We start from the raw sequence: 144179 nt of genomic DNA on the forward strand, positions 1-144179 counted from the left end.
AGCTTCCTGTTAATGTGCAGCCTGGAAGGCAGCATGAATGGCTAAGTGCGTGGGTTCCTGCCATGCAGGTGGGAGGCATGGATGGATTTCCAAGCTCCTGACTCTGGCCTGGCCCAGCTCTGGCTGTTGTGGGTATCTGGGGAGTGAACCAGCGGATGCAAGATCTCTGTCTCTCTATGTCTCTTTCCCTGTCACTCTGCTTTTAAAGTAAAATAAATAGTAACAGTAAACACATAAAATGTCTAAAATGGAACTGGAGCACAAATGAAAAGGATTAAAAAAGGAAAGAAGTCAAAGAAGAGAATCCTGTGAATGTAAAGTAACCAAAGCCCATTGTCCTTCGAGGCCGGTGTGCAGGCGCTAAAGGCTCTTTCTAATAAGACACTGCCAAAACACATCCCTGTCCCTTTCTAGACACGGTCTTTTTATCGTTTAGTCACACTTGATAAGCACATCTAACCTTGTTTGAGGAAAATAAGTTTCACTCTTAGAGCTTTGATTTGTGACTGCACAATCTAAGGTTGTATCTTCTAGTAGAAGCTTCTGGTCCCCTTTAACTAAAAGCTTCAAAAAGCCTTCTGAGCTTAAGAAGCAAGCTGAGACAGAATCAGAGGCAGGAAACCCTTGCAAAAGGCTGATTTATGTAAAATTTCTGCTTTTAGACTGAGAAACCAACAAGACTATCAAAGCCTGTGTTTACTGCAGAAATCCGTGGGGCCAGTGCTGTGGCAAAACAGCCTAATCCTGCACCTGGGGCACTGGCATCCTGTATGAGCACTGGTTCAAGTCCCATTTGCTCCTCATTCTGTCCAGCTCCTAAGACCTAGGAAACAGTGGGAGACCCGGAAACAGCTCCTGGCTTCTGGTTTTGGTTCGGCGCAGCTCCGGTCGTTGAGGTCACTTGGGGAGTGAATCATCAGATGGAAGATCTTCCTCTCTGTCTCTCCTCCTCTCTGTATATCTGCCTTTCCAATAAAAATAAATAAATGTTAAAACAAACAAGCAAAAAATAACTTTTGTTTCTTACTATTCTCCACCACACTGGTCTCCCAAAAGTTCCTTAAATGCTTGAAGTGTTTCTCAGGGTCTATTCCAGCCACTCCCTCCACCTACAATACCACTCCCCTGGGTAGCACATGGTCTGCTACCTCACTTTCTTAGGTCTGTGATTGACTAGCCCCTATTCAAAATCATCCCTCTACCCCACGGCTGATATTACAGCACTGCCTGCAATAGCGCCAACACCCCACACTGGAGCATTGGTCCAAGTCTTGGCTGCTCTATTTCTCATCCAGCAGTGGCAGATGGACTGAGTGGTGTCATTCATGTGGGAGACCTGGATGGAGTGTCAGGTTCCCTGTTTCAGTCTGGCCCAACCTTGGCTATTGTTAACATCTGGGGACTAAACCAGTAGATGGAAGTCTTCATTCTCTGAGTCATTCTGCTTTTCAGATAAATAAATATTTTTAAGAAAGAGTGACCCTTCCTGGCCACCACATATAATACTAGCCATCACAGAGTAGCTGATTGAGTTGTCATACCTCTTCCATGGCACTATACATGGCTGTAACAAAACAAAACAAAACAGAGGGGATGGAATGATCTGTAGGAATTTATACAGAACGATTTTCCAGCTATAGGGTTAAGTGACAAAGTCAAAGTACAAAAGAGTACACAGAACATTTTCTTGTTTAAGAAGCAGAGTTGGAAAAGATGCATCTACTCAAAACTGTGAAAAAAATAGTAAAAATTAAATAGGGATAAATGATATCTGTTAGGAATAAGGGAAGGGCAGAAATACGATTTCTCTTGGGCCTGGCAAAATGGCTCAGTGGCTCAATTTTCACCTTGCAAGTGCCAGAATCCTCTGTGGGCACCAGTTCATGTCCCAGTTGCTCCACTTCCCATCCAGCTCCCTGCTTGTGGTCCGGGAAAGCAGAGAATAGTTCAAAGCCTTGGAACCTGGCACCCACGTGGGAGACCCAGAGGAAACTCCTGGCTCTTGGCTTCAGCTCAGCTCAGCTCTCCTTCTCTTTGTAAATCTGCCTTTCCAATAAGAATAAATAAATTTGTATTTTAAAAGGATTTCTCTTGATATTTATTGTTTTGATTTGAACCATCTCAGTATTTTACAAAATTATTGCTTCTCAGCCTTTTGGCTAAGATCAAGTGTAGTATTTTACAGAATTAAATTAATATAATTAAATTAATCTGTCAACAAATTAGATTAAACCATTCAAAAATTAAATTGATGGAGAAACCCAGAAATCAAACAAAAACAAATCAGTACAGCTGTATATAAAACTAATAACATGCTCACATATAAGCAAGAAAAAGAATGTCACTTTTGAAGATATTTTTGAATGTAATTTTACTCATTTCATTGAGATATATTAAGGAATAAAAGGAACTGAAAAGAAATCTTCAATTGCACTTAGCTTGTGTTGTAGTAAAATTTGCAAAGACATTATACAATTATTTTCTTTTCAATATGGGTGATGAAAATATACAAAAACTACTAAGAACAGAATTCCCATGGTGGGAAAGGCAGATCCAAATGTGGAATGCACTAAGTGGATTAGGCTAGAGGCATCAGCATAAACTTATGATCTGGCAAATACCATGACTTTGCCTTGAAAGCTCCAGCAGCCTGGGGCCTCCCTGGTACTCAGATCTTGATTTCTAAACAACATCCCCAGAAAGGGTCCAGGGCATCCAATGATTCCACAGCTGACGCAGGCAGGGTGCAAAGGTATCCAGGAAACTCTTCCACATTAGGAAGCACGCAAAAATGCACAAGAGCATCATAAGAGGACACTGAGGTTTGGAGTTCCTGCTAATCCCATTGGATGACAGAAACAGCATCTTTAAAGAAGGTCCCTGACTGTGTATTAATGCTAAAAAAAAAAAAAGATGCACACGAGATGTGTGCCAACACTACTCATTATTGATACAGCTAATAAAGGTCTATGGAAAAACAGCCAGAGAAAAAAACTCCATATACAAGGATTTTAGTGATCACAGATTCTGGGGAGAATCACCAACAGGTGCTGAAACCAATACCATGGCATCACTTCATAAATCATTTATAATTTTTAAAAAATATTTTATTCATTTATTTGAAAGGGGAAACAGTGAGAGAGATCTTCCAGCTACTGTATAACTTTCCAAATGGCCACTAGAGCCAGGCTGAAGCCACGAATGTACGACCCCATCCAGTTCTTTCACATGCATGCGGGGGCCCAAGCAGCTGGGCCATCTCCTACAGCTTTTCCAGATGCATTAGCAAGGAGCTGGATGGGAAGTTGAGCAGCTTGGATAAGAACCTGCACTCATTTTGGATGCTGGTGTTACTGGAGGAGGTTTAACTTGTTGTGCCACAGCGGCAGCACCAAAAATCCCATATACCAGGTTGTGTCCCGGCTGCTTCACTTCCCTTTCAGCTCCCTGCTTATGGCCTGGGAAAGAAGTAGAGGATGGACCAAAGCTTTGGGACCCTGCACCCACGTGGGAGACCCAGGAGAAGCTCCTGGCTCCAGATCAGCTCAGCTCAGGTCGTTGGGGCCACTTGGGGAGTGAACCAGCAGAAGGACAAACTTTCTGTCTCTCCTCCTCTGTGTAAATTTGACTTTCCAATAATTTTTTTTAAAGGCACTTTACAGAGAGAAAAGGCGCCTCTACTACAGTGAACAAGGCTGGTGGATTTCACCTTGAGCAACTGTAAGAGCTAATGTGGGCCAAAATGACCGACCACACAAGCCTCTCAATGGGATAACTGAGAACTCAGCATAATGATGATATTCCGACCCCAAAAGTCACAATCTGCATCTAATTTTGTGGAAGTAAACAGCCAATACAAATTAAGAACATTCTATAAAATAAATGATGCTGATGATGTTATAAAGTACCTCCCACCCCCGCTAAAACAAAAAAAGGCAACGGTTTTACATTAAGGCCCAGGAGCACAGCCTCCACTCACCGAATCCCAGCAGCCGGCAGGTGGCGCTGGGGAACCTTAAGGAAGTGTCCCGCGCAGCTCCGGGACGAGGCCTGCCAGTCCAGAGCCTGAGGGAGCAGCCTCCGAGGCCCCGCCCCCGCGGGGCCACGCCCACCGACGCCACGGCCCCACCCACCCGAACCTCGCCCCTCCCGCCAGAGCCACGCCCTTGGGAGTCCAGCCCCACTGGAGCCCCGCCCACCGGAGCCGCGGCCTCGCCCCAGAGCTCTTGGCCCGCCCGAACCACACCCCGCCCACCCGCCCACGGGAGCCCCGCCCACCCGCCCACGGGAGCCCCGCCCACGGGAGCCCCGCCCACCAGCCCACGGGAGCCCCGCCCACCAGCCCGGCCCGGCGTCTCCCGTCGGCGTCCGCTCTCCTCAGCCGAGGGAATTCTGTCGTCCCGCCGCGGGTTTTCTTAGCGCCGGAGACGCGGCGGTGCTCGCTCTCTCGCTGAGCCGGCACCGAGGTGACTCTGGGACGGTCCGGGACCCAGCTGGGCACGACCGACAAGCCTTGGAAGTGCTCTTTCCCGGACACAAGTTGGCCTGTGCGGGTCACCGGAGTCCGGCCGTCTCCCCAAAGGCCCTCGTTCGGGAGCCATTTCCAGCCTTTGCTTCCTCCTGTCCCCGGCTGCACTGTGGGCTTTCCAGGGGTCAGATCCACGATCTCCCCCGGCTCGCCGCTGCTCCATCCGTTTCCAGCGCCTCACCTCAGCCTACCCGCAGTACAGGAAGGAGGACCTGACAGAGTTAGGGAAACTGCTGTGGGCCAGGAGCTGGACAGTGTGTGCCTTTTTTTTTTTTTTTTTTTTTTTTGCCTTCATCTCCATCATCCTTGGGTGGGGTGCCCAGGAATTCTCAAATTATCTCATTAATTAGTTACAACATTATAAAAGGTCTTTTAATGGGATTTTTGGGGCCAATGTCCTGTCCTCTGAAGCCTGATACCTTAGAACATTACTGTCCTGATACAGGGAACGCAAGGCAGGTGCAGAGTGCAGCGCACAATCAAATCTCTCCTCTGCCCTAGCTTGGGCCAATCTGGGAATGTAGGATAGAATCAGGGTTCCAGCTATGGGCAGGCAGGTGCAAGTTTTCAGCCGGGATGTGATCACCAGCAGATTCAGGGAACACTTGCTATGAGCCACACTCAGTGTGAAGGACATTGTCTGATCAATTCGGTCTTAACTGCATCCCTATTTTTTACAGATGAGAAAAACCAAGAAGGCAAACAGCTTGTCTAAGGAACAAAGCCAGAGTCCAACCCTAGCCATGTCCGAAGCTTCCACTCTAACCCCTTTCTTACAGGAATGGGATACAACAGAGGGGCTTTGGGATGGGCAGCTCTGCTACTGTTGGAATGGCCAGAAGCCCCTCAGGAGCAGGGCTGTTTCAGCACCCCCAGGCTGTGGACTCGGTGGACTAGACAAGGAATGATTCATGAGTCCTTTCTTGGTTGGACTCTGGTCAGTGAGCAGGGCCAGCTGTTCCATTGCTTCCATGCCCGGTCTAGTGGACTTAATGAATCAGAGGTGGCTCAGAAAGACTGGACCTGTGATGCATTTGGCCCCAACCACAAGAGAGCTTCCATCTCTTGATAACTCAGCCCCCAAAGAGAAGCAGTTTAACTTGTTTGTCAGTGTAGATAATCATGGATGAAAAAGGTAAGAGGGGGCCCCAGTGAGTCTACTCAGCAGGCTGGGCTGCTTTTTCCAAATGTCACTCTCTGATGTTCTCCCTGTACTTTCTGCCAAACCATGAAGCACACTCTGTTGAAGTTTAGGCATCTCTGCAGCAAGCAAACACTATCCCTAAGATTGCATAAATGCAGCCGGTCATTTTCACTGTCCACCTCATGGGTCAGCACATTCACTTCATTTCTATAAACAATGAGTGGACTTACACAAAGGAGAGAGAGGTAATCTTCCTGCACAATGTTCAGTTTCCCTTTCTAAAATGTTTCCTGGCAGAAAAAGAGCATTTGGAAAAACTGGGCAGAGACAATACGTAAGACTTCACATGCAACCAATGTTGCTACTCAAGGGATAAACAGTCACATTTTCAACTCCTGGCCAACCCAGCAGCTGCAAGCAGCTGATAAGGATTCAGCACATGGGGCTGAGGAGCAGAGGGGGGCAACTCAAAAGCCTCTGGAAGTGCTGGACTTGAAAAAGGGAGAAAAAGAAAAGGAAGGACTGGCCTCTGCTTTGCACCCTCTGTCTGGTTCCTTTTGCATGTTCTGATTCTAAAGAATTACAGATGGGTTCAGACTCAGTGCGTCATTGCCATTGGCTTTCATCATTCTCACCTTCTCGGACTGTAGGCAAGGAGAAACCCAAGAGCACGAGGAATGCAGGGGATGGAGACCGGTGCGCAGTGCAGCTTCACTGGGCAGGTCAGTCCAGCTCCCACTCTTGCCTCCATCCTGAACAAGGCATGCTGGCCACTCTGCTCTCAGGAAAGCACCATGTAGTTGGAGGAGGAAGGTGTGGTCTTGCTGCAGATGTCCCTGTGGCCAGGGAAAAGCTTCTACCATGTTCCAGCTCTCATAATTGTCTCACCACATCCTGTACCTCCCCCTTCAGAGAAATCTGGACAGAGGTCCTAAGACTGACCATCCAAGCTTGCCCAGTGCATCCTACTCATTTCAGCATTGGCAATAGAGTATCGTGAAGATACATGTGCATCCTGTGTACAAAGTCATCACCATTTATTCTGAGTGCAGGGCATGATCACAAACGCTGCAATTCCTGGACCTGTAGCCTGGCAGAACAGTGCCAAGGACCAAACTCCAGGCGACCTCAGCATATTTCCACTCCAAAAAGTGGCTATCAAGGGGATGGGAAAGAAAGAGAGCAGACTCCAGGAAATGTAAACAGCCGTATTTTCAACATAATTTACTACAGGTCTCTGAAGTGTATATAAAACGTAGTAGTGCAACATCTTACAAAGAGTTTTTCCTTTAAAAAAAAAAAGCAAAAACAATTCAACAGCTCTCTACATCATGCATGGGTAATTTTCTTACCCCATCTCTTTGTTTTCCTTCAACAAATAACGCAGAGAAACCATTGTTTTTGAAAATATGAAAACTTGCTACAGAAACACCCTGGTTCAAAGAGGGTGCGATCATATCCATGTCCTGAAATGCGCCTAGCACAGTGTAGTTTTCCATAAATGCAATATTGTAGACGCAGGTGAGGCGAGACAGATTCCCCACGTGTCCCACTCCTGGCAAGACTAAAGCTTCCGTAGACAATGTGCAATGAGACTTTGCAGCCACTGGAGGGCACCATCACCATTCATCTGACACCACATTTCCATAGAAATGGCCCAAAGAACGTTTCTGGGGTTTTCGTAGAAAGCTTCCAAAACTCAAGCTTTGATGGTATCCCCAGCCCAATAGAAAACAGACAGAAAAAGCAATTCTCAAAATACTGGCTTCGGTTTCTTTCACATTTCCTGCAACTGCTTCACCTACTCAACAACGTGCAGCACCTACTTTTCCTACTGCGATGAAGCAATTCCAGTTCAAAGCTGGATCCCAGCCAGCCCTCTGGCACCCTTCCATTCAGACAAAGAGAAAGTCAGTCTTCTTCCTGTGTGACTCAGCCTGTAAAGTAGGAGTCAGCAGTTTCATTGCAAGCCCACACCCTTGCAATGAAGAAATGGCGCCAAAGACCTTCTTTGTTCACAACAGGGGCCATTCTGTACTTCCAAGGCAGGGATGCAGCATGGCCAACAAGAATGGAGGACCGGTAGGGTAAACATGGGATGCAGGTGGCACGGCCTACCTGCTGTCATGTAGGAGGGAGTGTCTGCAGGAAAGACAGGCTAGCACCAGCTTGTCAGTTGCCTGCTTCCCCTCAGCCACAGCTTGGCACAGCATCCATGGGGCAGCCCACACCCCCTGCAGGGGACCCACATCCTCAGGGTTGTCTGTCCTGGAGCCTGCTTGTATCTGGAACACAACCCTACAGGAAGCTTTCTTTGTTGCCCTTTCATTATAGAATCCCCCGTAAATTTTCTCAAATTGGAACCTTCTGGAGGTTCAGGCTTCGAGGTCCAAGAAGGGATCTGGATCCGGGGAAGTGTGATCACAGGACGTCTTCACAGAGTTAGCCTAAGGGAGCAGGGCACCCAGCATCTGGCCTGGAGGTGCCAACGACAGTAGGATGCTGGCCCAGAATCCTGGGGCTTGAAGGGGTGTTAAAAAATATTAATGAACAATCTAACTAACCTAAAACTACAGAAAAGACCCAAGGGAAAGAGGAGAGAAAACTTCTATAGACCCACAGAAAGGAGGAGGGTAACTTCTACAGACAACATGGGTGTGCCTGTCTGCTGAGACAGGATCAGAAGGGCTGCACGGAACCGGATCTGCACTCCCCCATGGCTCATCTAATGGCAGTGAGAAGGAGCAAGAGGCAGATGGTGTGGGAGGAAGACAGTGTCTCTGAGGAATAGGCAAGATCTCATCTTTGCATCTCGGCATTCTTCCTCTATATCCTCCAATACCAGGTCCTGGAATCCCTGCTCCTGTCCCGAGTGTCAGTCCTGTCCAGACTTGATGTCCCTGGCCCAGAGCCCACCATCATGTGCGTAAAGTGGTTGCTTCAGCCCCTGTGCTCAGCTTGAGGCTGTCCCCTTTCCAGACTCATCCAACCCTACCCCTTCATAGTTTGGAAAAGCACCTGTAGACAAAAGCCACCTGCTCTCCAGTTGTCACTCAGAGACTGCCCTCGCAGAACAAATCAAGCCTACAACCAGCCCTGTCTTGTCTTCCTTCTCTGAGCATTGGCTTTAGTCAAGCTCAAAGCTGGTCATTGCTAACAGCTGCCCATGGCCCTCTCTTAGCTCAAACAGTATGCACCGCAGGGGGCTTCTGATCCATTCATCCTCCAAGATGGTATTCTGATTTGTGGCAGTGATGGAGTGAAGCCCAACAGCCAAGCTGGCCGGGCTCCATCTATTCCATCTAACAGGCTTGTGCAGGACTCCTCATATCCATCCACAGTTTCTTTGAAGCAAAATGCAATGCTTTCATCTTCACTGCAAAGTGTTTCAACCACCCGAGCTGAAAAAGAAGATACAAATTGGGCCCACACTACACACAATGTTCAAGTCTTGGTAAGAAAGGAAAAAAACGTTGGAGTGTATTTTGTTCCATGGGTGGCATTTTCAAATGCGTAAAAACAGGATGTCTTGGAAGGTATCCCTTGCCACCATCATGTGGTCCTTCTTTTGCCATAGTTGTTTTGTCAGAGAAATCTGTTCACACGCTATGGAATCCGAAAGGGGTAAAGAGAAGGGATTTAAAAAGAGTACATGACAAAGAGGAAGAGCCCCCGTAACATCTATCTGAGAATACGAGAAATCAGTGAGTAGATGTGGCACCTGGAGCTACTCACTACATTACCAAAGACAGAAACCGGAAACCTAAGACCATGGCAGGATCACAGCATGTGGGCACAAGTAGCTAACTGACCGTGACTGCCCCCTGCAGGTGGTCTGTCCCTGTGACCACTTGGCAAGTCCAAGGATTTTTCTGCCTGGGCACTGGAGTGTGGATGCTGTCGACTGGATGATCACAGAGGCAGCAAGGCAGAGGCTCAGCTCCTCCATGGCTGACGTCTGCTGGGTGTGCGCCCTCCCCTCCCTTTAGTCTATGGCTCCTGGGTGGATGCTGAGCACGGGAGGCTCCAGGCACGTCGGGGAGTAGTTGAGGTGTGGCTCTTTGATCCACAGCAGAGGCACCCCATTCTTGCCTTCGGAGTTCTTGCTGGAGTTCCGGCTTTTGAAACGCACCAGCAGGATGGTGATGACAAGGATGCCGAAGATGGGGAAGGGGTAGAAGAAGACGAAGTAGAAGAGCGCGTCATTGGAACAGATGAGAGACTGGAGGGTAGAACCTGAAAAAAGCAGGACGGTGAGAGAGAGAAGACAGTGAGGGCGGAGAGCCTGGGCCATCAGCTACTGCCACCCTCATGTTGGCTTTCTGACGGCAATGCCTCTTCCAGTTCACAGCCACGTGATCAAAGAAATGTTCCCATTGTCCGTGGAGATCCATTATTTCTGCTTGGAAAGCCACGGATTAACACGCAACTTATTGATTGTGAACTCAATGACATCTACGACTCTATGACTGCTGTTCCAGCCAAACCTCCCATGTGGCTGTATTTTCTGAACCCCCTTGCACTTAGTTCTGCTGCAGACCCACTCCCTGCCCTGCCCGGCCCCTTCCTTTGGGATCCTAGCACACTGTCTTCCTGCCAGCTTCTGAGAGGAGAAATGATATCTGCTTGATTAACATCGTCAATTAGAATGTCACTCTGGGCCATTTACAGATGGTCACAGAGTGTCTGGAACTGCTCAGAACACAGCGTCAGCTACAGCTGGATGTGGAAGCAGACGAGAGCAGGCAGCCTGCAGCCCCAGCAGAGGGCTGCTCTGCTGCTCGTTAGGACTTGGCAGGAGCCTGGCCACTGGGAGCCCATGTTTTCCCTGTAAAGTCAGGAGATGCTGAATGACTTCTGCCCCTGATACTTTATAACCATGGATATGCACATGGCTGGTCAATGGTGGCCTGAGCATGTTCCTCTTATTTTCAGACAGGGATCCTCAGGAGATCATGAGGTAGTCTAGAAACAGTTCAGGTTTCTTCAGCTTTTCCTTCTACTCCAAGTTGTGGCTCAGCAGTATTAAAAACATTGAATATATCTATCCTTCACTTAATACATTTCCAAAACATACAGGATTGCTGACAGTCACTCCAGCCTACCACATCTCAACAGCAAATGAGTTAAAGCTTGACAACAGGAAGGGGGCGGTCAAGGAAACGCAGTAGCTGACAAAACTCAAAAACACAAATTGGAGATGATGTGGTTAAAAGTGTTGACTAAAGTTGAGAATTCTAGCAATTTGTTTTTTTCTGCATCTATCATGTAGAGTAGCTAATGCTACTCCAATAGACACCATTTCCAGTCTGATACAGACCACAGTTTGGCAGAAGGCCAATCAAAACAGCACCTTGTTAAGACAAGTGATTCAAAACACAGGTGCAAGAGTACTTCAAAAACTTTGTGGGGAATGGGGTTAAAAGATAAATTCACTGTGATGCAAGAAGTTTTTGAAATCATGCACTGTTTATTTCATAATATATATTTTCCATAAACTTCTTGAAGATTTCAAATTTTCTTCCACAAATTTCTTGGTGTCATAATTTTTTTTTTTAAGGCAGTTACAGACAGAGGAGGAGAGACCAGGAGAGAATTTTTTATCCAATGGGTTTACTCCCCAAATGGACAAGACTGGTCCAGGCTGAAGGCAGGAGCCTGTCAGTTCTTCCACGTCTCCCATGTAATTGCAGGAACCCATGTACTTGGACTCTCTTCTGCTTCCCCAGATGCATTAGCAGGAAGCTAATGATAAGCAACTGGGACTTGAACCTGTGCCATACAGGATACCAGTGTTACAGCAGAGGCTTAGTATGCTACACGACAAAATAGACCCCTACACAGTTATTATTTAATTCAATTTTTTCCACAAACTGTTTTGAGGTACCCTTGCACATCATACCCTATCATATCTCAAATCCTAGTGAGAAATGCCCATGGCAGTTAAGAATTCTTATTGGGGGCCCGGCGCGGTGGCGCAAGTGGTTAAAGGTCCTCGCCTTGCACGCCCGGGATCCCATATGGGCGCCGGTTCTAATCCCGGCAGCCCCGCTTCCCTTCCAGCTCCCTGCCTGTGGCCTGGGAAAGCAGTCGAGGACGACCCAAAGCTTTGGGAACCTGCACCCGCGTGGGAGACCCGGAAGAGGCTCCTGGCTTCGGATCGGCATAGTATCGGCCCGTTGCGCTCACTTGGGGAGTGAATCATCGGACGGAAGATCTTCCTCTCTGTCTCTCCTCTCTGTATATCCGCCTTTCCAATGAAAAAATAATAAAAATAAATCTTTAAAAAAAAAAAAAAAAAAGAATTCTTATTGGGTGCAATGTTGTGACAAAGGAGGTTAAGTTTCCTCATGTGACATATGGGCAGCCGGCCTGAATCTTGGATGCTGTATTTCTGCTTCAGCTCCCTGCTAATTCACCTGGAAAAGCAGTGGAAATGGATTAAGTACTCAGGTCCCTGCACCCACATGGGAGACCTGGATGAAACTCCTAGCTCCCGGCTTTGGCCTGCCCGGCACTGGCTGTTGTAGCCATTTGGACAGCAAACCAGCAGATGGAAGATCTTTCTTCTCTGTCTCTTCTCTCTGTAACTCTGCCTCTCAGATGAAACAAATAAATCTTTTTTAAAAAGGAAGAAAGGAAATTGCTATTAACCCATCAACAAGCTCTGGACTTATTTCCAGCCACAATTGGAATCAACAGTAACATCCTTTATGGCCGAGAAACTCACCTGTGTCCAGAACACGGATGCCGATGGGGGCAGACTCCTCCTCCGTCAGCCGGTACCACTCCTTCTGGGGGCTGGGCAGCCACTCCTCCACACGGCAGGAGTAGTTGCCCGTGTCGTCGGGACTGGCCTGCAGCACAGTGAGGCGGTAGAGCAGCGGAGAGAGCCTCTGGAAACGAAGCCTGCCCTCCCAGGGACTGCCCTCTGGGCCAAAGACAGCATCCGGCCCCACACTCAGCAGGACCATGCGCTCCGATGTGCTGGCCTCGCTGGCCTCCTCCTCATCCTCTCTCTCTTCCTCCTCTTCCTTCTCACTTTCCTCCTCCTCTTCTTCCAGGCCTGGGTTTCCCCTTTTCCTTCCAGCTTTAGTCCTCAGTGAATACCAGGCCACAGCGAAGCGAGAGTCCTGGCTGGAGCGGGACACGATGCTACAGTCCAGCTGGAAGGCTGCATTCTCAGACACTGTGGCGTTCGGGACCACTGTATCCACCTGCAGAGCAGCATCTGGAGCCAGACAAGGCACAAGCAAAGAGAAATAGGCTGTTGTATTTGCCTGAAACAAACTAAGAGTCCATGACTGCTGTGTTAATATCCATACCTAGAACACTCTGAAGCTACTAAAGTCATCCAGGTAATGCAGCAGGTGGGAAAGTGAAAGGAGACCCAACAAAAACTACAGAACTTCATGTACTCTGTATATCATTTTATGCAGAAAAGATATTTGTGCCATATTGTCTATATGTGCATAAAGTATCTGTGGAAGAATTCACAATGGGCTGATAATGTGACTGTTCTGGGGAATCCAGGGAGGAGGGATACTGTTTCACTGTAACCACTTGCAGCGGTTGAACAGCCTCTCGCTAATTCACATCCACATGGAATATCTCAGAATGCGACCTTAGAGGTGAGTGTTGTGTCATAGCATGTTACGATGCAGCACAGGATGCCCACAGCCCAAACTGGATGACTATATCTGTTTTAACTACTCTGCTTCTGAGCCAGCTGATGTACTAATATGCCTGGGAGGCAGCAGCAGATGACCCAAGAAGCACTCACATTTTTGCTTCCCATGGGAGACACAGATGAAGTTCCTGAGTGGACGACAATGTGTCATGAAAGTCTTAGGAAACCAGCACACCCACTCAGTCATTTTTGGATTTCAACTATGTGCAGGTAGCTTACTGCCAAAGCCATAGTGAACCTAACATGGTAAACATTCTCTCCAAGACGGACAGCAGAGTACAGAGGTCTCTCAGGAGGATGCATGCAGATAAGGCATGCTCCCCGACCCAGGTGGGAGGCCCAGACGAACCACAGAGAGAGACCCAGGCGGGTGAGTCACAGCAGGCACAGCGGGGCAGGCTCCAAGCTGTTTCTGTTGCTGCCTTCTTTTCTTCTTAAAGGCTTGCTGTAACTGCTTCTAAACAAATCATTCACTCCCTAGTGCCTGAAAGCCTTCCTTAACAGTTGTGTTCATAAAATGTTCATGTAAGATGCCAGAGTAACATCAATAAAGGTAGAGATCAAATCAGATTCTAGTTGGATGAGACCAAGTAGAAGGTACTTCCCAAGTACTGCCCTGGGTTTTCAATGAATTGGCTTAACGTTGCTCATAGGTGAATACAAAATTGGGGTACCTATTGTCTTTGTGGGGCTCAGCAGCATCACCTCCAGACTTCTGGAGTCACCAGGCATATTGTAAATGGTCATAGGAGGTGGGCACAGTGCATGAGCCCAGGTCTCATCAGAAGACGACGCTCAGGGGCAGGGAATGGCAGGACAGAGACATGCACACAGCTGCTGGGCCACTACGCTGATCTCACCAGAGAACATGGCCACAGGCGAGCTGTACTCTATACCAGGGTGGGGAATGGCAGGACAGGGAAATCATTTGGTCTGCTTCTGCCACATCAACTGCAAACAGGATTAGAAGATCTAGTGAGGCCAGCGCAAAGGCTCAACAGGCTAATACTCCACTCTGTGGCCCTAGCATCATAAATGGGTGTCAGTTTGTGTCCTGGCTGCTCCACTTCCCATCCAGCTCCCTGCTTATGGCCTGGGAAAGCAGCAGAGGATGGCCCAGTTCCTTGGGTCCCTGCACCCATGTGAGAGAACTGGAAGAGCTCAGGTGGCCACTGTGACCATTTGGGAGTGAACCAGCAGGTGGAAGACCTTCTCTCTCTGTAAATTTGCCTTTCGAATAAAAGTAAACAAGTCTGTTAAAAAAAAAAAGACCTATTTTTGTTTATTTGAAAGGCAGAATGACAGAGAGAAGATGACACAGCCATCTGGGTCTCTGGCATGGGTATCAGGGGCCCAGATACGTGGACTGTTATCTGCTGCTGTCCCAGGTGCATTGGCAGGAAGCTGGGCAAACAGAGGAACTGGATGCAAGTATCTCAAGTAGTGCTTCGATCTGTGGTACCACAATGGCTATGCAAAAGATTATTATGTTAACACACTCTCAAGAGTTGTACATTTTGGGGCCACAAAAGTGGCCTGGTGGGTAAAGCTTCCACCTGCAATGCCAGCATTCCATTTAGGCCGACACTGGTTTGTGTCCCAGTTGCTCCACTTCCAATCCAGCTCCCTGCTAAAAGTGACCTAGGAAAAGCAAGGGAAGATGACCTAAGTGCTTGGATTCCTATAACCCAAGTGGGAGATCCAGAAGAAGCACCTTGCCTCAGCCTGGGCCATGCGTGGCTGTGGCAGTCACCTGGAGAACGAAGAAAGGAATGAAATATCGCTCTTTCTGTTTCTCCTTCTCTTTGTAACTATTCCAAATAAATAAATCTCTTTAAAAAGAAGTTATATCATGTTGAGTTTTCTACTCATACGATGGTCAACATGTATCTCAGAATACATTTTCAAAATGCATCCTCACAATTGATGTCACACAGCCAGTAAAGATAGTGACAATGAAATGCTCTCAATGACACACAAAAATAATCACATACAAAGGTGAGCAGGGGAAACACAAAACAAGATGCTGACTGTGTTGACACAGAGAGGCAAGAGGAATAGGAAGACATGAGGCAAAGACCAAAGAGCCTATGCCAGACAAACAACAGTAGATATGTGGGCAGTGGGTGTATGAATAACCTTTCTTTTCAGAGCCACATTTTCCTTCCAAATGCCTTGTAACCAGCACGGCTTAATCAGGGACAAACAGATGGAGGGGAGCGAGGAAGGCTGGGCCAGCACTCTGGGTGGAACAGGCGGCAGACGCAGGTTCCTGGGGCCGTGTTGGAAGCACAGAATGACAGGCAGGATGCCGGAGAGACTGTTCCACCTGCTTGTCCTCAGCACCTCTTCCATGACAGCTAACCGCGGCAGGGAAGTAGCTGGTACTCTGTCAAAGTCTGTCTCCTCCAATTCCTCCCCCCACAACTCAGGGGAAGACCTCATGATGCTAATCTGCAAAATGGGTGGGAGCTGGTAGAACAGGGCATTCAGCTACCACGTGCTACAATGTCACCTTCAGGAAAACACAAGCAGCAGTTTCTAGGTGAAGTACAAAGCAGAAAAGACAGAAGTCAAAGCTCATGGCAAAACAGGAGCAGCTCACAGTGGGGCTGGAGTCCCACCAGCACAGGCAAGACACTAGTGTGACACAGCATCCGTCTCCTGTACAGTGGATGCACTTGGCCCCTGACACGCTGTGCTCAGTGCAACCTGAAAGTTTCCATGATCCATGGGCCAAACAAGCACTTCTGCCCAGATGTGAACACTCCCAGCAGTACCAAAGGCCACATACATGGACATCCACTGGCTCAGGAGACAGGGAGGCAAAACATGCATGCTGACGGAAGTCCCAAGCTCGTCTCTGCCTGTGTCCTGTGACTCCCTGCTGTGATGTGGGAGGAAGACATGACACTGCAAAGGACACAGGAATCCTGCACATCACACCACTGATGACACGTGAGCAAATGTGTAGCAGCGGTTACACCCAGCCATTCTACGCACTCAGGTGCTTTAGAAATAGCAATAAAAACAGGAAAAGCCTGTAGCATGGTCGTTCCTACCAAGAAAGTTATCAGGAAGTGAGAGAGCTGGCGCCTGCTATTTAGACCATGTAGATCAATTCTTTCCCAATGCAAATCGAGAAGCTTAATTTTTTGAACCACACCATTCTTATTTCAAGACCTCCATCTTATCTACACTTGTCCAAATCTGAGAGCAATCTCTAGAAGAGAAAATATTCCATGAGCTGGAATAATTAATTGCCAACTTTTACTCTAATTAACAAATCAAATCACCTCAGGCCACCACCAGATGTGCCATTTTCCATTCCAGAGAAAAAGACAAGTTTGAATGCAAATGAATGATATAAACACTCATACAGTTAACCACCAGTATTTGTTAGCGAGAAGTGACTTCCATCCAAGACATAAATTATGACACTTAAAAAAATAAAAATCAGAGGAGCCTCAGGGTGTGGAGGCCAGGGACGTGCACACTCACCTGGTCGCATGACTGTGACAGCTGTCTGCCCAGCAGTGTCCTCGGCCCGTTTGTACCACACACCGCTGGGGCTGGGCAGCCACTCCTCCACACGGCAGCTGTAGGTCCCACTGTCCTGTACGGCCACGTTCTGGATGAAGAGCCGGTACACGCCAGAGGAAGGGCTCTCCAGATGCAACCGGCCCTGGAGGTGGTTCTTGGCTGCCTGCTCACCGTAGTGGAAAGTGGCTTCACGGCTCAGACGGGCCACAGTCTCCCGTTCCGGGTGGTTGGGCTTCCATACAAACCACTCCACCACAAGCTGAGAGGCTGTGCTGGTGCGGTTCAAGACCACACACTCCAGTTGTACCTGCTGGGTCTCCAGAACGGACAGGTTCCCCTGGGCCTGGCTGAGCCTCAGGCGACTGTCTGGAATGGGAAAGATGGGGAGGTCAGCGCTAAGATAGCAGAAGTAATCCACAGGCACCTCTTCGACAGCAGGTTATGAACGTGCCTTCCAAACACAAAGGTCAGCACCAATCCAGCAAATACACTTCTCAGACCCAGGCAGGGGGAGTTCAGGGATCATGCTTGGGGTGCAAGAGAGTTCAAGGTTGCACAAACAGCTGTTCTCTAACACACAACCCTCACCACATCAGGTGTTCAAAGGAGGATGCGCACAGCTTAAAAGGTTACCCATGCAGGCCAAGAGATCACAGGGCCTGTGGCCAACTGATTAAGTAGCTGGGAAGGGATGGGGAAGGGAAGGATCAATAGTCAACTGTAGGGCTTTAGTACCCAAATATCTGCAATAGGTGGGGCTGGGCCAGGCCCAGGCCAGGAGCCTCCCAAGTGCATGACAAGGAGCTAAGCACTTGGCCATCACCTGTTGCCTCCTGGGACATACATTAGTAGGAAATTGGGAGCAGAGACAGGACTTGTACTCTGATAAGGGATGTGGGGTATTCTAACCACTGTGCCCAATCGTCATCACAAGAGTCAAACTGGCACACTGATCCCTGATAAACAGAAGAGAGAGATGTGATCGTGCTGGGCTGTCAACCACAAAAAGAGAGGAAACGCAACATATTTATGTGTTGGTCCTGACAACAGCACGCAATTGACACTGACATGAAAACTGATCTGATCACTGACAGGACCAGGTGGTCAGCACCTCAGCCAATGTGATCTTCCTACAGGAAAAAATACTCTCACTGGGGTGCCCCAAAGGTGGGATGGAGCCTCAGTGAGGGCTCAGCACCCTCTCTGCACAGGGAGCTACTGAGCTGTAAATGCACAACCTGCTTGGGCATCTCTGCCTTCCATACCATCTTACAGTGCCCAGTACATCGTCTGTCCCTAGAGGGAAGTGTGGTATCACTGGCTCCCCTAAAATAAAAACAGAAGACATGAACTCTCTCAGGGCTGAAGCACTATCTTCTCTATTATGGGCTTTATTTATTTTTATATTTTTCTAAAGACTAAAAAAGGAGATTTATTTTACTTTTATTTGTAAGGCAGAGTTACAGAGAGAGAACTAGAAAGGGCGAGAGAGACCTTCCATCTTCTGGTTTACTCCCCAAATGTCTACAACGGCCAGAGTTGGGTTGATCCAAAGCCAGGAGCCTGGATACTCTTCCTGATCTCATGCATAAGTGCAAAGACTGAAAATTTGGGCCATCCTCCACTGCCTTTCCAGGTCATAAGCAAGAAGCTGGATGGGAAGTGCAGCAGCGTGGACACAAACTGGGATGCTGGCACTACTGGTGGAAGCTTAGTGCACTATGCCCTTAAAGCTTTCCAAGTGCATGCTTTCCCATTAAGAAGGAACAAGAATGAACTCAAGACAGGAAAGACAAAAACTTGAACTCAGCACTGCAAGGGTGCCAGCTGTTACCCCGGTGTCCGAGAGCCTTGTGTGGATTGTGTGACATCCCACCGTGCCAGAGATGCCATGCCACATGTTAATGGGAGCCTAGCAGGCCTTCTGCACTGTCCCTGCTAGCACAGCTATAGATTCAGAGAGGACATCCCCTGGAGACACGGAGAAGCTCCCCCAAAAATCAAATGAGGAAAGCCTCCAGTCTTGGGAAGCCGGTGGGGACAGGGACCCCAAGACCACTGATTCCCCTGACATGCTCCGGCCTTTGGAAGCCCAGGAGGGCCTGCCATGGGGACACTGGGCATCTGGCCACACTCACAGGAGCCTCCCCAGTGAATGCCCAGTGACAGGTAGCAGAAATCACCAGTGAGAGGCCAAAGAGGATGTCCTTGAGGGGAAGGGATGTCGGGCAAGGCCACAGTTCCGTGGTGGCCCAGGGTTATAGAAAACACAAGCACAGAGTTCTCCCAGGAGACAAGCCAATGGGAAGAAAGCCAAGTGCCAAGCTCGGTCCAGCTCACTCCAGTGTCCATCCTAGTGGGAGAGGTGCCTGTTAGCATAAATGTGTCTGCATGTTTGTTTACATGAGTAGGTAATACACAGTGGCTGGCTCTCTGGTTTTAGGTATCAGCAGGAACAATTTCCAGCTCTATTTCTACAGACATACAACAATGTAACTGAACAGAATGCCTGGTAGTGAGATGTGCTGTGAAAGGGATACAAAATGGGGATGCAGAGACAAAGACATTGGTTAGGCTAGAAGTGAACTGGGAAGGCCTCTCAGTCCCAGGAAGCGCAAGTTACACACATACCTCTGGCCAATATAGTACAGGTGGGAGAACGGCCAGTGCAAAGGCCCAGTGTTCCCTAATGCAGCCAGTATCTGCTCAGGATGCCACAACAGTGGCTGCAGATACAAAACCACTTCCCTGTCCTCACAGTGTACACTGCATAGTGCTGACTATGTGTTTCAGAAGGGAGTCTTGTGACATGGAAGAAATCGGGGTAGACTTCCTGGGGGTGGTGCCAGCTGAGTGAAGTCTCAGTCACAGAAGTGATAAAGGGCAAAGCAGCAGGAGAGAAACAGTACAGGCAGAGAGGACAGCATAAGCAAAGGCATGGAGGTGGGACTCGGAGTGACCACAGTCCCAAGGCTGCCAGGAAGGACAGGCAGTGAGAACAGCTTGCAGGGCATGTGGGAATGGAGGTGGGGTCAGCACTTAAGGCCACATCATGTGAAGACAAGTTGTGGGAACCAGAGAAGGACAGAGTGCAAGGCAGGGCCCACACATATCCGGAAGGAAAGCAGCAGCCTTATCCTGGGTTGTTGCAGAGGCAAACCTAGAATCTCAGGAGAATCACAGCAAGGTGGACTGGTCAATGATTCCTGCTGCCCTGCTGGGCAAAATCAAGGCTGGCAGAGGCTAAACATCACCTGTCCATGAGCAGGTCAAGGACTACACCCATAGGGACTCAGAGAGGGCTGGCCTGGGGGGAGGGCGACAGGGAGCAGGAGTTCAGTTTGGAGATGGGAGTGGCTTGTGTGGCTGGGCTGGCTTGTGTGGCTGGGCTGCAGGGTGGATAAGGAAGAAGGGGCAGCATAGGATGGAAACTAAAAAAAAACACCTTTCAGGCAAGAAATGCAGGCATGGAGCTAATGCAAATTGGGGATCCAAGTTGTAAACTACAAACCCCAAAAAGGTTGGCAGCAGAATGAAAGGACAAGTGCACTGGGCTGATGCTTTAGGTGCTGCACCTGCACCCAATTCATGCCTGCCCACCTGCCGACAGTCTCAGCACTTGCACCTTACAGAAGCCCCACCCACTGCTCTGCATGCAACCCTGGGCTCTCACCTGGCTGCTTCACGGTGACTTCAGTGCGCCCTGAAACCTCCTCCGCCAGCTTGTACCAGGCATAGTTGGGGCTGAGCAGCCACTCCTCCACATGGCAGTAGTAGCTGCCACTGTCAGTGACCTCAGCTCTCTGCACGGTGAGGCTGAACAGGCCTCCGGATGCGTGCCTCTCGAACTGCAGCCTGGCTCGCAGGCCCTCCTCCTCGGCGTAGGTGCCATACTCGAAGGCGGAACTGTGGGTGGTCTTAAGGATGAGCTTGCCGTCGGCATCCGAGGGCTTGTGCACATACCAGAGCACAGCAAAGTGTGAGTTCTGGCTGGTCTGAGACTTCACCGAGCAATTCAGCTGAATGGGCCTGTTCTCCACCAGGGTGAGGGTCCTCTTGGATTTGCTCACCTGCAGCTTTGTCACTGCGGAGGGAAAGGAGACGGTTCAAGGCAACCGCCAGGCACACTCCCAGGTTCTGAGCCCGGTTTGCTTTAGCAAGGTGCCTAGAGGCCTCAACGTTCCCCTAACACATGGCAGACCAGAGCAGATGTCACCCCAAACACTCCTTCATGGATGCTCTCGTGCCCTGCCCACTGTCCCTTTCATCCAGGGTGATTTGATCCAGCCAAAACAGGCAGCATGGGGCAGGCATCTGGTACAGCACGTAAACCGCTGTGTGAAACACCCTGATTCCATATTGGTTTAAATCCTAGCTCTACAACCAATTCCAGCTTCCCCCTAACACACACCCTGGGAAGCAGCTGGCAATGGCACCAGCAGTTGGGTCCCTGTCACCCACAGGCAAGACTCAAAGTTTTGGTCTCCTGGCTCTGGCCAGACCTGGCCCTGGCCGCTACAGGAATGAATGTATGAGGAATGAATCAACAGATGGGAAATCTTTGTATCTCTTATTCTTTCAAATAATAACAATAATGCCTAAAACACACACACACATACACACACCCTGCCCATAACACATCCCCATTTCAATATTTAATGACTCCCAACTGCCCATAAGGTAGAAAAAAATGAACAAAAAATATTTTTTTTTCCACCATAGAGTCCCTGTAGGATCTGTCCTGGCTCATCTCCCACGAAACACCCAGCCCCCCAGGCCCTTGAGCCTTGCCGGGCAGGATCTCCCTGAACTCCATGCTTTGCCCTGTTGCCCTCCCTGCCACCTCCGGCCCTGGCCCTTTATTCTCTCTACCTTCTCTCGGCCTCCCTCCTCATTCCGATCCTCAGGGCCAGGTGCCCTCTGTTTACCTCCACGCTGTTCTTGGCACCTCTCTTCCACTCTGGACCATAGCTCCCAAGGGTGAGATGGAGCATTTCCCACTCAAGCAGCAGATACTTCCAAGTATACCCTGTCTTCCACATATTGCCCTGAAGTGGAAGGTAGGCCAGGCCCCCCTAGAGCCAAGTGCACCTGGCACAGTGCCTGGGCACCTGGGCATCACCAGGCACCCGTCAGTGTTTGCTGAAATGTGTGTGTGTGATATGGCAGTGAGGAAGGAGAGAAGGTTGGAGACGCTCCTCCTGGGGAAGGAGAGAGAGGAAGGGCTGAGCAATGGGACAAAGGGAACCAACTCCAGATACCCAGCCTCCACTCTTCCGCTCCCAGAAGAGCCAGGGAGGGCAACCCAGGAGTGCAGCCCTGGCCATGACCTAATGATGTCCACCTCCACAGCGGCAAGAGGCTAAGGGCTAATGAAAGCTATCTCAGGATGGTAACCTGAGCGCTGGCTCAGCAACCCCATCACGTCACTTGCACTGCATTCCCCTGCCTTCCTCCTCCGCCTTACTAAAAGGCAACACAGGAAGAAAGACTCCTAAGTTCCTCTTAGGAACTGCACTTAGTAAAAACACCACTGCACTCCCACCCACTCCTATCTCCACACTTACACACTTCACCTGCCAGCTAGCAAGAGAAACCAGGGCATAGCGTGCACCTCACACAGGGAAAGCAACCAGGGCTTCCAGTCACTGGTCATGGGAAGTGGCAGGGCACTTTGCCCAGCACCCTGTTAGGCAGCCTCTTGCTCGTGAGAGTCAGGAACTGCATCCAGACCCAGGATTGGGCAGGAGGTCATGACCCTTAGGTTCCCACCAGTCTTGGCTGGCCAGCTCACGCACGGTCTGGCGTGCAAGACAGCACCATGGGCAAGTCCCATGCACAAGGGGTGGAAATTTTTGGAAACCACAGATGGCCCTGGGTGTCCCTGGATTTAGCAACCTGAGGTGTGGCAGCAGCCCATCCCCAATAAAGCAGCCCTGAGGACACAGCTCCTGGCTGCCGAGCTTACAGAGCTTACACACACCCAAAGCCCTCCAGCCAGAGCAGAAGAAATCCCATCCCCACACCTCACCCTCTGCCTTATTCTCTGCTAACAAACCCAGTCTTCTGCCTTCTCCCTTCTTCAAAAGCACATGGTCCTCCAGGGTACCTGAGCGATTCAGGCAGGGTATACCAGTAAGCTCCCAGGCACTGGAGACTAGATTCCCATTAGCTTGCCAGTGGACTTACCAGATTGGATTCCTACAAAACTAGAAACAAGCGACTCCCTTTTCATTCCTTTCCAATTCAATTCACCGCATGCAAATGATATCTATATCAGTACCAATGACACCACCTGAATTATCTGGTTCTTGGCCAAAAAAACTGAGTTGTTCAGCGTAGAGTAGAAAGAGCTTTAAAATGTATTATTAATTGGAGCTGGATTATTTTTGCAACTGTTACTAAGGAAACCTCAATTGCTATAGTAACTGCATATGTTAAACTGGAGTCCTATGACTAAACTTCAATCTGGTCACATGGCCTGAGAACGAGCACCCAAGGAAGGGGAATGTTTCAAAGCATTTCCATTTTTTTTTTCTCTTTCCCATGTCAAAATATTGTGAAGTGTTGAGAAGCTTGAAAGAGAGGCTTTTCGAGATGTGGTGCCTGCCTGACAGGTGTACAGGGGTCAACTGTGAATTTCCTGTCACTTCTCAAGGGCACACAGGACTCTGCTGAAGCCCAGGAGAGACGAAGGGCTCCACAGCCAATTAGCGAGCCCCTCCTCGTCCTGCCTCAGCACTGCCCTGCGGTGAGAGGCAGATGCAGCCTGCTCCTTCTTCCAGTCAGGATGACAACCTAGAACCCTCAAAGAACAAATGCATTTCTGCCTACAAAATGAAGAAGAATCATATCTAACTCATTAGGAGTGTGGTACAGATTAAAAGTGGTAGTTTATGGAGCTGGTGTCATGGCATAGTAGCTTAAGCCACTGCCTATAGTGCCAGCATCCCATATGGGCACCAGTTCAAGTCCCAGCTGCTCCACTTCTGACCCAGCTCCCTGTTAATGTGTCTGGGAAAGCAGCACAAGAGAGCCCAACAACTTGGGTACCTATGCCCATGTGGGAGACCCAGAAGAAGCTCCTGGCTTTCTCCTGACTCCAGTATTGGCTGTTGCTGCTGTTTGGGGAATAAACCAGTGGATGGAAAATCTCTCCCTCTCTCTTTCTCTGCCTTTCAAATAAATAAATCTTTTAAAAAGAAAGATACAATTTTAAAAAGTGAAAATACAAGCAATATTCTATAGAAAGAGTTTTAGCAGAGACTGACATATACTAAACACTCAACAATGCTGGCTACTCCCATCCCCTTTAGGCTGGTGTGCTTGGGCCTGAGTCCAAAGCTCAACTTGAGGTGAAGATTCCATGATCTTAGTGTGGACCAGCAGTGTTGGCTTCACCTGGGAACTTGTGACAAATTCAGACTCTTAGGCTGCCTGGTCTCACTGAGGTAGAATCTACGTTTTCACAAGCTCTCCAGGTGACTCAGTGGGGCCTTAGGGCCTGGGAAGCCCCGGGTGTGGCTGTGTGGGAGAAGGAGCTCAGAGAAGCAGTCAACGCAGTGGAGAAAGGAAGAGGGCAAAAGGCTGGGTGAGTGAGCAGGAGCAAGCAAGAGCAGGCAGGGAGACGGTCGGAGTTTCTGCCCCAGCCATGATAGGCCAGGGCAGGCCAGCTGCTGCCTCCTGCGTGCCCCGCACCCTGCCGGCTTCCCAGGCTGCAGACCAAGTCTTGGAGAAGTTGTTTCGTGTGTTACAGGAGAGGCGTTGTGCTACAAGCTGCACCAGGGTGGCATCACGGAGAGATGGCAGCAGGCAGAGGGACTTGGCAATGAGAACAGCAGCAGCTGCCGCCCTGGCTGACCTGCACAGCCCTGGGTTCCTCAACCCTCACTGAGCTCATCCATAAGGGATTCCCTTCAACTCCACTACGGTGCCGTTTCTGGCTGCCTGGCACTGAAGGCATCGTTTTGCCTCACAAATTCTTTTTAAAAAAAAAAAAATCAACAACAAAAAAAGAGGTTATCTTTCAAAGCTCTTCTCCTTCCTATTCTAAGCATGTGAAGGGTAGGGAAGATGACTCCACTGTGAAATAAATCAATAAGAGGCTATTCGAATAAACAGGTGATTAATCTTTTAAAGGAAGAGCAACTCATCCTGATTGTGATGGGAAGGGACCTTTCATGAAAAGCACCTGTCCTCTAATTCAGGCCCTGAGAAATGAATACCAGGGGTGAGCGAAAGGGCCCCCTGAGCAATATGATGACCTCTCTTGGGCATCACACAGGGACCAGCAGGCAGTCGGGTGTAGCGGATGCAGCTAGGAAGGTGAGCTTGACCAGATTAGGGGACAGGAGCTTGTACTTGATCCTGGCCATGTGTGGCTCTCGTGAAGCTGCTGCCTCACCTAGGGACGCAGCCCAGTCTGGTGAGTCAGAGACACCACAGGTGCGGCCTCATGGGCCCTCTGGGTGATTCTGATGCTTGCTCCAGTCTAAGGAGTCACGGGTGCGTCTGGGAATGGCTGTGGGTGAGCAGATGCAGCTGCAGGGTGGCAGGTAAGGAAACAAACCTAGAGGTAACGGCAAGGTTGGCCAGGCACTCCTGAAGAAGAGATTTTTCAAACTGAAAGAAGCAGAGACTGGGGATGCCAACCCTATTTTTACCAGGGTCCCCAGACGCTGCAGAAACCTGCAAGTGGGCCTTTGCTTGCCACATTACTTACTTAGCGGACAAAAGCAGATAATGGATATAAAACTGCATCTGGGGCAACTATGCACAGGCAATAGGCAGAGGGCACATGGCCTGAAGAAGGAGAACTCCAGGGGCCCCAGAAAGCAACCAAAGGCCACTCCCCTCCACGGGAGGGGTCAGCCAAAACCCTACCCGATTGTGACAAGCAGAGCCAGTGTTCATGTACCATAAACACACAAAGTCCAAGAAACAGCCTTCAGCCATCCCAATCTGCCAGGTCAGCAACAAGAGACAGAAGAAACCGGATTTGGTAGCATCAAAGGGCATTAAATATTCATCCCAACTGCCCATCACCACAATCCCGGCAGAGTGCACCCGCGACCGGGTGGCTTCCCACCTCCACAGCCTGTCCTCCTAGAAGCTTGTTTATTGCTCTGTCGATGTTAATGTGCAATATTTAATAGTCTGGCCAAGCTATGGTCGTAAACATCTGGAAAATGAGTGCTGACATTTCCCTTATTGCTTCTGTATTTAGGAATATGTCATTGGTGGGCATTGCCAGAGTTAAAGGAAAGCAGAAGGAGCCAAGGTGAGGCCCTCAAATTAAAGAGAAGAACAAATGATGAAGGACGGAGTTTCATCCAGCTGCCCGTGGGGGGGTGGCACCACGTGATCAATGGGGAGATGCAGCTCCGAGTGTGAAGATCTCCTTGGGGATGGCACACGGAAGAGGAAGCATGCCTGTGGGTGGGCCAACAACAGAGCCACAGGAAGCAGACTGTGCTGTCCAACCAGAGACGTCGCCCAGTCCACTGCCCAGTGTGGTCAGTATCTGCAGATGGCTCTGGCAGACAGAGCCCACAGCACAGACCACACACTGCCTTACTGGGGCAGTAATGTTACTCCGGCAGACAGCCAGTGAGACACACACCAGCGTGAGTCTGGCATGGCCGCTAGGTTTCCATTTCATTCTGTTACACCATTGGGCAAAATGCTCCCTGAATGGGCATCAGGGGACATTCCTATGAGAGAGCAGACAAAGGAGCTATGCTTTGGAAAGACAACGCAGGCAGGAAGAGAAGAAGTGAGGCAGGCTGGCATGGGGGGTACTCACATCTTCAAGCCATCGCATAGTGTAAGTCAGAAGAAACGGAGATCGAAGAGGCAGAAATTAAATTTCAACACCATCCATAAACTGCATCAAAAGATCCTGAATTCCAGCAAACACATTTACGAATTTAGGAAAAGGGACCAGGAAATCGTAGAAGCCACACATCCAGTGAAAGTAACATGGTCTCACAGGACTGCTGAGAAGGAAAACAAATACTGCAACATCATACACTGCAGGACTTGGGCCCTAACTGCTGGCATCTGGATCCTGGCTCTGCCACCAAGTCTGGACGCCCCGGCAACTTATCTACCCAGTGTGTCAGCAGCCTTGTCTATCAGGTGTGTGAAACAGTGTTCCCCACTGCCTACCCTCCATCCTGCCCGGATAACCCGAGCAAGAAGGAAAGGAATGCTGCATCGGGCATTCAGGATGGCAGAGTGCATGTACACAGTGCTCACTGACAGCAGTGGTAATGCGATTCCCAATGGTACTGCCAGTGCCCCAACCATGCCCCTTCCATGGTCTACCAGAAGCCTCTTCCATAAGCGATGCACTAATTCAACCTAGAAAGAACAACTGCTGTTTTTACGACCTTAAATGAAAAGGCCCCTCTCCCCACTCTAACTGCCTGGTTCCACTTTAGCAACCTGTTCCAATCCCAACGTCCCTGCTCACTCTCTCTCAGACTTGGGCAAGCTAGCACCTCTCTGAACCTCTTTTACTCTGTTTATAAAATGCAAAAAGCCAATGGCTTCCTCCCAGCATAGCACCAGAGATGAAGGAACAAGATATACACAGCGAGCATGCAGGACCACCTCTAGCACACAGTCAGCCCTCTTGGATTTTTCTAATTCTACTTCCCCTAAACAGAGACACAGAAGGAGGGCAGGATCAAGGAGCAGAGAGCTGGGGTAGACCAGGAGCAAGCACACAGCTCTCTGGAAAGTATTAAGTGCTAAATCCATAGATACTTCATGACTGCAGGCAGGAACACTTTGGAGGCTTCAGCCAGCCTCCCTGAGTCCCATGTGGCCTCCAGCACCTACCTCTGCTCTCTCCAGCCTCCAGGAGACTATGGGAGTACAGTAATGTGCCGATCTAAGCACAGCCCTCCTACCAGCCCAAACGATGCTCCAAAGTCTCCATTTGCTCACCCTCTACAGTGAAAACACAAACAAACCAACACAAAAGGCACAAGATACACCCAGACCTAAGTCAATCCCCAGAGCGGGGCCTGGGTCCCCTCACTCTCCAGAAAGCAATGGCATGCGCAATGGAAGTGCAAAGAGATGCAACATCTCCATTTCACCACGGAACTACTAGCTGATCTGCTTCCAGCAGAGCTCCCAATGATGTTCAGCCTTGGTTTTCTCATTAGCAAAACAGGGACCAGAGCATTTCCCCCAGGAGGATGTTGGATGACTTTTCAAAGAAAGCATAAGTAACACAGCACAGAGCCAGGCACCCAAGAGGTCGTTCCCACTTTTTATTTGTTTTAATTCCTGTCTGCATTTAGTGATTCTACAAATGAATCCAATAATTAGACTTGTCAATGAACTGTTTCCAGATTCTTCCCTCGGGTGCTCTAGTCTTATATTCCGAGTTGTAGCAGAAGCAAAGTTGAAGGATTGATTCACAGAGGCAATGTCAGAGAAAGGTTGTGGGGGCAGCAGCTCCTTCTCTTGCCACTGCTGCAGGACCACGTGACAGGCACTGCTGCCCAGAGTACTGCCCTTGAGGGACACAGGAGATGACAAAAGGAGCAATTATGATCCTAATGTGCCACTCAGCAAGGCAGCCAAGTGGGTACCCCAGCGTTCTCCACAATAAGGGTTCATGTAAAATGGGCTCTCTGCTTAACCCTCCATTAACCTGAAAACCCACTTAAGCTGGTCAGCTCTCGGCCCAAGCATCTTGTCAGTCCACACCGAGGCTCTAATTGACCACAGAACGATCTCTTCCTTTGCACAACTTGTTTGTTCCAAAATGTGGCAAAGCAAGGAGTCGTGATAAGGTCAGGAGAGGGAAGAGGAGAAACTCAGACATGACACACCTGACCCTCACATTGCTGACAACACTGTGGCCATCTGAAGTGGCCCAGCAGACCAGGTGGGGCATGAATCACAGCTGGGAGCAGGCAGACAATTCCTTCCGTTCAGGGTATTCCAATGATCCCAACCAAGTGGGTGGGTCAGACAGAAAAGTCTTTGCAAAGTGCCGCCCTCACCCTGAACCTGAGAGATGCACGTTCTCCTGACTTCCTACCACGCAGCTGACAAGGACAGACACAGACAACCACCTGGATGGCTGCACAAACTCAACAGCCCCATTACATTCACACTGGTGCCTAATGAAGGTGACAGGAAACTCCACTGACTCATGCTGCCCAGATCTGTGTGTCCTGATCGATACTTAAAGCACCTTGGACTCCACAGGAGACAAGAACTCAGCAGCTCAGCACAGCAGGATGGAACTGGAGTCAAGGAAACAGCATGGAAGACAGCCAGGCCTCATGTAAGCATTCACACATGCACACACACACAATTCAGGGCATATTTGCTGTACAAGCCTGGACCACTAAGTGTGACAGCAGATGCCTCACTGTGTACTGGTATGGAAGAAAAAAAAAAGGCATAAAGGGCATTCTTGTGACAATCAGGTAAAGGCTGGTGACAGGACCACATTGGGATGTTCAACGCCCAAACCACATCCACAGTACCTTGGTCACTGAGAACAGCATCCTCAGTTTAGGGAGAAGCCTCCTGAGGTCCATAACTCACCCTCCAATGATTCAGCAACAGCAAGTCCCATCAAGGAAAGAGACCCAGACATGCCTCATTGTATCACCCAAAACATCTCAAACTGGAGGGTCTGGGAGACAAAGAAGCCATGCCCCATGACCTGTCTTCTGCCCTCCTCCTCCCTCTCCGCTCATGAACGTGCAGCCTCACACACCACACAAGCGAGGCTGCAGCAGCACTCACCTGGCTGTAGCACCCTGATCTCCAGCAGGTTGGAGGTCCTCTCCGCCAGCCGTGTCCACGTGTTGTTGTAATTCCTCCGCCAGAGCTCCGCCACACACTGGTACTTGCCCGCCTCTGTGTCACTGGCCCGGCTGATACTCAGGCGTACGTTGTTGCTGGATTCAGCCTTCTCGATGGCAGTCCGGGTTCGGAAGCTGGAGGACCTGTCCCCCCACTGGACTCCTCCATCCCGCGTGAAGGTCACCAGGTCGTGGAACTCCATGGTGCCCACGGGCTGGAAGCGCCAGGTCACTGACACGGGGACCCGGGCTGGATAGTGAGGTTTGATGATGCACTGTAAGTCGAAGGAATCACTGTAGGTCACGCCAGGGGTGCGGGAGATGGCTGTGACCGCAAAGCCCATCTCTGGAGAAAGAAAAGAGACACTCAAATGGGGGTGGGGGTGAGGAGGCAATGAAAGGGAGCAGCACACAGCAGCAGCCTGAGGCCTTTGTCATGAGCGTACTCCCTTTCACTCCCAGGCTAACATCGCAATAGGTACCAAGTCCAAGCAGAGTCCCAACAGCTCGTGGTAATTCTGCCAAGCAACGCTATCCCAAACCCTCTCTGATGAGATGCTCATGTAGGTATTTGTGTTCCATCCTGCCCTGGAATAAAGACATCATTGTCCTCTCAGGATGACTGAAGCCATTCCTAGAAATCGGGTTCCCATGTTAGTGACATCGTGGCAACAAGGAGGTGATCAGGGAATAGGTAAGGATGGTTTGCTGAAACTTGTGCCCTCTGATTTGAATTTCTTAAGCTCTCTTTATGTAGTCTTCAAAAAGGATGCCTGAAGTCAGAGAGACTTTTTTGAAGTCTTTGATGACATAGAGGCCCATGCATAACCATGAGGTGGCTGCAATGGAAGCTATATGCTTGTGTGCAGTATGTGTTGCCAGGAGACCTGAGGATGGGAACTCATCAGGACCCTCTGCCTCACACCTGGAGGGAAGAGGGCTGTTCCATGCAGAATACTGTTGGGTCCTGACCCAGCACACCCAAACTGCCCTATCTGAAAAGGTCATGATGGTCACATCTGTTCTGGCATGTTCCTGCCTCAGTATTTACCCCAGGCACTTGTCCCGACAATGGGGGACCCATACCTGTATAAATATGAAATTGCATTTCAACGGAAAGGCAAGGTAGCATAGGATGCTTTATACACCCCCCAAACCTCCCTTTTCCTGGCCCACTCCTTGACTGTGGCTGTACTTGTGCCCCAGGATCCAAGAGCAGTGACCCCTGGCTGCGGGAACTCCCAGATAGTTATGGCAAGTGTGGACAAACTCAGAGGATGACAGATCACCTACTCCACTGCTTGAAAAGAACCCTTATCTTGGCCCTACTACTCCTCAGAGGGCCCCAGCCTCCCAGGGTGGGAAACATCAGCACTAGATCCCCAGAACTGTCCCCATCCATTCTTTCTTCCCCATGGGTCACACCACAACTCAAGAGGAGTCTCCTGAGAAGGGCCCCACCCTCCCTGGCCCACACCTGTGAATAAGGTGGGGCTCGTCCTGTGGGAGGTGAAACTGCTGATGAAATGCGGGTCCCTGGAGGTGGTGTCTGCTGGTAAGTAGAAAGAGCCCGTGGGAAGAGCTTACGTGTCTAGCTTGGCCTCTTAAAACGGAATATACTGATTACACTGGGCAGATAGTTAACAGGAGCCTGTTTAACTACCCCCTGACAAATCTAACAGTCTTTGGTTTTAGTAAATTCCAAACTTTGGGGCCCCTGTACTTATGTGGGAGACCCAGATAGCATCCCAGACTCCCATTTGTGGTTAGTCTCAGCTGTGGTTATTGGAGGCCATGGCAGGGAGCAAACCAGAGGATGGAAGATTTTTCTCTCTGACTCTGTATCTCTGCCTCTGTCTTTCAAAAAATAAAAAATTTGGAAAAAAATTTTTTTTTAATGAGGGGCTACTACCTTTCTCTGGCCTGTTTTAGAAGGGCAGGGCCCCCAAACAGGAGTCAGGAGAGACACACTGTGGCATTAGCCCTCTGCCCCTCCCCTCCATGCCAGTTTAGGCAGGTACACATGTTCATGCTGGTGGGCGCAGTCACAGTTCCAGCTGTTACTGACCTGGATCTCATCCCATCTCCTTTACCCTACTGCAACCCCATGTCCTAGCCTACTGCTATCCCATCTCCTAGCCTACTTCTGCTTCATTCAACCTTTCAGAAGGTACACCTGCTTCTCTGGTCAGACTAGGATAACAGTCAGGGCAAAGTATCACACAAGGAAGCAGTGTCCCAGACGCTCCATCTGTCACTTACCAAGGGCTGTGATGGAGACCAGGGTGCTAGCCCGGCGCTCCCCCACGATCTGCCACTCGCCATCCACGGCCCGCACCCACTCAGTCACATGGCACTCGTACTGGCCCTCGTCCTCCTTCCTGCTGTCGAAGATGCCCAGGCTGAACACGTTGGGCTGCACCTGCTCCATCTGGACGCCCCCGAAGCTGCTGCGCTCCCAGTAGGACGCGCCTGGCTGCACGGTGCCATCCCGGTCGAGCCACATGATGTTGTTGCGCCGGTTCTGCCTGTCCACGAGCTGCCAGATGACCGAGAAGCGGCCCTGCGGTCTGCCTGCTGTGCGGATGCTGCAGAGGAAGCGCAACGCCTCGCCCTCGAGGATAACGCTGGCGTTGCTGGCCACCTCCACGGAGATGCTGCTCTCTGGAAGGAGGGTAGGGGAAGAAGGGAAGGAGAGAGGGCCATGCTGGGGGCTTTCTGGTCTCCATGGCACCCTCCTCACAGACAGACACACGAGGATGAGTGCTAGTGGAGTGTATCCAGGTAGAGCAGGCCTCAGAGGATCAAGAACACTCTGACACTTGCAGCTGCAAACCCTGGCTGGCTTGGGACACTGTGTCCCGGACTGTAGATCTGCTAACCTAGGACGCTCTGTTTTCTGCATGCAGAGATTCTAAGACCTGAGACCAAATCAGAGCAGCAAGATGAGTAACTCTAAAACCAAACTTCACGTCCGCCTTCCCACCACTCAAGGCTACAGCAGTCCAACCAAACCATCTGAGCTCTCCAGGGCAGTGGTGAGAAGGAAGAGGGGAAAAAAAGTCAGGGACTATCTGGAAGATCACAGGTGCTGGAACGTGGATATCAGCACAGCACAGAGGGGCTAGTTTCAGAGTACATGGGAAGCAAACTCTCCTGCTTTACGTAACCCAGAGGAAATGATTCAAGCCAGCAGCTCAGCACTCACCAGTCACTTGCACATCCACACTGAGCCCTGAGTTTCCTTTGCTCTCTATCGAGAAACTCTGTGACCTTGTTCCCTTCCCTGCCTCAGGCCAGCCTTTGCTCACTCTTTCCAATTATTTATACTCTTATCTGCCTCAGTTTCTTCTTCTTCTGTAAGATGAGTCAGGTGCTACCTCCTTTAAATGTCAAATGTTCTGGGGCTGGCGCCATGGTGTAGTTGGTTAAGCCTCTATCTGTGGCACCAGCATCCCATATGGACACTGGTTGGTGTCTTGGCTGTTCCACTTCTAATCCAGCTCTCTGCTAACATGCCTGAGACAGCAGCAGAAGATGGGCTGAGTGCTTGAACCCCTGCACCCACATGGGAGACACAGAAGCAGCTCCTGGCTTTGGACTGGCCCAGCTCTGGCCACTGTGATCCTCTGGGGAGTAAACCAGCAGATCAAAGATAGCTCTCACTCTTTCTCCTTTCTCTCTTCCCATAACTCTGCCTTTCAAATAAAAATAAATACATCTCAAAAGAAAAAAAAAAGTCAAGTGTTTTAAAGACTGAAAGGCAAACAAGACAATGTACACAGGTCATCTAACATATAGCACGTTTTCAAGGACTAGGATCATGATTCAGTTTACTATTTCTGATAAGTGTGCCTTTTTAAAAATATCATGGACTTCCCAGTCTACCTTCATGACGCAGATACTATTCTGTAGAATTACCTGTATCAAGTTCAAAAGTTCTGTGAGTATTTAAGAATGCAAAACACCAACTAATTTGGCTCCAATTTCCTGGGCACCACCCACACAAAACATGGACGATAATCTTAAACCAGTCAATTAAATCACAGCCCAGATTAGGAGGCACACCTGATTGTTGAGAAGACACACACAGGCACATGTGACAAAGAACTTCAATCAGCTTTCCGCCCCTTCATTTTGCCCACAGGCAGACGCGGACAAGGAAGAGCACTAAGCCTCAGTTTAAAGCTCTCATCACAGTGAGGATGCTGGATGCCTATTCTAGAGCTGTTTTATTTCACATTAAAATAAAGTTTAATTCAGAAGGGCCTGGTCCTGCACAAGGGTGAAGTCAGCACTTCGGCAGAAGCCCCAGTCCTAGAAGGCTACCTGTGTCCGGCAGACGATGAGGTCTCCAGAGGGGCCCTGCCTATGGCACCAGGCTTGGGAGAGGAACGGATCTGGGCTCAAGGACCCCTGTTGGCCACTCCCTAACTCTGCAACCTTGCAGTTCTGATCTAGCCCACCCAAGTGCCAATGTCACAGGCACAGAGTGGAGATCCAATCAGTGCCTTCTAGGAGTTACGACACTGCAAGGATTTGGTGAAGTCACTGCTTTCCAGCATCATGAATGGCAGCAATATTCCTCTTGAGGGTGAAAAGTCATCCCCACTCTTAGCAGCACAAGGTAAGACATCAAAAAGGCCATGCCAGTACCCAGGGAGAAAATCCTTTTGCTTCTCTTAAGCAGAAAAATGACTTACAGTAAGTCACTCCAAACCCTTCCTGGCACCCCAAGTGACTTTCATACAAGTCCTGGCTTGCTTACTCCCAGGGCTGCTGTTTGGTGCTCCATGGCTTAAGCAAGCCTGGAAAAACCCAAGTTAAGACTGTGGAGCTTCAAGAAGAAAATTCACAGCAGTAGCCAAGGCACAGGCCGACACAGACCAGGTGCTGCAGACTATGTGACAAGGGTTGCCTAGCCTGAGAAAAGGCTGCCTTCCCACCAATGAACACCCTCTGGATTAAGTGAAAACTAGGACAGAACTAATGAGAATCTGAACGCACATTCACAAATGCAATCTTCCCCCAGGAGGCGGACCGGGTAGCACAGGCTAAGCACAGAGCAGTGGATTTGGAGTTAGAAGCAAACATCTCTGAGGCGATGCAAGCTGCGCCACTAACTGAACAACCAATTGGCTGAGCCCCTTCCCGGGGTGAGGCTCTGGTTTCTCTGTCCCCGGGGGGATAGGGGGGAGGGGGAAGGATGGTGTCTAATACTGTCCTCTTCCGGGGCCTGGGGAGGTAGGAGCAGAAGAGATGACATCTGCAGAAGCACCTGAGGAAAAGCGCCATTCCGATTCAAGGCATCATCACCGTTCCCGGACAGGCGTGATTGTCGTTGTTCTCTGGCAGACTTACCCAAGTGGCCTTGGGGCAGGAGCTGGTGGTGCTCGGGGACTTTAACTACCCAGTTATCTGCTGGAAAAGCAATACAGCAGGCCACAAATCATCAAACACATTCTTGGCGGGGATTGGGGATGCTATCTCTTGGTACAAAAGACACAGGAGGTCACCGTTGGGGCTGTCCTTTGCGGCATCCTGACACCACATGGAGGAATTAGTTGCAGATTTGAAAGGAGACAGACTGTGGTGAAGGCAAGCATGGACAACTGGAGGACAGGAAAGACAGCAGGCATTCCACTCAACACTGCCAGTCGCACAAACACTAAGCAAGCACCTAGTCTACACAAGGCACCATGCGAGGCAGTGAACGGCGAGAAAAGGTACAGGCGACGAGAGAATGTTGAGAGCATGTGCATGTGCCAGTGGTTTGGAAAGTGAATCATAGTAAGTGTAGGAGAAAAGAATCCTGTTGATGGGGAGAGAACGCGGCAAGGCGTTGGTCATCTATTTTTGATTGCACACTGAAAAAACTAAACAGGTCAAAGTGAGAGGAAGGAGATGAAGGGAGTCATCAAGAGGCTGAAAGAAGACAAGCACCAGCAGTTGTTGAGAGGAAGTAAAAGGTTAGTTTTCCAACTTGTACCATCTTGCTTCAAATCAGAGCCATTGTAAGTTTGTATTCTCTTCACTAAGAACAGAACCAGGAGAGAAAGGAGATTAGTAGTAAGAATACCCTGATTCTACGGAGGCTTAAACAACACCAGCAATGGCCACAACCCACTGTGATGGGGTTCCTTCTGTGAAGATGGGGAGCCTACAGATGTAGCCAGGAAAGAGGTCCCCCTCCTTCCAGGGTCATGCTCTGGGAAACTGATAGCAATCCCAGCTAGTAACTTGAGAAAACGCCCTAGAGACAACTGGGGACAGGCCCATCTTGGCACTTGAAAAGCTCATGGGCAAATGCTCTTTAATGATGCACTTGAGGATTTAAAACCCTCCCATCAAAAACCGCCTCTCCTTGAAGTGGGATTCCACCACTGGCATCTCCCCACTTCTTCTCGAGCTTACTTCCCACACAGCTTTCCCAGATTTCTGGCTTTCCTCCAAGCTGAGCTGGCACTGCTGGCATTGGCACTGAACTCCTGGAGTACAGAGTGGCTGATACCCACCCCCTTCAGCTGCAGCATCCCCAGGAAAGGGGAGGGAGTAGTTGAGGGAGTCCTGTCTCCCCCAGGGGGCTGCAGGTGAAAGCCAGGGTCCACAGTGCTCTGTGTGCTCTCCCCCCCAGCACAGCTATTCTTACTGATCAGGGACCGAGGGAGGTGGTACACAGGGGGCACACCTGCCTACTTACTGAGGGGCAGGACGATGATGGGGACGTTCTTGGGACGCTTGCTTTCCTTGTCGATGAACTCCCCAGTGACAGTCTTCTCCCGCTCGGTCACCCGACAGTTATACTTCCCACTGTCCTCCTGACGGAGGTGGAAGATCTTCAGTACGAAGACACCGTCGCTCTCTTTGGCCACCTTCAGCTGTCCTTTGGCTTCTCGGTGGGCAAATTCGCTATTGAGGACCGGTACAGCGTTGGGCCCCATGCTGGCAATGAGAGAGCTGTTGAAGGCCCAGGAGACGGCAAAGTGTCGGTCAGGAATATTCTGGGCTTCCAGGATGCACCTGAACTCCACAGGCTCACCAACCGTGTGCAGCCGCTTATCCGTCTCCAGACGAACAGTGAAATCTTTGTCTGAGGAAGTGAACACATAGAGCATGCAGTCTGGGTAAAAGAGGACCCCTAGCTAAGCAGACCACCTCAGCCAGTGGCTGCTGCCCTTGCCCGCCTTCCCACGGGAGACACATAGCCCAAGCCTTCACCCACTCCAGCCCCAGAGCCACCTGCTGGAGGCGGTGGGGTATCCAAGAGTCTCCCACTGGCCCCCATCTGGGCAGCCATCAATCTCAGTGAAGACATACAGAGCTCTGCAGAAGCCCATTCCGTGCCAGTTTAGGCCCCCCAGGACAGTAGGAGCTCCAGCAGCTCTGAAGTGGCAGTTTGCCATGAGCCATCTTCAAATGCCCCACCCCCAGAATTCCACTTTAAGTAACAGGATTACAAGTATTTTCTCCAGATTCTATAGGCCCTACCCCCCACTAAGGTCTGAGAGACAAAATTTACAGGGTGGCCCAGGTACAGATTCTAATCCTAACAAATACAAAAAGATGAATGCATGGAAATGATTTTAGTCACCTTCAGGGGAATACTGGGAGTAAGTCAATGTTACTAGACAACCTCTAGCAACGACATTGGAGACAGGAGCACTAACCATCCTTTCCCTAGCAGATTATCTGTCAGGTTACATCTTTAAATGCGTGGAGGGGGAAGGTGTCCACTTCCACTGCAAGCCACACCACCTCTAACATGGTCAAGTAACCAAGCACCCCTTGAAAAGTTGGCTGTTGAACCTGGCACAACAGATGATCCTAGAAGGGCTCACCACCATGAACAGCATTATGGCACACACACAGTGGCAATCAACAGCACACACACAGTGGCAACCAATCTCCCAAAACAATGATCAGATTTCTCAGGCACCCACAGCAGAAGGAGGCAGCAAGAAGATGTCAGAGTTGGAAGAAATCTTACATCCCAGGAAACAGAATCACTGAACCCCAGTGAGAGGAGACTGTAGCTGTGACCATTGCCCAAACTCCTGCTCTCTAATGCTGTAACTCTATTCCCCTACAGAGAACACTGAAGGGAAAATCACATTACAAGGGTGGCCTTTGTAGACTCATTAGCTTCCATTTCAGCTGCCTTCCCCATATGGCACTTCCACGCCTGCAGCCCAGCCCATCTCAGAGTTGGGAAAGAATCCTGCTGCCATGAGAAAACACAAGGATTGCAAGAGGTCACACTGGCAAGCTTCCTCTCCAGCTGTGCACCCCTAGCTCTCTTGGGCCCCAATTCCTTCCTCTATCATGCAAACTTTCCAATCGAGCAAACCACACCAACACCACCCCTGTGTCAACTGCTGTGAGGGCTTCTCTTGCCAAGACACCAGTCCTGAGAGATGAGACTGAAAGAAGGAAGTCTCACTCTAACACCCTCCCCTAATACAACTTATACTCTATGGCATCTGCTGGACATTGGGCTCTGTGGTCAAGGACAGTAATTTACAACTGGACCTCAATGAGAGAAGAAGCATACCTTCCACAATAATGCCACCAGAGATGTGCAAGGAGGGGCCCTGGAGACCTCAGACCTGCGCACAGGCTCCAGGGGCAGCTGCGGCCTCTGTGGCTTGCTTCTTTTGGCAGCCAAAGGCTCTTCTGATCCCAGGGGTGTCTCCCCAGTGACTCTGGTGAAGGCTCTGCACTCCCAGGTTGAAGGCTAAAGATTTACAAACTACCACTCCCCTAGCTGCAGAGCAATCTGCTTTTGGACATACGCAGCCAATTCAATCTCTAGAAATTGATTGAGGCTTTTTCTAATATCCTTCGCTTCCTAGCTCACTGAAATTTGGCTTCCTGCCCTTCTCTACCACTTCATTGGGCCAATGAATGACAACAGTGGTCTACCCTGTCCCACGACAGACAAGGGCTCCTTGATCAGGCAAGTTTCAGGGGTCAGTGCTGCAGCACAGTGTGTTAAGCCACTGCCTGCAGCTCCAGCATCCCATATGGGCACCAGTTCAAGTTCTGGTTGCTCCTTTTCCAATCCAGCTTCCTATCAATGTACCTGGAAAAGCAGTGGAAGATGACCCAAGTTCTTGGATCCCTAAATCCATGTGGGAAACCCAGAAGCTCTTGGAGTCTGGTTTTGACCAGCCCAGCTCCAGCCATTGTGGTCATCTGGGGAGTGAGCCAGCAGATGTAAGCTCAACCACTCATACTTGTGTCTCCCAGCCCCTTCTCTGAAACTCTGCCCTTAAAATAAACAAATAAACAACCAAATAAATAAATAAATAAATCTTTTTTAAAAATCGCAGAGTTCAGTCTCTGGAACTCTCATCCAATCATGGGTTCCCTGACACCCTCCCATCTTCTGCCCCCAACCCTTGCCTGGCTGTGCCGTCCCTCCCTTTGCCTCTTCTTGACCACATCACAACTGCTACCGCTGCCCCATGACCATTCCTGCTTCTACTCCCAGGGTCTTCTCCTAGGCCGTCATCACTGCATGGTTGGTCTCTAGCCTTGCCTGTTGCCCAAAGTCTCATATCCAAGCATCTCTGTAAGTCTGCTTGTAGGATGGGGCTCTGGGCTCACATTTACAAAAACAAAACAGCAGACACTGGGTCCAGTGGAAAAGCAGAGACTCGTTCAGGGAGCCCTGGGAGCCCCGGGCCCAGGACTTGCAGCTAGCATTGCTCCCTCCTCCCAGGATGCTCTCCATCCCCAGGTCATTCCCTCTGACCTGCTCCTTCCTACCTAGTGGCATGACATGTGATACAACCTGCTGAATCAACCTCTAGCTGGCCTCCCTGGGTTTTCCCTTCTAAAACCCTGATTTGATTAGGTCATCCCCTGTTTAACCATCTCTAGCCTACTTCTCCTACTCCCATCTTGACTGCCATGGGGGTTTTCAAACTTCACTGGGAAATAGAGAAGGACTTCCCTTCTTTTTACAAAAGCTTCAGTTATTCCTCATAGAAAACATCTGACTGAAGAGGCAGGGAGGGACAGTCAGGCCCTCACATTCTCTCCCAATACCCTTGCAACACAAGTGTGTGGATGACCACACACACACACGCGCACACACACACACCCCTGACCCTCTAGGTTCCTTCAAGAAACTCCCAAACTTGCAGCTCTTAAGCTGTGGACCCACAGAGTCATGGCCAAGCTCCACATCACAGCATCTGAGGCTTTGGGCAACCTCTTCCTTTGCCTTCCATTCCTTCATTGATGAGTTACATTTAATTCTTCTCTGCTTGCCAATCAACCAATCCTGTATGCTTTTCCTCCTGCTGAACCCTTAAGACTAAGGACTCAGCTTGCATCACCACAGGTGCCATTTACCACGTGGCCCCTGGTTGTCAGGTCTGCAAGCACCCTAAGATCTGGGACCAGTGTTCACCTTCAAATCCCCTCATGCCTCTGGTCACACTGTCAACACCAGACAGGATGAGTGACCACTGACCGACAAGGGACTGAGGGCAAGGTCGGAGCTGCTGTGGCCGAGTCTGATGAACTCAGGAACACAGAGTGACATCATCCACATTTTGTTTTTTCCCTTAGTTTTTTTTTCCTCTGGCTGCCTTGGTCTAGATAGGTTTGGCAGGGCAAATTCAAAAAGCCCTAATTCCAAATTGGTAAGATTAAAAACTAAAGAAGATTAAGGGACGCAGACTAAATTAAAAGTGGTAAGTCCAAAGCGGGTCCAGACATCTGAAGCTGATCTTAGGGGAAGGGAGAGGATAAATTAGAAGGGCCACTCGGTGGAGTTCTTAATGGTGGCAGACCCGGAGGCTGTGAAATGCTCTCTCTGGGTCCCACAGCGCCAAGGAGGTGCTCCATCTGGTGAAGGTCTCAGGTCCACTATCAGAGGCCCAGACAGCCACTTCTGCCCTGGTCCCTGTGCAGCTGAGCGGCAGGGTGCACGCAGCACATGCCTCACCTGGACATCCCACAGCTCCCCCAGTCCACCCCAAGACCTCTGGGCTGAGACTGGGAAATGAGTGCTATTAGATGGGGCTAAAGTGCTCACTCGTCTAGAATGACAGAACTAAGACCAAGACAATGAATACAGTCAACAGGGCGGGGAGATCAAGATACAGGTCCTCAACAGTGGCTCCACCTGTACCCCCACCAGCTCATGTTCACGCACACACCAGGACCCCTCAGCATCATGGTAAAGCTCACAGCCCAGTCACCACAACCCATTGACGGCAGCCCCATCTAAAGTCAGGCCAGGGGAGGAGCTGCTCGTCAGGCCCCAGGAGCAGTCAGCACAGGTGTCAGTGCCACCCTGAAGGCGTGTGGGCTCGGGAGCCTGGTCAGTGAAGTTTGTGACTGCGGACCCACCATCAACACCTGCAACAGCTTTTGAAAACTCAGCCTGTTCCGGGAGCCCTTCCTGCTGGAAAAACACCTACAGTGGAACACAGCACTGCTTAGCCCAGCCTCCTTCACGTGCTCTGTGACAGAGTTATCTGTAATCAGTAGTTGCACCTTTCAAATGGGTGTGTCACCACCTAGCCACTTAGTAGACCCGCTGAGCTTTTGGGAGATTACAAAATACCCTCAGAAGATAACAATACAGGAAATAATCATTCAAGCCAAAATGTCTCTCTTTGTAATTTTTCACCACGGAAGCAGCACAATGCCAACCACACACCCCTTTTGAGCTCATTAGCTCAATTTCTGCTAGGCGGAAACCATACTGGTACCTAAAGAAGGCAAGGTCACCCAGCAGGGTGGCAACTATGACTAACAGGAAAAGAAACAGAGTTGTGAGACTTCCCTCTTTGCACAGTGAGTTTCCAATTCCAGAAAATGCACCACCACATGTATCAGAGATGACACACAAACTGCTAAGTGGGATTCAGTCTGGGGCAAGACCCCAGTCCTGGACACCAGCTCTGCATCCTCTGGCCCCAGGCAGCACCCAGGGAACCCTATTGTCCTGTAACCTCCCTGTGTCCTACAGCCCTCCACATCAGGCCAACAACCAGAGACATACGACTTAGAGGAACTGACCTGTGGGTTGGATGTTGACCACGGCGCCCTCGGAGCGTTTCCGGGTCATGGCATACCATGACCCATCAGGATCCTGAATCCACTCAGCAGCCTCACAGTAGAATTCGCCCTGGTCAGAGGACTGCAGGTGGAAGATGGTGAGGCGAAAGGTGGTAGGGCCCAGCTTGTCCAGTCGTACCTCGCCAAGGCTCTGCCTCTGGGCATACTCGCTGCTGGAGTGCAGCACCAAGTCCTGGCTCAGAGCAATGACTTCCACAGGCTTCTCGCCACCTCTCTGCCTCAGCCAGGCCACAGACAGGTGGCTATGCTGCAATGTGTCGGTGGCCACCTCACAGCTGAGCTCCAATGGGTCCTGCTCCACTTTGTGCAGAGTCTGGGGCACAGCAGTGGCCTGCAGGGTGTCTGGGATCACTACAACACAAAAACAGAGAGCACTAAGACCATGAATCCAGGGATTCCCAAACCCCTTCTACATGCATGATGTGGCAATGCTGCCCCAAGAGTCAACTGCCATCTGAGCTCACGGCTAATACCAAAAAAGTTCTGTTGGGATGCAGAATGACTTTTGGTGAAGAGGGGGTGTTTACACTCACCTGTTTGGTAAAACCAGGATTGGAAGAGCCTTTTACATAATCAATGAACTCCCTGAAAATACTGAGGAACAGCAACTGTCCATGAGGTCAAACACCATTCATTGTTGGATTGGGTATTGCTTTGAAATATTCCCATTTACTCCTGACTCTTCTTCAGTGGAAAAGGCCCCTAGGGCTTAAGAGTTTTACAGTTTCACAGGACTTGCTCATTTTTCCCCTGCTCTCTCTGACCTGGGCCATTCCTCACTCACTTCAGCAACGCATGGCCCTAACAAGGCTATTAAAAAAAATTGGGGGTACAGAAAATCATCAGCATGCTCTACTTTCATTTAAGGCATTGATCCAATGGGTCTATGCTGAAGGAGACCACAGCATAGGAATGAATTGGGCCCATCAATTGTTTTTCCCTGTGGCTCCCCGGTGAGAATTTGACCCTGGCCGCCATATATCCTTCTGCAGGCCCCGGCTGCATATCCCCACTCCCTTGACTGGTGAGGGCACCCTCTTCATCACAAATGTTTGTTCTCTCCTATTTTCATTCCACCATAAGTAGGATCTTATAGGCCTCACGCTGGGACACAGAGAAGGAAAAACTAAACAAAGGACAGAATGAAAGAACTGCTTAACGTGATGAGAAAACTGTCAGTTAAGACGTGGGCAGAGAAACAACAATCTTTATAGCATTAACTCTTGCGGCCAGTGCTGTCCCCTCTATCATCCAAAGCAAGTCACAGGAGATGGCCAGTACAGCTCCTTCCTCTTGGAACCAGAGGACTTGCACAGGAACAGAATGCAAGGTCTGAGCAAGGACCCAGTGCCACAATCACTTGCCAACTCCGCAACACTCACGCATCTCAGAGCCTGGCCCAAAAAGTTCACTAGTCTTCGGAGGTGAGGGAAGGAAGCACAAAGCCCTGGCCTGCTGACTCCGTCACCACGCAAATGCTCTGACGCTGCCCAATCTGTCCCAAGAGTGGCCAGCCAGGGAAGAAAACCAGGACCTTTGGCCCTTTCCCAAGTTTTCATTAACTAAACTCCTACCGGTAGACAGGAACATTACAGGACACAGCACACCTTGTCAGATTCTGGCACAAGCTATTGTCTGCCTCCCTCACCCACACTATTCCGGAGAATCATTGACTAACTTGTTTTAGGGTTGGGCCTATTCCTTCCCTTCCAAGTTCCTACTGCTCCTCATGTCCCTGACCCCTCCAAGAAGGGTTTGTGAGCACTTGGACTCTCTGGGTCACTGGGTACTCACACCTTTGCAACTGTGCCTGGAGCTGCCACTAAGTGCATCTTTTCTCACCTGTCACTTCACCCCAGGGAGCCATCAGAGGGCACAGGGAGCTCTTCCATCACCCTATGGAGAAATCCCTCTTCCACAGGGTAATGTCACACACTTCACTTCCCCTGTCACTGCTTCAGCTCAAACTCCAGGGTCGTTGCCTTGCACTTTCACATCCTTTTCCTCCAGCAACAGGGCTGCTTACATTTTAATGCAAGCATCTGCATTAAATCTTCACAAAATTTTAGCCTCAAACTTCTACGGTGTATAAGTGGACACAGAAATTTTATTCACAGGGCTGGAGCCGTGGCACAGTGACCAAATCCACCGCTTGTGATGTCAGCTTCCCTTACTCATGCCAGTTTATATCCTAGCTCCTCCACTTTCAATCCAGTTCCCTGTTAATGTACCTGGGACTACAGCAGAGGATGGCCCAAATGCTGGGGACCCTGCATCTACCTGGGGGACATAGAAAAATTCCTGGTTTTGGATTGGAATTTGGCTCTGGCTGCTGTAGCCATTTGGAGAATGAAACAGTGAGTAGATCTCTCTCTCTCTCTACCTCTCCTGTCTGCAATTCTGTCTTTCAAATAAACACATTTTTAATTTTTTTGAAATGGGACATTTGGTGAGATTTTTCTTTTCCTTAAGTCAAACACATGACATAAAACAAACTTGTAATGCCGGCCAGATAGCGACCATGTGAAAAAAGCTTACCCACAAGGTTCATCTTCGCACTGTAACTCCCAAAGTAGCGCTCATCCGTGTTGGGCGTGTGGCACTCATACTCCCCGGCATCCCGGGCCTGGAGGTCCGTGATGTGCAGCAAAGCTGAGTTCTCCTGGATACGTTCCACATAGATTTTCCCGCTGCGGACACGCTGGGTATAGATGGCATAAGGGAAGGCAGAGTCCACGGTGCTAACGATCTGCACCTCTCGCTCGGGCGCTGAGGGCAGGTAGATGGACCATTGGAAGTTCTGCTCAGAAGGCCTCTGGTAGCCACTCACATTGCACCAGATGGTGATGTGGGAGCCCTCCGTGCGGTACAAGGGACCTTCCTGAACAGTGACTTGCCGCTGAGCTGCCACCACACCTGCAAGAGACAGAGATACATAGAACACTTTGGCTTACTTCAGGCAACAATCTCCAAAGGGTCTGGGACCGTATGACATGCTAAAAATAGGCATAGCCTATTGGCCCTTCCGGGACACTCTATGATTTATAGATATTAATTAAAACACTCTGCAGAAAAGCACTATCCCTATTTTGGATATATGGCAATTTGATCCTGCAAGGACATTTTTAATTTTTTACCTACCACCTGGCCCTTGTGAATTTCAACAAGTCCTTTTGTTTGTCACTTACGTGCTGGTTTTATGACTACTTACTAATGATGTTTATAAAGTTTCTGGTTTTGTTTTTGGGTTTCAGTCCGGCTGAAATTAAATGCCCCTTTCTTGACAGGAGGCCTGGCAGGGGGAGTCCCAGGGCTGTCTTTCAGAGTGTGCTGGACTTCCTACCACCTCCTAAGGGGCCCTGCAGAGTCCCTCGCCCTCCATAAAGCTGAGCACCAGGAGCCAGAGCTGACCCTGCTGCAGGCCGAGCAGATGCCAACAGCAGAGAAAGGGGTAAGGCAGAGGCCTGCAGCCACATTCCCTCCAACCAGTGTGGTCAGGGGAAGGGGCAGAGGGGCTCCCTGGAATTCTCCCAGGAAGGTGTGCTTCTCCAAGCTTATCTCTGCCACTCGCAGGTTCTGCTTCAAGTGGTATTCCCTAGAAGGGGAAGGCCAAGAGTAAAGACAGGAGCTAGATTTCTCTTTCTGCCCCAACAACGCTGTAGGTGCCTGAGTGTCTTAACAGGTGGCAGCAGGGTAGGGGGTAGACGTGGCCCTCCATCCCATCTGTGCAGCAGAAATAGCAGGAATAGTCCAGTCTCAGCCATGCCCAAGTTAGAACCGGTTGGGTCATCATCAACAAGCAGTTTGTCCTCTTCAGACCTTGATCTTATCTACAAAGTGATATCTAAAAACTAGAATGTGTTCCATGCTGGCTTTGTCACTATTGGCTGTCCCCTCTCCAAATCTCAACTCCCTCATTTGTGAGACGGGGGAGAACAATGCATACCTCATACAGTTACTGAAGAGGGTGGTCCAAAGCCACTATCATGGGGCCTATCCCACAATCAACCCTCCATTAACCTCTGCTGCCAAGATTCCCACTACATAACCAGAACATCTTATGGCTCTGGGTCCAGAGACAGCAGGAATGTGTCCCTGCTCCACGGATATTTCAATGGCCTCAACAAGGACTCGCACCCCAGGCCGTGCACCTCCACCCACAGCTGCAGCCCCCTCCATGGCAGCCTCCTCCTCCCCCTTCAAATGGGAATACCCACTGTCCCCACATGCATAGATCTGCAGTGGACCCAGCTGATGAACAACCTGAATGGCTCAAGTAAGATGAGGACTTGGGTCACAATCAAGCCCAGAGATGTGTGTGCTGCTCAAAGCCACATAATGTAGTCCTAAAAAGACCCACCGAGGCTGAGGCTGGGTCCCCACAAACTTTTACTCATGTGCAAACTTTTTCTCCCAAACCATATCCTACTCAGAACTCCATGTTAGCTTCCATAGAAGTCAGAAAACTTACATCGTGGGCCAGAAGAGGAGTTATATCCACAGGACAAAGTGACATGTGACCCTGCACACTCTGGTGGTGATATCCACTCCTATGTTTAAAGTCACCGAGATGAGTCCAATGAGTTACACTGGACATGGGTCACCAGAATTTGGTGTCTAACAGACTGTAATGCACAATCAACAAACAGGACACAACTCCCAACTCGCCTACGTTCATATGCACGGTAACACATGATCAAGTGTCTGTAGCACTCCTGGAAGATAAGCCATCCTGAGAACAGTTCAAAGTCATTCACAAAACTCTGTGGTTCTGCTACGGAGCAGTGAACAGCCATTCCCCACACTGCAGAGAAGGCCATGGCCACGGGAGGCACCTCGTAATGACGATGACTTCTCAACCCTTGGTCCATGTGGAACCTCCTGGAAGCTTTGAAACTAACAGAACCAAGACCCCACCCAATAAAATTAGTCTGGTCACAGCCTGTCATTAGGACTTTTTTTTTTTTTCCGATTTCCCTGGTCCTCTGAAGCCAGTGTAGCAGTGCCTGGCATCCTACCTGAGTGCCAGTTCAAGTTTTAGCCACTCCACTTCCAATCTAGCTCCCTACTAGAGCAGAAGAAGAAGAATCAAGTACTGGACCCTTGTTATCCCGTGGAAGATCCTACTGGAGTCCCAAGCTCCTGGCTTTTACCTGGCCCAGTCCTGGTTGTTGTGGCCATTTGGGAAGTGAATCAGTAGATGGAAGCTCTCTCTGTCATTCCCCCTTTATGTAATTCTGCCTTTCAGATAAACATAAATCTTGACAACAAATTCAATCTTAACTTAAAAAAAAATATTTTTGAAAAGTAAAGCAACAGAGAGTGGCAAACACAGCAAGATCTTCTACCCACTGGTTCATTCCCCAAAGGCACGCAACAGCCAGGGCTGGGCCAGCCAAAGCCAGGAGCCCAGAACTCCAGCAGGGTCTCCCACATGGGTGGCTGGGGTGATCGACACTGCCCTCCCTCAGTGAATCTAACTGGGAGTACCAGGGTCAGAGCTGCCTCCCTAAGGTGCTTCCATCTAGACTGTCCAAATGAAACACCAGATGAGATCCTAAAGTAGAGTCCTCAACAGCTGTAAGCGCCTCGCTCCCGCACAAACTTTCACTCTCCTCCTTGTCCTGGGCCAGGAGCAAGCAGCTGAGAGCCATCAGACAGAGCCAACCATTGTGATGCAATCCCAGGTTTAACTGGAGTTCATTCTATTTACAGAGCTTACCGAAGCACTTGATCAGCAGATCATACATGCCCCCTTCAACTCCCCCCACAAGGTAAACAGTGTTAAGTGGCCTGAATGAGCCAGGGCAACAGGGTCAAAACAACTTGTCCAGGCCGGAAGCAGGTTATAAACAGCCCTGACAAATAAATACATACACGAGTATGTATTAACCACACACAATCAGCTTATGTACTTATTAAGCAGCGCCGTAATTTCCCTCTAGCCCCTTCACAAAGGGCCTCTGACTCCTGGAAACAAGGTTGCTTGGAGGAAGAGAATCTCAACTTAGAAGGAAAAGCTATCTTTTCTTTGCCGCTGCTGAATTTCCTCTGCACTGCACCCTCCTCAGCCCCTTCACCTCCCTGCCCTGCACGCCTCTGCAGCTTAATCACAAGCCCAGGTCCCTAGCCCAACCAAGGAACTCTGTTCCCCTGGCTCCTGGCATCCCCCACTGGGCCACAACAGAAGACTCCTCCCAGGCAACAAGCACTTTTAAAAAGCAACAATGACTTCAGACAATCTGAACTCTTGGGACAGCCTGACAATAAGCACGTGTCATTTCTGACATGTGAAAAGAAAGATCCACATGTGACATGACTGTACAGAAAGGAAAGACAGGATGGCAAGGGATTCTTATTTTCTTTATAGTCTGCTCTCTCCCCATAATGAGCAAGTTCTAGTTTTATACCTTAGAAAAGCATTTTAGGGCCCGGCGCGGTGGCGCAAGTGGTTAAAGGTCCTCGCCTTGCATGCCCGGGATCCCATATGGGCGCCGGTTCTAATCCCGGCAGCCCCGCTTCCCTTCCAGCTCCCTGCCTGTGGCCTGGGAAAGCAGTCGAGGACAGCCCAAAGCTTTGGGAACCTGCACCCGCGTGGGAGACCCGGAAGAGGCTCCTGGCTTCGGATCGGCATAGTATCGGCCCGTTGCGCTCACTTGGGGAGTGAATCATCGGACGGAAGACCTTCCTCTCTGTCTCTCCTCTCTGTATATCCGCCTTTCCAATGAAAAAATAATAAAAATAAATCTTTAAAAAAAAAAAAAAAAGCATTTTAACCAAAAATAAAAATAATGAATCCCAACCTCCTACTTGCGCAGACTCAGAGAGGAGCAGGGATGGCTGAAGGAGCCGGCCATTCACAAGCGAGACCTGGATGGAACTCCAGCTCCCAGTATCCGTGTGGCCTGCCTGTAGGTGTTGGGGGAGTGAACCAGCTAATGGGAGATCTTTGTCTCTCCATCTCTCAAGTAAATATATAGATTATGTTTTTGAAGACATAAAATTGCACTTGCAGTAAAATTGGGTTTTTAAGTCCTGTACTTAAAAAAAAAAAAAAGGGTCCTGTACTTATAAAAATTGCCAACACATCAATGATGTTAGGGCAAAGGGTATCTGTGATGAGAATCTGGGTAGTTCCCTTTCTCCTGTTTGAGGAGTAGCGGGAGCTCCTGCCCTTCATTTTCTATTTTCAAGTGAGCAAGTATATGCTACCTTTCAATGGGAAGAAACTATCCTAATGATAAGCACGTCAGGGCGTCAGGCAGAGTCAGAACTGCTGTGCATCCATCATCTTACTGAGTCTTCGCAGCTACAAAGGAGGTCGATTTCATTATAGCCACATCCAACACACAGGGAAATGTATGTTGAACACACAAGGTTAAGCAACTTTCTCCCTGGCACAGGACATGACTAATCCTCACGCAGCGGCTCACACTGAACATGCACTATGGACAGAAGTGCTGAGGGACAAGGCAGCAATTGAATCTCCTGGCCCGCCTGGTCCTCAAGACTATGAATCATCCCCCCGCCCCCAACTACCCTTGGACAATGGAAGAAACACATGAATTGATATACTGAAAACTTAACTCCTAGTACATAGCAAGTGCTCCATAAATGGTAACCCATCAACTGCAGGAGTAGCAGTGACAAAAAGTGATGTTAGTTCCAGCAGAGGAACAAACTTCTACCACACACCACAGCACTCTATTTTTCACACAAAGCAGCAACTCATTCCACCATCTCTTCTGTAACTGACCAAACCACTCTGCAATCAGGAGCTGGACTTGAACACCCTGCTCTTTGGACCTGGCTTGCCTTTGACCCTGTGAGACATTCAAGGTGGAGTCATGAGAGAGATAGGTGGGCTTCTATCTCACTAGCAGGGGCCTTGAGCACCAGGGACTACCCACAGCAAGACAGAGAGATCAGGGCAGGGGTTCAGGTCTGGAGCAGAGCTCCCAGGCACCACCAGGCAGGACCTCCCACCAGCCCTCTAGGGGTCTGTCTGCCAGCTCTGCAAGAATGAGCCTCCATAACGAGCCATCTTCCAGCCTGTTACTGCAGATTCCTGATCCACAGAGAGCAGAATAGTTGTCTGAAGCAACTGAGTTCTGGAGAAATTTGTTACTCAGCAAGGATGACCAATACATACCAGCTGGACCATGTGCTTGAAGACAGCTACAGGGCAGAGACTGTGAGAGACACAGTTGTAGCCTATAGCAATGAGCTCAACAGAAACACACCTGACCAACGACTGTTAGGCAATGAAAAACAATGGTGGTGTGGTGAACAGTGCACGGCAAAGTCCTCTCTGAAGGAGGTAAGTGGATCTCTCCCAAGAGCAGTGCCATCTACACTGAGTTTCAGTGCATGCAAGGGATGATACTCCAAATGTGCACACTGGGGTCAGCAGAGAGTCTGCCGAGGTCTCCTTTACCACACCCTTGAAGGCAAGTTGGTACCTGGTAGGCAAAGGCACAGGAGGTGACAGAAGGTGAAATATAGGCTCAAGGATGACAATACCATGTCACAGTGGGTTTGTCTTTTGAGTCCTGACCCTGGTAGCAGGTGAAGGACAGTGTAGACAAGACTGGAGACCAAATTAACAAGTCAGGTGAGACAAGGGGAGAGGGCTGGGACTGGCTCTGAATCCAAGGGCAGAAATATCATTCAATCATTCTTTCATTCTCTTTTATGTGAATTCCCGGTGAGACCCTAAAATAGACCCGGTCTAAAGATGATTAATACCTTGTACATTATTGATGTCACTTCTAAGAAGGTGAATTCGGCAAGAAGAATACATCCCCCATGACCAACTTCATCCCAAATCCACTCCATTCTCCATGACACCTGCACCGCCGAGTCCCACGCAGCCTTTAGCTTTTTAGGTTCCTGCTCTGAGCTGCTGCTAACATCCTCACTAATAAATGCTGAACCCAGGGTTGGCGAGTGCATTGGCTAATCCTGCACTTACAAGTGTTAGCATCCCATATAGGCTCAGTTTGGTTTCCCAGCTGTGCCAATTCCCATCTAGCTCCCTGCTTGTGGCCTGGGAAAGCAGTGGAGGATGGCCCAAAGCTGGGACACCGCACCTGCATGGGAGACCCAGAAAAAGCTCCTGGTTCCTAACTTCAGATCAGCTCAGCTCCAGCCATTTCAGTCATTTGGGGAGTGAACTCAGCAGACAGAAGATCTGTCTCTCTGTCTCCCCTTCTCTCTATAGATCTGCCTTTCTATTAAAAATAAATACATTTTATAAATATAAAAAAATGCTGACACTACCTCTTTGTAGCACTGTTGAACTATGACTACAAAAACAACAGAATATTAACTCAGGTCAGACTATTAAAGAGAGGAGCCAAGTACTCCATCCAGGACCCCCACATGGATGACAGGGATCCAAACACTCAAGGCATCCTCTGTTGCTTCCCAGGATGTATAGGAAGCTAGGATGAGGGGCAGGACCAGGATTTGAACCCAGGCAGGTTGAAATGAAATGTACGCCTCCCAGAGGGTGTCTTAACCACTGTGCCAAACACCCAACCCTACTTCAACATGTTTTAAAATCATAATACTACCAGTTTTCAATCTCTTCTGACTACCACCACCTACTATCCCATTTCTTCCCAGGGTCATCCATCAGCTTCTGATAACTCTAACAAGGAAACCAAGGCAGGTAACCTTATAAGGAGAGGAATACCTTGGCTCACAGCTCTGGAGGCTCTGAGTTCAAACAGCACGGCAGCTGTTCCTACACAGGCCCCCGACCCATAGCACATCCGTGGCAGGAGCATGCATGCCTGTCTGCCTGCACCTCCATGTCGCTCGCCCCCTATAAAGCCACCAGAAACTAACCCTGGGGCCCCATCCCAGTGACCTAACCTAATTCAATCACGGCTGCAGGCTCTGCCTCTACACACTCTAGTTGGACTAATTTCCCATCTTCTTAACTCCATTAACTTAAGATGCTGGGAATTAAACTCAAACCATATTCAAATCACCCAGAGATTGGCACTATGACTCAAAGATGAATTTCTTGACATTTGAAAAAATACTTTTATATACAGACATATATAACCATCTTTACATATGGCAACACTCATCTCTTTTTACATAAACTTTGTCATCCCTTAAACTCACACACTTGATTTTCTCCTTTGATGCTTTCAAAATCAAATATAATCTAGTTGTTTCCTTCTAGATAGCTGTAGAGTATTCCATCATGGTATACCTTAATGGACATTTACATAAGTCACCAACGCTTCTCTTTTTACCTGCCTTCAACCTCTTGCCCTCTGCTTACCTAAATATACACATTCATCCAGCTTCTCTCTCCATGACTCTGAACATCACTGGGAAAGTCCTGAGCACTGACACCACAGGGAAGATACGCAGAGTCATCTCTGGGAGCTTAGGAGTGAGCACTGGTACAATCACGTCACTCAGAATCAGCAAAGGTTGACAAGGTTCCTGTTGGCAACACTCCCAGATGTCTCTGGCTTTCATCTTATGCCATGTTTGGCCCCTAGTTGGCCCCAAAGACCACAGCTCTAGCTCTTCCTCTCACTGTCACTCATCTCTTGCCAGAACCCACCTTCCCTGGAAAAGATAGGGACAGCACACTTTCAAGCTCTCCTCATGCTCCCTCCCCATCCCAAGAACAGCAAGGCAGAGGCCAGAGGGAGGAAAAGCAGGCCTCACAGCAGTCACGCCCACAAGGCAGCATCCAATCTCTATCAGTCTTCTATTTTCTAGACCAGGGGAAAAAAAGATGGGATCAGATTACTGACTCTCCCGTAACCACTCTCCCGGTAATTACACAGACCACTCTTCCTTTCCACCCAGTTTCAAAGACAGTGGAAACAGCTGCATGTCAGGCCTCCTTTAAAGAGAGCAGGCCGCATGGCACCACTCTCGGCTGGGTCCCGTGACTTCATGAACCACAGGCTGGGCATTCCAGTAAAAGGACTGTGGTATCTCGGACGCAGCACTGCCTCATTCCTTAGCACAGCACATGGCTCCTAAGAACCACTGCTACCTCTACTTAGGGCTTTGCTTCTAAGCCTGGGGTACCCCAGATGCTCAGCCTGAGGGTCTGCTTGACAGACTACCCTCCCAGCACCTATGTCCTCCCCAGAGGTCCCTTTAGGACGGGTTGGCTCACCCAGCAGGGGGGTGGGGGAGCTGGAATCCCCGCATGGCAAGTCCCAGGGATGAAGGCCTGGCCCCATCTTCAAGAAGCTCACAGTCTGTTGTGTCCCTCACCACAGTAGCCCTACATTCCATCTCCCAACCCCCAGGCTGTGGAGAGCAAAGCAACAAAGTGAGGGCTGGCCAAGCACACAGGCTGTGACCCTGGGACTGCAGAGGAAACTCAAGGTACCACCACCCCAGAAAAGCTGTCTTTTCCCAAACCGTTCTAGGCCTCTAACCAGCACTTTTGCAAGGCCATTGTTGATGAGCCAATGGGATGAGCTGTGGGGTGTTGGCTGGATACTAGCCCAAGTGGCAGGGGAGCTGGTGGGTGGGGAAGGGCAGCCCTGGGAACACACCATAGCCCAGCTAAGTCTCCAAAAACCAGAAGTGGAAAACCTGTGTGACGTCACCCTCCTCAGCACAGGTCCCCAGAGTCATCCAGGGACACATCCTCACTCAGCCACAGCTTCTGCCATCCAAATACCCAGCTCATAGGTGTCTGCTATTGCACTCACCCCTGCAGGACCCGGTTGGACTCAGTTTTTTACCAGGTTCCCAAGGCTAGGGGAACCACTGTGATATGCAGTTCATGCCAGCTGAGTCCAGCTGTGTTAGCCCAGCTGGACATCTGTATCACATTACCTAACACCCAGGGACTGTGAGGGGGAACACAGAGCCACTGTGGGTGGCCAGACAGCCTGCAGTATGTCTAGCACACTCACACAGCATGAATGCTGAAAATAAATAGCTGGGAGTATAGACACTACTTCTGGGAATTTTCCCACACACCTGTTACTTCTGATAACCCATGGCCATTCCTTTCCCCTCATGATGTACGCCCTTGGGAGCTGTTGGTTTAGTCTTCATGCTCTGCCCTGGTCTGTGGTTACACATTTCCAAACTGAATTCAAGGCGCATGTTTTCAGCATGACGACTGGGAACAGGAAGTGAGGGCTGGCTCCCACTCACTGAGCACACAAAGAGATCAGCATCACAGATACACACACAGCAGAGCCCAAGAGGTAGAGACTTGTTCACACAGCACCCCAACAACGGGGGGCCTCTACACAGATGGGTAGGTCTGTGTAGTGGGGAGATGGGGAACTTCCAAAAGGACAGAGTAAAATGAGGGACAACCACAAAACCGGTTACGTGGTCTACAAAGAAAGAACTATTATGGCGAAATGTTATGTAGGCATTAACAAAATAATAATAATGGGGCGAACACAGTGGCACAGCATGCTAATCCTCTAAGACACAGGCATCCCATATGGGTACTGGTTCACATCCCAGCTGCTTTGCTTCCAATCCAGTTCCCTGCTTACAGACTGGGAAAGCAGCAGAGAATAGCCAAACCCTTGGGACCTCAAATCCACGGAGACTGTCAGAAGTTGCTGGTTCCCAATTTTGGATTAACCCAGCTCTAGCAGTTGCAACCATTTGGGAAGTGAACCAGCAAATGCAAGATGTCCCACTCTGTCTCTCTTCTCTCCTATCCTCTCTTTACAACTCTTTCAAGTTAAATAAATAAGCCTTTAAATCAAAGAAAATGAGACTGGTGTGTGGCATAGCAAGTAAAGCCACTGCCTGTCGTTCCAGCATCCCATATGTGTGCCAGTATAATTCTTGGCTGCTCCACTTCCAATCCAGTTCCCTGCTAATGTGCCTTGGTATCCATGTGGGAGACCAGGAGGAAGCTCCTGATTCCTGCCTGGCACACCCCAGCCATTGCAGCTGTTTGGGGTGTGAACCAGCAGAGAGAAGACCTCTCACTCTCTCTCCCTCCCCACCCCTCCTGATACGAAACTTTGCCTTTTAAGTAAATAGAATAAATTTTAAAATCACAGAGAAGGCACGGGAATTAGGCACACTGCTTCGGATGTCACACTCCATCTCAGAGCACCTGGCCTGAATCCCAGCTCCTCTGTTTTTGATCTTGTTTCTGGGCAATGTGCACCCTGGCAGGCAGCAGGAGATGGTCCTAGTCCTTGAGTTCCTGCCGCACATGTGGGAGACCCCAAATGGAGTTTTATATCTATCCCTGACAACTGCAGGCAACTGGGGGAGTGACCCATCAGCTGGAAGATCTCTCTCTCTCTCTCTCTCTCTCTCTCTCTGCCTTTCAAATAAAATGAAAATAATGTTTTAAAAATGAAAAAAAAAAAGTTGTGAACACCTAAGCTGCTGCAAGCACATTACCATGTAAAAGGCTGCAAAAGGGTCTGAAGGTATTTTTGTAAAGAGAGACACCCCCTTGTTCCCACACAGCTCCATATGTACACGGGAAGAATATGGATGGGGCCAATGTGTCAGAACATCCTGGAGGGTGGCTGTGTGTGCCTTCTGCACACTGGTTAGGCTGCCACGTTACAAGGACAAATAGTCAGAAAGGCTTGCTTGGACCACCTGGCTCAGAGAACCTAAAAAGGAGATCAGAGTGGGGCGAGTCTTTCCGTGCTGTGAATCGGAGATTATGGATGTGTTAAAAAAGAGCAGGTGGCTGAGCGCCATGAGGCGGAGGGCAGAGGGGGAGTTCACATGAAATAGCAAAGTCTTGGAGGAGAAACCGACAACGACATGGACTGCAGCCTGATGGGCAGGTGTACGTCCAGACCTGGGAACTCCTGGTTGAACAGGTTTGACCTCATTGACTTGTCTTTTTAAGCTGTTCAATTGCTTTCCTAAAACCTTGTTATTTTGGGAATTATTACACTTCCAATCCCAGGGTGCTCCCCTGCAAGCCCTCTATCACATCCCTCTCATCTTGGTGCTGCAGGAACAGAAGCCACACCCCCTGATGAATACCACCCTTCCAAAATACACACAAAGAAGGCACCTAAATGACAGCCAGCTTGAGGAATCCAGAGAAAGCAGAAGTTTAGACATTAACACGCAGGCTGCCGCAGACTTTCCCAGGGCCAAGATGTGACAGACAGCATAGGGCTGTTTCTAAATCCCCTGTCAAGAGCAAGCACCCTGCAGGAACAGAGATTTCATGATTTGAGCTTTGAACATGTGCTGCCTGGTCTGACAAAGCAGCCAGGTTCAAAGCTTCTGCCCCCTGGGGCAAACCCAGCCCAGACTGGGTCAGAGACTCGCCAGGCACACCCTCCTAATTAAGGGGCAAGACTCGGGAAGCCCTCACAGGAAGCAGACACAATGAGATGCCTCCTCCTCAAGCAGCAGCTATCTGGACCCAGGCACCATCCAAACCTACACCATCGGAGCTTCATTACCAGCATCTCCTCTTCAACTTCACAACCATCTTGTGCCACAGAAGCACAGGTCCCTGGATGAGATGAGGCTTAGGAACACACTGGCATAGTGGGATGCAGAGCCAGCCTCACAGCCCACAATCTCTGACCCTAAGTTCCTTTGCCATTGATACACTGCCAATGCTTAGCTGGACCCTGTGTTAGGCTGATCAGCTGTAAGACCCTCCCAATTCTCACCACCTGGGGTGGAGAAGCAGGTATGCTATGGGCATATCATGAAGGACGTTCAGAGGTCACAGAGCAAGGGTTCCCCTCCCCAACAAAGAGCAAGGCCAGGCTTCCTGGAAGGGAGATTTTTTTTGTGTCAGGTTCTAATTAAACTGAGAGAGTTCTGCTTGCCAGGGAAGGGGCACCAGATCTCAGCAGGGAGCAGCCACAGGAAGAATTGAACAGGCACAGTTTGACACTGATGGGTAGCAGGTGCATGCAAGAGGAAAGACCAAGATGCAGCAGTAGAAAGGTGGCAGATGCAGGGTGCCACACTCAAGAGTAAAAGCCCAGCCCTGGGGCACTGCAGAGCCACTGAGGGGGAATGAACAAGGGCATCATATCCTTGGCATGCCTGGAGAAGGTGGTTTGGCCAGCAGTGATAGAAGGGAGCCCTGGCAGAAAATCCTGAAGTGATGCAGGTGAGGTCTGCTGATGGCACCCATTCCAGCAAGTCCCTAGGGAATGAAGTGATGGTCTCAAAGCACAAATGTTAAAAAGATGCAAGCAAGAGGCAAGAGCACACGGTGGAGGCAGAAGGGAGCTGCCCTGACAGTTGCCCAGGTCTTGGGCAACCGTTGGGTAGAAGCTGATGAGACCGTAACTGCACAGATCAGCTATCGTCAGGCCCCTAAAACAATCATTTCCCCACACAGCTCTCCTGGGGACGGTGGGGACAGAGACCATAGAGGGTTAGGAAGGGCAGGGGCACAGACAGAGTCATAAATACAGGAGGTGTCCCATTGGCCGTGGTAACCCAGCTATCGACCTAAGAAAAAAGCCAGGAGACGGTTCATTCACGGCCACTTTCAAATGCCTGGTATTCGACCCTAAGCCTCCACCAGCTGCAGACCCCATAACTCCCAATGAGCTTCACTCACCACAAAGGTCAAAGCCTAGGGAAAAGCCACCAAGGGCAGAACCACATTCCTGGAAAACAGCAGAAACTAAAGCCTTCCCAGAAGCACCACAGAGTAAGGGTTCAGGAAAAGCCTGAAGGGTTTAGTGAGGTAGGGCAGCAAGGTCCAATTTACAAGCCAAGCCTGGTCAGGAAGGTCCTGATGCCCAGAGGTGTGAAGGCTATCAACCTGCCCCTCCACACTGAAAACACTTAGGAGGAAATGAAAACGGAAAAACACTGACCATCCCCAAAGGCCTCCCACCCCTTGAGTGCTGATAGCTAGTTATCAGCTGCCTTTTGTGCAACTGCAGGATGAGATAGGGATCTGGCGGGAGGTGTGCCAGCATCTCTTCCTGCATACTGTCATTGCATGGTGACATGCTCTCCAGGATTTAAGCAGTGTCTCAGAAACCACTTTCAAGATAACTGCAGAATAACTCAGGGTAGCATATGCAATGAGGGGGTCCTCCAGGGTGGAGAGTGCCAACCTGGAAGGCAGCAGTGACAGGTGGATGCTGAAGGATTATATTTTCATTCTTCTCGGCCATCCCTTTGCAGGCCTGTATCTCTGTCTCCCCAAGAGCTCAGAAAGGGCTTTAAAGGAAATCCATGCTCTGGGATAGGGAAAGGGGGGTGGCCATGGAAGTGGCGGGCGGGGGGGGGGAAGAGGGCAGAGAGAGAGACTGCAGTGCTCATTAACTCACAGCTGACCTTGTCTAGCAGGATTAACTCGTCATACCTGTACAGCCCACAGCCCGGCCCCCTGTGCACCTGCTGCCTGCCAATACCAGAGAAGAAAAGGCCACAGTGAGGTACAGGCAGGCAACAGTAGAGACTTTGAAAGCGTGCTTGGTGCCCACGGTGAGGGATGGTGACACAAGTGTGTTTACCAAGCAGCTTATTTACTTGCAAAGACAAAACTTCAGCAATCAGAGACCCTGGGGTCTTGCGTGGTGAGTTTTCTCGCTGCAGCCACCTCTACCAAACTCATTGTAAAGTAATGAATTTTGTGGACCCTCACAGAGTAAAAACAGCTTCAAACGCCATGGATCAATGCTGCAGTGACACAGCCTTCAGGAGCTATGGAGCCGCGCCTGGGTACCACACGGAGTTCAGCTACAATCTGTCCCTTTTTATACCAACTAGTAGGAAGGACTCAGGGCTGGATCAAGTGCTCTCCACCTCTCACTCCCAGGAGACGGGGTCTTGGTGGGTCACGATCCCTCCCAGAAAGTACAGCAGAGTTGGCTTTGGTTTGTGGGTGATTTGGGAGGGTGCTGAGGATGGAAGAAAGGAGACTCTCTGTATAGTCTTTTCATATCCTCCATCCATAAAAATCTCCTTTCAGCTCCAAGATGGTGTTAAGTTTGTGAGAGCAGCATTCAGAGACTCCTGGCATTCATTGCCCTATGCCAGAGAAAGGTACATGCCAGTGGTCCAAATCCCAGAAGCATGATCTCAGGGTAAGAAAATACTTACACTGTACAATAGAACATAATCCAAGAATGAAGAACCACTGTGGAATGGCCTGGGCTTGAATTAGAAACAGGACTTAAAATTACAGGTTCAGAAAAGGCTTCCTGGGAATGCAGGGCTGAGGTTAGCCCTGAGGCTGCCGGCAGCGCCTTCTGAGGTGGGAGGATCCTCCCAGCTATGGCAGGGTCTCTGTGCCACCGAAGACAAACCAGAAGTCAAAGAGCAACAGCAAATGCGTCCTGGCAGTGTGCATGCGCAGCACCAGTCAGCATCAACAAGGCAGGGGTGGGGAGGATCAGGCAGGGGCAGTCTCTTCAGGATGCACCAGGACCCAGAGTCAGCCCAGCTTTCTTCTGGCTCAGGAGTGAAAGGCAGACTTCATCGCACTCCCTTTCCTTTTCAACTAAACACGTGTACCTGCATTCCCTATTCAAATGTAAATGCCTAAAATCTGCATCACAGAGAAAGGCACCAAGGAGACAATAAAAACAAGTGATTTTACCTTTCTTCTAATAAAATCTGTTCCAAAAGCTGAGGAAAAAAGGAAGGGTGGAGAAAGTAACTGGAAAATCTGATCCAAACCACCTTTTCCCTATGCCCTGGGGTCCACATCCGCCTCACAGCACTCAATGGCAGGCCTGGCATCAAGCCCAAGCACCACTCTCCCACTCCTTGGTCACCTGCAGCCTCCTCGCCCGCCTCATGCCCAGTTCTCGGGATGTTCCCCACGTCCCCCAGGCTGCAGGAGGGTCCTCCACTCTCCTTGGCCCATAACCCCTCAAGCTACGGCCCATTTTCCAGTGTCGGCCATTATTGGCTCCTTCACCTCTGCTGTGCCCACCAGGAGCTGCCTTTCCTCGCTCTATGTCTGGGTCGACTGTGGTGCTGGCAGAAGAGACACTACGGCCTCAAGGGTGCATAAAAGGCAAAAGGGCTTCTGCCGGCTTGCTGTGGTCATGAGCTTGGAGCCCTAAGCCATCGGGAGTGGGGTGGAGGGGAGAATCAGAAGGGGTTTGGTTCAGAAGCCACCATCCTACAAAGGAGCCAGGGTTAACCTGCAGCTGTGAACACTTGAAGCTGCCCCATACAGGTCCCCAGCTTGCAAACTCTCTGGGGTCCTAAACCCCCTTGTGTCTTTCCATGCCAATGGGCATCACATGGGAAAGATCAACCACCAAGCCCACACTTCAAGCCTTCACCTACAGAATTCACCAGAGAGAACAAAAGGACTTCTGTTTTCAGCCCCTAAGACCTGGGCTGCCTTGTTAAGCAGCTTCAGTTAACTGTGCTGACACTATCAGGTGCCTGTGCCCCAACTCTCACTCACTTCACATTCTTGCTTTTTACTGGCTTGAAGTCACTGAGTTCCACCTAGCCCTGTAGGCTCCAATCCCAGATAGTGGTTCTGGTCAATGCACTGTCTGTCCCTCCAGTAGAAGCAATCCCTGGTTCTTTGCATGGCATAGAGTTGCATTCTTCTTCCCCCATTTCTCCATTCCCTTCCTGCCACCCCCTTGGCCCATGGAGCTGTTTATTACCATACTTCTGGGCTCCCACCCAGCAGCCTCAGCTCATCTACTTCCCCAGGCCTCTGTGCCCAAAGCCCAGTACCTCGCCCTTCTCAGCTGCCCACTTGACACAACAGAAGAGACTATTTTTTGTTTCACACCCACGATGTGCCAGAAAAGACTTGAGACAGCTTGAGCACAAAGAAGTCTCATCCCCAAACACCACCATGACCATCCTCTTTTTGGGGTCTCTGGTCTGCACCCACAACAGGAAGGCCAACTTGCCCCTGCCAATGCCTCGCCATGCTCCAAAGACCGCTTATCCAGTCACCTCCACTGGGGAGCCTTCCTTGGTGCCCCAGGTAGGCAGTGGTTTTCCCTTGTGTGTGGGTGCCCGCCACTGCAGGACAGTCCCTCCCCACTCCCCTCACACAGGCCTGCCAGCTCACTTCCTCTTAAACCTGTCTTTGTGTGGCCATCTGCACCTCAGACACCAGGAACCCAGGAACTCCTGGGATGACTCAACAACCCCTCAGCAACCCCAAGGCTCCACCTCATAGGTGCCTCACTCCACCCCTACATCTGCTCCTCCTGAGAGGCCCCTGTCCTGGCAAAACCTCCCTACACCATGTCTACCTACCCTCTGTGAGCTAAGGTGTGTCTGTGAGCATCTGTGGGTGTTCGCAGCCTCCTGATTCAAGGTCTGTGCTCAGGTGCCCTTTCAGGACTCAACACATCACCAGCTGGGCTCATGACAGCCCTTCCTGTTCAGGACAGCTTTGCATGTGGTCCTTGTGCCTGAAAGAAATGCTCTTAGAGCAGGCATTATGGCCCCGTAAGGCCTCTACTTGCAATGCCAACATCCCATATGAGCACTGGTTCATGTCCTGGCTGCTCCACTTCTGATCCAGCTCCCTGCTAATGCACGTGGGAAGGTTAAAGAAGGATGGCCCAGGTGCTTGGGCCCTTGCAACTCCCATGGGAGATGCAGGTGCAGTTCCAGGATCCAGGCTCGCCTGGGCCAGACCCAGCTATTGCAGCCATTGGGAAGTGAAGTGATAGAAAATTTCCCTCTCACTCTCTCTTTCTCTCTGCCTTTCAAACAAGTAAATCTTTAAAAAAAAAAAAAAAAATAGTGCTGGGTCCAGTACAATGGCTCAGTGGCTTAATCATTGCCTTGCAAGTGCTGGGATCCCATATGGACACCAGCTCATATCCCAGCTGCTCCATTTTCCTTCCAGCTCTCTGCTTGTGGCCTGGGAAATCAGTAGGGATTGTACCAAAGTCTTGAGACCCTGTACTAGCATGGGATGCTCAGAAGAAGCCCCTGGGCTCCTGGCTTCATATCAGCTCAGCTCTGGCCATTGTGGTCACTTGGGGAGTGAACCAGTGTATGGAAGATCCTTCTATCTTCTCTCTGTAAATCTGATCTGCCTTTCCAATGAAAATAAATAAATCACTCTAAAAAAAAAAAAACTACTCTCTCAAAACATTAAGGAAATACACAATGATATTCCCAGTACGAAAGTCTTAAAACTTCGAGAAAAAAAAGTATTGATCCTGCAGTATCCCCAGCTCTACCGTGTGAGATCTAAAAAGAACTCAAAATTATCCACTGAATGAGCAAATGAATAGGTAAATGGTGCTGGCTCAGCTCCTGACTGGGAGGAGCTGAGTTTTGCCAAGCCCCCTCTGCCTCAGGTCCAAGGGAGGCCTGAAGGTCGTAGCCTCAACCCAAGGTGAGCAGCCAGCCAGGGAGGGGAGCTTGGAGAGCCCCCATCTTCTGTCTCGTCTCGCAGTCCAAGGCGCTCCTTCTGTCCAGCTCTGGCTTTCTCACCACCCACCCCTTCCACATTCCAAAGAATTCCACGAGAAGTGCTGGACAGCATCCAAGAGGATTTTTCTTCCTGGCTTTAAAACGAATTGTGACAAATGGCTCCCCAGATCTACTGGGCCATGGAGCTGAGCAGATGGGACTGCAATTCACACCATTAACTTAAATCCTGTTCGATGCTGTTTCAAATTAGGGCATGTTATCTAGAAATTACAAAAAGCATTGTTGGGCAGGGGGGTTGGGGAAGAGCTGTACTGGGAAGTAAGAGGTGCCAGCAGGTTCATTTACATCCACTTGCTCCTAGCCATGCTGGCTGATCACAAATCTTTATTCACTCTCCCTGACCAGAAGTCCTGACCATCTGGCAAATGATGGATTCTTGGGGCCAGCAGCCTAACCACCCACCCAACCTTGACCCTCTTGCACCTGCAGACACCTGCCTGTGGACGCACCGATGGCAGCCCAAGGGAACAGCTCTAGCAGAAGGTGCTTCTTTCCTCTGAATCGAAACTGCGCCCAGAGGTCCTGGACCCAAGATAAGCCTTATCCCTTATGTATTTTATTTATGCCACACACTGGGCATAGGACACTGCTGTAGGCATTAACACTACAGAAAGCTGCCAGAGAACGGAATTCTCATGATTGTACTTCGATTGGTTCAGTTTCTTTCTTTTTGTCTTTGGTCAGCCTCCAGTCTGTTTCTGGGCCCCAAACTGTGTGACACAGGACTGGTCTGATTAGGGCAGAACAAACAGACCACTATTTCACACAATTGGCTCCTGCCAGCTGCCTTCACACGTCCCACAGCTTCCCCAACCTGCACTGGTGCTGCGGGATCCCGAACCTGGCATTAAACTCTGCCCTGTCCTAACAGGACCCAGGCCATCAGCCGATCTCATCAGGATCAGCTTGAGACCTCCTTGCACTATCTATCCACTTGCTGAACCTTCTTGTTTTAAAGTTACAGAGTTGATTTTTTTTTTTCATGATTCAAATGAGAGTGATTTCTGCCTTCATTAAGTCCAGCCTTTAAAAAACATACAACAAGGTCAAGAACAGAACCGTGCAACATCCCAAAACAGCCAGAGAACTGTGCAGCTGCTGCTTAGGCACCTGATCTCCTTGCTTAGGCAGTGCACGGCACCTGTCCTGTAAGGATTACATCCACTCCCAATACATCCACAGCAGGTAGACTGTACGTACTGATCTGAGGGCAAATCGTAGGCATATTAAGAATGAAAAATCAAAGTGTGTGACCCTTGCTGTGCTTCCTTCTGAGGTCCCTGGCAGACTGACAGGCTCCAGGACCACAACTCCCCGCTCTAGTCTGCTCATCTCTGAACCATGTCACTCTCCCCAGTATCTCTTATTTCACTGCCACCATCACCAGCCTACTCCCTCTGCCCTCTACCCCTGTTATTCCACCCAGGAAACCAGGACCAGCAGGTCCCTCATGGCGGTTTCAACCCAGGTGAGCCACTGTTACATGGCTCCTCTCAGTTACATAAGACCCACACTCATCATCCTCTTGGGACTCAAGGCTTCTCAACTCCGACCCCAAGGTGCTTGTCCAATGTGACTACCTCGAGCTCTCAGAAACCACCCCACGTGGTTGCTGCTGTGGCCCCCACACCCACCAGCAGTCACTTAGACCTGTACATTTTTGCTTATAATGCATGCCATCTGTTCTGAGCTGATGAACTAAAAACGAGAGGACGGAAAGAAGAGAAGAGGAGGAGGAGACATGACAGAGAGCTGAAGTGAACAAATGGAGAGACATACAACACCAACATCGGCACCACCAGGTCTTGCCAGCACTTCCCACACACACGTGCCTGAGGCACACGACAACATCAAACCCCACAGCCAGAGAACCAAGTAGGTATCGTTCTCTTCTCTGCTTGCAGGTGACTGTGGTTGCAGGTGACTGTGGTGCTGAGGACTCGAGTAATCTGCCCAAGGTCTGTGCTCTGAACCATGTCACCTGCTTTGCTGCATACAATAGAGCATAGATAGAAAGACGGGAATGGAGGTGAAGTGGCCCAGCAAAAGCCAGAGCTGGAGGGGCTGGTGAGGTGGACTCGCATTTCAGCAGCCACTCCTTGCCCCCTGTCTAAATCCTACTTCTCTCTGCCAGGCTCAGCACAGCTCTGTCTCCCCCCAGCCCGCTCCCTCTATCCTTTGCAAACCACAGGCATGGAGACAGGTGTTAACCAACTGCAGATGACAAGAGGGAAGCTGCATCGAGGATTAGCGCGCACAGCAGCGGCAAGCAAGGACCGCTCCCCCACTTCATGTTGCTCTTAATACCTCCAAAAGCGAAGAGAAAAAAGTGCCGCCACTTCTACTTCTTTCCCAAGCTTGTTGCATCAAATCATTAGGGCTTCATTACCTGGCTTTCTCCAGCCATTAATCTAAGTGCTGGGATGCTACTTAAGAGTCACGGGCCTCTAGGAATCCATTAAGAGTTGGGTGATCCATGACCCACTGCCATTTGGCGATAAAGAAAATGGGCATTTTCTCAGAACCGGAAAACAAACAATGCAGAGTTCCTTGGCCTTGGTTAAGACAATGACATCACATGACAAGAGCAGTCACCCCAGCTCATCAGAACGATTATGTATTTCTTCCGTTGATTTGTGAATACAGACCCAAAAGATACAAAAGAAATGACTGCACATGTGGGATCTGTCAAATCTTCACATTGTGCCATACTGGCTTCTTTCTCAAGCCAACCAGCAGGAGACTCCACTCACATCCCTGTCTTCTTCCCTCTTACCCCCACCAGAAATGAAAGCCTCCTGAATTGAGTATTGATCACCCCCACACATTTACACTTTTCCTACGTACATGTATAGCTATAAATAACTCAGGGAACACCTGCATGTCTCAAAAGGGTTAAGAACAGGGTCACACTGCATGTACTTTCTCTCTCTCTCTCTTTTATTCTTTGACAAGAGTAATCCAGGGTGGCATGTGTCAGTCTGGTGTACTCATTTCAATTCTGTATGTCATACTCCTCCACGGTAGTACTGTTTGTGATCTGCAGCACAATTTACTCACTTTTCTGTTGTTAAACTTCTATGCTTTCCAACTTTTCACTACAATATTCCTGAGAATGTTCTATCTCCAATCACACCAGGCAATACTCAGTTGGTCTGCAACATCAGGAGTCAGTTTATACTCCCAACAGCACTGCCCAAGTGTTTCTCATGTTTCCTGCCTTCACCAACTCTTGGCATTGTTTAGCTCTGACATTTCTACCAGTCTGATGGAGAAGAAACATTACCACCTCGTTATTCTGAAAACCAACTTTCAATAGGAAAGTGAGCTAATAATAGATGCAGCTTAACAGACTCGAGTTTTCAAGAGTACATAAGAATACAATAAGTGTTCCTTGGATCTACTTCAAAATAATACAGGGAGGGGTAGGAAAGTAAGTGGAGCAAAAGATTGGCCAGAGCTTATCACGGTTGCAATGAGTAATGGGGGCGGGATGGGATGTCTATATCCTACTCTCCCCACTGTAGTATTTTAATTTTTTTACAATAGAAAATTCAAAGAAGAAAAAGAAGAGCTTGCAAGGCAGCCAAGCAAAGTGGGGAGAGTACAGCAGGCATCCGGTCTGGTAGTTCCATCTCCCAATGCCAAGGTTCAATTCCTGGCTGGAGCCCCAGCTGGCTTCCTGCAAACGAAGATTCTAGGACACGGCAGAGAAAATTCAGGTTAACTGGGGTCTTGTCACCCCATGGAAGACCTGCAGTTCAGTGTAGTCTGGGACATTGTGGGAAACTGGGCAATAACTCAGAGGATACATGATTCATTCATTCTCTCTCTCTCTCCCCTTCCCTCCACTCACTGCCTATGATGCTAGCATCCCATATCGGCACCAATTTATGTCCTGGATACTCTACTTCCAATCCAGATCCCTAGTAATGGCCTGGGAAACAAGAGACAAGAGCCCAATTGTTTGAGCAAAACCCTGCCACCCACATACCCAGAAGCTCCTGGCTCCAGGCTTCAGCCTGGGCCAGCCCTGGCCATTACAGACATCTGAGGAATGAATGAACCATCTTCCCTTTGTAGCTCTTTCAAACAAATAAATTTTTTTTTCGATTTTTTTTATTGCAAAGTCAGATATACAGAGAAGAGGAGAGACAGAGAGGAAGATCTTACATCTGATGATTTATTCCTCAAGTGGCCACAACAGCTGGTGCTGTGCCGATCCAAAGCCAGGAGCCAGGAGCTCTTCCAGATCTCCCATGTGGGTACAGGGTCCCAATTCTTTGGGTTGTCCTCAACTGCCTTTCCAGGCCACAAGCAGAGAGCTGGATGCAAAGCGGGGCTGCCAGTACTAGAACCGGTGCCCATATGGGATCTCGGTGCAGGCCACCACACTGGGCCCTAAGTAAATCTTTTTTTAAAGTTTTTAAATTTAGAATGTGCAGAGCAGTGGAGTCATTAGAGAACAGACAAGGAAAAGGAGGCTCTGGAAGAGCTCCTTGCTGCTTTGATTTAAATCCAGAGTTGGGAACGAATTCATCAAAGTCACATTCCTGATACCCCCTTGCAGTACTCAATGGAAGAAGAGAAGGCAAGGGAGAAATGCAACAGTGTGAATAAATGGCTGGGAACAGGGATGCTGGTGTGCTGGCCCCACCAGCAGCATGGCAGCCGCACTTCAGGACCCTCTGTCACCACTCCCTGCTGGGCCTTTGGGCTCAGAGGCTGATGTCAGCAGAGCCAGCAGGCCCAGCAGGGCCAACAGGGCTGCACGTCCGGGAGCCCTCAGAAAACCTGCTTGGCAGAGTCATCCTCTGTAGGGCACTCCCCCTGGGAAATCCATGGGTCTCCCCCATCTTCCCTCAGGGTCCTCACTCCTACCTCTGCCCATGAAACAACCACAAATCAGGAGGCTCCAGGGTTTCATCTGTGCCTACAGAATTCATCCCAAAAGTGCAAGTGTGAACACCAAGAGGCACTGGGAAGCTCCGACCCCAAAACGCAATGAGAAAGCTACCCACAGCCCTGGGTTGATGAGCCAGTCCCACCCCCACATTTTATAGAAAAGGAAGCCAAAGGTAACCTGCCCAAGCCCACACAGTTCCTGACAGTGGCTCAGTGAGCCCAGTTGTCCCAATTCCCAGATCCATCCAGGGTCGCAATCCCAGCTTTCCTTCACCCAGGCCTCTAGGTTCATTCCAATAATCCAGCTTGGGTCGAACACTCATCAAATACTCTTCAGAGGTTCGGCCCACACTCCCAACAGTTCCTCCAGGATTCTTGGTACACTTATCATTGTCCACCTGAGAGAGGCAACAGGACATTTAAATGTGGGCACCTAGGCACCAGCCAGGACGCCAGCCTGCGTCAGTGGCTCCTAGCCAGACAGGGTCCTCCAGACCATCACAACACAGTCAGGGCCAGAACAAGGAAGGGAATAGCAGGTGGCTTCCTGTTAGTTTCTCCTCCCCAGTCATAGCACCCAGGAAGTCTGCCCCAGCCAGGTGTCACATTGTCACATGTGCAAAACGGGCTTTGGCATGAGGCCGATCCCCCCCAATCCCTATGAAACAAGGCTCACAGTTTCTGTTCCCATTGAGGAAGCTCAAGTCCACAAAGGTCAAATGAATTAATCCAAAGTCATCAAGTCAGTAGGAGTCAGGGAAAGAACAGGAAGCTGGAGCTCTGGGTGGATGCCAAGCCCAGCATGTTCCTCTGCCTGGCTGGACAGTTCACAAGCAAGTCTCCGCCCTGCCCAGGCGCGTGCAGCCATCCCCCGAGGCTGCAGCATAATGCCCGCTGCAGGACCAAGTCAACAGTCCTGAGAAAGGGGGCCCCACTCCCCTACATCCAGGCCCAAATGACCAGTGGATGCCACTCAGACAACGCTGCCACAAAGCAACCCATGCATCCACACACTCACTCGACCCTCATTTCCTTCTTTCCTTCTCTGCATTTCCCAGAACACTGTAGAACTGAAATCTGATAGTGCCTCGTTGGCAAAGGACTCTTTTCAAAAACATCAGTCCCTAGAAAGCAAGACAGCAAAGTGCTGTCTGCAGAGGCCAACTCTGAAAAGTGAGCTCCAAACTGGAGTGCAACCCCCTTTAACTGCAGTGACCGCCCAAACCACAGTGGCTCTGGCAAGGCCCTTGTGCCAGCACACAACCTGGCAACCACAAGAACACATAGACCATATCCCTTTGCCACGCCATGGCTTCTGCTTCCGGGTTCATTTGGGAGAAGGTATCTCCTATCCCAGCTCTGACCAGGAGCAGCAGCAGAAGAGCCCAGGAAAGGTGTAGCCATGAGCTGGTGATACAGCAGTAACTGTTCACGGGTGGCCAGCAGCGGAAACGCCACCAGTGATGAGACCCAGAAATGAGCCCTGAGAGCAGACCGGGCAGAGGGGGACTTGTGGCAGGTGGCCACCAGAGCAGGCAGCCCCGGTGACAGTGAACAAGAAACTTCCTCATAGGACTTCCATCACCCAATTAGCACACAAGGACTACACTTTCCTGGAAGTCCTGTAGGAAAAGGTTAGGCTCGGCCCACACTAACACCTCAGCAGCTGGTGACCTTAGGGCATCCAGAGAAGCACCCCCCCAACTGAAGCCCAGCTGCCAGGACCTCTTCCTACACATGCTGGTGGCATTGTGGGATGGAGCGGCTACTTTGGACAACCAGCTGGCAATTTCTTAACAAAATTACACAGAGCCGCCAGACACGTCAGCAATCCCACCCGTAGGCATCTGCCCAACAGAAATGAAAATCTCCATCCTCACAGAGCCCTGGGCAATGCTAGCAGCTTTATTCTTGAGAGCTCCAAACTGCAAACAACCCAATGCTCACCCGTGGACCAACAGAAAACGAAGTGTGGTATAGCCACATGATGGGGTGTTAAGTCACACACAAAAAAGGCATAAACCAGACACGCACACATATCACTCGGATCAATCTCAAAAGTACAATGTTGCATGAAAAGAAGCCAAATTCAAAAGACCCCATCCCCCACAGGATCCCAGCACAGCACATTTTGGAATACATAAAATCGTAGTGATGTCTAGCGCCATAGTCTAATGGCTAAAGTGCTCACCTTGTATGCACCAGGATCCCATATGGACGTGGGTTTGTGTTCCAACTGTCCCACTTCCCATCCAGCTCCTTGCTTATAGCCTGGGAAAGCAGTCGAGGAAGGCCCAAAGCCTTGCAACCTTGCACCCATGTGGGAGACCCAGAAGAAGCTCCTGGCTTTGGATAGGCTCAGCTGTGACCATGGCAGCTACTTGAGGAATGAATGGGCAGATGGAAGATCTTCCTCTGTTTCTCCTTCTCTCTGCAAATCTGACTTTCCAACAAAAATAAATAAATCTTGAAAATAAAAAAAGTGGTGATGTGGGCCACCATTTCGGTATTTCAGGTTAAGCTGCTACCTATAATAACAACTTCCCATATGAGTGCTGGTTCAAGTCCCTTGCTACTTCACTTCTGATCTAGTTCCCTACTAGTATACCTGGAATAGCAGTGCAGTATAACTAAAAGTGCAGTGGAGTATAACTAAAAGTGGCTCCCTGTAGCCACATGGGAGATCTGCTTCCTAGCCTCTGCCAGGCTCAGCCCTGGCTGCTGAGTCCATTTGGGCAGTAAAACAGTGAAGACACTCTCCCTCTTTGTGTCTCTCCCCCTCTGCCTGTAGCTGCCTTTCAAACAGATAAGTAAGTCTTAAAACAAAGTTGTGAAAGCCTTAGATTACCCCAGTGCCAAAGCCCCGAGTGGGGAGGAACCAGACAGAGACTCAGGGCCATATGGGGGTGAAAAAACGTTCAATATCTGATGATCTTGCTGGCTGCACAACTGTCAACACTGAAGAACTGCACACTTAAAATTAGTGAACTGTGTTATATACAAAGCATACCACAAAAAGTAGATTTTAAAGCACTATGTTCCTTCTCCTTAGCTAGAGCTCAAAGCAGTGGCCAGTGTTATGACTTGGAGCAATCACTTCATCTTGACGGGTCTCAACTCCTAACACTCCCCTGGCTGCTGACAGATGAACTCAGAGGACATGAGTAAACCCACAGGGCCAAGGGCATGTGGGGGATGACAGGTGTCCCCTGAAGGAAACTTTCAAACCAGCAGAGCCAGGGACCAGCCAAGGGCTCAGACAAGATGCTAAGAAGAAAGCCTGGTATGATGGCTCAACTGGCTAAATCCTCCCTTTCTAGCACCAGGATCCCATTGGGGGGGGGACAGTTCATGTCCTGGCTGCTCCACTCCCTTCCAGCTCCCTGCTTGTGGTCTGGGAAAGCAGCAAAGAACAGCCCAAAGCCTTGGGACCCTGCACTTGTGTGGGAGACCTAGAAGCTCCTGACTTCAAATGGGCTCAGCTCCAGCATTATAACTATTTGGGGAAGTGAACCAGCAGATGGAAGATCTCTCCGTCTCTTCTTCTCTGTGTAAGTCTACCTTTCCAATAAAAATAAATCAATCTTTAAAAAAAAAAAAAGATGATGCTTTGGAGAAGGCATGATGAAGGCAGAGACCAGCTGAGCCTGCAGCACAGCCTGGGTGGGGCAGCAGTGAAGCCAAGGATGGGGCTTCTGGGGGGAGGAGATGAGAGACAGCAAGAGGCTGGGACAGCACAAAGCCCGGGATGGGAGGGCCTTAGATGCCACTGACTGATGTGGCCATTCTCTCCTGGTCAGCCTGCTGAGGCCCCAGACCTCTCATTGCCTCCATCTTAATGAGGGGTCACATAAGTACCTTCCCCCAGTGGCGGCAGCCGCAGCTGACAGCACATTCGGGCTCAGACACAGGGCAGAGTGGGAGTGGGACAAAGTCTCCTCTTTGACATACTGTGATGTATTCCTACCCCACCACTGCTGGCAACCTGAAGCTCTGTGATATGGACAGCAGGTGACAGCTCTGTCATTTCCCACAGGCACTGGGACAGAGAGAACTGGCAAAACAGCTGCTGTCATTCTTTTTCAGAGGAAGATGGTGATGTCTCGGGCACGGGACCAAAGACTTCTAGGAAGTTTCAAAAGGTCTGGAAGTGCACACTACCAGTTCTGCAGTGTGTCTAATTCTGCTTCACAAGCTCCACTTATCAACCAAAACAGGCTTGGCCTGAGCTCACAATCAAGTAGAGAATTTTCTCGAGCAGAACTAGAACAGGGCAGCAGGTGGCACTGAAGGGTGTTCACGGGAAACCAAGACTGCCAGAGGCAGAATCAAGTGAGCTGTCAAGGGTGACACACAGAGGAAGGCAGAGAGGGCTGAGCTGCCTAAACAAAGGCAGCTGGATCCCTGGGTCTTGAGCCAGGGCCACCACCAGGACAGCCTGCTAGCTGCCCAGTGAGTTCCTGCCCATTAGATGTCTTTGCTTCAAGTAACAGAACCTGGGTCATGCAGCCACCACCTCAACCCACCCCACCCTGCTACCAGCCACACAGTGATACATCATTCATTTGCCCCAGGATCCCTCTAATTAGATACTCTACGATTACCTTACACTCAAATGGCTAATCAGGTCCTCCCTCACACAGAGCCCAGGAGACTCTCTTGAAAGCACAAGGGACAAACCCAAACAAAGGAAATCCTAGGGAACAGGTGCAGGAACAACAGGCCCCAAGGACTCAGGAGGCGGAGGGGAAGGGAGAGGGGTAAGAACCAAACAAGTATACTTTACAGGGGCCTTTGGAAACAACAGTGTGGAAACTTGGGGGGAAAGGTGTGGTTGAGAGGCCAGTGCGTAAAGCCACCACCTGCAGTGCTAGAATCCCATATGGATGCTGGTTCGAGTCCTGCCTGTTCCACTTCCCAATCAGCTTCCTGCTAATGACTTCAGAAAGCAGTGAAAGACGGCTCAAGTGCTCTAGCCCTTGCTGCCCATGTGGGAGACCTAGAGCTCATGGCTCCCAGTTTCAGCCTGGCCTAACCCTGGCCATTGTATCCATCTAGGGAGTGAAACACAGAATAGAAGCTCTTTCTCTGTAACTCAACTAACTAAACAACTTTTAAAAAAAATACAGCTGAAGGTAGACAGTAGAGCCTACCTAGGCGGGAGTGGGCAGTCACTTCAAGCTGCCCAACTCTCCAAGGTCCAAGGCTGGTGTGAATCAACAGCCAGAATGTACGGGCATTGGCTCAGACTTCTGGAGGCCAGCGACAATGGCCTCAGCAGGACGGAAACAGAAACAGTGAAAGATCCCAAGGGTCCAAAGGTTAGGCCTTTATGGAGAACACCTACATGTACTGTGGCCTGACTCCAACCTCCACTGGGCCACACCATGCCCAAGCAGCCTGTGGCTAGTCAGCTGACCACGGTGGCAACCCTGTGTGCTAAGCACCCTGCTAAAGGCTTTCCTTGACTGACAACATTTTCCCTCACCCATCACCCATCACTCTAGTAAGCACCTCCTATTGTCTTACAAATAAGCAGTCAAGAGTTTGCTAAGAAAGTTGCTCTACTACCATACTGTGGATTTCACATAGGATCATCCAAGGCTGCCTGGGTAGACAGATGCATGGCTGTGCAACTAGAGGGATGGACGACAACGAAAGGCTGGGCTGACAGGGCTCCAGCTGCTTTCTGAGAACAGGGCAAGAATGAACGGAAAGGTCCTGACCAACACTTGGGACACATGGTTTTGGGAAAGGCACTGGATAGAACAAGGGTGCTACCCCATCTATAGTTTCAAACTTAACCAGAAAAGCCCCTGAGTGGGCAGTGTAGGCTGACCCAGCCTGAAGAGTATTCTGGGTTTATGGGGCAGAAAGGCTCAGTCGCGGGAGAAGCAGGCCCAGCAGGCAGGTCCCACACAGGGCGGCAGAACCGGCGCCTCTGCCGTCACCAACGCCTAGCCTGCAGCTCCTTTGTGTCTCCCATGCTTTGTCTGAAGCAAGATTAGACCCAGATCTGCACTTTCACTGGCTGCCTGACGAAAACCAGATGCCAAAAGCCTCCCAGCACTCGGTGGGGCCCTCTGCCCTCTGGAGAACCATGAGTCAGCCAGGCAGAAGCAACACAACCCCCTAACAAAGGGCGCAGACTCCAGGCTCTGGAGCCTGAAAGAAAAGGCGGCACGTTTCGTAACTTTGGAGACTACAAAGACAGGCTGAGCTCCTTCCCAGGCTCACCTGGAGGCCCAAGGCTGTTTCCTGAAGCTCCAGGCTGATTAAGATGCACACAGCGGGATGCCAGCCACCAACACATTCCCCCAGGCAAGCCGAGTGGCACTCTAAAGACGGCAGCCACCTAGATAGCAAAGCTGGTGCAACCTCCCCAACCCCAATCCCAACCGCCCCACCGGAAGCTGAAGGGCTTTCAGGCAGCCCAGCTGGAAACCCACCCTCCAAACACACTGCCAGTCCTAGAGGTCGAATGAAAGTCATCCATTCCCTGCACGGCCGGAGCAAACCAAAGCAGCAGGAAAAAGAAACTGCGACCTGTGGACCTCCCTTCCACACAGATGCTGGACACAGCGGCCACTTACCACCACTGTCATGGGGGTGGGGAGGGCTGTCCCTAAGCCCCCAACTTCTCATTCCCAAAGTGGTACGCACATCCTCAAATTCAAAGCCTCACACTTCATTCTTCCATCATTATCTCAAAACCCCAACAACAAGAACAGTCATCTCTTCCCACATCAGTCATTGGCACATTTCTGAACTCACACCACATTCAAAATCCTACCAGTCTTCTACCTTCTTTCACCGGTCACTTCATCCCTTTACAACTTGCCCCACATACCCTCCTGTCACCACCAGGTTTACTACCGGCTCAAACCTCAACTCCCACCCCTGGATTAAGCCAGTGATTGACAGTCACTCAGCTTGCATTTCCTCCCTTCCCAGTGTCCTGGTATGCAGCTCTACAATCCCAACCCTGCTTCCCTGTCTCTAGGCCTTAGGGCCAGCCCTGCTGAATCTGCGGAGCAGTGCTGGGTCCACCCTTGTCGCTACAGGTTTGCACTGGCTTTTCCTAGCCACATCCTCAGCCTGTACCGGGATCTGCTCCAAACCCCAGCTCCATGCTCCCATCTGCCCCAGCACACCTCTCCTGCAACCCACCGACCACAGCACTGAGTGCTGCTCTCAAAGGCAGGCTTCTCCCGGTGATTTGAATGGCACTGTTTTGCAGAGGAAAAAATAGCATTTCACATTGTTTTGAGTGTCTGATACAGACCGCCTTCAATAACAAGCCACAAAACACCATTTCAGCTGCCTAAAGTCAGAAAGACAAAAAAAGATGGAGGTCAGAATGTCCTTCCCACCTGTTCCTCACAACAAACTTCACATTCCTCATGGTCATACAATAGCTGCCTCGCTTCCAAAAATCTAGTAGAAGTAGCTTTCATTCTCTGTCTCCCTTTCTCTCTGTGTGAGCATGTGCCTATGTACATGCTTAATACTGACTGATTTGCAAAACAGAGTGATGGAGGAGAGAGCTCAACCTTCCATCTTTGGGTTCACTCTCCAAATGGCCAAAAAGGCCAGTGCTGGTCCACACTGAAGTTAGGAGCCAGGAACTCCATCTCGATCTCCCACATGGTACGAGGAAGCCAAGCACTTGGACATCCTCTACTGCTTTACCAGGTATATTGGGAGAACAGTTGGACCCAAAGCAGGACAGTTGAGTCTCAAATCAGCAGTCATATGAGATGCCAACATTGCAGGCAAAAGCATAACCTACCACACAACAATGTTGGCCTGTGTGTGTGTGTGTGTGTTAGGAAAGAAGACATCTCTCCCAGAATTCCCAACTGACTTCCAATATCACATTAACAAAAAATGCGCTACCCACCCACATCTACACAGGCCTCCCAGACTGACAGCTCAATCAGCACTGGCCCCAGGGCTGGACGCAGGATCGTTTTCCCCTGAGTCCACATTGACAGGAAATGTGGCATCCAAATGAAAGTGAGCCCTGCCAGCAGGAAGAGGAAAGAGTGGGCACTGTGTAGGCCACCAGCGGGGTCTGCCACCAACCAGGGCCAGAGCCCCATCCTTTCCCTTCACAAACAGGCCCCATCCTGTGTTGGCACCCAAGGACGCCCACCAAATAACTGTGGAATTGAGCTCAACTAGAAATTATCCCATGGATGAGAGGAAATAGCGTGACTCACAATAGGATGAGTACAATTGCACATTTGTACATAGAAACCGGAAAGAGAGCCATGAAGTCCAAACAGATGCAAAACCAGTTCTCAGCAGAGAAGGGTTAGGAAGCTCTGGCCAAGCCCTCGCCTGGGCCCAGCTCCCAGATCCAGTTAGGAAGCAGGCACTGGGCCAGGGTGCTGGGCTTCTCTCAGAGGACACACCTGGACCCTCTCCTCAGCTAAACCCTTGCCTCCACTGAGGGGGGAGGGGAGAGCAGAACCTGCTCCACGGTGTAGCCACAGCCCACCAAGCAGCAGGTCCATGCTCACGAGGAGCCTCGTGACAAGGGCTATCCCTGCACCTGTCCAAGAACTAAACATGGCGTGGGCACATACCAACCTGAGGAGTGTAGGGACTCTGACCTGGAAGTATACATTCACCCTCACTCAGGCTTAAAGAGACAGCGATGCCAACAGCTCTGTCTTCCTCCTTCCCCAGCAAGCCAGCAGGCCCTGGCTCTGCTTCAATCTCAGCTTTCCAGCCTATTCCCCCAGCCTCCCTGGGCTCCTGACAGCACTCCAGACCAAAGGACTCCTGTAGGCTGGAAATATACCAAGACCTACATAGACAATCGGAGGGACTCAGGATCCCCAGTGCCACAACTACCCAGGACTCTGTCCCAGGCCCACAAGTCCCAGGCATTTTGAGTTTTTACATACCATAACTGGCATTTCCTCAGCTAGAGGAAAGCGTGTTAAATGCAGTCTACTACAAGACCTCTTCAATCAAGACACACATTCAACATTCAACATACATACAAATGACTCGCAGGTTGAGCCACAGGCCACTGCTGATACTTACTTGACTTTCTTGGTTTTTTTTTTTTTTTTTTTTTTGGCCTATTAAGAAAAAAAAAAGAAAAGAAAAGAAATGGCCCTGTCCTAGAGTTCACCATAATATTTACTCTATGCCAGGCAACAGCCAAGGAGGGGCTAGACAAACAACGCAGACACAACCCCTGTCCAGGTGGAGTGTACAGCCTGGTATAATAAGTCACTCCGAACAAAAGGCATGCGTGCCCAGCTTCCCAGCTGTAATCAACCAAATACACTGTCAACAATTATGCGTTTACACCACTATTTCTTTGTTAGCCTACAGACCATAGTTTTGTAGACATCCTAGTACACAAGCACGTGGTTAACAGACTGGCAAAGATGGCTGTGTCTCCACCTTATCATTCATGGCCAAGCACACAAAACACATCAGATGCTTGCTGAACCTATTGGATGCAACATTCCAAGGCAGGTGCAGTGGGAGTATTTGGCAGACAGACCTGACAGTCTAAGAAAGTAAGGATCCAAGATGCTGCTGATGTGGCTGATAAGGTGCAGTCAGGTCTTTATTCAGCACATAAACTACCGCACACTGGGGGGTTCCAGGGGACTATTTAGAATACTTAAAAGAACAAATGCCTTTCAAGCACAATCTAGTATTTCAGAAACAGCATTTACATAAACAATTGGGCCGCTAATTGCAAATCATTCTTATTTCTCTCCTAGAGCAGGATCCCCCAAGGATCTTTATCAGGCACTCTATTAGCCTAGTTTGAGTTACAGTATTTACTTTGGAGTAATAACAGCCACATCCTTGAAAAATATTTGGTAATTCCGGGCATTTTACTAATTTAAACTAATCCTCCTCGTTAGTCTGTATTGTTGGAAATGTTATCATTCTATTAGGAGAAAAGTACCGAGGGCTGCACTTAGAGTAATAGTCACCACATTCTTTCACAGAACTCTTTGGGAGCAGAAGCCTAATACCTGGAGGAGGCAGCAGGTAGAAACAGAAAACAAATGACAATTTCAAGAGCAACCAGACAGGCCACACATGGATGGAGTAGCATTCAAAGTCTTAGCAAAGCCTAGGAAACCCTTGACCTTTGGATGAACCTGATTAAATAAAAATTATCAAACACCAGGGAGCAGCAAATCTCTTATCTATGAGAGTGCTTCAAAAAGTTTAAAGAAAAATGGAATTATAGGATAGGCTTATTTGGGTGCCCCCCCCAAAAAAATCCTGAAATCCATGTATAATTTTTGTCATAATACTTTTCAATATTTTCACAAACTTTGTAAAGACCCCTTGAATGCGTGGATTTCAGTGTTTTGTTGTTGTTGCTCTTATTTATTTTTGCACCAAAATAAGCTACTGTCCTATCATTCCCTTTGCTACAGATGTGTTGAAATGCCCTTGTGTTCCGCAGCATCTGCCTGTCAGCCAGCCCGGGGCACACACAGCCGGGCCCATGAATGAGCGCGGACAGCCTCTTCCTGTGAGTCTGGCCTTTCATTGTTCTGTACACCAGCACGGAGACTTAGTAACACAGTGCTCACATTCACGAAGCATCTTGAACTCTCTTGACATGGCAAGCGAACAGCAGGCCCTGTCCCCACGCTGCAAGCATCTGCGGCAGGCAAGGAGCACACCAGGTCTCTCCAAAGGGTGCCAAGGTGCCCGTGCAGCCTCCTTTGCAGAAGCTCTCCAATCTCTCCGACGCAGGCAGGCTCGGTCATGGGGCTGGGGGAGATTATGCTCTGAATGTCTTAAGAGATTAGTTACTTAAAATCCTCCACATGACTTCAGTCATCCCTGGTACAGATCACAGAGTAAAAGCCGCCTTGATGAGAGCTGAAGGCCTATACATTTGCAAAAGGCAAAATATGCAGAAGAAAACAGGAATCAGATTACTGATGGGCGCAGCACCAGCTCCGGGACACCAGGGGCTGCTGAATAAATGATGACAAGGAGGCACATCCTCCTGCAGTAAGCACATATTCACTATGAATACCACACCGCAGCCCTCAAGGCGCTCAGATTTACTTACTTTCCACTAAGGCAGAGATTGGATCTGGCCTTATCCTCAAAGGAGGCCTGGCTCTCCCCAAATTCCAAATATGGGAAATAACAACTCCGCAGGCTTGGTGGGGGCAGGAGGGGGAAGGCCAATGTTTGTATTGCGTAATGTTTTAATTAAAACAAAGACGACCACGTGCCCTGGAGTCTCTTTCTCATCAGGGGCAATTTCCAACTCCCCTGCCTTCTTTCTCTCTCTAATTTTTCGCTGTTCAGGCCACCAGTCTCATCCTCCTAGCACAATAATTCACCTTTAAAATAATGGGATTGGGCCTTAGATCTGTTAAGATCCTCCTGGAATAAACTCACATCCAGAGGTAGATGACTTCCAGACCTGCTTTCTCCCCTCTGCAGGGTCCCTAGTTCAGAGGACTCCCGGCTGCAAGCCATCACAGATCCCAGGCCAAGAGGGAGAACCAGCCGGGCAGGGTGCTGTGCAACACGCCAGCTGCCCTTCTTTTTTCCTTTGGTAGTGAAATAGCAGAAAACAGATTGCAAACCTGCTCCTCAGCAAACTCTCTTGTTCTGAGCCATCAGAAGACATCGAGAATCTGTCCAGCAAATCATCTTTAAACAGTGGCATGCGGGGGTCTCCTGGATTTTCGGGTGAGCCCAGAGCAAATCTATCTGCACAATCACTCCTCAATATCATAACAAATGCATCCAAGTGTGTGGCCCAACTCCCAACAGCCCAGCCATCCTCAGACCAATGCACAATTGCTGCCAAACAAAACAGACACAGTAAACCAGCAAGACCCTCCAGAAGTTCCACTTGCAAAGACTCCTGGGAGCAGCTCTGGGCCATGGCAAGTTTCCCCAGGGGCCTGCAGACTTGGTGGACAGGAGGAGGTGTCATTCATGCCAGAAGAGAGAAGCACAGCTGACTGCCTTATGGGTAAACCCTAAGTCTAGAAGAGCCTACCCCTCAGTTGCTGGAAAACAGGCCCAACATGGAAGAGCAGGGGCCACGTGCCCCCAGCCTCCATCGCATGCTCCAGGATAGGAGTCACACTGCAAGGAGACAGGGAGGCCCAGGAGAGGTGGGGACCTCAGGACAAAGCCCGTTGATCTGCTCAGAAGCCAGGCTTCTCTAGCTCTCTTTTGTTCTGACTTCCTAGAAAGTCAGAGGTAAACATGAAATCCCCAATTCCCACAGACAGACGACAAACTCAGCATTCCACAACCTAGGGCTTGAAATCCTTACCACCGATTGTCAGGAAGAACTAAAAAAAAAAAAGCCCTCTCTCTTCTCATGGCCTTCCCATGTGTTACTCCTAAAAAGCTCCCGTCCCAGGATTGCCAGGGCATTGGTCTGGCTGCTGAGGACAAAACAGAAAAAAGGGTATTAAATAATAGTGAGAGGGGTGCTCGCTTCGGCAGCACATACACTAAAATTGGAACAATACAGAGAAGATTGGCGTGGCCCCTGCGCAAGGATGACATATAAATAATAGTAAGAGGGGAAAGGGACTCACCTTAGGGATCAAGGAGTTCCCTAATATCAGGGTTTTTAATTAACCATTGTATTTATTAAAGATTCCAAATACATATCAGGTGACTACTTTAGAATGTGTGATTTCAGCTTTTAATTCTGTGGCATTTGAGATAACAGAACAATGAGTGCTTGTAGCAAGCACTCAAATATTTGTTGAAGGAACAGAGGAAAAGCCTTGTTTTTGGAAAGTACTGAAAGTGGAGTCTAAGAGACCTGGGGCTCAGGCAGGGGAACTGCAGGGCAGACCAGCAGTTGCACAACACAGACGATGAGAAAAGCAAGCAGCCATCATGCCAAAGGGGCAGCTATTTTAAAAAACAGGTCTTTGGGCCCTGTGTGGTAGCCTAGTAGCTAAAGTTTCTCGCTTTGCATGCACCAGGATCCCACATGGGCGCCAGTTTGTGTCCCAGTGGCTCCTCTTTCCACCCAGTTCCCTGCTTGTGGCCTGGGAAAGCAGTCAAGGACAGCCCAAAGCCTTGGGGCCAGCATGGGAGACTCAGAAGAGGCTCCTGGCTTCGAATCAGCACAGCTCTAGTCATTGGCGGCCATTTGTGGAATGAATCATCAGACGGAAGATCTTCCTCTCTGTTTCTCTTCCTCTCTGTATATCTGACTTTGCAATAAAAAAATAAATAAATCTTAAAAAAAAAAAAAGAAAGCATAGGAAAGCACCTACTTTTGCTCTCAGCTGTAACCAAACAAGAACACTGGCATGAATCAGACATGACTCCCTTCCCCTAGTAATTAAGGTTATCTTCATTCAACATAATTTCAAAATTATAAGCTATCAATAAAATGTGACTGTGCTTAATGTGGACAATGGATGTGCTTTTAAAAGAAAATATTCACAGTAAGTAGTAGGTTATCTCATTAAATACAGTAAAACGTGAGTGGTGCTTTTGTTACAACCCCTGCTCTCCTGACACTGCAGAACAAAAGTATTCTGTTATGGAATGAGGCTCCCTTCGCCCCATGACTACAGCTTCGACTAGCTAGAAAATAACCAAATCAGTGCTGATAGGGCCATAAAATTAAGGATGAAGAAACAATGAAGTAAATCACTCCTTTAAAATCACGTTGTTGAATAACATCGTTCTATCTGATTCCATTTGCATCAAAGGAAAGAAATCTGTATTTGGGTGAAGATATGCATAGAAAAGAGTGTGAAGGAATGTAACTCAAACTGTGAAAGGTTGCCAAATTCCATTCTCTGGAAATCTTTAAAACACACATCCACGCACGCGTGCGCGCACACGCAGTAATACCTGACCAGGAAACGGCAGGTGTGGTTGGAGCTGGAGCAAAAAAGTTGTTGCACAACTCCGGGCGTTCTCCTCTCACTAGTCCACGAACTTTCAAGCAAAGCCAATCAAGGTCACCAATGGAACTATTACCAGGCAAACACTGTGTGGGTTACCCAAGGTCCTGAAGGCCTGGACTGGGAACTTGGCCATCTGAGATTCTTCAGAAACACCTAGCAGTGACACCACTTGCCCTGAACTGCAGGCGCAGGGCAGAGTGCCTACAGGCAAACATAGGCTTTAGTCATCAGCTACTCCCAGTGCCAGACTTCTGCTTTACAGCTGGACTACATCAAGTGTGAGCAAGCACACTGGCTATCACCTAGGGAAAGCAGATTAATTACTCCTTAATAAATGCTGTCTATCAGGGAAACAGATTTCAAAATAGGAGGCTCCTGGGGGACAGGGAGTTAATAAAGTGGGTCCTTGAAACATGTAAGGTGGAAAACTGCCTCAAGCCACAGGACAGCTTCCAGGGTGCCACAGGTGCCTAGTGCCCTGCTCAGAGCAGACACGATCTGTGGGATCACCAGGAAAATGCAGGCAGTGAACTGCACTTTGGAATAGGGGACACTGGCCACTACGAGCAAAGACAGAACACCCAAAAAGAACACTGATTCATAGCAAGCCTCAGCCAACTCCACTACATCAAAGAACCATCCCTGGAAAGAACACACAAGTAATAGCATCCGATTTCCTTTTTTGTTTTTGTTTTAGTAAAAGGCTTATCATTTTTCTTTAAGATTTATCTATTTAGGGCCCGGCGCAATGGCACAGTGGTTAAGGTCCTCACCTTGAACGCCCGGGATCCCATATGGGCGCCGGATCTAATCCCGGCAGCCTCTCTTCCCATCCAGCTCCCTGCCTGTGGCCTGGGAAAGCAGTCGAGGACGGCTCAAAGCTTTGGGACCCTGCACCCACGTGGGAGACCAGGAAGAGGCTCCTGGCTTCAGATCAGCATAGCATTGGCTGTTGCACTCACTTGGGGAGTGAATCATCGGACAGAAGATCTTCCTCTCTGTCTCTCCTCTCTGTATATCCGCCTTTCCAATAAAAATAAAAATAAAATCTTAAAAAAAAAAAAGATTTATCTATTTAAAACACAAAGCGACATTAGTTATTCAGTAGCATGTTGTTTCACTTTAACTCCATGGTGCTGTAAATTTTTTGTTTTAACTTCATTCCTATTGTTGACTTTGTTTCATGGCTTCTCATTTAGGGGAATGTATAGTGACGGCAAAACAGACTATCATATACAGATGTGAAGACACAATGCAGTAGGCATCTCTACTTCTAAATCAAAGATGGAGTCCCAATGAAACTGTTGGATATATCTTGGCAATAGGTTGCTGAACTGTTTGGCATTGTCTGTACCAGCAATCTCTGGGCACACTTAAATAACAGACTCATAGACTTATGACTGCTTAAGAAGGGCTATCTTATTGTTACAATACGGGGAAAATCAGTCGGGAAGGTGGGAATTTGGGGAGGGGGTAGGGAAATCCCAGGCCCTATGAAATTGTACCATAAAATTCAAAAAAATATTTTAAATGCTCTTAAGTATATATATAAAAAGAAAAAAGGCAGAGTGACAGGCAGACAGGGAGCAATAATATCCAAGCAAGATCTTCCATGTACTGGTTCCCCCACAAATGGCTGCAATGGGCAGGACTAGTCCAGCCTAGGCTAGGAGCCAGGAACCCCAACTGGAACTCCAAAGGGGATAGCAGTGGCCCAAGCACATGGGTCATTTTCTGCTACCTTCCCAAGTGTATTAACAGGGAGCTGGGTGGGCAGCAAAGCAGCCAGGACTGCACCAGCCCTCCTATATGACAGAATGGCAGCTGGGAGCTTGACTTACTGCACCACAATATGGGCCTTTATTGCTGGGATTCTTTGATTTGCTTTTGTAAAGATTTACTGGAAAAGCAGATTTAAAGAGAAGGAAAGATCTTCCAACCACTGGTTCACTCCCCTAAATGGCTGCAAAGGCCAAAGCTAAACTAATCCAGCTCTTCCTGGTTTCCCAATGTGTGCAGGGACCCAAGGCATTGGGCCACCCTCCACTGCTTTCCCAGGTCACGGCAGGGAGCTGGATGGGAAGTGGAATATCCAGCATTAGAACCTACACCCATAGGGGATGCTGGTGTTTGCAGGCAGAGGATACCATCTCCCCACCCTATTAAGGAGAAACCTGGGGGCCTGAAAGTTAATGGGATGATGTCCCTAGGTGAAGAGGCTTGTTTCCTTGAGGTCACAGTATGGTGAGAATGCCTTCAGCTGCCACAGTGCAGTGCATCATCTGACTGCCCCAAGCTCTTCCCCAACTCTGCCTTGGTAGCCCCACCTCCAGTAACCCTCAGGCCAATTCCAGAACTTCTCCCACAACCCTGGTGGATACCCTACAGCTCCCAGTCCCTTCCACCTGCCCCTCCCTGCCACTAGCCAACCAAAGGCTCCCTTTCCTACCCACCCCCACCTAGAGCACTCCTGACCCATGGGGCTGCATTCTGTGATGTCCTCTACACCTGTACTGACCACCACCCCCAGAGTTCCAGCTGACCATCACTCTGTTCCTACTTAAAAGGCTAACATCCCAACTCTCCCAGGAAGCCTTTCCAGATGAACTGCTTACCAGCTCTCCCAACCTCACGGAAAAATCCCCTCCCCCAGCTTGTGAAGCTTAAAGAATCTGTCTGGCTCCCACGCCCCACCAGACAGACATCCTCAGAGAACACATTATGTCAGTGTCTCCCTGTCCGTTGCAAATTGATTTGCCATTTGTTTCAGTGCTGGCCTGGAGGGTGGACATACAACAGGGCTTCATGCAAAGCCCCAGTCACCTGGGTGATGAGGCACAAGGTATCCCCATGAATGTAATTAACGGGTTAACAGAAGGTTAGGTTGCAACTTTGCTTCAACTCTGGTTATCATAAAGCCTATTAGAAAGCTTTTTAAAATACATCTGACCACTTTCCAGCCTGGGCAGAGTTCACATAATTTAATCTTTGATTTAGGATTGTGCAGTGCCCCAGGCTCATCATTCTCTTCTGTTACTATAATTATAGATGCAGGGAAGACATGGAGGCTAGCCTGGTGACTGCCTAAACGCCAATTTCTAGAACAAATCTCTGCAACTGTATCTTACAATGCTTGCCCTTCCGAGGGTGGCATTCCAAAATAACACCAAAACCCTGCTTCGGTGAGGATTCCAGTGAAGGGAGGCTCTCTGCCACTGGGGTCCACAAATGAGTCACATAATAAAGGGTTTTCAGAAGAGGGAATTCGTCAACATGTGATCTTCCACAAATACAAGCTTGATTTTAATGTAACCATTCATTTCTTTGAAAATCAGGGGGGCATTCACACACAGGTGTCTTACATTTCTCTTAACTTCAAAATCAACCCTTTCAAGGAATAACTGCGCTCACTTTGAAGTGGCATGGAAACAGGTGTCCATTGCTCATGGTAATGAGGAATTCCCAAAACGTTAACCAAGCAGTCATCATCCATGACATACCAGGCACTCAAGCGCAAGATCCTAAGAGGCCAGGCGCTGGAGCCACTTTCTGTGTGCTTCAAATCCCAAACCCATTACAATGGAAGCTAGTTCTCCATGACCCATGTCATCGGGCCTGAATTGGCCCTTGAAATCACTGCAGTCTAAACTCAGCCCTTCTCTGCCAGCCCTATCCAAATCCTGCCCATTTCTGAAAGCTGAGCCCAAGTCTTCTCCTGGTGTCTCTTCCAACAAGCACCACCTGCATAGAACAGTACTTTGAACTCTGCAGGAGTCCCCAGCACTCAGGAGCATGTGAATTTGAATGGAGTAAAAAATTACATCTTTATTTTCGCTGGCCTCTAAGTGAACCATAACTACTCCTTTGATTATCAGTGTAGGCGACCACACAGTAACTCTCTAGTACCTGCGATCTGTCACGACGGACAGCTGATGATGCAGAGACCTCAAAATACCATTTACACTCATCACGACACCAAAATTATGATAATTGCTAGGCCTGCTGTTAGATCTTGTTATTGAATTCAACATGTTATTAAAGAGGCAAATTGCTTGATCACAAATCTCTGTGTTAATATTTTGATGATGGCTATCTTTCCAAAGAATTGATTTTGTTAGTCTATGTATTTTTGCCTGTGCATGTTGACACTGTTCATACACTTCACCAGACTGCAAAAGGAGCATGCGTATGCATGTGCACACACACGCACATGTAAAGGCTAAGCAGCCCTGTCTGGTAAAATTGAGACACCAGCTTCCTAATCCCACAAGCTCTAGACTCGAATTCAGGCTCTACCAACTTCCAGCTCTTTCCCTTGAGCAACATGACTCCACCTCCCAGAGCCTTGGATTTCCCCATGCTGATCAAGGGAGTCAGGACACAGCAATTCCTATTTGGGAAACCACTCACTCATCCAGAAGTTAACTTAACAGCCAATGGCTTTGTGCCTGGTCCAAGGCTGAGTTCTGGGGCTACAGCATAGAAGGTGACACAGATGTCCTTCAGCACTTTATAAAAAAGGTTGTGCAATGGAAAGTGGTTTAGAAGAGTGACAGGCTCATGAGTACTCTATAAACATTATAGTACTCACTGTGAAAGCCATGCCACGAAGAGTGGAATGATTGGCTGACCTACACTGCTTCCTAGGTTGGTTCAGGCAGCCCAGCCTGCCCAGCAAGACTTCTCAGAGGCCAGGGCCCGGGCCTCGCCTCACCACGTGGACAGCCTTTTAGATGAAAGAACATAGGATTTGGAACCAAGTGGCTCTGGCTTTGAAGCCCTGCTCTACCACATACTAGCCCTGTGACCACGACAGACCATCAGCTGCAATCCCTCCCACCCCCACCTCCCCAATCTGCTCTGTTCTATCCTCACAATAACAGAAGCCTAAGTTCGCAGCAAGACACATAGGCACTCAGAATCAGAACACTATTTCCCAGCCTCCCTGACAGCTACATGGGGTCACAGAACCAAGTCCTAGCCAATGGAGTTGTAAGTACAAGTCTCAGTGTCTCTTGCAGGCCTGCCCTTCACAGATTTTCCTCCTTCAGGTGGCTGGGACGACAGCAGCTATCTCGGACAATGAGATGATCTCAGGAATGGAGTCCCAGACCCAGGTCCTAGACCCTATAGAGCACACCAACCTAGTCAGTAATTCACCATAGGCAACTTGCTGGACCTCTACATTGCCATCCCTAAAAAGGTGGTAATATGTGATGTCACTTTTACAGGGCTGCTGGGAGGACTGGATGAATTGGGGCTTGGTTAGGTTTAAAGAAGGCTGGAGCCAAGAGAGCTGGTAATCCAACTATTGAGTGGCATAGCAAGAGACTTGCTGTAGTGAAAAAATAGAAGCACTCGGCGTGCCCTCAGGTAGTGAGCCTGGTATTCACTGGTAGCCTAGCCAGCCTAGTCCTTCCCCCAGAACACTACTCCAACAGTCACCAGTGAAGGACAGGGTGCTTGCACCTCTGGCACAAGCATCAGGACAGTGGTGTTAACTCATCCTTAAACCACCCTCCTCATACCTTCTCTTCCAAACCCTCACCCTGCCTGCACACACCACACTCTCCTCTCCTCTACCTCCTCCTGTTCTGCTGCCTTTGATCACCCCAGTCCTGCCTCTGAGCTCCTGCCCATCACTACATCAAAGTTTCTGTCAATCTCTTTCAAAAGCACCCTCTGGCCTCTCCCTTAAGAAGCTAACTAAGTGGGAAGTAAGCGATCCCTTTCTCAGCCCATCTTATTCAAACAAGGGCCTTCCCCAAAAAACTCCACAAGCGAACTCGAAGGAGAGAGTGACCACAGACCAGCTACAGACTCTGCAGGGTTGAGCCAGATGTCCCAATCCCCTGCATGTTTCACTGCTGAACACTTTCAAAAGCCAGTCCATCTCGTTTGTGACGTCAGCACCTGTCTCGGAGGCAATAACTCACTGTGGCCATACAAAATCGAAATGTGCCTTATGTGTCTAACTTACCTTCACCTTTCACGATCATTCCCTTCCTGTTCTTGCAGACACTAATCCCATTCTCTCTCCCACGCGAGCTCTTTCCGTGTCACTGTCACTCACCCAGGCTGCACCTAGTCACAGACAGGCACAGCCCATTCCCAGCCCATTCCCCCTGCTGCACACCCATGCACATTCACATCAGTCCCTACTGTCTCTCCCATCTTCTGCCCCTCTGGCTCCATCCACTCTCAGTAATGCAAAGATCATCATTCTCACAGCTCGAACAGAACCAAGGTGAATCTGGCTTTGGCACTGGAACAGGCTGTGTGGCAGCTGATGACTCCTGAGCGGGTGGGGCACCCAGGGTTACAATTGAAGGAAGTAAGACAGTGGTCAAGAGGACAAGCACACAGCCTCCCTCGCAGCTCCAGCTGGGCCAAGAGGGGAGAACCAGCATCCCAACAGCCAAGGAGCATGGCACCTACCCCACATCCTGAACATTAGCAAAGGAAGAAAAACACCTCTGATAACATCAAGGAATTCTCAAGTATCCCAGAACTTCACCTCACCGTACCCCTTCACATCCAGTCACAGGATTTCCCAACTCAAATCGCCATTTCCAGAGGCTGGTACCGGTATCAGACTCACTGTGTAGAGCACTTAGTCCATGCCAAGTTTTTATAATTTCTCCCCCCCCAGGTGTGTAACTGAGCAGGAGTGGGGAGAGGGGTGGGACTTTAAAGCTTGGGATTCTTTTGTGCAACACATGAATTCACGACCCCAGAGGAGTGCTGATGCATGATTCAAATCATGCCAGGCTGCAAGCAAGAAATAAGACCCCAGCACGGGGGGTTGTTCCTTCCCTGAACACCTTGTGCTTCTCAGGGGTGAAGGAGGCAACAGTAAAGCCCCTTTTCCTGTTCTGCTGAGAACCACCACGTGGTCCCCACCAGAGGGCTGCAAAGCAGGCAGGGGCTGGCATGCACAGCCAGTTTGCAACCTTCCCCACACCCCCAATGCCTGCCCTTTTACCTCTGCTCCCCCATAAGACCAGCTGGATGCTCATTTTCCTCATGTGTCTGTTCACATGTCAAGGAAAGGCAGCATGGGGGTGGGGGTTAGGGGGAGAAAGACTGCAGGTCCATTTCTGGCACTGAGCAAACATCAGGGGCACTAGCAAGCAGGCAGCCTCACATTGCTAGAACAGCCACAGCAAACAAAGGGCACCCATGCCACACTGCCCTGCTTTCCCACTGGTGCTCAGGGCCCCACCCTTGCACTCAGCCTCTTCCCATTCTTTGCCACACAACCCACTCCACACCCAAACCTCCTAGAGGGCTTTGATTGTTTGTGTCCCATTCAATCCACATGAATCACTGATTGCTGATTTAAATCCAGAAACCCAGCGAATGCCAAACATCGTCCCCCCGCCCACACACACACACACACACACACAGATACAGTGTTAGAAGACTTGCAGACACCCCCTGTGCCCTACCCACAGAGCTGGGCAGAAGGAACACTAACTCCACTAAACGTCAGACTGGGGGAGAGAGCTCTGTGTATGCTGGTGTGGACAGGTTCTCAAGGCCCCACACACAGGTTCTCTGACTCAGCTGCACATGGAATTACCTCAGAGGGCTACGACTGCTGCCCACAGCCCTCCCCAGAAAGCCTGGTGTGACGGGGCTGTTGCCCAAACATCAGAATTTCTGCAAGCCCCTAGTGATACCCAGAGACACTCAAGTTTGAGAACCGGTGAATGAACACATGTGAGTTTCAGACACTAGTCAAGACAGTCGAGGTGTGTAGGACCCCCTTACACCCTTGTAATGATACAACAGCCCTTTGGTGTTCTCCTGAGATGTGGGAGGTCAATCGTTTTGAGGCTAAGATCGGAATCCGGGTCCACTAATTCCAAAGTCCATTATTCTCTTTGTACACACCTGTTCAACTCTTACAGGGTGTGGACCAACACACTCTCCACTGCCAACAGAACACAGATAAGCTCCCTAAAGTGCACGGGACTCCTCCACTTGGAAATGCAAAGACCAGAGGCAGTACTAAAACCCTTCTGACCTGGAGGGCGGAGTCATACAGAGAGCAGGGTGTGTACTGCTGTGTGAGGGCCCAGAGAACCACACCTAAGGCTACCCCGCATGAGACCAAGGGACGGCCTTGGAAAGTGGAGTAGACTCCCAGGACAAGTGCCAAAGGTTCACTTTAAGCGGCAACAGCTACTTTCTTCCACTGTAAACATTTGGAGCTTCACCAAAGCCACTCCTAACACATCCCCAGCCTAAGTCCTCCAGGGTGTCTTCCTTACAATACTATGAGCTGTACTTCCTTGGTGAGGAGACCTCAAACTAGCTGGCATCCTCGCTTTTACAAGCCAGGAGACCACAGAGGTCAGGGAAAGCATCCCTCCAACCACACCACTCCCATTCCCTCTTCCCCTCCAAATAAAAGCGCCATGAGCATCACAGACCAATACTGGGCAGAGTTGAGAACAAGCATACCACTTCCAAACGTTAATCAACACAGGCCAGTGTACAAGTGGAAACACGGGAGGGTCCTATCTCTCAAAGGCAAGAAGCTGCCCACAAGCCACATGAAACCCCTAAACACTTGCTAAGGATGGCCAACAACCCCAACAGTGTGGCCCACTTCATCCTGGGTCAGCAATGGGCCTCTCCGCAGTGTCTTACAATCTGTTACAAGCACAGGCTGCCTCCTGGCGTCCCCCAGGCCCCGTGTTGATGGGAAAGAACCACAAGGAATTACAGGAACCAAGGTTTACAGGTTAAACTTTCACATCGATTGCACTGATAAGCAGAGCCACTTACCCAGCACGGCCAGACAGCTCAGCACTGGGAAGAAGCACTTCATGTCGGCAGCCGCCAGGAGACCCGGCACCAGGAGCTTCTGCTTCCCCCAGCTCCTAATCGCTCATCTCTGGCAATCCATTCACAGCTCCCCGAGGGCGGTTTTGGAAACAGAACTTAATTCGAAATGCAAGAGAGAACGGATTATAGGAAAGAGATCGGAAGGAGGGTAGGGGACTGGGGAGGGGGGAGTAGCGGGTGGGTGAAAACTCCCCTATGCCAAGGGAAGGGTCCAGAATTCGGAAGGTGCTCCAGGCTCTTGCCACATCGTGCGCCTTGCGGTTCTTAGTGGAATTGTAGATTGCGGTGGATTAATCCTCAAGGAAAGGGGGCCATAAAAGAGTCAAAGAAAAATCCTTTCATCCACTGATTATACAGAAATGTCCTTGGCTTGCCGGCGACCGCTGAGATCTTCCTCATTCGGATTCCCCAAAAGGAGCACGGAAGGCTTCATCAAAACCACTGACAGTCAATTCACCCAGACTGGCCAGAATTTCTTCATCAAACAGTCCGTCTCCATCCATGGCGGTAGGTCACAGAGCTGACACTTGCCCCAGTCCTACCTGCCCGGTAGAGGTGGGGATGGGGGGGGAGGGACACACACACGAGGCCGACTGGTGCTGGGCAATCTGAAATAGTCCCACAATGCCTGCAGATTCCTGGAAACAAACACAAGATTTGTCAAAGGCAAACACCACGAGGCTGTTCGGCACGCCTGGGTGCTGTCCCCAGACCTCCGCCTGGACAGGGTAGCTCTCCGCGTTCTGACCTTGGGCAAATCGCTCCCTCTTCTGTCCTTTCGACTCAGTTTCCCTTCCCGGGACAGAGCAATGGTGGAGAGGATCCCGTTCCTGAAATACTTTGACCAAACGCTTCACTCCTGGGATTACCCGCCACCTCCTACAGCGCCCGGGCGCCGGGAACAGCCCCACCCTCGGCCGGGGCAGAGCCGGGTTGGAGCTCCGAGGAGCGGCCGGGTCCCCAGGCCCATCCCCGGTCCCCGCCCCGAGCGTGGGAGCTCAGAGCGCGCGGCGTCCCAGGTGGCCCGCTATTGTTTTACCTTCCCGAGTGTTTATTTTACGTTGTTGGGAAGCAAAGGAAGCAGTGAAGGGAGACAAGGGCTCCGCTTTCTGAAGCCGGGGCGCAGCCCCACCAGTCGCGGGGGAAGGGTCTACAGCCTGACCCGGAGTAGGGAGGGCCGGCTCAGTCTGGCCGCAACCCGCCCTTCTTACCTCCATCCCGGGACCCCAGGCCCCTGCCGGCAGCCGTCCCCTCCCCAGCGCCGCCCGCGCCCCCTCACCGCAGCCTGACCTCGCCCCCCCAGGCCGGCTCAGTCCACGCACCCGTCCGTCCTCCGGCGCGCGCCGCACGCCTCGGGAGACGCGCCGCTTCCTCCTCTCCGCCCGCAGCGGCACCAGCAGCGGCGCTCCGGCCCCTCCCGAGTCCCCGCCCCTCTGGCTCCAGGCCGGCCCGCTGCACCGGGGAGACCGGGAGACGGAGCGCGGGCCGAGGGCGGCGGCCAAGGCGAGCAGTCCCGCCCCCGGCGCCGCCCCTCGGGCCCCCCACCCACCGCCCGGGCGGCCCGGCTCCCGGGGCAGAGTGGGGGTCTGGGGGCGCCGGGGACCTGACGAGGGGCCCGGCCGAGTGCAAAGTTAATCAGGGCTTCGCACGCAGCCTCCTGACTGCCGGCACGGTGCGCAGGCCCTGCCCATAGCCCGGCACCGGAGCCTTGGAGAGGGCGGGCGGCTGGAGAGCGCGTACCCTCTCCTGGAAGCAAAAACAAAGCCGTCTGCTGGAGACTTGTGTCTGCTCGAGGAGTGTAGCCCCAGCCTGTGTGTCGCTCTAGAATAGAGTCTGGGCTCCAGAAACCGCCTGGGTGCTCAGCCCGGGTACTCCGTATTCTGGCCATGGACCCTGAGCAAAGCGCATTAAACCCCTCGTGCCTCGGTTTCCCCTTTTACTACATGAAGAAGTCATCGTCCCTTGATAGGGTTGTACAAGACGGTTGATGCCATTCTGAGAAAGCACTCCGGTACATAGAAGCTGAGGTTATTTTATAACTAGCAATCCTGTGTGAGCAAGTGTTTTCTTAATCATTCACTACTAACGCACACAGAAAAGTCTGAGCCACCAGCTGACCGGCGCAGGATGGGACAGGCCTGTCCCCCCACCCAAGGAGCTCACCATCTGATGGGGAAGGGACGAGGGGAGACACCTTGCAGAGTGCAGAGCTTCCCCCCCCCCCCCGCCCCGTGTTGTGGGGGAGGGTTGCACATGTTCAGGTCAGGTTCTGCTGAGGTGGCTTCAAGGCAGACCAAGGGAGGGACCGGAAAAAGAGGAGAAAGGAAGTAGAGGCTGCAAGCCCTGGAAACACCTTTGCAAGCTCACAGAGTGAGGTGAGGGTGGCCAATCAGAAGTCTTTGTGCGACCCAAACTGTAAGAAAGAAGTGATAAGAAATGAACTGTAAGATATGGACTCCCAGGACCTGGAGGGGTCTGTCTGGCCAGTGAGAGGAGTACAGGTTGTTAGCGCCTGCTGGTAGAAAGCCCACTGTGACCTCAGGGTGAAGTCTGGGTGCAAAGGAAGTTCTCCTGTAGGCTGGGGGTAGGGGAGGGATAAGGGCAGGGATTGCTGAACATCCTGACAAGCTGTGATGTGGTGTGGTGGTGGCCAGGACCTCAGGAAGAGAGGAATAAGTGCCTCCTCTCCGTGTCAAGACATCAGCTGGCAGAACGTCCCAGCCTCAACAACTGCTAACAGGATACCGAATGCACAAGGGGTATCCACATCCGTGTCAGCACCAGTTCTAGCACCTGCTGCTCCACTTCCCATCCAGCTCCCTGCTAATGCACCTGGGAAGGCAGTGGAAAATGGCCCAAGTGCTAGGGCCCTGTCCCCCACCTGGGAGAGCCAGAAGAAGCTCCTGACTCCCAGCTCCGCTCCACCTTGCTCCAGCTCTGGCCATTGCAGCCATTTGGGGAGTGAATCAGAAGATGGAAGATCTCTCTGTCTCTCCTCACTCTCTCTATAACTCTGCCTTTCAAATAAATAAATAAATCTGAAAAAGAAGTAGCAGCAATCACAAGTGACAAAGCTCAAAACAATAGTGCGCAGAGAGCTCAGGGAGCTCAGAATTCCTCTAGGGCTGCATGGTTATCCAGTAGCTTTAGTGAAAGAATGTGCTTGTAAGTTACTTATTTCATATATACATATGATGAATATATATGATGTATTTAGCAGTCCCCATGTGCAGAGCTATGAAGATCATGCTACAAAGGCTACAAAGATAACTGGAGGGGCTTATTTGCCTGTTCCCCTGGGCTGTAAATTTCTCAGGCAGGGTCTGCCCTTTAATTATCATTTATCTCAACCTATTCTTGGCATTTGATCTGCATAGAGTAATTGTACTATAAATACTTCAATTGAATTGAGCGGAATATGTATCACAGGCTCAGCGTGTTGAAAATCTCTTGTGCACGTCCTGAACTCCCCCCTCTCTGCCCCAAGATAAATGTGACTCTGCAACCTCTCTGCTGGAGTCCTGTCAGACCCCTTCATTTTTAGGCTGAACACCTGTTGGATGTGTGTGGAGAAAAGTCACTGCTCTCACGAACTCCCATTCCCCTGGGAAGCACAGACGTGGCTGAGCTACAACAATGTGCCACGCGTTATGAAGAGAGGCATAGAGTGCCTGGGTGGGGCAGTGTGGGGGAGACTGTTCCACAAAGCGTGGCCCGGGCAGATTGCTCAGTGGGAGATGGGGGAGTGCCATCCCTGCAGAGACCCAGTCGGAGCGAGAGAGGGAGCCTCGGAGAGTTCTGGAGGAAGACATTCCACACTTCAAGCACAGCAGGTATAACGCTCCTTACCATGTTCACAAGATAAAAGCCAAGGTCGTGTGTCTCAAACCTTACAGAAGACAGAGGAGGAGGAATGCAGAAGGCTGGGGGCTGGCACTGTGGCTCACAGGCTAATTCTTTCATCTTCAAGTGCCAGTTAGTGTCCTGGCTGTTCTACTTCCCAGCCAGCTCCCTGCTTGTGGCCTAGGAAAGTAGTAGAGGATGGTCCAAACCCTTTGGACCCTGCACTTGCATGGGAGACCAGGTTCCTAGCTTCAAATCGGCTCAGCTCCAGCTGTTACAACCATTTAGGGAGTGAACCAGAGGATAGCAGATCTTTCCCTTTCAGTTTCTCTTTCTCTCTATAGATCTGCCTTTCCAATAAAAATAGATACTGAAAAAAAAAAAAAGAAAGAAAGAAAGAAAAGATCAGAGATCCTGCAAAGGTTGTCTCCTGCCCAGCTGGAGATCTGGATTTCCTGCATTTGGTCCTGGTCCAATCCTGAATGGCACAAGGATTTGAGGTGTGAACTGTTGGATTGGGGCTTGCTGGGTGTGTATGAATGTCTGCCTCTCAAATAAAGTAATTATAAACTATTTAGGGGCCAGAACAGTGGCATAGCAAGCCAATCTTCTACCTGCAGTGCCAGCATCCCATATGGGTACAGGTTTGCATCCCAGCTGCTCCACTTCCAGTCCAGTTCCGTGCTTGTAGCCTGGGAAAACGGCACATCCTTGGACCCCTGAAGCCACATGATAGACCCAGAAGAAGCTCCTGGCTCCTAGTTTTAGATGGACTCTGCTCTGGCCTTTGCAACGATTTGGGGAATGAGTCAGTGGACAGAAGACCTCTCTCTGTTTCTCTTTCTCTCTGTAAATCTGCCTTCCAAATAAAAATACATCTTAAAAATATATATATAAAGGAAATACTCAGTGAAACTCTCCAAACTGAATATGGAAGAGGTGACTTAAGGATTCTTCCAAAAGAATCCACCTTGGCCAGCATGGGGCTCTTTGACCCTGCCTCACTGCCCAACCTCCTCTCCAAGATCACAGGTTTCCTGTGTCCTCTGCCAGGGGCCTCTGAGCCTGAAGCCTGCTCTTAGCCTCCCCCTCCTCCTACAGCCAGAGCCTGTGCAGCCTCTAGAAGAGCTTCTCAACTCTGCCTTTCCATCCCCTCCTCCCCATATATGTTTCAGCAGGTTCCCAGTGCAATGTACTTTCTCATCTCTATGCATATAGAACATTTACGACAGCGAAGAACTGTGCCAAGTCTTGGATGGGGAGAGAAAATGGCAATTCTGGGAATACCTGTACCCTCCAGAGTAGACCAAACCACATGCAGTAGGTGTTGCACAGGGGCATGTCAGGGGCTCCTCTGGGAGAACATGGCAGGCAGAGAATTGAGCTGGAACGAGTCCTAGGGAGAGAGAGGCTCCATAGTAGAGGAGGGTACCCAGGTCCTCATCAGCATACAGCCTCCAGGGGGCCTCTGCAGAACCCTAGCGGCTGGCCCCACTACAGCGCACCTGCCCCCAGGTAGGCCTGGATTCAGGTACACACTCCGGATGATCTGAAACTCCTTTGTTTTCTCACCAGGGAGCTCATCTCCAAGCCTCCAGAGCAAGGCTGACATCCAGCCATGCCAAGCACCTGATGCCCTCAGGAAGGTGCTGCTACTGGCTGCCAAGGTCTGACTTTGTCCTGTCTCCCACTTTTCCAAGACAACTTTGTAATTCAGAATTTTCTTCAATTTCTTGTTTATTTCATTCATTGGGAGCTACTGTTTAAAACTAAATTAAGCTCTGTGGCAGGGCCAATACTCTGTTGGCTATAGTTGTAGTCAAAGGGTTAATATTAGAGTCACAACTAGCATAAAGTCACATTTTTAAGGAGGGAAAAAGAGGGTGTCAGGCAAATTCTTTGTCAGCTAGAAGGAAGTTGAGGGCAGGGGTTTTTTTTGTCTAAAGCTAAACTGACATTATATGCTCACAAGCAGCCAATGTTAATTGCTCTTAATGCACTTGCAAATGCCAAACGAAAAGAACAAGGCCTCCATGGCTCACATGACAGCCAAGGCAGAGCTAAAAGTGTGCCACTAACCGATTCTCCAGAGAGCTAGCTTTCTTCTTAGTGGCTACCCTCCTACACAGACAAGGATCCCCAGAACTGAAGAGCAGGAATAGCTTGCACAGGATACCATCTGTCTTTGAGAGGAAAACAAAAAAAGAGGTGACTATTATATCTTGGGATGGGCTGGCAAGTGGGTGGTCTCTCAAGTCATTACCCACGGGGTGAGGTGGAGGGGATGTTTTCTCAGAACATGTGATGCGCCACCTAGTGTTAGAGAAAATTCTGGATTTTCTCACCGACTAAGTTTAGTCTACTGGTTAATCCCAGATGAATAACCAGAGGGAGATTATACGAACTCTCATCTCGGCAGAAAATGATGATCTAGGGCTGTGTCCCAGTCCTGCACTCACTGACACCTGACTCTGGTCAAATCCCATTGGTCAACGGCGCTAACAGCAGTACCCATCCTCAAAAGGAGGTCCTAAGGATACAAGGAAGAATGTAGCAAAGCTTCCTCAGCTATTCTCTTCGCTAATTAAGTGCTTCTCATAGTGGATGAACAGGGGTACCAGGATCTGGCCGGGTTCTGCTGTTCAGGCTGTTTTGACCTCTGCACACCCAGTTTCTTCTGTAAAATGAGTAGAAAGTTCCATCCTGGCTGGGCATGAGCTGTCCCAGTGGCTTCGAGCAATGCAGGTTCTCAGACTCCATTCTGAATATTCTGTTTCTGATTATCTATGTGATATTTTAAAGGCTCTTTAGGTAAACTTTAATCATGGACTTGCTATGGTTTAGATATGGTTTGTCCCTCCCAAGTCTGTGTTGAAATTGGGTTGCTGTTGGTAATAGTTGGAAAGGTGATGGGGGCTTTAAGAAGTAATTCAATCATGCTGGCTCTAGCCTCATGTAAAAATTAATGTCACACCCAAGAGTGTGTTGTTATAAGGTGTTTCCCGGTCCCTTTTCCTGCTTTCTCCTTTGCACACAGACTCTCTCACATACCTCTTTCCTTCCCCTGTCTGCTGTGAGCTGACACTGCATAAGGCCCTTACCAGATGCTGGCACCCTGCTCCTACTCATCCAGAACTGTGAGCTAAAGGAACTTTGTATTTTCTGTGGTGGTATTAGAAAATAGACTAAGGATTAATTTTCCCATGACTACTGCCCAAGTCTCCTTTTGATGCTGAGAAGTCTAAGCAGGTGCTAGTTAGCACCTGCTTAGGTAACTGGTTACCTAGACAAAAAAAAAAAAAAAAAAGTATCAGAAGCGCTCATTCCAAACTTTGTTCTAAATTTGGTCCTCCCGGCACTGATCCTTGATTATTCCATGGCTCTTTAATCCCCTTTTCCAAAATGACAATAAATGTTGTTGTTGTTCTTTTTTTTCAAAAGCCAATAGGCCTAGATCTAATTCTTTTTATACTTGCTTTGGCTTATGGCCTCTGTCCTTCCCTCTATGGGTTCCTTCTGCTTGCTAAAGAATTGAAATAACTTAGAGTTTGTGGGTGGGCTCAATGCCAAATACATGTCCTCTTGGAGTGACTTCTCTGGGTTACATTGGCTGACCCTTGACATTTCTCTCTCACACTCTCTCAGGCCCACTGGGCTGTCTGCCCAGGCACACTGCCACTTTCAACTATGCTAGCATCCAAGTAGAAGACTCTTAAGAACTTGACTCAACCCCTCTGGTAAAAAAAAAAAAAAGTTTGGCCACAAAGTGACCGTCCTTGTATAAAGAAAAGGCATTACCACACACTTGCGATTCTGAGAACACAGACAACTGTGAGCTTATGGCAGAATGGATCCTTCTGGATAGGGTGCTCTCTTTGAGACATCTGTTACCCCACTGATGGCCAAGGCTGTCACACTGATCTGGTTGGCCTGCTGCCTCTCCCTTATAAAAGAGCTCAACAACATTGGCAAATCTCAGTTGAGTATATATGAGTCTGGCTGACAGTTTCTAAAAGTTCACTTGGAAGTTAATGATTTGGAACTCAGAACATATTTTCCCATAACTGTAATATAATAAATGGTGATTGTATTTCCAGGCTCGTGCAAGCATGTTTAACCCTTTATATACTTCAAATCCTACAGATTTCAGATATTAAAAGTAAGCAAATTGATCATATAGTTGAAAAACTAGCCATTCGGTAATAGGGAAAAATAACAGAAAAACAAGAATTTTCTCCTTTAAAAAAAAAAAGATGGAACCAGCATTGTGGCATAGAAGGTAAATCCATCAGCTGTGATGCCAGCATCTCCTATGGGTGATTGTTCATGTTCTGGCTGTTCCACTTCCGACCAAGCTCCCTGGTCATGTGCCTTGAAAAGCAGTAGAAGATGGCTCAAATGTCTGGGCACCTGTCATCCATGTGGGAGACCTGGATGGAGCTCCTGGATCCTGTCACTGGCCTGGTCCAATGCTGGCCACCATAGCCATCTGGGCAGTAAATCAGCCAAAGACCTCTGTATGTCTGTCTGTCTCTCTCCATTTTTCCCTTCCTCTCTCTTTGTAACTCTGATTTTCAAAATAAATAAGAAATAAAATGAACCAATATTCAGTAATGTAAAGCACTATTGTATGCTATGAGGTGGTAAAGAAAACAGGCAGGTTTCCTATCCTCCCGGGATTGCATTTTGCATTTCTCTGTTTGTTGTCTTCTTTCCCAGGAGTGTGTGAGCTCCCTGCAGACTGTGCCCTGGTCTGTTTGGTTCCCTAGAGGGTGCCCAATGTGTAGAATGATGCCTAACACAAAGAATGTGCTCAACAGATATCCGTGGAATGAATGAGTAAATAAGTTCTAGTTGGAAAAGAAAACAGACATGCAATAAAATGTTAGCTGGTGATAAAACTCTAAAGAAAAATAAAGCAGAGCATGCCTGGAAGGAGGTGGATATTTTTGGTGAAGTGTCCAGGAAAACCTTTCTCTGAAGGAAGGGTATTTATACAGAGATGTGAATGAAGAAAGATTGCTTTGGGAACTATCAGACCAGGAAATTTGGACCAATCTTCCCTATGGTGTCAACCAATATATACCTGGATAAAACCTAAATCATGTAAGGAATGGCTGTAAGAGAGGTGAGGGATAGAAGAGGAGGATCATCACTGACAGCTACCGTTGTGCTCCAGGTCATCTGTGGGGATGCAGCAGAAATCGCTACAAAACAGCTGAGCTTTTTGGCCTCATAAGGCAGTGAGACAAGCATCCAAGTCCCAGAAGCTTGGTGAGGTCTCTGAATTTGAAGCTGTGATGCCCAGAGTAAACGTGAGCCAGAAGTGAGCCAGCTGCTACTTAGGCCTGCAACCTGGCTTCAAGATATACGGACAGATAGCAAGGGAGATGTTGAGCCCAGAGCTTCTGTGCCCACGGTTCCAGCCTAGGAACAGCACCATGCACTTGGCAGAAGCCTGAGAGAGTCCTCTCATACTGAGCCTCAAGTGATTCTAAACTAAGATGTCCTGCACACAGATTTCACCAGGAAAATAGGACATTAGGAATGAGAGCCAACAGAAAAATAGCATCACCAAACATTTTTGTTTGATGATGTTTACATAGTTGATTAAGGTGGGAAAGTTGATTAGGGGAAAGTGGGTGAGACCATTGTTTATAAATTCTCTTTTTGTTCTTCCTGTACCTGGAGGAGGGGGGAAGAGGGAGATAAGGGGAGAAGCCGCACCCAGCCTCAGTGCCAGGAAAGGGGAACGTCCACCCAACGTCATCCCATCATCCCAGGGTCTCTTATATTCTAAGGGTTCTGCTCAAGTGGTTTCAGTAGTTCTGAAATGCTGTCTATCTTGCTGATCCAAGGATCAGCAAATCTTTCCAAAGTCCATTGGCTAACATAGTCAACCCTAGAATCTCCATTCAGCTAGATATTTGCTATCAATTAGTTCTGCTCTCCTTTCCCTGCTATGGTACCAGATGTCCTCTGCAAGCCCCAAGGGACTGCCACATCCTCCGTGCGCATCTGGGCATGCTGTCCACTGCTCTAAGCCACTGAAGAGACCCAGTTCTGACACATGCACTCCATGGTCAGACTACAGATACTGTGATTCTCACCATGGTTGGAGTTTTGAGTCCAGTGGTTCAGTTGAGGGGTTCCCAAAGAAACCTCATCCAAGGTGATCCCAGAACTGACTTTTGTATGTGCTTGCCAGTACGACTCAGTCCGTCATCCACATCAGCCTATTCACACACTGGTGGTTGCAGTTGCTAAGTCATTTCTGTCTCCAGCGCCATCTCTTATGTAAGTCGAAGATGCTATGTCCCAGCCCAATCCTGCAAACCATATACTTGGCTCTCATGTACACCAGTGAGAACTGCATCCTGCTTAGACAGACCCCACCTCCCAATAACCTCCACTAGGCCTGCTCCCCAGCCCTGGCTCCTTGTGCTTGCCAGTATGTGCAACAGACTAACTTAGTCTGTCCTACATCCCATTCACTTCTTGTACACATCAATGGGCAGTGAAGCCTAGCTTCACCCAAACAACCCCACTATCTAATCCACACTCATGCCATCGGGTGCCTTTCTAGCGAAGCCTGCCCCAGCCCAGGTTCTCACACTCACCAGTGGCAGTTGCAGCCCATCAGAGAAGTGCCACAGTTTCCCCAGTGGACTCACTCCTAGCCCTAGATCTTGCACTCACTGGGTGGTTCTGCTTAGGACCCCCAGCCCTAGCTTCAGTGTGCACCAGTGAGTGGTGGTTGGCAGTGATCCATGCTAACTAGCTCACCTCAGATCTCCTATGGGGGCTGGTGCATCAGTCTAACCCATAAAGGTCTCCAGCTTCTCCCCTCCAAACCACTTGGTCTCAGCCCTGTCAGTTACTTGTAAGTACAGTGGCCTGGTCATTGAAAGTTGCTCAGAAGTCATTCCTCACCTTCAACATACTCCTTTAGCAGTCCTCCCTTCCACATATCACCTTGCCCCTTTCCCTGATGAATCCACACTTCCTGTGGCAGGAAGTACATGGGTTCCCCAACTCTGTCTTCAGAATACAGTCTTCTGGTGGGGTGGGGTGCTGGCTTGGAACTCTGCCTGCCAATAAGTTCCAAGCACCTGGCATATGTGCTGGCCTGGGACCTTACCCCTCCACACACCCAAGATCCCAGTCCTTTCAAAGTTCACTAAGCCTGGTATACCAGCACAGTAGACCAGCATGCTTACTTAGGGTTCTTCCCATCCCACCCAGGACCAAGCATGTGAGGAATCCCCAGGCTTGCTCTGCCTGCTTGGATGTGAGCCCAGGTCGCTGCATTCCCTGCCAGTGCCATCTCTCAGGCCCCCTGCAAGCCTGCACCCACAGGCCCCCATGAGCCTGCCACCTGGGCACACTGGTACAAAAGGTCCCACACCAAACTTTGAGATGCTAGCATTATCTGACACAGCCAATAGAACAGCCAGGCTTCCTGTCTCCAAAGAAATAAAATGCAAACTTAGACATTGTGGTAGAAACTTGAGAAAGTACTGATATTTGAGGGAAGAGCTTCCTAGGCTAAGAGAGGAGCAAGGGGTAAGGTTGATTTGTTAGAGCAGAAGGGGAAGGGGCAGAGAGAGAGAGAGAGAGGAGAATGGGAGCTTAGATGAAGCCCAAGGCCAGGTCATGGGGCTCTTATAGGAATTTGGGTCTTATTCCATTATGTCAAGAAAAACCAACTATCGCCTTGGGGCAGTAAAGTGACATGACTTCCTTTCTATTTTTTAAAAGGCCCATCTGGCTTCTCTGAAGCCATGAGACTGTAGGACTGTAAGCAAAGCTGGAAGCAAGAAGACCAGTTAGTAGACTAGTGTATAATCTAGGTGAGAGCTGATGAAAGCTTAGGCTAAGCAGGTGATCAGGAATGAACTGAAGTTTTAACTGTGAATTGGATTGGACACAGGATGTGAAATCAGGTTGATTAACTCCCCACCTTCCTGTGTTTTGCTGTATAACTCCATCTCCCCCAGCCCTACATGGTCTTTGCTTCTCTCCATTCACAACTTCTTACTTGGCATTTCCAGTTCAGTACCTTTTTCTGGACTTCATGCCTACAGTGCCAACTGCCTTCTGAAATGTTCCACCAGGCTGCCACCAAACCTTACACTGCATATGCTGCAAATTCAACTTGCTCTTTTTCCATCTAAGTTATTTTTTCTTCCTCAATTTCTTGTCTTAGTTAATGGTGCCACTTTTTATTCAATCCTGGGAGCCAGGGTCTTTGGATTCACAGGGGACTTCTCACTTTCCACATCCGAAGGGTGGCTGGGGACCACCAGTTCTGCCTCCTCAGCTTTCCCTCCAGAGCTGTGTGCTGCACTCTATTTTCACGGAGTCTGCCTTAGCTCAGGTTTTCGTCACTTCTCTCTAGACCCTCATCATGATTTCCCACCTGGTCTCCCAGGTGAAGATATCACTCCCTGCCCATCTGTTCTCCTAAAGTGTTCCTCAATCTAAACTGGAGCTACCAATGGCTTAGAGGAGAGGCCAACTCTGTAGAATGGGTTATAAGGCCAGCCTACCTACATTTCCATTCCTGACCTTCAGCTGTTTTCCAATTTCCCAATCTTCTGTTGTCCTCCCACTGGTCTTCCCTAGTTACAGTCTCCGGGATGTCCTTTACACGTGTGTGTTAGGTGTTCTATTGGATGCACTTGCTCTCACTACTTCTCATTGAGTTGGCAAAGCCCTAGCCTTCTGGCAGGAACAGATCAAGCATAAGCTTCTCCATGAAGCATCCTGTCACCCCTTCTCCCAGAACTGAGTGACTCACCTGTGAAAGCTCTATGCTTGGGTGAACCTCTTCCTACAGCTCTCCCACTGGTGGTTTGGATTATTGCTGTGTGTGTGTGTGTGTGTGTGTGTGTGTGTGTGTGTGAGAGAGAGAGAGAGAGAGAGAGAGAGAGACCTAGTGAGTTTCCTGGGGTCAAAGCCTACCTTATATAACGTTTTAGTCCCCACACTGTGCCTGTCACACAACAGGTAGTCAACCGCAGCCTTCTGGAACGGATGCAGGAGAGGCTATAAATGAACAGTCTCGATTACACTCCCAAACCCCCACAACAGACCTCCCATCCGTGAGTTCTGGGAGGCTGTAGCAGCCTGTAGGTGTGGGCATGCATCAACTTCCTTCAGGATAAATGTATCCCCCTATTTGCCTCTCTTAGCTGCTCTGGGTGGATAATTCCAACCAAAAAAGTAGGGGATCTGAGGTTTGTGCATTGGCACAGCAGGCTAATCCTTCACCCTGTGGTGCCAATGTCTCATATGAGGCACTGGTTTGAGCTCTGGCTGCTCTACTTCTGATCCAGCTCTCTCCTTGTGGCTTGGGAAAGCAGCAGAGGATGGCCAAAGTTCGTGGGATCTTGCACCCATATGGGAGTCCCAAGAAGAAGCTCCTTGCTCCCAGTTTTGGACCAGCTTAGCCCTGGTCATTGCCACTGTTTTGGGGAGTGAATAAGCAGATGAAAAACCTCTCTCTCTGTAAAAATTTGCCTTTCCAATGAAAATAAATATATTTTTAAAAGTAGATCAAAGTTTAATTATTATTATTTTTTTTAAGAAAGGCAGATCAGGGTTACAGAGGGAAGGAGAGACAGACTGACTTTCTATTTGCTAATAATACTTTTCAAATGGCCACAATGGCCAAGCTGAGCTGATCCGAAGCCAGGAGCCAGAAGCTTATTCTGGGTCTCCCACATGGGTGCAGAGTTGCAAGGTATTGGGCCGTCTTCTATTGCTTTCCCAGGCCACAAGCAGGGAGCTGGATAGGAAGCGGAGGCGCTGGGATATGAATCAGTGCCCATATGGGATCTCGGCTTTTGCAACGTAAGGATTTAGCCATTGAGCCATTCTACCTGTAACCAAGAACCCTACTGATCTCCTTTCTCATTTCTTTCTACAGGTCCCAGGCAAGGCCATGGCCTGGCACACCCAGGTCCCACACCCAGTGCTAACCTCAGAGTCTCAGGATTTGCAGATTCATGTAACGAGGGTAATACCTCCTGCAGGCCTTTGAGGATGCTGGTGGCATGTGGGAGCCCACACATTTGCCTGAAGTTCACAGCAAGGATAGCCATGGATAGATGTTGAAAGGGTCTCTCAAGGTCACTTAGAATTTTTACGGCACCCCTGGACCCTCTCATCTTTTTCCCCTCACTTACAATTTGCTATTTAAGGAAGAGGGGGTTGGGTTAGAGAGGAGCAGAAAAGAAAGAATAAAGTGGGGTAGGATGGTGAGAGAGAAACAAAGAGAAAAAGGAGAAAAGGGGAGTAAAGGGAATAAGTAAAGGGCTAAAAAGAAAAGGTAAAATGAAGTAACCACATGCATGGCTGTGAACTTGAACTGAAGCTTTTCGACTTAAACATTAGGAGACTCATAGCAGACCCCAGATACTGAACTGCCCAGAGAAACGAACTTTGGAACAAAGCCCTCTTTGTGACCAATCACATGATAACCCAAACACATGAGTTGCTAATTTTTCCTACCATCAGCCACTGCAATCAATCTTAGCCCTGGACTGTTTAAAAATCACCTTCCCCTTAAACAGAAGTGCATCAGTCAAGGGACCCCCCACCCAGGTCCCAATAAAGCCATAACCAACTTGGATCCCTCAGCAGAGATTCTCCCAGCTCTCACCTGGCCACCAGCTGTCAGGCAGTCCTTGGCTGCCTTCCACCCTCACTCCTACAGGACCATTTCAGCCTGTGTGTTGGGCTGGGGCTGGGGCTGGGAGGGGGCGGTGTGTGGAGGGGAACTCACAACTGTTTTCAAGCCTGCCCCAGATCTGAGTGTGGTCAGCTGCAGGAGAGGAGAAAGCGAAGGCAGCTGGGGCTGGAGCTGGGGTGGAGTTAACCTTCCAAGTTCAGCAGCAGCTGCTCCCTGTGAGACTTGCAGCCTGGAGCTACAGTCTTTACACAAAGGAGAGAGGAAAGACAGCCCCAGGCTTTGAAAGAAACTCCAGGAACTGGGGGCCCCCCCGCAGGGAGCACACCCAGGTGGCCCTTTCTTGCGTGTCCGTTGGGTGGTCCAATCATGCACCTTAGAGCAGAGGCAGCTAGATGGGTCCTGATTCTAGAGGCTTCCACCAGTCCTCCATCTCTGTCTTCCAGCTCCTTCTTTCTCCATCCCTTTCTGCCTCCTTGCTCTCATATCTGGTGATTTAGAGTAGCAAAAGAGTCACAGCCAGGTGATCAGAAGTCTTACCTACCAGAGCTCCCAGACTCACCTCTAGGGCACGAGAGAACCCCAATTAAGTAGAAGACCATTTAGCTGGACAGCTAAGAGATTCCCCTTTCACTGGTTATATGACCTCAGATCAACTGGTTTTAATCAACTGATCTCACCAACAATGTGAGGATAAGAATGTCTGCTTTGTCTGGAGAGATGCTACAGTGCCCTTTGTCCTAACAGGGTTTAGCCTGGGGAATCCAGGAATAGCATACTAACCGAAATGTAGCATTTACTAAGCGCTCAGTGAATTCAGTCACTTAACAAATATGATTAAGCAGCTACTAAATGCCATGCTCTGTTCTAGGGACTGAGTGAGAAAAATAAACAAAATGAAAAAAATCCCACCCCCATGAGGTTAATATCCAAGGAAGGACAGACACATAGCAGTCAAGCAAATGAGTAATCACAGAGCACAGCAGATGATAAAAAGTACAGTGAGAAAAATAAAGCCTAAAATGAGATAAAGATGTGCCAAGGGAAGTAAGATTGCAATTTTAAATAGAACAGCCATGGACTCCCACAAGTGTGATATTTGAATAGGCTAAAGTCCTCACCTTACACACACTGGTATCCCATATGGGCACTGATTGTAATCCCAGTAGCCCAGCTTCCCATCCATCTCCCTGCTTTTGGCATGGGGAAAGCAGTCAAGGATGGCCCAAAACCTTGAGATCCTGCACCCACACAGGAGACCAGGGAGAGGCTCCGGGCTTCTGGCTTTGGATCAACTCAGCTCCAGCCATTGCAGTTGCTTGGAGAGTGAATCAGTGGCAAAAGATCTTCCTCTCTGTCTCTCCTCCTGTGTATCTGACTTTCCAATAAAAATAAAATAAATCTTAAAAAAAAAAAAATAGTGGGTAAGACTATTATTTCCGCATTCTGTCCTTGACCATTTGCGCCCTAATAAACTATGTAAAGATTATCAAAATAGGGCCCGGCGGCATGGCCTAGCAGCTAAAGTCCTCACCTTGAATATGCTGGGATCCCATACGGGGGCCAGTTCTAATCCTGGCAGTTGCACTTCCCATCCAGCTCCTTGCTTGTGGCCTGGGAAAGCAGTCGAGGATGGCCCAAAATTTTGAGACCCTGCACCCATGTGGGAGACCTGAAAGAGGTTCTTGGTTCCTGGCTTCAGATTGGCACAGCACCAGCCGTTGCGGTCACTTGGGGAGATGTCAGGAGCAAGGTGCCGAAGCCGCTTCTGGGATTGGGAGGGCCGTCGCAAGATGGCGGCTGGCCCAGGGCCAGGAGGCGGAGTCGGTCTTGCCAGCAGGTAAACAGGAAGTCACAGGGATAGGCTGTTGCCTTCGCTGTAATTATGTCATTGCTACTGGCCTATCAGGTAGCGCCAAGTGGACCCACAGGGAGAAGTGATTGGTGGAGAGTGGTATAAAAGCAGCTGCTAAAGGCTAAGAGAGGACGGAAGGGGAGAGGAACGAGGGCCAGAGCGAGAGGAGTGGGAAGACGGTGAGAAGAATGGGCAGCAGAAAGGTAAAAGCTGCCGAGAGGGGCACAAAAGCAGTAAGGCCTACGGAGAGAACAGTACAGGGACAAGAACGGGGAAAAGCGGTAGAGAGGGGTACAAAAGCAATGCACACCTACTAGGAGAGGAACGGGAAGAAGGGTGGCTGAGAGAGGGCTGGAGAAGCGGGGAGGAAAGCTAAGATCAACGGGGAAAAAGGCAGCAGAAAGAAGGGTATAAACGCAGCTGCTTTCGGCAATAAGGGGTCCAGTTGCAGTTCCGGCTTTTCCCAGACCCTCTCGAGAGTGTGCCTCGTTAGTGTCACTGCTGGTCGGTGCCAGGGAGTGAACCAGTGTGTGGAAAGATCTTTTTCTTCCTCCTCTCTGTATATCTGACTTTGTAATAACAATAAACAAATCTTTAAAAAAAGATTATCAAAGTAAAATAATAACAATAATAGATTAAAAATAAAGACCTCAAGGAGGTGAAACCAATGAAGCATGTAGATTCTGAAGGAAGAGCACTCTAGGTACCAGGAGCTGCATGTGCGGATGCCCTGAGCTGGGAGTGCCAGGTGTGGCTGAGAAGCATCCAGATAGCGAGTGCTGCTCGAGCCAATTCAGAGCAGGTGGTGAAGTTGGACAGGGAACAATGGACGTGAACTGGGGTGGGTAGTAGCAGGAGTGTAATCCTGCAGGAACTTGTTGGCTGTTGAAAGCTTTGGGCGCACTTTAAGGAGAGGAGTGGTAAAAACTGCTGACAGTTTTAGTAGGATTGCCTAGGCTACTCTGTTGAGAATAGCCCGTGAAAGTCAAGAAATGAAAATAGGGAACGAATTATATGTCAATGCGATAGTCCGGGTGAAAAAGATGGTGGTGGCTTGACCAAGTGGTAGGAAAGGCAGTGGTGAGAGTTGTTAGATTCAGGATTTGCTTGGTCAGGAAGAGCTGACAGTTTGATGATGGATCTAATGAGAAGTGTGAGAACAGGAGAGGAATTCCAGAATTCTTTGAGGTTTTTGTTTTTCATTTTAAAAATAATTAATAGGTTACACCACAAGTTCTTATTATGTGTGGTACAGATAGCTAAGAAGTATGATAAGATAAAATTTACAGATACAATTTTTAGATTGATATCAAGCTGAAAGGATGGAATGATCTCTTTCTGAGATGTCAAGACAATAGGTGGAGCAATGTCTGGAGGAGTTGGGTGGAAGAGTGGTGGCTATTATTATAAGTCTCATTTTAAATTATACATTGGGTTTGTGAGTGCATTGGGGCCTGTCCCTTCACAATGCTGACTTGGACTTCTAAGAAACCAGGCCATCTTGCTTGAAAATCATCCAGAAGACAACCCAAGTGTATTGGTCAACAGTCTCAGTTTAAGGTCAGATATGTGAGGACACCTTCAACATCCAGTCCCAGTGAGATTCCAGAAGACTTCAATTGTCTAAGTGACCCAGAAGGGATTGGAAGAACCACCCAACTGAGCCCAGCCCAAATTGCCACTGAGCTTCAGAGGTGCTTACACAGCAGTACACAATTGTGAGGCAATCACATTAACATTGAAATGCCTTGTGCGCATTCAAATGAAGATGCCGAGTACGTGGTTGGACGCCTGAGTCTAGAATCCAAGGAAGATGTCTAGGCTGAAAATACATGTTAGGAGACATTCAGTGTGACCAAAGTCATGACACTGAAAAATCACCCAGGAAGTGGGTATAGGCAGAGGAGTCCAAGGAATGAGCCGTGGAGCCAACAATCTTTAGAGAGGAATGACTCACAAACGTGATAAAGAAGGATCACCCACGGCAACAGAAGATAAGACCTGCGTGGTGATCCGGAAGCAAAGTTCAGAATGTGTTTCTGGGAGAAAGGAGGAATCAATTGTGTTGAATGCTGCTAATTAATCAAATGTGGACTGAGACTTGACCACTGGGTTTAGCCAGGGAATGTGTTCAATTTTAGTGTAGTGATAAGAGTGAAGTGCAGGCGAAAGCCTATCACCTGGAGTTCCATTGCCTGTATCTCATACCAGAGGACTTGGTTTTGATTTCTGGCTCTGGCTCCTGACCCCAGCTTCCTGCTAACACAGATCCTGGGAGGTACAAAAGCTGTTGGTGACAGCTCCAACACTTGGACCCCCTGAGAGCCGTGGATTGAATTTCCGTCTCCTGGGCTCCAACGTTGGCCCAGCTCATTGCAGACACCTGGGGGAGTGGAACACACACTCTCACTGTTTCTCTGCACCTGAAATAAACAAAAATAATAAAAAATTTTTAGAACGTGTAGAGGCTATTTATGAAGATGCAAAGAGAATGAGAAGAGAATAAGTGGAGCCATAGTTATAATAGATAACCCTTTTAAGAAATTGTGATGCTAAGGCAAATAAAAAATGGGACAATCATGGTGGAAGAATATGCCTCCCACCAACTTACCCAGAGATTCTGCTTTCCTCCTGCATGGTGCATGTTCTCTCCCTGCTCTCAGCTAAGAGCTAAGCATCCATTTGAACCAGAGTCTCCACTCGCATTCATCTACTCAGGTACTTTACCCAGTAAACCTCCTTTGGGCTCCTGCATCACTGGATTTCCTTCTCTTAAGTAGATTATTCCCATCCATAAACAAGGTGTTCTGACCCTTAAAGCTCTCTTTTTTTTTAAAAGATTTATTTTTATTATTTTTTTATTGGAAAGGCAGATATATAGAGAAGAGAGACAGAGAGGAAGATCTTCCATCGATGATTCACTCCCCAAGTGAGCGCAACGGTCGATGCTATGCCGATCTGAAGCCAGGAGCCTCTTCTGGGTCTCCCACATGGGTGCAGGGTCCCAAAGCCTTGGGCCGTCCTCGACTGCCTTCCCGGACCACAGGCAGGGAGCTGGAAGGGAAGTGGGGTCACCGGGATAGAACCAGTGCCCATATGGGATCTCGGGCGTGCAAGGTGAGGACCTTAACCACTGCGCCACCGCGCCGGGCCCAAAATAAAATAAATCTTAAAAAAAAAAGTTGAGAAAGATAGGAAATGCTTATCTGGAAATGAGCAGTATGGTTGTCCTCATCTGCCTGCAGAAGGCAGGAGTTCCTGCTGTACTGAGCATCGGCCCAGAGCTGGAGACTTCTGTTGGGACAGGCTGTGGCTTGCCGGCAAGCCTGGAGCATAGATTTGTTTTGGCTGACACTCTCGTGCAATAACAAAGTCACATCTTACTTCCTCTTCAGCACAGAACCCAGTTGTGTTCAGTTATGCTTATGTGCTTCAGGGACTCTCAGACTTTTTCTCTGACCGAGGCTGTTGACCTCGATCAGTATGAGCTAAACGAGATACTCCAGTGATTGTTTTAGACACAGCATGTATTGCAGTTCGGATCAGTAGTGTGTGAGAGAAGAGATCTTTTCTTCGAAAAGATGTTCCTTCGTGATTACGAGAGAATCCTAGAGGGAATTGTTTCCTTCTGGGCTCCCTCTTGGTGTATGTGTAGCCAGCAGTCGGATTTGCAGCAGACCCAGTGGGGCCAGGACTAAGGGTGGCCACCGGCTGAAGAAGCAAGACCTTTCACAGGCTCACTTAGCCCACAATTCCAACCCTGGCGTGTCCCTTGCTCCAAACTGCTTAATATTTGAAATACTGTTATATATTTTCCTTGTTTACTGTGTTCTTTTGTGTTGGTTCATCTGTGATTTGCACTTGGACGGGTTGCAACACACAGAGTATTAGCAAAATCGATGCAAAATTCAGCTTGGAATCATTGACACAAATCCAATTTAATACAACATAGATTAAAATGGGAACCACGTGCTGGGACCAGTATTAGACACAGATAAATATGACTCTATTACTAGGAATATCCTGTAACAAATGCTTGTAAATATGTGTGTGTGTGTGTGTTGTGAAGATAATAAAATATGGAAATTACTAGGCTAGAAAAAACAGAATGTTAAGTGCCAAAAAGAAGGCAATGACATCCTTTTGGAGAAATCCAGGGAGTCAGTTAAGGAAGTAGGGTCCTGAAGTTAGTAAACAGCACTACCACTGAGGCAAAAAGGTAGACTGAGCTGGAGAACTCGGCGGGAAGTTCTATTTGACTGGCTATGCACCATGTGCAAGGGAGTCATGGAAACGTTAGACTTACAGAAGCTCAGGAGATCCAAGGACCTAGATATTAAGCCAAGAAATCAAGGTTTGCTTAGGTTGGAAGTTGTAGCCTCTAGGCTTCCCCCAACCCCAACCCCAGGAAAATGATAGAATTAGAACTAGGTACAGAAAGACACATCTGAAGCAAGGAGAAAAATTGGAGGCATTTCTTTCTCTTTTTTTTAAAGATTGATTTTATTTTTATTGGAAAGTCAGATATACAGAGAGGAAGATCTTCCATTTGCTAAGTCACTTCCCATGTGGCTGCCATGGCCAGAGCTGATCCAAAGCCAGGAACCAGGAGTTTCTTGCAGGGTCCCAAGGCTTTGGGCTGTCCTTGACTGCTTTCCTAGGCCACAGGCAGGGAGCTGGATGGGAAGTGGAGCAGCTGGGATTAGAACCGGTGCCCATATGGAATCCTGGTGTGTGCAATATGAGGACTTAGCCACAAGGCTACCACTCTGGGACCTGAAGGCATTTGTTTCTTACCCCATAATAACTGATTGGTCACTCGCCATACTCTAAATATTCACAGATGCACCTATAATCTCAGCTAGCACAAACACGAGAGAATTGTATTGTCAGTCCAGACAACGAGGGAGCCACGAGGACAAGGAATTTGCCTCTCCTGCCCTTTGCTCTGCATCCCACCTGCTTCCCCCAGGCTTCTTGCGTGTACAGAGAGTGCCATGGCTAGTTACAATCTGTCCTTAGAGCCCAAATTTGCACTTGTACAGTGTTTTGCTATCCTGTATCTCAACTGTTTTCATACAGTGAAGCTCCTGTTATCAGTCACAGAACACCGTGAAATATTGGTAGATGTTGAGTCCGGAATGAAGCCTATGAATTAGCACAAAATCACATATTTAGCTCCTTTTTGCGTAAGTTGCTGAAAAATGCTAAACTTAATTAAATTTACAGACACTGACATACAATAGAAAATCACAACCATAAGCCCCAACACCTGTCCATAGGAAAAAACCAATCTGTCAAACTAAGCATTGTGGGCTATGCCTGGGTCCATTAATATTCATTTGCTGTTTGCTAGTTCTTTCTGTCATTTGCTAGCACTGGCTAGTGGACAAGCAATAACATGTGCCAAAGATTTAGTAAAAATGCAGCAAGGGGGAAAAAAAAAGGCTCAAAAAGCTGAAAGAATTCTATTAACTTAATTTTTCTGGGAATTAGTGTATTTCCTCATTCATTCAGCAAAGATGGATCGAGCAGTTTGTTACCATGTGCCAGGCACCGTGCCAAGGAGAGGAGACAGAAGCAAGACACAGTCCTGTTTTCCAAGAGATGTGTCAGGGGAGTCGTCACAGGAAGTGTGTGCTGTGCTGGAAGTGCCTTGGGGAACTGCTGGGGCCTGGGGCCTGTGGGTAGAGAGGCTTCAGAGCCGCCACATTCGTAAGAAGTGAGTCTTGATGATAAATTGAATTTATCTAAGCCAGAGTTTATCATAGTGTGGGGGTTTCATAGCCCAGTAAACTGTTCATGAAATCTTGAGTGGGACGATTTGACCAACAAAAAGGTATCAACTTTCACATTTTGTGTAAAGATGATCATCTGCCATTATCATCATTTTACCAAAGAAAGGACATCTTAGTACTGTCACAAGACCCAGTTACCCCAAATTTAGTCTGAAGAAGATCGTAATTGGTTTTATTTTTGATACCAGAGTCCAGCAACACTTCCTTCTAAAAAAAAAAAATAGAGCAAGTGCTGGTTCCAACAAGCTGAAGAGGAGAGGTTGGTGTGATAGAAGGGATGAAGCAGGCCGACACCAAGTGCAGAGTGGGCATGGTTGAGCTCCTTCCTCCCAAGGCCCGGGAGCTTCTCCATCATGCCAAGGGAAGCTGGCGTGTGTGGAAAATTTGTCGATCGTCTCTCTCCTCTGTCTGGGAAGATCAGACAATGTAGCTGCTGTTTGGTGACATGGAACTTTAGCACGAGTAACTCCATGTTTATTTTTAGCCCTGTCTGTTTGGAGCCCAGTGCAGGAACTTGGTCAAAAAAAACAGCAGCCATCCATACATTTTATTCAGCAAAAAAAGAGAAAAGAAAAAATAAGGACATAATTTCAGAAGAAGAACCATCCTTTAACTGGGATGAATTTAGCCTAGTGGGAATGGGTGTTTGACTTTGCTTTGGGGACACCAATTGAGATGACCTATGTTTTATGAGATGCCTGGATCCATGTTCTGGACCCACTCCCAACTCTAGTTTGTTGATGCACACATTGGGAGGCAGCAGGTGAAGACTGGAGCATCCCGGGTTGAGTTCCTGTCTCCTGGTTTTGCCTTAGTCTAGTCCAGGAAATTCAGGGGAATGAACCAGAGGATGGAAGATTTTTGTCTGTCTGTCTCTGTCCTTCTCAAATAAAAACAAATATTACAAATGTAGTCTAGCTCTGTGTGGATTCATCACATTGCCCTTGTTCCTGAGACAGACACAGGAGGCTGTAAGCCCTGGGACCTGCATGGTGAGCGGAGCTGGGGGTGCCCCAAGCAGGGCCCGGGAACCTGGATGGGGGTGCTGTGCAGCTGGGATTTCCTCATTCCTGGGATAACGATTTGGGGAACAGACTCTCATGGACTTCCATGGCCCTAGGCACATTGTCTTGGGGAGTGGAGAGAGTAAGCAAATCTTTATCCAAAAAAAATTGTGAAGTAATTTTTAATTTTTATTTTTTCTCATATTTTAATTTTAATTTTTGATGATGTTTACATAGTTGATCAGGGTGGGAAGGATCAAGGGTTAGGGAAAAGTGGGTGAGACCATTGTTTCCAAATTTTCCTTTTCTTCTTTCTGTATCTGGGGGAAGGCGGGAGATAAGGGGAGAAGTCACACGCAGCCTCCCAAATGCCCCAGTACCCAGGGATGGGGAACAGCCACCTGATATCAACCCAGGGTCCCCAATGTGGAGCAAATTCTGAGGGTTCTGCTTAAGTGGTTTTGATAGCTCTATAATGCCTTCAATCTCACCAATCCAAGGATGAGGAAATCCTTCCAAGGTCCATTGGCAGACATAGTCCAACTTAGAGTCTCTATTCACCCAGCTATTTTCTGTCATCTCTTGGTAGGGGTAGTTGTCTAATTTGTTCCACCCTCCTTCCTCTGCTATGGTACCAGATGTCCTCTGCAGGCCCCAATGAGCTGCCGTATCCTCTGTGAGCATTTGGGCCTGCCATCCACTGCTCCATCTTTTCCACTGAGAAAATGTTCTGACATATGCACCCCACGGTCAGACTATTAATCCTGGTCATGAGTCCTCATGTCTGCATTCCCCCACCTTTGCCATTCCCCAGATCCCCTGGAACCTCACCCACCAAGCTGCCAGAGGGCTTCATAAGGAGTAATTGATGCCATGGGGTACCTGACCTAGGCCCCGCTGAACTTCCCACCCTCAAGGCACATGGACCTGGTACCTGCCACACAGGTAGGCCTGAGGATCAGACCAGGTGACCAGGTCCCCACTGGACCCCCTGCCCCTGGAGCTCACAGACCCAGCACCCACTGTGTAGGTGGGCCTAAGAACCCAGGCCAGGTGACCTGGGACCTCCCAGGGCTGATGGACCTGCTCCCTTTCCCTCATACATTTAGAAGAAAAAAAAAATAGAATAAGCAAGGTGACTATGCTGGCACACTGGTATGGTTAACACAGACTTGGCATTAACAGGCCCAGAATGCCTGCCAGCTATTAGCAGTGTAATACTTGCCTAAGTACAATGTAACCTAGGCTGTTACCCACACCTGGGGAAAAACTTATATTTTTTGACTGTGTTGGTTTAGGAAATAGAATTTCCTATGCCAAATGGTCTTTTCCTTCTGACATAAGAAGGAGTTAAAGTCTTTTGCAGACCCCTGCCCTCATTCTGCTTTGAAGCATTCTGCGTCTGTGTGGGGATCAGGGAACCCAGTGGAGGACTGAATTTGCAAGATAGCCAATACTGTTGAGGATGTGAGACAAGCTCGGGCAGGGCCAGACACTGCAAGGCGGGCAGTGGGCCACTTGCCAGAGGCTGGTCGAGTGTGCTGGCCATTTCCGGATGCAGCAGCAAGGGCCTGCCCTACCTAGAGACCGCCAGATGGCTTAACATCCTGGGCTTGGCTTGATCTGCGTTTTATCAGCCAGCACCAGACCAAGCCTTCCATGAATCCTAGACCCTTCCCACCAGAACGCTGCCCAAATGCTGCTTCTCTAATGTGAACTTGATGGTCTGGTGCTGCTTCCTGTGCAGGCTCCAGGTGTGTGCAGGATATGGAGGTGATGGGGGCTGGCGCATCCTCTCCTCGTTTCTGTTCCAAAGATGTCTTATCCAGAATAGGCAGGGCTGCAAGGCAGGGACTATGACCATCTAAGTCCTGGGGTCTTTAAAATATATGTATTTAAACATTTAAAATTTTCTTTCTAATAGTTTACAAAGTTGAGAAGGATGCATTCCCATATGGGCTTTTGATTAGGGTGGGGAGGTTCAGGTACAGAGGAAGGTGGGTGGGACACACATTTCAGGTATATATTTCCTGTGTCCATAGGGGAGAGGGGTAAGGGACTGCTCCTTGATGTCAACTACATCAGCACCCGGGGATGGGAAATGGTCTTAGAAACCCTGATGTGGGAAAGAGTGTTTCCAGGGTGTGACTCAAGTTGGTTTGAGAGTTCTGAGAAGTTGTTGGTTTCATTGTTCCAGGGTTGAGAACATCTTCCCAAGGTCTGTTGGTTGACAGTGTTCACCTTAGAGCATCCACAGATCCAGGAACGGGCTGCAAAGCTGGGACAGGAGAACTGGCCACCCTGTTCTGCTTTCCATCCTCTGACAAGGCAGTTGATGTCTCCTACTGGCCTAGCTGAGGTGGCTGTCAGGTGTGCCGGGGCTTCTGAGATCAGTGGTGGGAAGATAACAGAAGGGGAGCACGGGAGGCTGGGAGAGGAAAGGAAGAGGAGGAAGGAGACATCGTAGAAAACCCCAGCAGCGAAGCAGGTGCTCCAGGAGGCTGCAGCCTCACATGGCTGTGTGCTCTGACACGATGCCTTGGGCTGCTGGGCACAAGTTCACAAAGGAAAGATTCAAAATGGACCAAATGCAAACCTCTAACCAGGCCTGTATCCAGATGGGTAGGGATGTGCTTGGTGTTCTCTGTTAAAGTCTTTTCATAATGAAAAAGTTCACAGCTATTGAGAATTTGAAAACATAGTGTCAAAATATTTAATGGGGTCCAGAGCAATAGCCTAGTGGCTGAAGTCCTTGCCTTGCATGCATTGGGACCCCATCTTGACTGCTCCACTTCCCTTCCAGCTCATTGCATGTGCTCTAGGCAAGCAGTAGAGGAATGGCTCAAAGCCTTGGGATCCTGTACCCTTGTGGGAGATCCAGAAAAGGCTCCTGGCTTCAGATTGGCTCAGCTCTGGCCATTGTGGTCACTTGAGGAGTAAACCAGCTGCAGATGAAGATCTTTCTTTCTGTTTCTCCTTCTCTCTGTAAATCTGTCTTTCTAATAAAAATAAATCTTAAATTATAAAAATACTTAATGTACCTTTTCCTGAGATTCATTAGTTCATAGTTATTTATTTTTTTAAAAAAGATTTGTTTTATTTTTATTGGAAAGGCAGATATACAGAGAGGAGAGACAGAGAAGAAGATCTTCAATGGCTGATGCTATGCCAGTCCAAAGCCAGGAGCCTCTTCCAGGTCTCCCACGCAGGTGCAGGGTCCCAAAGCTTTAGGCCGTCTTCTGCTGCTTTCCCGGGCCACAGGCAGGGAGCTGGATGGGAAATGGGGCTGCTGGGATTAGAACCGGCGACCATATGGGATCCCGGGCGTGCAAGGCGAGGACCTTAACCAGTGCGCCATCACGCCGGGCCCAGTTCATGTTTATTTTTACTGTGTGTGTGTGTGTGTGTGTGCGCGCGTGTGCATGTGTCTGGGTGCTGTGTATTTGGGTTGGTTTATATGTGTGTATGCATATATATATATTTATACATACATGTTTATTATTTTTTGCAAAACCACACTTCAAAGTAAGTTACGGCATCAAGACATTTCACTGTTTAACCACTTGTCCTGGAAAAACTATTTGTTCCATGGTCTCCCTCCTGCTCCCATACGTTCATGTGGTATGCTGTGGTGCTCACAGCAGCATCCCAGAAGCTGCTCCTATAGCATGGGGGACTCTTGATTGCAATAATTAGAAATTATGACATCTCCTAATGCCTTTTTTTTTGAGTTATAGAGCATTTTCACACACACACCAGCTTTTGGTTTCCCTTCACTTTGCTTTTCATTGTCTGAGAAGTGAGACTGCTCATTCACTCACCAACCCTTTTATCTTGAATGTATGCCAGGGCATTCACTGCTCCCCCTCTGCCCTGTCCCCTGGAGAGGTTCTGGATGAGCAGGTTGAGGAATCAGATGCAGGTGAGGAAAGCAGTGTGCAAACACTTCCGAAACAGCTTAATCAGCACCGCCCTGGACAGACCAGCTCTGATGAGGAGAGCTGGAAGTGAAAGGCTCTAACCAGGGGGGAGTGAAAGGGGAGGTGACCCCACCCAGCGCTTTGTGAGAGCAGCTCCTTCCTCTGTTTAAAAGCATCTACTGCCAAATGCATCGTAATGGATACTCTCACTGGTATCACCAGATGAGGAAATTAAGTTCCCCCAGAAGAAACACGGTGTTGCCAAATGACACCCAGCTTGAGAGCTGCCTGAGTTGATTCTGGAAGCTTGATTCCAGGTCCTAACTGGTATGTGTGTGTGTGTTTGTTTTAGAGGAGCAGCTCTGTTGTTTGGGCCCCAAGGAGGACCCTGCCTTGATTCTCCTTTCCTACCCATAGAGAAGAGATGAGCAGATCAGAGGCTGTGTGCACAGGTCACTTCTCTGGGGGCAGAGGGATGGGCAGGGCTTCCGGGGATGGTGAAGTTCAGTGCCATTCAGATCAACAGGAGAGAGTGGGTGTGCGCAAGTTAATTTACGCAAGCAGATGAGCTCACTGGCTACAGGCCACAAAGTGCCCCATGAATAATTCCCCGTACATACAGACCCCACGCCCATGTTTCAAGGCACTGATTGAATGTGTAAAAGACTAAATGGCTCCCGGAACAGGAGTTAATGGATGGAAGGAATCTACTGGGGTTGAGGCCAGAGAATCAGCTCAGTGTAGCAAAGAGCAAGGCTCGCCAGCCTGCTGTGAACTTGAAGTACGGAGGGCAATTAGGCGGGAGCTATTCGTGGACAGAAAGGAAGAAGGTGTGCTGAGTGGCTGCGCTCCGGCTGAGGGTTGGATGCTGAGTCCTGTCACCCTCGAGAGAAGGTTGAAATGATGCCCAGGGTCACCCTTGGAGAGGGCAAGCCCCACACTGGGAAACATCTAGTGTGTCTTCCAAGGGTGTAGGAGAGGCATCGTGTACACAGACACAAAGGTCAAGAATTTCAAAACCTCAGCTGCTAATTGTCCCACTTCACTTTAAATCATTTTGCTGGTGGGTGCTGATTGTGTGTGTGTGTGTGTGTGTGTTGGGGTGGGTTTGTGGGGGAGATAGAGCAGGGAAAATTTTGCCAGCATTTGCCTTTTTAAAAAAAATCTTGATTTTTTTTTTCCCCTCGCTATTCTCCACCCCTACAATAAGCTGAGCCAGTTTAAGTTACAATTTATTAGCTGGTTGCCATGGGTTACACCAGTGCTCCACAGATATTCCCTTCAGAAATAGTAACATTTAATGTAATGTAAAACAGAACTACTGTATCACCACTTGCTTGGCTTTTGCTGGCTTGCAATATTATACCCTTCCCTGCTGAGAGTGAAGCCTCAGGAAATTAGCTGGTGCTGTTATTTTATTATGATGACAAGCGTCTGCCATGCCCCTACCTCCCTTGCTTCACGCAAAACAGCGTGCAGACCCAGGGTGTCTGCAGCACATCGGGGGCAACCTCTGCCCTGCTGGATGCAGAGACCATTCATCTTACCCGCCAAGGCATGCTGCCCAAGCCTGGTCCCCAGGGGGTCCAGGGCCAGTTACAATTTCGGGAAGACTCATTACAACTACAGGTGGATTTTATTTATTTTGCCATCTGGACAATATCTGTGGCAGGTAGATTAACGAAAATTTGTGAGCTGGTGAATTTTTAGGATAATATTTAACTGTGAGAGTGGTTTAAAAAGCAACGGTGATGAGGCTATAGCAACTCTAAATGTAGCATTCAATGTCAAGCGCACAACGCTGGAAGGGAGCGGGGACTTTCAGGTCATCCACATGCTCCCTGCTCTGTACATGCCACCATCACCCGCACCTTGCTGATGCCCTTCCCAGAGCGTGCTCCCCTACCTGCCTGCATTCTTCTTTCTCCTGCTCACAAGGTATGCTCTCTTACAAAAATCACTGTGCCAATCAACAGCTCCAGACCTTAAAGGGACCGCTTTTGGGACAATCCACAGGCAGGTAGTTCCCTTAAAGGGACCGCTTGGGGACAATCCACAGGCAAGTAGTTCCCTCAAAGGGAAATGTGCTGGAGAGACACAGTGAACATGGGTCCCACTAGGCATTTGGCCTAGTGGTTAAGACACTGATTAAGACATCTGTGTCATACATCTGAATGCCTGGGTCCTATAGTTGGTTTCAACCCCTGCCTCTTATTATTAATAATTAATAAGTCCCTGCCTTTGTATTAGCTTCCCACTAATACAGACCCTGGAGGGTAGCAGATGATGGCTCAAGAAGTTGGGCCCCTACCACCCACATCAAAGACCCAGATTGTGCTCCCAAATGACTTCAGCCCCAGCTCAGTCACTGGTGTTTGGGCATCTGGGGAGCAACTAGTAGATGGGAGTTCTCTCTCTCTCCCTCTCAAATGAACATTTAAAAAAGATTTTATTTGTTTATTTTTTTATTGGAAAGTCAGATTATAGAGAGAAGGGCAGACAAAGACATTCTGTCTGCTGGTTCACTCCCCAGATGGCTGCAACAGCTGGTACTGAACCTATCCAAAGCCAGGAGCCAGGAGGTCTTTCTGGGTCTCCCATACAGGTGCAGGGTCCCAAGGCTTCAGGCTGTCCTTTATTGCTTTCCCAGGACACAAGCTGGGAGCTGGATGGGAAACAGCAGCTGGGATAGGAACCACTATCCACATGGGATCCCTGCAATTGCAAAGCAAGGATTTAGCCTCTGAGCCATCATACTGGGCCCTCAGCTGAACATTTTAACAGTTGAAGAATATAGGTTCCTGAATCAGACAGTCTGGGTTTAAGACCTGGCTTACGACTTTCTGGTTCTTTGGCCTTGGCTAAAGCTACTCCGGAGTCTCAGTCTCCAAATCATAAAATGGGATAACAGCATTTATCTTGCATGTGTGTTGTAAGGATTTGATGGAGGAAATGTGTTATAAGATCACATAGCACAGCCCTGGCTCTCTGTAGGAGCAGTGTCCCCCTCCTCGGTGACACAGGGTGTGGTCATTCCCTCTGCCATCCTGTCCAGCCAGGTGTCTCCCGCTTCCTGCCCAGACGCAGCCTCCCCTGTGAACAGCTCCGTCCCACTGTCGCCTACCGGTTTGAACACACATTTCTTCTGCTCTCAGCTGCTACCAGGACCCCTTTAACACTCTTCTGTACGGCGTGCTCACTCTGGGTCTTTCTTCTCTGTTCACAGTCCTCCCTCTGAGCTCAACTTACTCGCTCTCTTTCCAACACAGTGCCACATATGCATATATTCTCAATAAAGCTTGTAGCATGCGTGAAGGAAGGCAGGAATTAGCTCATTCGTTTACATTTGCCTGACACGAGACCTAGTGGTTAAGAGCCAGTGCTCCAGCCAGCAGGCTAGTGTGAGCCACCAGAACTAAGTTCCGCACGTGGCACAACACTCAGGGTTCGGATGTAGCTCACAGTGGCTCTGTCCTAGAAAGACTGCAGGTGTGGGCATTCCAATGATGATCAACTTAGTTCCTCAACAGGGTGATGGGGGAGCCAGTTTCTTACCAGATTGAGTTTTTATTCTCAGTGACTCTGCTCAGCCAGCAGACTCCAGTGTCCCAAGCAGAAGGTGCAGTTCAAATGACAGTGGTGGTGTGTTTTCCTGTGAAGGAGAGAATCTTCGCAGAACTGCTTATTTGGTATGCTATTCCTCGTGTTTCTGGCTGGAGTTCTGTCACAGGTCCTGGCTGAAGCCAGCTGCCAGCACAGAAAAGGGTACTTCCAGGACAACTTATGGAAATGCATGGTCATGCTGTTGGGGCAAGTTGGAGTTCTATAGGAAGGGGAAAGCAGGAGGGCAGAGAGTAATCCTGGATAAGCAGTTGCCATGAGCATTCATTCATTTGTTCATTCAGGCCACAGTCGTTCATTAAGAATCTGTCACATCCCAAGCTTGGTGCTAGGGAGACTCAAAACGCTTCCCTGTAAGGAGCCAGAATTCCCATGGGGAGAGAGATGGTAAACATGTCAACAAACCCACTAGAAGATTCCAGATTTCTGCTAGCATCTGAAAGAAACCCTGCAGAGAATTCCTGGGGTGACCCCAGAGCAGGTCAGGGAAGGCACCTGAGAAGGAACAGCATCGCATTGTGTGGGTGGTGGCAAGCCTGATGAAGATCTGGAGCTCTCCGGAGAAGGGCAAGTGCAAAGGTCTGAGGAGGTAGAATGGCTGGAACAAAGTCTGCGCCCAAGACTGACTCTGGGCTGCTCTTGGCTTCAGACTGCTGTGAACACGTCACCAACCACAACTCTCACTCCCAGGAGCCTCTCCTGCCTGGACTTGCTGCTCCATCCAGAGACCATACAGCCCTGGGAGGAGAGAAGGCCCCATGGTTTTGAATGGGATCAAAGGCTTGTGGGTGTATCAGCTAATTTGTGGGTCCTGTCTACCCGGAGGCATAAAAAGAAATCAGTTAAGGTACTGATGGAGCTTCTTTTACCAGTGCCAACAGCCCTGCCCCATGCCTCCAGGCTGCCCTGCTGTGCCAGTGCCATCCCAGCTGCTCCCATGTGGCATTGTAAAGCTGGCAACACCCTGCCCAGTGGGGCCCCTTGTCCCTTACCTCCGAGGAGACAGGGACTGGCATTTCTAGCTAAGCTGTGGTGGCTCATGTCACCTTCCTGTAGCTTGACTTCAGGGTGAGCCCCAATGCTCAGTGGTGCCCTGGGTGCCAAGACCTCACTCCATTCTAGTGAGTGTTGGCTTCCCTACCTGCAGCGAACCTGTCCCAGCCTGGCCAGGCCCGAGAGCTCTGAGGTGCTCTCTCTTCCTCCTCGGCCAGCAGGGGCATCAGGCACCTTCACTGCACATCCCCTGGAAACTGGGCTTCTTTTCTCCCTCTCCACAAGGACACTCCAGATTCATGTTCAGTCTTGTCTTCCCCTGAGGCTTTCGTGTGGGTCCATGAAATAACATCAACACAGAAATCCACTCTCTGGCTTTCCACCCTGCGACACCAGCCCTGCTCAGTGTGTCTTGTACCCCTGATTCTTCTGAAAGTGTCTAGAGATGACTGCATCCAGTCTGCAGAGAGCTTTTACATTTGGGGACCTTTGGCTCTCAGCAGTTTGCTCAGAAGACTAACAGTTCCCTGGCAAACAGGCACAACAGCAGGATCGGGCCACAGAGCAGAGATACTTGGCATCTGAAGGGCTGCCTGGTTGGTTCAGGTGCCTCCAGGGCAGCTGGTTGTAGGAGAGGCTACAGTATCTCATGGCAAGGCGTGGTCTCCTGATATGTGATTGCACAGCTCTCTCTGATGGCTGCCTTTTTGCCCTTGAGGTTGGGTTTCCTGTCTGACTTTTGTCAGCTGCTTCCTGCCTCCCTGTCCCAAGTTGTGCAGGCCTTTGGGGACCCCAGAGCTGGACGTAGCAGAGTTCTTACCCTGTAATTCCAGAAAGCCAACTAACTGTCTGGGAGGAGATGGGAAATGTAGCCTGGCCAATCAAATTTAAATTGTGGTTTTCTGTCACAGTCTGCCATAGAATATTAGCATGAAATGGAGTTTGGAGGTTATTGGTGCAACTGTATCATTTTGCAAATGAGACAGTGGAGGACCAAAGGGGTAAAGTTGTTTTTTTTTTAAGATTTATTTTTTATTTTTATTGGAAAGGCGGATATACAGAGAGGAGAGACAGAGAGGAAGATCTTCCGTCCAATGATTCACTCCCCAAGTGAGCGCAACGGCCAATACTATGCCATGCCGATCCAAAGCCAGGAGCCTCTTCCGGGTCTCCCACGCAGGTGCAGGGTCCCAAAACTTTGGGCCATCCTCGACTGCTTTCCCAGGCCACAGGCAGGGAGCTGGAAGGGAAGCGGGGCTGCCGGGATTAGATCCGGCGCCCATATGGGATCCCGGGCATGCAAGGTGAGGACCTTAACCACTGTGCCATTGCGCCGGGCCCCAGAGGTAAAGTTATTGACCCAAGGCCAAGGACCTCAGCATGCATGGCAGGGCTGGAGTTAGTTCATTTCCTGACTTCTGCTTAGGGTGTCTGGTCACCTTCTGGGGTTTATAATGGATATGTTTCTCCTTGTTGCCATTTCCCCCTCCACCTGGTGTGGCAGCTGATAAGGGGTACAGGTCATGACTGGCATTCTTGACTGGTAGCTCAATCAGGGCTCTATTCTACAAAGTGAGCAATATAAAAGAGCATTGTTTAGAGGAATTAATTCCAGGGATTATGGTAGCTGAGAAGGCCCACAAAGTGGCATCTGTTCGCCGAAGACTGTGGGGTGCCACAAGCATTGAGCTAGTTCTAGGTCAAGCACCTCAGAACCACGCGAGTTGAGGGTGCCACCCTCATTGGAAAGCAAAAGGTTGAGTGTCAGCAAGGGGGCTGTTGGTAGGTCCTGGAGTCCAAAGGCCGGAAGCTGATGTCCAAGGCAGGTGTCAAGTGAATCCCAGCTCTGAGAGCAGGAGAGCAATTTCCTTCTTCTCCTGTATTTAGTTTCTCCAGACCCTGCCAAGTAATGGTGCTATGCACCTTGAGGGCCGATCTTCCCACTTCACCCAGTAGACTTACATTCTAAGCAAGCACCCTCACCAAACACATCAAAAATAATACTTTTCTGGCTGTCTATGTATTTCTAAATTTGCATTACAGTTAATCTTCCTCCACCTAAACGTACATTGATTGAATCAGATAAGGGCGCACTTCTCCATTTTTTGCTTATTTTATAGTATCTTACTATAAAGTGCTTATTTTCTGCTGAAATAATTAGGCCACATGGCCTTAGGTTGTTGCTTTGACTATAGGACTACAAGCTTATTGTGGACTGAAGAGCATCATGACAACAGCCAACTATTATGAACCAACTAGGAGCCCCAGAACTCTCCGCACTGCATTTTGGGGAAAGCTGTGCTGGGTGAAGGGTGGATGCTTAGAAAGTTCAACGCTTCACTGCTCACCTAGCAGGGCCACCTGGTTCTCTGGGGACTGGTAGAGTTCCGATACATCTCCAGGGTAGGCTGCTGTGGGAAAGGTCAGAACTCAGGTCATGAGCTTAAGGAAGCTTCCAGAATGTGCTCCCTGCAGTAGAGCTTAAGGAGATGGGCCAGGCTTTTGGCCCAGGAGACCAAACATTGACAGGCATTCTTTTGACTTCTCCTTCAAGGGGGATTTTGACTGTTGGATTGGGTTTCAACATTGAATTTCAATTTTGTACACACACACACACACACACACCCCGCTAGGCCTGGGGCAAGGGGGAGTTTGAAACGAACATCAGCCCAACTTCTCTACCTGCCAAGTGTTCGATTAAGCTGCTTAGGTCTGTTTCTACCATCCTGTCTTTCAAATATTTATGTGGCAGATTATAGGCAAGCTTCAAAGGCAAGGAAATGCAAATCTGTTCTATAAATCAGAGAATAACACAGCTGCTGTCTTCCTCACAGTGACAGCTTACGAATGCCAGCATTTCTGTCTGCGGAAGGGGTGGTGAGAGGTAGGCCTGTGCATGTGTGGGGTGTGTGTGTGTGTGTGTATGTGTGTGCACGTGTGCGCGCTGTGCGTTGGAAGTTGGGGGAGGGAGTGGGACATTCTAACAATGTTGGCATTTCTGCAGACATCAGACTTAAATTTTTTAAAAAATATTTCCAAGCAGTTAAGAAGTTAATTTACAGATCTTACAGATCTACCGAGAGATTAAAACCTCACCTAGGATCTGAAGCACCCAGGGACCTAAAAATGAAAATGACTTTCAGTTTGGGGGAAGGTACTTATGATGTGAAGTAACGGGTGCAGGGAGGAGTCAACAGTGAATAACTTTGAAATTCCAAAACGAATTCAATTTAGTCTAACTGAATACAAAGGAAATTGTGCATTGCAAATAGTTATGCAAATCAAGTCTTGCCCTCAGGGTCTCAGCAATCTGCCAGCAGAGGCCCCAGTGTGCCAAAGATGAGACTTTTGTGGGCTCTTTTTGGCTGTTGCCAGGAACACATTGATTTGGTACATGGGAGTTCAGTGACACATTAACATCCACCAGGACCAGCACTGAGGTTTATGGTGCTTGCCTGGCAGCTGTTTTTGGCCTGGTGTCATTCTACAGAAATATCCCAGGAGGCTGCAGTCCACAGGATGCAGGACTTGGAGGTTGTGTTTAAGGGACAATGTGTTGGGTAAAGATTTGCCAGGTATTAGTGGGGATTCTGTTGCAAGCGACTCAGACATAGTTAGGCAATAAGGGAAGTTTTCTGGGTCACAGAAAGAGGTATTGAGTAACCAAAGCATGGGAATGGACAGGATGGAGCTGGGCTTGGAAACAGCGGGAACAAAGACTGGAGCCTTGCCAGGGCTCTGTTCCATCACCTGTCTTTAATTTTTTTTTCTCAGTGCTAATCTCTAACATGGCTGCCAACCGCTTGTGGATTTTGTGCCTGATGATTTTTGCCGTTACAGAGTTTTACTTTGAATAATCCTAGAGAAGAAATTCATGATCGACTCAACTGGGATGAAGTACTTATGCCTAGAGCAATCAACTGCAGGGAGAGGGCCTCAAATCATATAAAAGCAGGACATTCTTGTGGTTGTTTTGTTAGCAATGTAAGTTTCATCCTAGAAAGAAAGGCTCGTTGTTGGGGGTTGCTGGGAGTTTTGGACAGAAAATATAGTAATAGCTTAGAGAGAGCTGGAAAAAAAGGAGCAAATCAATGAAACAGGGCTGGGGAAGAGGGTGTGATGAATGGATTACATGTTGGAATCCACTGCTCTCATCTATGAAAATCAGTCTTCCATTGGATTCCTTGGTGACACTAGATTCTTCTGATTCTGTTTCCCTGACAGCTCTTATCTTGCCTCATTGACTGTTCTGGATCCTTCCTTACCTTGCATTGAGACTTTCTTTGAGATTGTAGGCCTCTTGCCATCTCAGTCCTGGGGAAGACCAATAGACAACCTCCTTCCAACACAAAAAAAGCACCCCTCACCCCACCCCTTAGGATGTTGTACCCAGATGTTTAGATCCCCAGAAATCACCAGGAGTCTGAAGTCAATGTAAGCGCACAAAAGCGCTTTATTCAAGCTCAGCATGTTGAGAGCAGGCAATTGACTGACCAACTGGCCAGCCAACCGACCCTCCAGCTGGGTACCAACACCCCTTACTGGAGTGCAGCCCGGAGCAGCACATTCACAGGGTTTTTATAGGGGCAGTCCACAATAGCTTGAAAGGGGGCAATTCACAATAGCCTGCAAGGTGAGAGGGAAATACCACACATTCCCTACCCATCTCCGCTGGACAGCCCATGCCTGGCTCTTCTGTCCAGCAATTAAGGTAAGCATCCACTTAATTACTTGGAGCCACCTGTGAGATAACCAGACTTGGGCCTTGATTCATGAGAATCTGAGCTTATTGGTGCTAAGGTCACATAGGCCATTTGGCCTGCAAGCTCACACAGTTTTTAGTAGCAATGAGCCATGAACAAATGGTTGGGATTTTGATTCTGAGGTTCCTCAAGGACTTCCAGAAGAAATCTGTATTTGTGGTTCCATTAGTCACTTGCATGTCTTTCTATTTAAAGCTGTGGTTTCTGAACCGGTCATATATTGGAATCACCTAAGGAGTTGTGGGGAATACAGAAATCATGAGTCTGATGCCCCAACCCATTGAGTCACCCCCCAATCCATTGAGTCAGAATCAGAATTCTATCAAAATGAATAAGCAACTTGTGCTTTACCGAATTGAGAGGCAGTGCTTTGAGCAACCACAAATTGAGCTTTTTACCTTCAGAGTCTAAATTAGTATTTCTTCACATTTTTCCTACCAGATCAAAGGCAACCATGTCTAAGAACCCAGATTCCCCAAGCCTCACAGGATTTTTTTCAATGCATTCTTGTCTTCATTCCCTATATCCAATCCACCACTAATCTGGACCTATTTATCCCACTAGGCCTGCAGTCTGTTTTTCCTAATCTTTCCACCCTTAACTTTAGTAGATTCTATCAGAGGTGGTTGCCAATCAACCCCTTCATTTACAAAATGGGTCAAATAAGCTTATAAATGCCTCATCTACATACTTACACATTATGCAAATTTAGTATGTAAATGATCCTCACCTTAGTAGGACTGTTTTGCAACCATGGTTTTGTGAGCAGTTACAAGGGCTATTGCAAGTGAAATATTAATTAGCACCATACTTTTTGAGCAACTCATATATTCTTTATTTAAAATATATATATTTTATCTTTATTGGAAAAGCACATATGCAGAGAGAAGGAGATACAGAGAGAAATATCATCTGTCTACTGGTTCACTCACCAGCTGCTTCAACAGCCGGAGCTGAGCTGATTTGAAGCCAAGAGCCAGGAGCCAGGAGCCAGGAGCTTCTCCTGGGTCTCCCACATTGGTGCAGGATCCCAAGGCTTTGGGCTGTCCTCTACTGCTTTCCCAGGCTACAAGCAGGCAGCTGGATGGGAAGTGGAGCAGTGAGGCCATGAACTGGCCCCCGTATGGGATCCCGGTGCATGCAAGATGAGGATTTACTCACAAGATTATGGCGCCAGGCCCAGAAATTCATATATTCTTAAATAAGTTAAAGATTGCTTTTTTTTTTAAGCTTTATTTATTTTTAATTGAAAGGCAGATTACAGAGAGAGGAGAGACAGAGAACTTCCTATCTGCTTGTTCACTCCCTAAATGGTCACAACAACTGGAGCTAAGCTGATCCAATCCCAAGAGTCAGAAGCTTCCTCTGGGTCTCCCACATGGATGCAGGGTCCCACGGACCTGAGTCATCTTCTACTGCTTTTCCAGGCCATAAGCCAGGAGCTGGATCAGAAGAGGAACAGACGAGACTGGGGTTCTGGAGCTGCAGGTGGAGAGCTAGACTATTGAACCACTGTGCCAGTTCCTTAAGATTATTTCTAAAATCATTTTCACTCATCTGCATCTTAATTGGCTATAGGGAGTAGCAACAAAAGAGAATAAAATGTGTTGGGGCAGGATTTGCACGTAGAAGTGACTCACATATAAGCCTCATCTATCACAGAGGTTAGCAAACTCAGTATGAAAGGATAGCAAATATTTTAGGCCTTGTGGGTTACGTGGTCCCAGTTGCAAAGACTCAACTCAGTCATTGCAGTGAGAAAACAGTCATCTTAATTACTGTTGCTTTGAATGAAGTCTGGAAATCGGCTAGTTTAGGTACTCTAATTTTGAACTTCTCTTCTAAATTGTTTTCTTTCACATATGTTCTCTGCATTTCCTGTAAATTATAGGTTCAGCATACTAATTGCTTCCAAAAGTGTCTTTTGGGATTTTGATTGGGATTTGCATTGATCTATAGATCAATATGAGAAAAACTGATAGTGTAACAATCTTGAGTTTCCCCATTAGCAAAAATGCTCAGTTTTTTTTAGATCTTTAGTTTCTTTCAGCAGGTTCTTTATGGTTTTTCTATACCTGTCCATGTTTAGTTGTTTCAGTTTTCAAAATTTCATATTTATTTTAAATTTACTTGAAAGGCAGATTTGCAGAGAGGAGAGACAGAAATCTTTCATATGCTGATTCATTTTGCAGGAGCTGAGCCAAGGTGAAACAGGGAGCCAGGAGTTTCCACTTGATGCTCAAGGACTTGAGCCATCTTTTGCTGCTTTCCCAGGCCACAAGCATGGAGCTGACTGGGAAGTGGAGCAGCTGGGACTAGAACCAGCACACATATGGTTTGCCAGAGCTGCAAGGCAGAGGTTTAACTTGATGTTCCACTGTCCTAGCCCCTATTTTATACTTTTGATTCTGTGGCAAATGGCTCTTTAAATGTTATTTTCCAATAATTTGTTGCTAGGGTGTAAGAAAACAATGTTTTTTACTTATTGTATATTCTTCAACCTTATTAATTTCACTCATTCATGGAGTAGCCTTAATTTGTAGCTTTGCTAGCATTTTCTAGATAGATAACCATGTCTTATGTGAATGAAAAAAAGTTTAGCTTTTGTTTTCCCAATTGGGAAGCCTTTGCTTAGCTACCTTTTCATGTCTTAGTATTTCATATTTGTTTATTTTTTCATGTCTTACTTCATTGGTGGAGACATTAATATCGTGTTGGTAAAAGAATAAATATTGTTGCCTTACAATTCCTGTCAGCAGAAAATTATTTCCACAAAGTGTTTGTTCAACTGCACAGACATAATAAAACTTGAACTACAGAGATTTACTTTTTAGAGAAATTTGTTATAGGGCTCAGCATGATGGCTCAATGGTTAAATTCTTGGCTTCCATGTGTCGGGATTCCATAAGGGGGCTAATTCATGTCCCAGCTGCTCCACTTCTCACCCAGCTCCCTGCTGTGGCCCAGGAAAGCAGTGGAGAACGTCCCAAAGCCTTGGGATCCTGCACCTGATGCACATGGAAGACCCACAAGAAGCTCCTGGCTCTTGGCTTTGGATTGGCTCAATTCTGGCTGTTGCAGCCACTTGAGGCATGAACCAGAGGATGGAAGATCTTTCTGTCTCTCCTCCTCTCTGTATATCTGCCTTTCCAATAAAAATAAATGACTTTAAAAAAAAGAGAGAGAAAATATGTTCCTATCAAATGGATGGTTAAAAGGGTTTATTTGTTTTGTATGATCAGAAATTTAAATGTTCTTGATGTTGAATTAAATGTTATTTATTATTTCATTAAGTGTTCCCTAATAACTTCATTTTTACTCTAGTTCCTCCTTGTTTTGTTTCAGTCCTAGGCATAGATTCAGGTTTTGTAGTGTCTGAAGTTCACATAGTTTTACAGATTTTGCCACAATATTTTCAATATTTCAAACACAATAATCAGTGTAGTATGGGTGTAATTTACAGTAAGAAATCATGGGGATTGATGCGACAATGAGTTAAGCTGCCACTTGCGATGCCAACATTCCCTGTGAATGCTGGCTCTAGTCCCCACTGCTGTGCTTCTTGTCCAGATTCCCATTAATGCACCTGGGAGAGCAGCAGGTGGTGACCTATGCACTTGCACTCCCGTCATCACACGGAGCTCTAGTCTCCCGGTTTCAGTCTGATCGGCTGCGTCTGCTGCAGCCATTGGGAGAGTGAAACCAGAGGAGAGAGGATGGATTTTTCTCTGTCACTTTGCTTGTCAAATGAATCAATCTTTTTATTTTTTATTTTATTTTTAATATTGTTTGCATAGTTGAGAGGGTTGTATGCTCCTGTATGCCTCTGGTTAGGGTGGGGAGGGTCGAGGTGTGGAGGAAGGTGGGTGGGAGGCAAATTTCAGGTTTTTTTTTTCTTTATTTTCTCCTGTGTCTGCAGAGAGGGAAGGGAAGAGGGCTGCTCTTTGCTATTGTTCACAGGCTACATTAGCTCCCAGGGATGGGGGACAGTCATTCAATGATGCCTTGGAGATCCTAAATGTGGTGAAGAATGCTCCAAGAACGTTACTTGGGCAGTTTTGATAGCTCTGAGACATAATCGACTTCATTGCACTACCAAGGCCACCTTAGTTACATCCACAGACTTGTGCACTTGCTGCATAGCTTGGTCAGGAGAGTTGTCCAACTTTTTTCTACTTTTCATCCTCTGATGAGGTACTTGACACCCTCTGCTGGCCTAAATGAACTGGATATCAGATCCCCTGTGTGCATCTGGGCATGCTGTTCACTGTACAGGCATCAGCAACTAAGAAGAACCAGTTCCAATACACGCACTCCAAGGTTGGATACATATATTGTGATTTTTCCCCATGGCCAGTTGTTTTTTTTTTTTAATGGCCAGTTTTTGAGTTCAGCAATTGAATGGGGAATTATCTAAGAAACCTTGCCTGGGGTGACCTCAGACTTGACTCTCAGGTGCACCAGTCAGTGCAGGGTCAGCTTTTGTTTGCGAACCACACCAGTCATCACATTTACCAGTAGATGTAGCTTCTTGGTTAGGTCTGCTCCCAGCGCCATTTCTCATGTGAATTAACCCCCGATAGTCCCCACCACTCCCAGTTTTTGAGCCTGCCAGCATGTGCTGCTGTCTAGCCCAGTCCAACCCATATCCTATCCAGCTCTTGTACACACCCATAGGTGCTATGGTTTGGCTCAGCCCAATCAGTCCCCAGAATCAGTCTACACCTATGCTAGTGTGTGCTGCCATCCAGTCCAATCTGACCCACCCTTCCACTCATCTTCAGTAGAAACTGTAGCCTAGCAGGGAAGTGCCCACAATTCCTTTACCAGGCCCATCCCAGCCCAGGATCTTGCACTTGCCAGGGGGTATTGCGGTGTAGCCTGACATGACATGCTCCCAGGCCCAGCACTTGTCAATTGGTGCTGTGGTCTAGCCCAGCCAGCCTGCACATACTCTGGTTCTCATGAGCACCAGCAGGTATGGCAGGCTACTTGAGCATGACCTGCCCCCAGACCAAGCCACATGCCAGCAGATGGGTGCTGTAGCCCTGCCTGGACTAGACTGCACCCAGTCTCAACTCTCATGCTTATCTGTGGAAGCAGTGGCCCTGTTGGGTTGTGCCTGAAGTTCCCCTACCAGCACTGTTCCCAGCCTTGGGTCTTGTACATTTCAGGCAGGTGCTATGGTCCAGTCTGAGGCAGCCTGTCCCCAGTCTCAGCATTTGCCAGCAGGTACTACAGCCTAATTCAGCCTGTCCTGTCCCTAGTCCCAGCTCATGTTGGTAGGTGCAGCTATCTAGTCCAGCCTGGCCCATGCTCAGACCTGGTCCTGGTTCTCATGTGTACTGGAGGGTGCTGTGGCCTAGTCCAGTCTGACATGGCCCCAGACCAGCTCACATGCATATTAATAGGTGATTCAGCCTTGCCCATCCTGTCTTGCTCCCCCCCAGTACCAGTTACTGCACTCACCAGTGGGAGCTGCAACTTATGAGGTGAGTCCCCAAAGTTCTTGCAGCTGTCCATATGGGAGAACTGGGCTGGGCTAGATAGCATTGCCTACCACGTGGGGGGTCCATGCAAAAGCTGGGCCTGGGGGGCTGGCCTGGTAATACTAGGCCACAGTATCCATCAGCGAGTTTAGGGGTAGGACGTGGACCACATCAATTGTCCACAACACCCAGTACATGAGAGAACAAGGGAATTTATGGGTTCATCCCTGCAAGACTGTAGCACCTGTCAGATTGCATAAGAGTAGGAGTTGGTAACGGGCCAAGCCAGACTGAACCACAGAATTCACCAATACTCATGGGAACCCAGACTAGGAGGAGGCCAGGCTGGGCAAGGCTGCAGCAACTGCTTGTACATACAAACGCTGAGTCTAAGGGAAGATGGTGCCAAGCAGGGTCCCAGCACCCTCCTGCATGGGTAAGATCCAGGGCTGGGAATAGGCCTGGTAGGAGAACTTGGGGAACTCCCTTGCCAGGTCATAGCTACTGTTGGAGAGCACAACATCTGGGGCTAGTGGCAGGCTAGGCCACACAAGACTCATTGACATGTGTGTGGTCCAGGTCTGGAGACAAGCCAGGCTGGGCCTGACTACAGCCTTTGTCGGCACACACAAGAGCCAAGATGGGGTGTGGACCACACTGAGCAGGGCCAGGCTGTAATACCCACCAGTGAGAGCTAAGACTGGGGGTGGGCCATGCCAGGCTGGACCAAAGCACTTGCCAGCACACACAAGATTGGGCTGGAAACAGTTCTGGTAGTGACCTTGAGAAAGCAGTAGAATTGGCCAAAGTGCTTGGGCTTCTGCCACCCACATGGGAAACCTGGGTGTGGCTCCTGCTTCCTGACCACAGCAGCTGGGGCTGGGTCAGGTTGAAGTCAGGAGGCAGGAGCTGGTTGGGAAGCAGGGCTGCCGGGATTAGAACCGGCATCCATATGGGATCCCAGAGTGTTCAAGGCGAGGACTTTAGTTGCTAAGCTACAATGTCGGGTCCTCTTTTTTAAAATATTTTGTTAAAGATTTTTGACCTTTGTTGTGGGCATGATGGCGTAGCTGGGTAAGGCACTACTTGAAAGTGCGAGGGATCAAGTGTCAGATCTGTTTCTGAACCAGCTTCCTGCTGAAGCGCTTGGGGAGGCAGTGGATGATGGTTTAAGTGCTTGGGTTCCTGTCACTATGTGGGAGACCCAGGCTCTTCATTCCCTGGCTGCTGTGGGCATTTGAGGAGTGGACAAGTGAATGGAAGATCAGTTTCTTTCCCCACCATTTGAAACAAATGCTTAAATTAAAAAATATTTTGGTCTGTGTTCATGAGGAATGCTGTCCTGCGATTTTTCTTTGAATATTTTTGCCTGATTTTGATGTCATAGTAATGATAATGTCATAAAATGAGCTGGGACTGTTTTATTCCTTTCTATTTCTGGTAAGGTTTTGTTTTCTTCCTTTAATGTTTGAATTGATTCATCAAATAACCTATCTATGCCTTATATTTGCTTTGTCAGGAGATTTTAAACTATGAGTCCAATTTATTTGATGCAAACAGGGTTTTTCATATTTCTTTTCTTATGTTTACCTATTTGTATTTTGAAAGGAATCGCTCATTTCCCCCAAGATCATGGGGTGATCTGTAATATTTCCTTCTCTTTTATGAATGTGTGTAAGTTTTGTGGTGATAGTTCCTTTTTTGTTATTTATTTTTTGTCTTTAAAAAAATTTCTTTTATTGTTATTTGAAAAGCAGAATTATACAGAGACAGGGAGAAACAGGGAGAGAGAAAAGGAGATCCTCCATCTGCTGGTTCACCCGCCAATGGCCAGAGCTGAACCAATCTGAAGCCAGGAATCAGGATCTTCTTCCTGGTCCCCTACATGACTGCAAGGACCTAAGGACTTGAGACATCCTCCGCTGCTTTCCCATCAAGGAGTTGGGTCCGAAGCAGAGCAGCCGGGACACAAACTAGTGCCCGTAGAGATGCTAGGGCCGAGGTGAGGCTTAGCCTGCTGCACCACAGCACTGGTCCCTCTTCTTGCCTTTTTGTCATTTACCATAGTAGAAGTTTACTTCTTATTATTTTTTTGTTCAAAGGCTGAACATAGTTTAGGATTTTCTTTACTGTTTCCTGTTTTCTGTTTTGTGAATTTCCTTTCTTCCATCGATTTGAGGTGTAATTTGTCCTTGTTTAACATTCCTAGGGCCAAAGCTTTGATTACTGATGAAAGACACATAGAGACTAAGTCAAGAAAGAGACAGAACCAGACAGAGATGAGCTTTCCCATCTGTTGTTTCACTCTCAAGTGCTCACGATAGCCAGGTCTGGCTTAGACTAAAGCCAGGAGCCTGGAAGCCAACCTGGTTTCCCATGCGGATGATAGGGATCTGAGGCCTTAAGGCATCAGCTGCTGCCTCCCAAAATGCACACCAGCAGGAAGATGGAGTCGGAAGTAGAGTGAGGATGAATCAGGTGCTCTGACTTAGGATGAGTGTCCCGAGTGCCACTTCACTCACTGCACCAGACAGCCTCCCCAAATCATTGATTTCCAAACCTTTCTTCTTGTTCTAATGTTGACATTAAAGTATTCAAAGTTCCCTTTAGGCGCTACTTTGCATTTTAGTTTTTAAAAATGTGCCTCAGTTTATTTTCATTTAATTTGAAATGATGGAGACAGAGAAATCTTCCACTCACTGGTTCACTCCTGAAATGTCCAGCTGCAGCAGCACAGCTGGGCCAGGCGGAAGCCAGGATTCAGGATCTCCACCTAGTTCTTCTGCATCGACAGTAAGGGCCCAGATGCTGGAGCCCCCATCTGCTGCCTCCCGTGGTATCTATTCACAGAAAGCTGGGGTCAGAAGCAGAGCTGGGACACTCCAGTATGGGTTATGAGAAATCCAGGCAGCGTCTGAACTGCTCTGCCCACCGCTACTTTTTTTATTTATTATTAATTTATTTGATTATTTGGGAGGCAGACTGGAAGAAGACAGGCAAACAAATAGAACAACACATTGAGAGGGCTCCCACCCGCTGGTTCACTCCTCAAATGCCTGTAATAGCCTGGGATGAGTAGGCCAAAGCTGAGAGCAGGAAACCCAACGCAGATCTCCCACATGGGTGTCTGGGACAGAACCACCTGTTATCGCCTGCCATCTTCCAGGGTCCACATTAGCAGGAAGCTGGAATGAGGGGCAGAGCTGGGACTCAGACCCAGCTAATCTGATATGGGACTTAGAGTACTTTAACTGGTACCTTGATCACAAGGTAAATTTCACTGTTTCCCACATAGGCTATATAAAGTGTGATATTTAATTGATAAACATTTGAGTATTTTAGAGGTTTTTTTCAGGGGGGTTGTTGTTAATTGTTTTTAACTTGATTCAGTGTTGTTTGGTTAGAGAGCACATTGCATGTGTGATTCAAATTTTTTTCTCCCATATTTATTTATTTTTAGTGGAAAGACAGATCAGATTTATGGAGAGGAAGAAAGACAGTCAGAAAGATCTTCATTCCACTGGTGTATTTCCCAGATGGTTGAAACTGCCGAAGCTGAGCTGATCTGAAGCCAGGAGCCAGGAGCTTCCTCTGAGTCGCTCACCTGGGTGCAGGCTTCGGGCCGTCCTCCACTGCTTTCCCAGGCCACAAGCAGGGAGCTGGATGGAAAAGAGGAAGAGCTGGGACACGAACTGGTGCCCAAATGGGATCCTGGCCCTGGCAAGGTGAAGATTTAGTCCTTGAGTCATTGTGCTGGATCCTGATTTGAATGTTCTTAAAAAATTATGTGTTCCGGGCCCGGCGCGGTGGCGCAAGTGGTTAAGGTCCTCACCTTGCACGCCCGGGATCCCATATGGGCGCCAGTTCTAATCCCGCCAGCCCTGCTTCCCTTCCAGCTCCCTGCCTGTGACCCGGGAAAGCAGTCGAGGACGGCCCAAAGCTTTGGGACCCTGCACCCGCGTGGGAGACCCGGAAGAGGCTCCTGGCTTCGGATCGGCATAGTATCGCCCATTGTGCTCACTTGGGGAGTGAATCATTGGACGGAAGATCTTCCTCTCTGTCTCTCCTCTCTGTATATCCGCCTTTCCAATAAAATATAATAAAAATAAATCTTTTTTTTTAAAAAAAATTATGTGTTCCGTGTAACCAAGAGAAATGTCCTGCACACACTTAAAAAAAAGTGTGTAATTATCTTCCTGTCTCTCCTTCTCTGTGGTAACTCTGCCTTTCCAATAAAAAAAATCTTAAAAAAAAAGAGAGTATGCATATTACAATTGTTATGTGGAATGTTGAAATATGAACTAGGTTTAATTGATTGATAGTGTTATTTAAGTATTCTGAATTCTTACTGATTTACTGATTTTCATTTCTGTTCTATCAGTTATTGGAACAGGAATGTTAACATCTCCAACTATTCTTTTGTGTTTGTGCTTCTCTCTTTTAATTAATTTATTTTCATCAGAAAGTCAGATTTACAGAGAGAAGGAAAAAAAGAGAAAAAGATCTTTCTACACACTCCCCAAGTGACTGCAATAGCTAGGGCTGAATTGAGCTGAGCTGATCTGAAGCCAGGAGCCAGGAGCTTCTTCTGGGTCTCTCACGTGGGTGCAGGGTCCCAAGGCTTCAGGCCATCCTCCATTGTTTTCCCAGGCCACAAACAAGGAGCTGAAAGGGAAGTGGAGCAGCCGGGACGTAAACTGTCTCCCATATGGGATCCTGGTGCCTGCAAGGTGAGGATTAAACCACTAGGCTACGGCGACAGGCCCTGTGTGTTTCTCTTTTTAAAAAGCTCTATAATATGTTGAATAATGTATATATTACTCATGAATTGGTCCTTTCAAAATGATGAGATGATTCTCTTTATTTCTGAAATCACTTATTGTTATTAAGTCTATTTCATCTGATATCAGAATAGCCACTCTGGCTTTCTTGCCATTAGTCTTTGCCGTTTACATTGTTCACAGTCCCTGAAGGCCAAGATGAGGACGTTGGTGTCCAGTCGGGGCTTCTGGTGATGGCCAAGGTGGTGCAGCAGGATGTGAGAGGGAGCAAGGGAAGCTGTGCTGTCTTCACCTCCGCCCATTCTTGGTAACAGTTAACACATTCTCATGGGAACTGCCTTAATCGCTCCATGAGGACCGAGCCCCTGCCCTAACCACCTCTTACAGACCTCTCGTCTCACCTCAGCACCATCACATCAGTCAAATCTTGGCTTTGGTGGGACAAACCAATACAAAATGTTACAGTATCTTTCTTTTAAAATAGGTCTTATAGAAAGCGTATAGTTGGATTTCCTGTTCTGCAGTGTGCCTTTTTGTCCATTAATATTTATATACTTGCCAACATGGCTGTGTTGTCCATAACCATTTGTTTATCTGTCTTATATAGTCTGTTTTATTTTTCTGTCTTTTTTTGTACTGATTTATTTCAGTACTTTATCTTATTCTTGCTGTTGTCTCATTACCTATAGTTCGTTAGAGCTTTGCTCTAGGGCTCATGCGTCTTTAATTAATCAAAGCTTCTGTTTATGTATCACTTTATAGATAACGATAAAGCCTTACTCAGCTCCTTGTCTCATTTCCTGTTTCATGGAGTTTATTCTTCCCAGTGTTTATTGAACTTTTTGGATCTGTAAGTCTGTGTGTTTCATGAAATTTGGAAGTTCTTGGTCTTTCTTAATATATTTTTGGTATTCCTGCTGATTTTCTCTCCTTCTAGGAATTCTGCCTCATAGGTCACTGAGGTTTAGGTCACATTTCAACCTTTTCCCTCGTGTGCTTTAATTTGAATATTTCTGTTCCATTTTCTTCAAGGTTGTCAATTCTTTCTTATGTTACTTCTGATCTATTTCATGTCTGGTGCATATTCTGCTTCAGATAACAAGACTTTCTTTAAATTTAAAGATTTATTTATTCCCTTGAATAATTTCCATGTATATAATTTGTTCATAGCTTCCCTTAGTTTCTTAAACACATTTACAATAACTTTTTAAAAGAATTTGTTCTATTTATTTGAAAGGTAGACTTGCAGACTGAAACAGCAAGAGACACAAAGAGACAATTTTTACCCACTGGTTCACTCCCCAAATGGCTACAACAGCTGGGGCTAGGTCAGGTGGAAGCCAGAAAATAGGATCTTCTTCTAGGTGTCTCCTGTATGTACAGAGGCCCACACACTCGAGCTATTGTCCACTCCCTTCCGAGGCACATTAGCTGGGAGCTGTATTGGAAGTGGAGGAGCCAGCACTTGAACCAGCACACTTACAGGATGCTGGCACTGTAGACGATGGTTAACCTGATATGCCATAATACTGGCAGCAGTGTTAATTTCTTTAAAAAGATTTATTTATTTATTAGAAAGTCAGATATACAGAGAGGAGGAGAGACAGGCAGGAAGATCTTTCATCTGTTGTTTCACTCAGTTTATGAGAGAGAAAGAGAGAGAGTGAACCACCACCTCCCCCACTCCCCCCCCCCCCCCCCCCCCCCCCCCCCCCCCCCGGTTCATTCTCCAAATGCCTACAGCAGCCAGAACTGGGCCAGGCAGAAGCCAGGAACCAGGAACTCAGTCCAGGTCTCCCACATGAATGACAGGGATCCAACCACTTGCCAAATCACTTGCTACCTCTCAGGTCCTTCCTTTGCAGAAAACTGGACTAGGAGTGAGTTGGATACTGTTTGATACAAGGTGCAAGCATCCCAGCTAGCGTCAGAACTGCTGGGCCAAACAGCCAAGCCCATAGTCACTGTTCTTACTTTTTATCTGCTAAGTTCATCATGACCATTTCTAGGATATGTGTTTGCAAATTGATTTTTCCCTTCACTACTTTCCACTTCTTGTTTTTTTTTTTAAGTGCTGGGTTTTTTGTTTGTTTGTTTGTTTTATTGCAAAGTCAGATTTTATATATATATATATATATCAAGAGAGACAGAGAGAAATATCTTCCGTCTGATGATTCACTTCTTAAGTGACTGCAACAGCCCGGTGCTATGCCGATCTGAAGCCAGGAGCTCTTCGGGGTCACCCATGTGGGTGCAGGATCCCAAGGCTTTGGGCCATCCTCGACCGCCTTCCCAGGCCACAAGCAGTGAGCTGGATGGGACGTGGAGCTGCTGGGATTAGAACCGGCGCCCACATGGGATCCCAGCGTGTTTAAGGCTTTAGCCGTTAAGCCATGGCACAGGGCCCTATTTCTTGTTTTTGACCTAATAATTCTGATTAGATGATGGCTATGGTGATTGCTATATTGCTAATCTAATTTTTGATTGATTTAGTTTCAGATCAGTTTGATGCCTATGAAGTCTTTTTAAGGACTAGTTAGTTCTACTAGTAAGGACTATTTTTATACTCTTTCTGGGATTTCGCTGAACACATCTGACTGTTTTTTAAAGATTTGTTTATTTACATATTTATTTGAAAGGCAGAATGAAGGTCTAGGGGTTGGGGGAGAGAGAGAGAGCGCTTCCATCTGCTGGTTCACTCCCCAGATAGCTCCAAAAGCCAAGGTTGGAGCTGGGCCAAGCTGAAGCTAGGAGCTGAAGCTGCACATGGGTCTTTCAAGTGGGTGACAGGAGTCCAAGTACTTAGCTCACCTTCTGTTGTTTCCCAGGTGCACCAGCAGGGAGCTGCATCAGAAGCAAAGCAATGGGGGTCTTGAACTGACACCACTTTATGTGTTGCCAGCATTGCAAGTGGCAGCTTGTTCCACTGCACCACAGTGCCAGTCGCAGGCATCAGGTATTCAAGAAGGTCGTTTCATTCTGGTTGATCTGAACTCAGATGTCTCCCAACCCTGTGCAAGCTCTAGCAGTCATTCAGCTTACAGCACACCACGGTTTCTATGTTGGCCTGAGTCTGGGGTGTTGTACCCCAATCATGTACATTTTGCTTTTTAATCTGTTTCCAGGGCATCCTCTGCAGCTCTGTGGAAGGCTCTCCTGCTCTGGAACTCTGCCCTGTGGCTTGCGGCTGCCTCTGCAGTCCTGAACGCTAAGCTCAGCAGCTCTGGCTCCCTGAGAGGGCCCGCTTCTGTCCGTCCTCCCCCTTGCTCCGTTCTGGCGCCAGTCAGGCCCTGAAGCAGAGGCCCAGGGCTGCGGTAGGGCTCACTCTGTGTGCTCCTCTTCTCTCAGGCATTCCAGTTCTGGAATGCCAGCTGTCCAATCACTGGAAATAACTTGTTCACATAGTCTGTGTGGTTTTCTAGCTGTTTACGTTTCATGGTCTAGTTGTGTACCCGTTCCTCCAGAAAGGCTGGTAAGAGTGTTCTTCTCCAAAAACACTCTGTTCCAATCCATGTTAAGCTATTCCTTGCACACAATGAGCTATTCCGTGTGTTTAGACCTTCCTTGCTTTTGCTGAGCACACCCTCTTCCCTGTTTCTGTGGCTCACCTGTTACGAGCTCCATTTAAAACTCACTTCTTCCAGGAGAGCCATGTTGACTAACCCATCCGCCCTCTATTCACCAGTACTTCTTTATTGTGGTTTCTGCTTAGCATGACTATATCAAATTGCAGTTCTGGCCATGTAGATCTGTAAATTTGTTTGCCTGCTTGTCTCAATGTGACTGTTCTGCAGGAGCTTATTAAAAAAAAAAAGTCAGGGCCCACATGGTGGTATAACATCTAATCTTCTGCCTGCAGCACTGGCATCCCATATAGGTGTGGCAATTTGAATCCTGACTGCTCTACTTCTGATCCAGCTCCTTATTTGTAATCTGACAAGGCAGCAGAGAATAGGCCAAGTCTTTGGGACTCCGTACTCACCTGGGAGACCTGGAAAGAAGCTCCTGGCTCCTGGCTTCAGATCTGCTCAGCTCCACCCATTGGACCATTTTGGGGAGGGAATCAGTAGCTGGAAGACCTCTCTCTCTCTCTGTCCGTCTCTCCTTCTTTCTCTGTAAAATCTGCCTTTCAAATACAAATTAATGAACTTTATAAAAACAAGCCAATCTGGGCCTGGCACAGTAGCTTACTGGCTAAAATCCTCACCTTGCCTTCACCAGGATCCCATATGGGCTCCAGTTTGTGTCCTGGCTGCTCTACTTCCCTTCTAGCTCTCTGCTTGTGGCCTGGGAAAGCAGTGGAGGATGGTCCAAAGCCTTGGGACCCTGCACCCATGAGAGAGACCCAGAAGAAGCTCCTGGCTTCGGATCAGCTTAGCTCAGTTCAGCTCTAGCTGTTGCAGCCACTTGGGGAGTGAACCAGTGGCTGAAGGATTTTTCTGTCTGTCTTTCTTTCTATAAATCTGACTTTCCAATGACAACAAACAAAACTTTTTTTTAAAAAAAATCGATTTTCCATTTATTCCCTTTGTTGCAAGCTTACAGAAGACAATCAAGTTTTTCCCAACTAGCATAACCAACAGGCTCAGAAATCAGCTTGGAATGAGGCCATGCACCAATGTGAAGTATGTGAAGCTGACAATCAGAGCTCATTTAAACCATTTTTAAAAAAGATTTATTTATTTTTATTTGAAAGGCTAAGTTACAGAGAGAGAATGAGGGTGGGAGAGAGAGAGATAGCACTCTTAAATTCACTGGTTCACTCCCCTCATGGCTGTAATGACACGGACCAGGGCAGGCCAAAGCCAGGAGCTTCACCCAGATCTCACTCCTGGGTGCAGGAGCCTAAGGAGCAAGACCATCTTCTGTTGTTTTGCTGGGCACATTAGCAGAGAGCTGGATCAGAAGTGGAACATCCAGGACTTGAACCAGTGCCCAGATGAAATGCTGTAGGAAGTGGGTTAACCAGCCTTCACAACCCCAGCTGTCACAGCTCGCCTTGAATGGGCCCCTTCCAAGTCCCCGAAAGGCTCTCCAGCAGCCTACACACATGGTAGGTGTCTTTATCATTGTGGCAAAGGACAGATATTTGAGCTGTAGTCATTGAAGTCACAGGCTTCATGAATGAGCCATGAATTCCTTGTGGTCAATCTTTTCTTTTTGCCAGGTGGGGCTTAGCAGTCATGTTGGGGTACCTGCATTACATATCAAAGTGTCCGTTTGAGTCCTGGATCTTGATCCAGCTCTCTTACACATCCTGGGAAGCAGCAGGTGATGCTGTAAGTGTGAGGGTCTCTACCACCCAGTAGGGAGATGGGAATCGAGTTCCTGGGACCTAACTTTGGTCTGCCTAATGCCTGGCTGTTGGGTCTGTTTGGGGAAGTGAATAAACAGATGGAAGCTCTGTCTCTCTCTCTCTCTCTGATGATGTGCCTTTCAAATGTGTGTGTGTGTGTGTGTGTGTGTGTGTGTGTGTGTGTGTGTGTGTATATATATATACATATATATGATTCTATATTACTCTGCTATGGTTGACAGTGTTCTTCCCAAATTTCACACGTTAGAAATCCATACACTGATAGCATTTGGGGATGAATTCTTTGGGAGGTAATTAGGGTCCCGTGAGCTCTTGAGGTTGGGGCCCTGTGATGGGGTTTAGAACTCTTGAAGAAGGGGAGAGAAGAGGTGGGTTTGCTCACACTGCTCTCACACGCTGTGATGCCATCCTCCACACCACAACACGGAAGACAGGCTCTCACAGGCTATGACCCTTCACCTTGGCCTTGCTGGGTTCCAGACCAGTAAGAGAGAAATGCCTTTACTTTTTAAGTCACCCAGGCACCAGCATTCTGTCGTACCTACACCAAATGGACTCAGACACACACTTTTTTTTAAAAAGGAGATTATGCAAAACTAAGTTTATCACAATTCCTGTGTGTATGGGATATAGCCTGTGGAAGAACTACAGAGAGTGAACTTGTCGGTGGAAGTTGCATATTTTATGGAGTTTAAAAATTAATACTATGCAAAAGTTTTTGATCAACCAAGTTAGAGGAAGCGCTGAATTATTTTATGCTCTCTGTGGGAAGTAACACAGAACAGTTGTCACATAAAGAGGCCTTCAAAGAGTCTGCAGCCAAGAAGTGTCAGAATCCATATTACAGAGTCACATCAGCCATTCGTTTAACGCAAATATTATGTGACTTCTGGATTTTTGGGTGACACTTATTAACTTTTAAGAAGTTGAGATTTGCTATGATTCCTTTTCTCATTTTGATAAATGGATGCTCCTACAGCTCACTTTGTATTTGTAATTTTTAATGGTTTTTCTCACAGAAGGCCTTCGAAGTACAAAGGTACATCTCAGCCCCTGCAAAAGTTGGATCTCACTTCAACTAAGAAAGGACACGAGTCTTCCCCATCCCAGGCTTTCTACCAGGCTAACAGGGGCAAGGGCAGTCGGAGCTCTGCCTAAATTTTGTTCCTGGTACAAACAGACTTTTAAGCAACAGAGAAACACTAATGGGTCTTTGCTTGGCGATTTCAGTGGAGGATATGACATTGCCTGGACTGCTTAGATGAAGCTAGCACTGTTCAGAATTCTGCTAACCATTTTTTTTTTAAAGATTTATTATTTTTATTATTATTATTTTTTTCATTGGAAAGGCGGATATACAGAGAGGAAAGACAGAGAGGAAGATCTTCCATCCGATGATTCACTCCCCAAGTGAGCACAACGGGCCGATGCTATGCCAGTCCGAAGCCAGGAGCCTCTTCCGGGTCTCCCACACGGGTGCCGGTTCCCAAAGCTTTGGGCCGTCCTCGACTGCTTTCCCAGGCCACAGGCAGGGAGCTGGAAGGGAAGCGGGGCTGCCGGGATTAGAACCGGCGCCCATATGGGATCCCGGGTGTGCAAGGCGAGGACCTTTAACCACTTGCGCCACCGTGCCAGGCCCTGCTAACCATTTTTAATGAAGTCAAGTACCTGGGACTTTCCTACATTCACTGCACCCAGCAGCACTCAGGAATCAGGCCCAAGTGACAGATTTTTTTTTAAAAGATTTATTTGCTGATTGGATAGGTAGAATTGAAGAGAGAGAAAGACACAGAGAAAAAGACATCATCCATCCTCTGGTCCACTCCCTAAGTGACCATAGCAGCTAGAGCTGGACCGGTAAAAAGCCCAGAAAGCCTGAAGTTTCCCATGTAGGTATAGGGGCCCAATCACTTGAGTCATTTTCTGCTGCTCTTCCAGGTGCATTAGCATGGAGCTGGATCATAAGTGGAGCAGCTGGGATTTGAACTGGTGTGCAGGACACCCAAAATGCCCATATGGGATGCTGGCATTGTATGGGCTTAACTCACTGTGCCTCTGTGTAATTGGTCCACCATGCCACTACACTCCACCACAATGAGGGCCCCAAGTCCTGGTGAAAGATTCTAGCGTTTCATCCCTACAAGGGCGCAGAGCA

At 48.7% G+C, this 144179-nt stretch overlaps 1 protein-coding gene, 1 non-coding gene and 1 pseudogene across 2 annotated transcripts; 2 read left to right on the forward strand and 1 right to left on the reverse strand.

Annotated features, from left to right (window-relative positions):
* Nucleotides 1–2139: 2139 nt before the first annotated feature.
* Nucleotides 2140–2223, forward strand: LOC121168942 (annotated as a pseudogene).
* Nucleotides 2224–6796: 4573 nt separating this feature from the next.
* Nucleotides 6797–90583, reverse strand: IGSF3 (immunoglobulin superfamily member 3). Its single transcript, XM_040998937.1, has 11 exons — nt 89885–90583; nt 44391–44768; nt 41793–42203; nt 36451–36840; nt 35112–35171; nt 32013–32414; nt 29692–30096; nt 20579–20989; nt 16864–17271; nt 12403–12903; nt 6797–9908 (listed from the first exon to the last, which is right to left on the reverse strand). The coding sequence occupies exons 1-11, from the start codon at nt 89925–89927 to the stop codon at nt 9658–9660; spliced, it is 3660 nt and encodes a 1219-aa protein (XP_040854871.1). The 5' UTR covers nt 89928–90583; the 3' UTR covers nt 6797–9657.
* On the forward strand, nt 79634–79742 carry LOC121168890. Its single transcript, XR_005885762.1, has one exon. It is a non-coding gene; the product is annotated as a U6 spliceosomal RNA (small nuclear RNA).
* Nucleotides 90584–144179: the final 53596 nt, after the last annotated feature.

This window comes from Ochotona curzoniae, unplaced genomic scaffold, assembly GCF_017591425.1.
Source record: "Ochotona curzoniae isolate NIBS_2020 unplaced genomic scaffold, NIBS_Ocur_1.0 scaffold_1037, whole genome shotgun sequence".
In the NCBI taxonomy this organism is placed as follows: domain Eukaryota; kingdom Metazoa; phylum Chordata; class Mammalia; order Lagomorpha; family Ochotonidae; genus Ochotona; species Ochotona curzoniae.

Excerpts from the sequence above, each read along its gene's own strand:
- IGSF3 (XM_040998937.1), bottom strand. The coding sequence starts at position 89,927 with ATGAAGTGCTTCTTCCCAGTGCTGAGCTGTCTGGCCGTGCTGG. Across the intron at positions 12,904-16,863 it reads TGTCACAGTCATGCGACCAG|ATGCTGCTCTGCAGGTGGAT; the intron begins GTGAGTGTGCAC and ends GTCTGGCTCCAG. Across the intron at positions 9,909-12,402 it reads CATCCGTGTTCTGGACACAG|GTTCTACCCTCCAGTCTCTC; the intron begins GTGAGTTTCTCG and ends TGCTTTTTTCAG.